The sequence below is a fragment of the Dioscorea cayenensis genome, unplaced genomic scaffold (assembly GCF_009730915.1).
Source record: "Dioscorea cayenensis subsp. rotundata cultivar TDr96_F1 unplaced genomic scaffold, TDr96_F1_v2_PseudoChromosome.rev07_lg8_w22 25.fasta BLBR01000397.1, whole genome shotgun sequence".
Lineage (NCBI taxonomy): Eukaryota > Viridiplantae > Streptophyta > Magnoliopsida > Dioscoreales > Dioscoreaceae > Dioscorea > Dioscorea cayenensis.
Genome location: NW_024086788.1, coordinates 1 through 122,101, shown reverse-complemented (window position 1 = coordinate 122,101; position 122,101 = coordinate 1). Strand labels below are relative to the sequence as shown.

Genomic DNA, 122,101 nt, shown 5'->3' with positions numbered 1-122,101 from the left:
ACATGGACACTATTTGGGGTAGGCAAACCCCATCAAGTAAATATCTTCTATTATAGCTACAGTAATCATCCCGGGCTAAATACCGGGCAGCGTTGAGGCCGTATGCCATGATCCAAATCCTGACTTGAAACTCTCCAGGTGCTACAGTGACATCTACAATGTCCTCCTATTAAGGATTAAGCACCCTGGTTTTGATGGCATACGGTGCTACGGTGCCATGATCCAAATCCCTACAGTATCGCGACCTGGTTTTCTTCCCTTTTTCACCCGAATCATATCCTCGTGTCATCCATGGTGTTCCCGTGCCCTGCAAAGCAAATAACACACGATTAAGCACAAAACAGGCATCAATTCTAATGGAAATACATTCTAGAGGTAACAAATACATACACTCAAATACGTACATTTAGACACTTATCAAATATCCCCACAACTAAGCATTTGCTTGTCCCCAAACAAACACATCATGAAAAACAAAGATAATGATAAGTGGCTAATTGTATCACCTCCAGCTTAAATAAATACAAGACTCCACAAGCATGGAAAATGATAACTAGATGATGAGTTACACGCAGAGAAGCACAACAAAAAGATCCCTGCCTCACCTCGTGATATGTCCGTGCTGCGTGTGTGAACCTTGTATTTCATCTACTCCCCGACTTGGTCTAGCCGACCGACTCCAATGAGTACAACTCTAGATGCTAATCACTCCACTCTGCAAAGAGTACTAAGTCCCAAAATGCTAAGCGCTACTTCAATGAACAAGTAAGATCCTTCCAAGTCTTGAACCTCGAACTAATTCCCTATTCTTCTCAAAACCTCCAAGAGGGTAGCCAAAAAAAGATCACTAGGGTTTTTATTTTCATTCCATTTTATTTTTCTTTCTTTTTTCGAGTCCCGACTAACATAGACAAAGAATAAAAAAATCTTTCTCGAGGGTGCACATGCCGGTTAGGCACAAGAGCCACTCAACTACTCGACTATAGCTCACATAGACGCATTCATGCTTCATTAGCAGAGGAATACTGACATAGACTCATTTTTCTTTTTACTCTTTTCACTTTTTCATTTCTCTTTCATTTTCATTTTTTTTTTACAATCACCGTAGATCATGTCTTCATACTACACTACATGCCACAAAACTAGGGTTAGCTCAACAAGACTTAGAAGTTCTTAAGAGTACATTGAAAGATAGAACTTAGTATTCTAAGGCCAAGTACTCAAAGTTGTGTGTTAAGCAATCAAGAGAGATAGAGTAGTCAAGTTGGCTATTCCCAGGGCATCAACACAAGATCCAGTGCACAAGATAATACTAGAGGTGAAACATGATTTAATAGAGTACAACAACAAATATGTAACTCAAATCAATCATTAATCCATGCTATAAAAGTCTTACAATAATGAACAAGCCATCATGGGTAAACTAGCATGCAAATAATAACCTAGATCATAAAATACACCCATCCCCCACCTAGTTTTGTACATTATCCCCAATGTACACTAATCATGAAAAGCATGGTAATATATGCAATGAAAACAATGGAGGAGGGTGGAACAAACTTCCCCGGTTAATCTTGTGCACACGGTGAGGAGTGACGCAAACCAAAGGTGTTGCAAGCGTTTCATGTCGGGTCCGGCCTCCATGGAATGTGGGGAGGCTCACCAAACTCCCTTAATGCCCTGCAAGGCATAAGGGGCATCATCAATCCAAACAAAAATTAAGATTGTAAGAATACATAATAGGGAGTAGTCAACAAACAAAAAATACTAGATAAAGAGTAGTAGAGTTCTACACAAGGTTGGTAGGGCATCCCCTCACCAACTTATTGAAATCAAGCAAACAAACACACTTGCATAAAAAGTAAAGCAAGACAACAAACTATAGAAATAAAACAAATGTCCATGCTCAAATGTCCAAGTAGTCATCACATGATGTTGAAGATATGGTTGTCACGGTGTGCTTCAAAATTGTTCAAAACCTCCAAAGTAAATTGGTAAAAGGTATGATCATCAATTGAGAATAGATTCACCAAAACCCATGTGAAAGTAATTTCTTGAATTGGTCATCCATCCCAAATGTCTCCAAAATACCCCAATCTATGTGATGAAGTGTGTCACATAGTTTAGTCTTCGAAACTCCACACTTAGCCTTATGATGAGCATGTTTAAAATGGGGTTCTTCGGGGTTGGCATAGTATTTCTTGGACGTTTGGAGGCAAGTTCCTTGACTTGTGGCATTCCTACATCAATAAAAATTCAAATAAGAATGAAAGGAATCCAAAAGAGTGTATCATGTGGCATGAAAAGTGATGAAACATGAAGAAAATGGGGTGGATAGGATCCATACGGGCATAAGGAGCCCGTATGGATACTATTCAATTTGCAAGAGTTTCCCCAACATCATGAATTTGAAAAATTTTGTACATAAATTCGAGATCAATCAAATACATGATGTTCATACCACAAAATACAAGCTAAAAGCTTGAAACAATCCACACAAAAACTTAAGAAAGCAAGAAGAAAAGAAAAGAAAGTTTTTCATTCACAATAACCTTCATACCAACAAAGAAGGAGAGCACTAGAGTGGAGCTTGAAGAACACTAGATCTACTTCCCAAGGAGATGTGGAGATGATTTAGAGTGTTATTTAGTGAGATCCGGCCATGGAGAGGTAGATCATGGAGGCTAGGTCACGGTTGGAGAAGAAGAAGAATGAGGAGAGAGACAAGTTGACAAGGTTCTCATGAAGAAAAAGGGTCTTCACGGTCTCTATGAGGTGCTCATAGAGCCCGCGAGGAGTAGTGAAAAGTTTCTAAATTTTCTTGATGGTCTCTATGCACTCCTCATAGAGCCTGCGACGAGTAGTGTAAAATTTCTGAATTTTCTTGATGGTCTCTATGCACTCCTCATAGAGCCCGCGAGGAGTAGTGAAAAGTTTCTGGAATTTTCTCGCGGCCTCTATGAGCTGCCCATAGAGGCCGTGAGGCCCTAAAAACTTGATTTAAAGACTTCTTTGCTTCTCCAAACACATGGCCATGGTTACAAAAGGTTCTAAAATCATCTCCACCATGAAATAATGGCTCAAAGTTATGATCTAACACATAAGATGATAGCCCAAACAAGTGCAACTCCACAATAAAATCAAGTGCACAACCACATGGACAATGATCATGATAAACAAAATAATGAGAGCATGGACTTATTCAAATTAACAACTCTAAGAAAATACGAAAAATAACAAGAACATGAACACAAAGAACACACAAACATGAAAATAAACCACTGAATGCTTGGGTTGCCTCCCAAGAAGCGCTTGTTTAACGTCACGAGCTTGACGTACCTTGTTACTTACCTAATGGGGGCTCGAATAGTTTGAAATTTCCCCCGGTTATCATTGAATTGTTGTTGTTTCTTCCCGTTAAATTCAAAGTCATCAATGAATGAATTTCACACTTTTCATGAACAAAGGGAGGTGAAGATTGTACCTTCTTTTCTTGAGGTGTTTGATGAGAATGATTACTACCTTTCTTCTTCTTTCCCCGAACCTCCCTCCAAATCTTTTTCAACATTGAATCTTTCTTTTCTTTTTCTTTGGCATTTGTGCACATAACCTTCTCCATTGGCCACTTCAAATTGGAACTTGAAAGAGGAGAGTGAGGTTCTTCTTGATCTTCATTTTCTAGCTCTCCCAAGTACTCATCCAATGGGTTTAATGATAATACTTCCCGCACACAATCGAAATTAAAAAGTTCAGTTTCATCAACAAAAATAAAAGCATGTCATCATGGTCTAAAGAGTGTTTCATGGCCGCCGTAGAGTGTACAATCGCTTCTTCCTCACCAACTCTTAGTGTTAATTTTCCTCCTTTAAGGTCAATTAGGGCAGCGGAGGTAGTGAGGAATGGCCGACCAAGAATCAACGGTGTCTCCACATCTTCATCAATATCCATGATGACAAAATCCACCGGAAACACAAATTTGTCCACCTGGACAATCACATCTTCTACAATTCCACGAGGCTTCCTTGTTGATCAATCCACCAATTGTAAAATCATTCTTGTGGCTATAAGTTCATCAAGACCAAGCTTCACGTACATGGTGTAGGGCATAACATTAATGCTTGCCCCCGAGTCTGCAAGGGCATTTTCTTAGACTCCACCCTCAAGTACACATGGGATTATGAAGCTTCCCGGATCCTTCAATTTTTGTGGGAGCTTTTTCTCCAAAATGGGCGAGCAATTTCCCGTGAGTGCCACTTTGCCCTCTTCTTCCAACTTTCTCTTGTTTGTTAGCAATTCTTTCAAGAACTTGGCATACTTGGGCATTTGAGTTAAAGCTTCCACTATCGGGATGTTTATGTGGAGTTGCTTAAAGATGTTGATGAATTTTCTGACTTGAGCATCCTCCTTATCTTGCTTCGATCTAGCTGGGTAGGGAATTGGAGGTTTGTATTCCGACAGCTTTGATGAACCCTTTGATGGAATTCCCTTATCTTCACTTTGCCTGCTTCTATCAATAACTTTCTCCATTATGTTAGGGTCTTCCACTTCGGCTACCCTAGTCTCCTTGACACTTGGGGCAACTCTGACCCTTGTCTCAACCTGTTTCCCGCTCCTAAGGGCGATGGCCTTCAAGTGCTCTCTTGCGTTTTCCTCAGTGTTGCTAGGGAGACTACCTGAAGGTCGCTCAGAATTAGCTTTAGCAAGCTACCCCACTTGGTGCTCAAGGGATTGTACAGAGGCTTGAAGGTTTCGCAAAATGGAGCCAATCTCATTGAACTATTCGGCATGTTGAGCAAGCTGAGCATTCACCTTACTGAACTGAGTATCCATACAGCTAGTTATGCTGTTGAATCTTGATTCAGTGTTAATCATGAACTTGGCAAGTACATCTTCAGTAGTGAACCCATTCTCCAATATTGGTTGTTGCATTTGGGAACCTTGTGGAGGTAGTGCAGCTTTCTGTTGTTGCCCCTGATTCCATGAAAAGTTTGGGTGGTATTTCCACCCCGGATTATAAGTTGCGCTGTAGGGATTCCCTTGTGGCCTTTGTCCCCCAATATAATCAACATTCTCAATAGGGGCGATGGAGGAACTAGCAATAGGACATTGGGCGACTCCATGCCCTCCACCACAAGTGCTACAACTCATCACCGATTCTGACTTCGAGCTACTACCCATGAGCATGTCTAGCTTTCAAGACAACACATCAACCTTTACGGCAAGAGCATCATTAGCATTGACATCATAGATTCTGGCCCCTTTTTGTGGTGCACCTCTTGACGCCCAATGAGACTCATTGCTTGCCATTGATTCAAGGAGTTGCTCGGCGTCATCGGGGTACTTGTTACTAAGAGATCCACCCGCTGCGGCATCAATTAATTGACGAGTTGCATAATTCAACCCGTTGTAGATGATCTGAACCCGCATCCAAGAAGCAAAGCCATGATGGGGGCATCTTCGAAGAAGGTCCTTGAATCTCTCATAAGCTTTAAATAGTATCTCCGACTCTCCTTGTTTGAATGCCGAAATTTCTTGCCTTAGCTTCGCCGCTTTGCTACGAGGAAAATACCTTCCCAAAAATTTCTCCACCATATCTTTCCATGTTTTGATCGACCCCGGCGATAAGGATGTGAGCCACCGATATGCTCCATCTCTCAAACTGAAAGGAAATAATCTTAGCCGGATCGCATCGTCAGTCACCCAGTTTATCTTAAAGGTAGAACAAATTTGAAGGAAACGGGAAAGATGATCATGGGCATCTTCATTTGCAAGGCCATTAAATTGGACTGAATTTTGGACCATGCCGATGGTGCTTTGCCTTGATCTCAAAAATTATTTGTGGTGATGGATGGCGCTTGCACACTAAATTCTTCACCGTGAATTGTGGCCTTTCATATTCGGATAAAAGTACGCCTTTCTTCGGCCATGATTATAGATTCTGTGTCCTCAATTTCAATATTTCTTTTCACTAATGCTTTTCGCCCACTTCTTTAAGTCTTCGATGCAAGGTTCTCTCAATTTCAACTGTCTTGTGCAACTAAATTTGATCGATTTGCTCGTGTCATGCATGCAGTACCTTTGCAAAAGTCAAGAAAGATAAAGAAAGTTAAGCTCAAGAAAAAAATAAGACAAAATGAAAGGAAGAAATAAAAAGAAAAGAAAAAAATGGTTAGAGCAATAAGCTAGAAGTTTCCTAGAATTCCTTAATGTCCCCGCAACGGCGCCAAAAAACTTGATTGATTACCCGCAAGTGTATGGGGTCGCTAAGTAATACCTTGAGCAAAAAGCCCAAGGATCGTATTCCACGGGGTTAAGGGGCTCCTATTACTCCTCCATCACTCACTTTCTAACCTTACAATTCAAGCATGGTATACTAATCTAATACAAGCAAGATTGTAAATAAAACACAAGTGTAACAACTCCAAGTCAAGCAAGAAAATCACAAGAGCAATGATGATAAGAATAGGCCTAGGGATGAGGATTCCCAAGAGGGGTCATCAAGATATAAGGATGCATGAAAATACATGGCACGGGTGATTTAGAAAGACGGACATCAACAATAGTTCAACCCCAATTTCTCGACGGCTAAACCCTAATCCCATACAAATGATGACAAGGATCTCTCCTTATTCATATTCCTACGATTGCATTAAGTGAATGGAGATCAAGCAACAAGAACACACTTAACCTAAGTTTATCCTCATGGTTCGGAGGGGCTACCTACACCCAATTTCTCGGCATGTTGGTCAACAAATGCCCCTATTAGCTCATTAACGATCTAGTACACGCAAGTAGGTCACGTGTACATGTACAACTCAAACAAGAACTAAGGATTTCTCCACATAATAGTTCTAGGCATGAAACATAATGAGCCAAATCATAAATCACACCAATGCATATCAAATATAAATGTAGCATCCAAAATACAAGATGAACCCCCCAAGGTTCACCTACATCCGGCGGCCTTGGGGGCTAGTGTGCCATCATACAAATAAGTATCTCAAACACAACAAAAGCAAGAAGTAAATGCATAAATGACAGTCCCTAGTCCGAATGATGAAGAGGAGAGAGAATGCCCGCCGAATGATGCTTCTTCTAGCCCTATAGATGCCGAATGCTTCTCCTCCTTTGATGATGAGGCTTCCCCTTTAAGTTCAAGCTCTTTATCTTCCCAAGCTTCAAGCCAAACTTTCCCAAAGAATGGTGTCTTCGTTTCTCTCCTTCCTCCAAGTGACGGCTGCCAAAAACCCTTCAAAAGTCTGCCCTAGAGTCTCCAAGAAGTCTAGCCCAAAAAGTCCCCAATCTTTCTCCAAAAATCCCTCTATATACCACTCATCATACCCCCTTGATGGGCTCCATCCCGAGTGCTATGCCACTCCCTATGGCCCTCTTGATGGCCTCCATCCCGAGTGCTATACCACTCCCTATGGCGCCCATCATGAGTGCTATACCAAGTGCTATACCACTCCCTATGGCCTCCATCCTGAGTGCTATACCGCTCGCTATGGAGCTCAACATGGACACTATTTGCGGCAGGCAAACTCCATCAAGTAAATATCTTCTATTTTAGCTACAGTGATCATCTCGAGCTCTATACCGGGCAGCATTGAGGCTGTAGGCAAACTCCATCAAGTAATCCTGACTTGAAACTCTCCAAGTGCTACAGTGACAGCTACAGTATTATTACTATAGTGTTGATGCTACAGTGCCGCGACCTGGTTTTCTTCCCTTTTTCACCCGAATCATATCCTCGTGTCATCTATGGTGTTCCCGTGCCCTGCAAAGCAAATAACACACAATTAAGCACAAAACGGGCATCAATTCTAATGGAAAATACATGCTAGAGGTAACAAATACATACACTCAAATACGTACATTTAGACAATTATCATCAATCAAACTCATTAGTGGTGTCAAGAAAATACAAAGTATCATCAAAATGAAGAGAATGTCGCATGGCTTCGGCGAGGCTATATGTCAACTTGTCATCTTTAACTCTTAATGTTAACCCCCCATTGTCCATGTAAATGAGAGCTTTGTAAGTGTCGATCAACTCATTAGTGGTGTCAAGAAAATTCTCTATGTGGTTATTCGAATCCTCATATGCCAAACCATTAAACTGTGCCGACTATTGTAACATCTGGATGAAGCCTAGCTTGAGCTCAAAACTTTGAGCTGTAATCAGTGGCCACATAATACTAGACTGTTGCAAAGAACTGCGGGTCCTTCTTTAGATGTTTTTTCATTGGCTTAGAAATTATTGAGAAATCTTTAATAAATCTTCTATAAAAACCAACATGGCCAAGGAAATTTTGAACATCTTTTGTGGAGGTTGTTGGAGGTAGTTTCTCGATTGTTTCAAGTTTGGTCTTGTCCAACTCAATCTTGTCACCAAAAATCTTGTACCCCAATACTATTCTTTCTCTCACCTTAAAATGACACTTTTTCCAAATTATGCAAACATCTCTCAAATGAATCTCTGAAAATTGAGAAATCATCTATGAAGATTTCTATAATGTCTTCAATAAAATCATCAAAATTGACATCATGAATCATTAGAACATGGCTGGAGCATTACACAATCCAAAGGGCATCCTCCTGTAAACAAATGTGTAATATGGACAAGTGAAGGTTGTCTTTTCTTGGTCTTTAGGTGATACAGGAATCTGGAAGTATCTTGACATTCCATTAAGGAAACAGTAATACATATGGCCCGATGGCCGCTCTAGTATTTAATCAATGAAAGGCAAGGGAAATGTTCCTTTTCGTTGCATCATTTAGCTTCCGATAATCAATACAAACACACCATCCTATCACAATACGAGTCAGAATTAATTAATTGTGTTTATTGGACACCACAATTAGTCCTCCTTTCTTTGGTACCACTTGAACAGGGATGGCCCAAGGACTATCAAAAATTGGATAGATTATCCGAGCATCCAAGAGCTTTTTCACTTCCTTTTTAACCACCTGCATCATATTAGGAGTCAACCTTCTTTGAGGTTGTACTCTTGGTTTTATGTTGTCTTCCATTAGAATTTTGTGTGTATAGAAGGACGGGTTAATTCCCTTGATGTCTGAAATGCTCCAAGGAATTGCTTTTTGTGTTCATGTAACATAATTACTAGTCTTTCTTTTTGACCTGCTTTCTATTGTTGAGGAGAAGATAACTAGAAATTTACAGTCTTCTTCCAAGAATGCATATTCCAAGTGTTAGGGTAATTCCTTTAGTTTGACATCATTTTATTTCGGAGGTGAAGAATCTAAGCACTTACTAACTTTGTTGACCTGACTGTTAATGTTGTTTTATCGTACAAGAGATTGTGTTCCCGTTATTGATAATGGTTGTTTCTCTATACTACCAAGGGTGTCATCTTTTCCATCAATTGTTTGATTGTCCCTGCTCATGATCATCCTAATGAATTCCAAATTCAATGCTTATGAATTGGTCCCATTGTATCATTTATTAGTGGAAATCACCTATCACACTTTCTAATTCTGACTTCTCTCAATGATAGTTGAATTCCTATCCCCTTAATCAATATGGGAAGAACAGCCCCTCCAAACGGTAGGTAGCTACTCCATAAAACAACTCTGAAAAGTAGATCACTGATAAGTGCTTGAGTAGACATATTTTTATATATGTTTTACATGCACTGAGCATCATTTTTTACTATGGTTTATGTCTCATATTGTGTATTTGGTGTTCTTTTATGCATATAGGTTGTGAATGACTTGAAGAGTAAAAAGGAAGCAAAGATGGGCTATAAAGACATAATGTTGGGAGTTCTTGTTCAATTCAAGGACCAAGACACGAGAGGAGTTGATAAACATGGAGATGTGTGCAAACTTCCAAGAAGATTCAAGTCAATTCACTAGTTGGAAGGGCACAAAGGCAGCCACATCATCATTTTCCTTCTCTTTGTGAAGATTGCAAGACCTCTCAAAGATACGTCGATGAAGAAAAGTTTTATAGCCTACCACATGGACGCAGTGCCCGGGACATGTGGCCTCAAGAGAAGATTGTTTATCATCGCGTTTGTGGAAATCACTGTAGCGAAAGCGCCGTAAAGCGTAACCATCAGTAAACGACCATCGTAGCGAGTCATCGCTCACGCCGCCCGCTGAAATTCCGCGCGACCGCGTGGAAATTCTCGCAGCCCACGCAGGGCGCTGGAAAAATCCACGCGGCGCGTGGGGGCACGTGACGACGCTGCCATGAGGCCTATAAATAGCCGCTTTTGCCCTATTCTTTCTCATCTTTTGTGCGGCTCTTGAGGGGTGAGACGGCTAGGGGTTTGGAGAGGAGGTCTTTGTGCTTTGGAGGCGCTTCGTCACCAACTTTGATCGATTCCTCCTCCGTCATAGCATCAAGGAAGCCACCGTGAACCTAGCTTCGGAGTGGGTCCTTCAAGACGTCAAGCTCTCCATCAAGGCCATCGGTTCATATATAAGGGGGTTTATTTCTATGGTTTTTAATGTACTTTCATTCATTGATGGTGTGTTTTGTATGTTGCTCCATGGAGAGCTAAAACCCTAGAGGGTATTTGGGCTTGTGAACCCTAGGATTCTCATCTTTTGTGGATTTGCTTAGTGTTTCTATTTAATCCGAGTTTGATTAAGTTTTTAATCTTGTATTCTCATTGCTTGTTTGTTTAATTAATCCTTGTGGTTGATTGGATTTGCATGATTTGTTGCCTTGGTGGGAGAGAGATCTCCATTAGGGTTAGAACCTCAAGATTGAAGAGGGTTGAGAGGGTGAATCATGAGATAGTGAAGTATCCCCTTTCCCTCCGATTGGTGTGTTCTATCTCCATTCCCTAAGCTCTATGCAACCATATTTGGTGGGAGGCGTGAGATTGCTCGATTTCTCCGCCGGGACCTTGTAGGGGGTTAGGATCCTTCGCCGGAATTAGGGTTGGATCAATCTTTTAGGAATTGGATACACAATTTGGAATCCCTAGAGTGCTTTGCGGTCATATGTGGTGTGAGGTGTTGAGATTGAGCGATTTCTCCACCGGGACCTCGTAGGGGACTAGTATCGGTGATCTAGAGATAGACCCGATTATGTTTGGATTTCCACGACTTAAATTACTCATCATAGAAACACTTTGCTTATCCGGTACCTAATACCTGAATCCTAGGGGGAGCAATGCCCGAATACCCCACTTTTACTGATTGAGATTCTTCTTCCATTTTACCCTTGCATATTTGTCTCCGGTGTTCATCTCTTCAGCACATTAGATCACCACACTATCCCATTATCATTAGGCTAGATAGCGTAGAAGAAGTTAGTACTAGTAGCCCCTGCTCCTCGTGGATTCGACTCACCCGACTCACCGGGTATTTATTACTCGACACCCTGCACTTGCGGTACACACACGCATATTCGGACGTGTCAAGTTTTTGGCGCCGCTGTCGGGGAATAGGATACTAGGAACGCTAGGACTTTTGTTGCTCTAGCCATTTATCCATTTTTTTCATTTTATTTTTTTCTATTCCACACTTTCTTTTTCTTCCATCATTCTCATCGGTTTTTTTATTTTTGTTTTTCATCCATTTCACTTTATCTTCTTCCACCGCTCTATTTTTGTTTTTATTTTTGTCTTACTTTTTTTCTTGCATGGAACTTGAATGATGATTAATCCAATTTTTAAACTTATATTTTCAGGTTGAAGCTCTCACTAGAAAAACTTGATCAATTTGTTAATGTTCATCAACATCACAATCCATATCGCATCAACTATCATCCAAATCAAAGGAGCTACCCAAATCTCTTGTGGGATATTGATGAACAACAATGGGAAGCACCTCAAGAAGAATTTCAGATGGATGAGAAGCTTGAAGATGATGTACTTCGGTTGGAAAAGAGTGTTACCGAGATTTATTGAAGCTACCGATGCCCGCTTTCCAAAAATATTGAGGCCACATTAAGTTGTCACGAGGTCTCCATCAAAAAAACATTGAACATCAATTAGAGAGATCTTGGACATGCTTGCTAAGGAAAAAAAGAAGAATTTGAACAAGCAAGGCAAGTATCTCCGGGACATGATGAGGCCATGAGCAACATTGAAGAAGTTGGGCAAATTGAGTACAGTGATGTAGAAAATAAAAAGAAAGGAATTGAATATCATTTTGAGATTTTGGATTGTATGAATGAAGATTGTGCTTGTGAGCGAGGAAATTTTCAAGGGGATTTGCTAGTCTCATGTTCCTCTCAAGTTGAAAAATACACAAGAGGAAGCAAACCCCAAGTTAATGGAACAAGCGTCTTTCTTTAGGATTGATCAACTCTTACAATGCAAGAGAGAGGTTTTGGGAAGGGAAGGAGATGTGGGTAGGAGATTGAAGCCATCCAATGACCCACCTGCATAAGCTTGGACAATTCCCAACCCAAATTGTTTCCTTGGAGGCCAAAAGTAAGATGGTTGGACTCTCCAACAAATACTTGGTTTAAAGAAAGTAGCTATGCAATGTCTAGTCGGGAGGAACACACTCTTTTCAAGCCTCCATAAGGTAAGGGAAGAGGTACGTCAAGCTTAGTGACGTAAAACAAGCGCTTCTTGGGAGGCAAACCCAAGTTTTTTTAAATGTTTTCTAGTTTAGATTTTCATTTCACAGTAATAAATTCATGAGTGGGTGCTTTGATGAATTTTTTTGTTGGTGTTGAAGTTTTCATGGAAAATTTTTGGTGATTTAAATTGATTTTCGTGTATGTGGCATGGTTTAGGGAGTAATTCATATTTATAGTTGAAGAATTAGTGTTAATTTGAAGTTTGGAGCCTTGCGTGGGACCTGCTCGCAGAAATTTTTAGCACTCACACGGTCGCGTGGAATTTCCACGCCGTGCAGTACAAGATTTCACGCTGGGGGTGTGGAATTTCCACACCCCCATGTGGCTTATAAGAACATGAGGGGTCACTTTTCATTATCTTCATCACTTATACCCTTCATGTTCCACTTCTCCATCTTCAAGAATCCAAACTTTTGAGCACAAAACTAAGTTCTTCAACTCCTTTGAGATTTAAAAGTGTTTTGCCGGCAATTGCATCAAGTTTCCTTCACCAATTTGCACCGGTAAGCTTCATCTTCTCCCATTTTCTCCATGCTCTTATTTTGCCAATCCATGAAGTTTTCTTGGTTTATAAGTGTTGTTTTTCATGAAAAATTATGTAGAAACACTTTAGAATGTATGGATCGAAAACTTTTGGAAGCGTTGGAGCCCAATCATGGCTTCTTGGCCATGGTTAGGCGCCCACGCGGGCGTGTGGCCGGCCCACACGCCCGCGTGGGCAAGGCCAGCCGTTTGGCCGCGCTCCCACGCGGGCGCGCGGCCAGCCCACGCGCCCGCTGCGGGCTGGCCACCGATCGGTTGTAGCGTCCCACGCGGCGCGCTGCCAGCCCACGCGCCGCTGCGGCTGGCCAGCCAGCGCGGTTGGCCCACGCGGCCGCGTGGCGCCCTGGCCGAGACCAGAACGCGCCCACGCGGGCGCGTGGCTTCCCCACACGCCCGCGTGGGCTGGAAAAGCACCCAATAAGGCCAGAAAAGTGCTTGGCTTGCCCTCCACGCCCGCGTGGAGCCCTGTACTCATCAAATTCATGTTTAACTGACTTCCTTTGAAGCTTTATTTGCAGGCATGACAACAAGGACCGAAAAACTTGTTCCGAAATGCTTTGGTTTCATACGGTTAACCTTGGATGAGAACATTCTTTTGGCACACCGGCAACACTGTAAGACTGCACGACGATGCTTGAGGCGTCCCCACTCATGACTCTTTAGATTTCTTTTACTTTTTGTTCTCATTTTTTTAGTTTTCTTTATTTTATCGCTTAGATCGTAGTTATCTTTTGTGCGAGTTTGTACTTCATTTGTTTTTACTAATAAGAACTCGTATGTCTTTTTCTTTTTTTGTTGAGCTTCACTGAACCCCTTATATACGTGCAGATGGCCTTGAGAGTGATGTTGATGGTGATTTAGTCATAGACACGATCATGTGCGTTGTCCCATGGTTGTGTGAGCTTCACAACCTATACAACACGCCCTTGAGTTGGACTTCACCAAACGTTTAATGAGGAGTTCAGGGGAGTATTGTTTTAATTGCATTCCCACACACATTATGCTTCCATTGTTATTATTTTTATTGTGCTTGCATGCGTACATTGAGGACAATGTACATCTTAAGTGTGGGGGAGGGTTCACCTTATACATGACTTTTAGTTGTGTTTTCATGAGTATGCTCTTGTTGCCAATGAAGGTTCACCTTAGGGTTTAGAGTTTAATTCTTAGTTTTTGGAGGTTGTAAACATTAGAATTTATCATGCTCTTGTTTTCATCCAATTTCATTGAATATTTTTGTCCGATTGCTCTTTGTGCACTTCTCTCACTCATTAGACCTATGAAGACTCTAGTTCATTATGTTTGGGACTTTAGTATGCTAGTTTTATTTATTAAAAATCAGAAAAATCAGAAAAATTGAAAAAATTTTGGAAATTGTTTGTTGTTTGTACATAGGGGGTGGAAAGAGCTACCACTCATGATGTATGTAGCTACTCTCATAAGTCGGATACTTGTTATGCCCTAATGAGAGAAAGAGCTATCTCATGGGTTGTGTGAAAGCTACCATCCTTGGTAGAAAGAGCTACCACCTCGGAAGTGTGAAAGCCACTCGGGAGGCATCTTGGGAAAGGGCTACCTTAGGGGTTGTGTGAAGCTACTACCTGTTCTTTCTGTTTATTAATAAGTCCCATGTTAATAAGAACTTGGTAGTGGACATAGTGTTGAAATGAGTTGAGTTTTTCACACACACACACGCATTCGGATTTTATCACATTCAATTTTTATTGGATTGTTTGCTAGAGCATTGATTGTTTTGTCTAGTGTTTGATTCTCTCCATGACTGTAGAATTTTATTCTTGTACTCATTTGGTGAACCTAAGGCCAAGCACTTCTCTTTTCTTTCCATGAGTTTAATGTTTAATTTTGCTTGAGGACAAGCAAAGACTTAAGTGTGGGGGAGTTTGATAAGTGCTTGAGTAGACATATTTTTATATATGTTTTACATGCACTGAGCATCATTTTTACTATGGTTTATGTCTCATATTGTGTATTTGGTGTTCTTTTATGCATATAGGTTGTGAATGACTTGAAGAGTAAAAAGGAAGCAAAGATGGGCTATAAAGACATAATGTTGGGAGTTCTTGTTCAATTCAAGGACCAAGACACGAGAGGAGTTGATAAACATGGAGATGTGTGCCAACTTCCAAGAAGATTCAAGTCAATTCACTAGTTGGAAGGGCACAAAGGCAGCCACATCATCATTTTCCTTCTCTTTGTGAAGATTGCAAGACCTCTCAAAGATACGTCGATGAAGAAAAGTTTTATAGCCTACCACATGGACGTGTGCCCGGACATGTGGCCTCAAGAGAAGATTGTTTATCATCGCGTTTGTGGAAATCACTGTAGCGAAAAGCGTGCAGCGTAGATGCACCATGAGCAGTAGCATCGCTCACGCGCCCGCGCAGAAATTCCGCGCGACCGCGTGAGAAATTCTCGCAGCCCACGCGGCGCGTGGAAAAATCCACGCGGCGCGTGGGGGGCACGTGATCGACGCTGCCAGAGGCCTATAAATAGCCGCTTTTGCCCTATTCTTTCTCATCTTTTGTGCGGCTCTTGAGGGGTGAGACGGCTAGGGGTTTGGAGAGGAGGTCTTTGCGGCTTTGGAGGCGCTTCGTCACCAACTTTGATCGATTCCTCCTCCGTCATAGCATCAAGGAAGCCACCGGTGAACCTAGCTCGGAGTGGGTCCTTCAAGACGTCGAAGCTCTCCATCAAGGCCATCAGCTCATATATAAGGGGGTTTATTTCTATGGTTTTTAATGTACTTTCATTCATTGATGGTGTGTTTTTGTATGTTGCTCCATGGAGAGCTAAAACCCTAGAGGGTATTTGGGCTTTAGGAACCCTAGGATTCTCATCTTTTGTGGATTTGCTTAGTGTTTCTATTTAATCCGAGTTTGATTAAGTTTTAATCTTGTATTCTCATTGCTTGTTTGTTTAATTAATCCTTGTGGTTGATTGGATTTGCATGATTTGTTGCCTTGGTGGGAGAGAGATCTCCATTAGGGTTAGAACCTCAAGATTGAAGAGGGTTGAGAGGGTGAATCATGAGATAGTGAAGTATCCCCTTTCCCCTCCGATTGGTGTGTTCTATCTCCATTCCCTAAGCTCTATGCAACCATATTTGGTGGGAGGCGTGAGATTGCTCGATTTCTCCGCCGGGACCTTGTAGGGGGTTAGGATCCTTCACCGGGAATTAGGGTTGGATCAATCTTTAGGAATTGGATACACAATTTGGAATCCCTAGAGTGCTTTGCGGTCATATGTGGTGTGAGGTGTTGAGATTGAGCGATTTCTCCACCGGGACCTCGTAGGGGACTAGTATCGGTGATCTAGAGATAGACCCGATTATGTTTGGATTTCCACGACTTAAATTACTCATCATAGAAACACTTTGCTTATCCGGTACCTAATACCTGAATCCTAGGGGGAGCAATGCCCGAATACCCCACTTTTACTGATTGAGATTCTTCTTCCATTTTACCCTTGCATATTTGTCTCCGGTGTTCATCTCTTCGCACATTAGATCACCACACTATCCCATTATCATTAGGCTAGATAGCGAGAAGAAGTTAGTACTAGTAGCCCCTGTTCCTGTGGATTCGACTCACCCGACTCACCGGGTATTTATTACTTCGACACCCGTGCACTTGCGGTACACACACGCATATTCGGACGTGTCAATCACTGCTCAGGAATGGCCCACTAGACAGTTCTTGGGAAGTGTATATGCGATCCTATACAAGAGAAAAGAGGGAAATAGATTAATTCAAGACTAAGAATTGCATAGAAAGTTAAATGAATGATAAAAAAAATAAAGAAATATTCACAAAAATGAACAGTAAAAACAAACTAGATCACCAGAATCCTAATTTGAATGATAAAAAAAATAAAGAAATATTCACAAAAATGAACAGTAAAAACAAACTAGATCACCAGAATCCTAATTTTCCTAAAAGTTACCACTCCCGAGTAACGGCGCTAAAAACTTGATATACTCTCCGCAAGTGCACAGATCATTATAAGTAATACACTGGTACCCCGTGAGGGGTAGGATTGTTAAATAATGTGGATTAGACTTCTAGTACTAACTGATCCTTTAATGCCTAGGATATCCAAATGGGTGATAAAGAGATTAATTACTAAACAAAGAAGATGAACTAAAGGATGGAGGAACCTGGTAGACTAGGGATGAGTTTTGATAACAAGAGAGCAATACCTGGGGATGATTATTATGTGCTCGAGATACTAACCTGAGTCTAATGCCTACCAAGGTACATTCTAAGATCCTTGTGGGTACTCAAAAGGTCAGTTGCATCTACGGCTCTCAAATATACTAGGCTTTACTAGTGTAACTATGAGCTTCATACATGCCAAGTTTTTCAACTACACTAGGTAATCAAAACTATAATAATACACACACGCTGAGTTTTACACAATCAACTACAGCACTCAATCATGCCAAGTTATGCAACACATTAAATAACACAAGAACACTTTAGAACTCTATAGGTATTAGAAACAAGTAGTCAAAGTATAAGAAACAATATAGTTCAGAATCTCTAGACATCGTGGAACGGTTAGCCCCTAATGAATTCATACATAATTGAGAGTAGAAGATAAATGCAACCAAGAAAGAAAACATGACTTCCCCTTTTTACAAAGATTTCTTAAATTGTACATCAAGAACTCCATGGAATGGGCAAACTTCACTTCTTTAGTTTCTCTGATTAAACCTTGATCCCCTTAGCTCATGTGGTAATACCTAATCATCATCCTCTTGAGGGATTCACCGCTGAGAAGAAGTCCCTGAATAAAAGTGATAAGTGCTTGTGTGTTAAGAATGCGAAGTGTTCTTTCCTTATGATGAGCATTACTTTTATCCCAACTTGTGCATTTTTAGAAAGATCTTCACCAATGATGACTTTGATTGCAGAAGAGTTGCGATCTACGGCAAAAACGTGTGCCCGTTTATGTTGCCTTGATGAAAAGTATGGAATTGGGAGTGTTTTAGGCGGATCACAGTAGTAGTTACTTGTTCACAGCCGGCTGAAAATCAGGTTTCCAGAGAATCCACATGGGCGTGTGGAAATTCCCCACGCCCATGTGAAAATTCCACAGACCCGTGTGGAGAAACCACAGGGGCGTGTGGATGCCCGATTCCAGCCCTATTTAAGAAGTGATTCAACCGATTTTTGGACGATCCTTCCATCTTTTTTCCCATCTTTTATCCAACTTTTGAGAGGCCGGGGCTAGGTTTAAGAGAGGCTTTGGTAAGGCTTTTCGAGTGATTTACGGCTTCGGTACCATGTTTCTCTTAGAAGATAGTTATTGGGGGAGCTTTCATTGGCATCGATCTGGCGAGGTGTGCACTAAGCTTGACAAAGGGACCTTTGGAGAGAACGAGGCAACTCCACAAGACCATCAACACGAATACCGAGGGGGCTTTACTATAGATTGCATGTTTTTACTTTTGATTTCGTTATTGATTGTATCTTGCTCCATGGAGAGCTAAAACCCTTAGTGAGTACTGACAACGCCCCTTGGGTATGTCTCTCAAGTGTACCATGTTTGTCAAGTAAAAAAATCTAACTGAGTGGGTACCATATCCACTGTGAGTTGGTAATAAAAATACTTTAATTGTTTCTTAACCAAGTGAAAGATGAATAATAGTTTTGTTAACAAAATGTAATGTAAACAAGAATAAAAGAGACAAGAAAGAGAAGCACAAGTAAGGGAGAGGTAAGGCAATCAATATAAATGGGGTACTCAGATATTGTTCCGTCTAGGATGATCAGTTCAAGTGCAAAACCCTCTATTATGCTTCCTAACTAATGCATTAATGAGTAGTTGAGATCTTTCAATACATGGTCCCAAATCTAAGGTCAACCATGCCTGACTCTATACATGTCGCGGAGAAGAAATTGAACAATTACAACACCTCATACTTGTATAGAACACAATGAGTTCTAGAGATTCCACGTGATAAATCCTTTTCCTAGATGTAGACCTAACCCATTGTTCTAGGTGGAAGGTCCATAGTCATAATTAAGCCCTAGGTGCTAAAATCACTACAACGTTTCACTCTGTTGCCCTTGCAACTAAACTCCACCGGAAGGTCATCCCTTAGCCCATTCACTCTACTATGACAGCAAATAACTAGAGGAAATGGTGGTAGAATAAATCACGCCGGAGGGGAAAGGGGACGCTCCGCTACTTTTCGACTCACCCTCTCAACCCTCTCTAATCTATCTTTGTCTAACTCTCGTGGTATATCACTCACTCACAAGGGTTACCAACAAGAATTCTCAACCCTAGTGTCACTCTAAGGGAGTATTCATTTAATCAAACATTCTAGATTGGAACTCAATTAAAGCATCAATTAATGAAAGCATTATAAAAGGTTTAATGAAATAAATACATCCTAGGATTCACAAATCCAAGTAACCACTAGGGGGTTTGGCTCTCTTTGGAGCTAGTTACAATCAACAATGAAATCCAATGTAAAAGCAAGCAATCCATAGAAAACCCCCTCGATAGTCATGACGATGGTCTTGTGGAGAAGCCTCGACCCTTCCAAAGGTCCTTTTGTCTGGCCTAGGATACACCGCACCAGATCGATGCCGGCGAAAGCTCTCCCACTAACATTCTTCCAAATGGAGCACGATGTCAAAGCCGTAGAACATCTCCAAATCCATTGCCAATACTTCTCAAAACCTAGCTGTAGCCCTCTTTCAAGATGGGGAAAAGATGGATAAAAGAATCCTAAAATCGGGACTGAAATCGGCCTTAAATAGGGCTTGAAATGGGCATCCACATGCCCCTGTGGAATCTCCACACGGGCCTGTGGAAATTCCACACGGGAGTGGATAATGTCCACATGCTCGTATGGATTCTCTGAACTTCATTTTTTCGGCCAGCTGTGAACAGAATCTGCTACAATAACAGCCCGTAACACTCTTGAATCCATGTTTTCATCGTGGTAATATAAACGGGCACATGTTTACATTGTAGATTGCCTTGCTTCTTCAATAAACGGCTTCATTGTTGAAGATTTTGCTATCAATGCACGACCCAGGATTCTCGAATGTGACTACCTTTGTGTCCCTCCAAATCATTGTGCTAACTTGAATACAAGAAGGTTGGCACACATTCTTACATCTTGAACCCGACTTATGACTTCACCTTTGAACCTTCTCAAGATTTCCTCCAAATAGTGCATTCACGACCTACATTGGCTTCTTTCTTTAACATTATGCTTCACAACACTATATGCATGAAAGTAATATAAATGCACACATATTAGCGCTAAAACCTAATAAACGTAATGCTCATCATAAGGAAAGAATATTTCGCATTCTTAACAGAAAGCACTTATTAGGTACTTGGATTTTGTGAACCCTAGGATGTATTTATTTCATTAACCTTTTATTATGCTTACCTTAATTGATGTCTTTAATTGAGTTCCCATCTTGAATGCTTGTTAAATGATTTCTCCCATAGAGTGACACTAGGGTTGAGAGTCTACATTGGTAATCCTTGTGAGTGAGTGACACATAATAAGGGTTAGACAAAGCAAGATTGGAAAGGGTCGAGAGGTTGAGTCGATAGATAGCTGAGCATCCCCTTTACCCTCCAGTGTGATTTATCCTACCTCCACATTCCAAGGTTTTTTTGTGGTCACAATAGAGTGAAGGGTTAAGGGATGAACTCCATAGGGGCTTAGTTGTGTGAGCAACAGAGTGAAGCATTGAAGTGAGTTTAACATCTTATGCTTAATTGTAACTAGGGGTCTTTTGCCTGGACCAGAGGGTCAGATCTACATATAGGAATTGGGTTTATCACTTGGAATCCCTAGAGCTTCTTGCAACTTTACACAGTGTGAGGTGTTGAGACTAAGAGATTTCTCCGGCTGGACATAGTATAGAGTTAGTCACAGTTGACCTTAGGTTTGGGACCGTGTATTTAAGGATCTCCATGACTCATTAAACATCAGTTAGGAAGAATAATAATTGGTTTCACACTTGAAGAAATAATCCTAGGAGGAACAATATCCGAGTACTCCACTTTTGTTGATTGTCTTTCCTCTCATTTATTTGTTCCTCTCTTTCTTATTTTCTTTAGTTTGTTTGCATTAATCTTTATCCACACCATCATTGTTTCATTTCCACTTAGTTAAGTAGCAATTTTGTTGTTTCTATTCTTTATTCACTGTGGATACGATACCCCACTCACCTGGGATTTATTACTTCAATAAACCTGTGCACTTGCAGGTCACACGCAAGGAGCGTTGTCATGTTTTTAGCGTTGTTGCTGGGGAGTAGGCGTTTAGAGATACTTTACACCTTGCTATTTTATCTATTCATCATTCATTCTATTTCACATTTTTTTATTCTATCATTGTTCTTATTTTTCTTTTCTTTTTGGTTACAGCTCCAGGTTGAGAATAATATACTTATAAGAAGATCCTGAGCTTTAGCATACACTTATAAGAAGGGGAAAAGAACTTGTACAGGAACCTTCAATTCGAGCTGAAGTAGAAGGTCAAGGGTCGGATAATATGGCAGAATAGAATGAGCTATAGAGAACACTTTCTAACTATGCCAGACCTTCAGTTTTGGGCACACAATCAAGTATTGTGCGACCTCCAATCACAGCTCCAAACTTTGAGCTGAAACCAGCATTTATCTAAATGTCTCAACAGTCAGCGCAGTTCAATGGTTTGGCCGATTAGGATCCGAACAATCATATTTAGAGCTTCTTGGAAGTTTGTGATATGTTAAAGATTAATGGAATGTCGGATTATGCTATCAGATTGAGGGCTTTCCCATTCTCTCTCAAAGGAAAAGCCAAGCAGTGGCTTCATTTATTGCAAAAGTCTTCCATCACGATTTGGAATGAAATGGCCAAAGCCTTTCTTGCGAGATACTTTCCCCCGGGAAAGTCAGCAAGGCTTTGCAATGAGATATCCTCATTCATACAGATGGAGCTCGAATCATTGTTTGAGACATGGGAGTGAATCAATGAACTCTTGCGGAAGTGTCCACCACACGGTTTTCCCAATTGGATGATCATTCAAACTTTTTACAATGGCTTGAATCCAAGTACAAGACAGCTTATAGATGCTGCCGTAGGAGATACAATGGGGAACAAGACCTCTGATGAAGCCCTGTAATTGGTAGAGGAAATGGCCATGAATAGCTACCAGTAGAACGCATGGGAAAAGAAGAAAGTAGCCGGACTCCACGAAATCGATGCAGTCACTTCCTTCGCGGCCCAAGTGGTATCATTGAGCAAGAAACAAGACCTTCTAACTTCTAACAGATTGGTGGCCATCACTACTTACATAGGTTGTGGGGGAGGACATGCTCTAACTGATTACCTTATTTCTATTGGTGATGCATCTTCAGTTGAGCAAGTCAATTTTGTGGGTCATTGACACGTCCGAATATGCATGTAAACCGCAAGTGCATGGGTGTCGAACTAATAATTACCCCGGTGAGTGGGTAGTTGAATCCACAGGGAATGGAAGTATTAGTATTGACCACTTCTTAGTTATTTAGTTGAAATCAATGGATGTGATGAAATGAACTAATTGCAAGAGAATTAATAAGCAAGCAAACAAGCAAGAAAATAAGTAAAGGAGATCTCAATCAATAAAGATGAGGTACTCGGACAATGCTCCCTCTAGGGTCTAACATGAAGCTCATGATTCAGTAAATGCTTCTAAACCGAGTCTAATGAGTCAAGGTAATCCAAGAACAACCAGCCCTTACCTCCAAGCCACCGGTACTAGTCCCCTACAAGGTCCCGGCCGAGAAATCGCTTAATCTCAACACCTCACACCGTATATGACCGCAATACGCTCTAGGGACACCTAAGAGTCAAACCGATTCCTAAAGATAAATCCAACCCTAATTCCCGGCGAAGGATCTCAAACCCCCTACAAGATCCCGGTGGAGAAATCTCTCAATCTCACGCCTCACACACAATATGGTTGCATAGAGTTTCGGGAATACGGAGATAGGAAACACTCAATCGAAAGGGAAAGGGGACACTCTACTATCTCATGACTCATCCTCTCAACCCTATTTAACCTTGAAGTTCTAACTATAATGGAGACCTCTCTCACATCAAAGTAATAAATCATGCGAATCCAATCAACCATAAGGATTAATTAAACAAGCAAGCAATGGGAATACAAGATTAAAACTCAAATCAACTAGGATTTAATAGAAACATAAAGCAAATCATTACAAAAACATAGATCCTAGAGTTCACATGCCCAAATACCTACTAAGGTTTAGACCTCCATGGAGCAAGTTACAAAAAAATGATTATTACAATGAAAAGCAATGAAAACCATGAAGTAAAACCCCCTTAAATTCGTGATGATGGCCTTGATGGGTCACCCAATGTCTTGAAGAATCCTTCTCCGAAGCTAGGTCACCAAAGTTGGTGATGGATGCCCCCCAATATCGCCAAAGACCTCCTCCAAAGCCCTAGCCGCCTTGCCTTCAAAGTGCTCACGAAAACCCTTGCCAAAGGTCTCTCAAAAATAGGGTAAACAGCCTATTTAAAGCCCAAAACCACGCCTGTCACGTGTCCTCATTCGCCCGTGTGAATTTTCCACGCGGGCGCGTGGGCTGCAGGAATTTCCACGCGGGCGCGTGAACAGTTGATAAGTGCTTGTGTGATATGAATGCGAAGCATTCTTTCCTTATGCTGAGCATTACTTTTCTAGGGTTTTTACACTACCATGTGTGTTTTCATGTTACTTTCGTGCAGGTAGGGTTGTGAGGCCGATTATGTAGGAAAGAAGCCAGTGTGGATCATAATGCACCGATTTTGGGGGAAATCTTGCTGAAGTTCAAACGCAAAGACATAGATCAGGTGTGAGATGCTAAAGTGTGTGCCAACCTCCTCGTATTCGAGTTGGTACATCCATTTGGAGGGGCACAAGGGCAGCCAAGCTCGAGCATTCCGACTTATGGACATAGAACAAGAGCTCCACCAACTTGTCTATCATTGAAGAAGCAAGTGATCCACGATGTGAACGTGTGCCCGTTTCCATCACCTCAATGAAAGTATGGACTCGGGAAGTATTTTAGGCCAGGTACTGTAGTGAAAGTACTATAGCAGTGTTATTCACAGCCAGCCGAGAAAACAGGAATTCCGAGAATCCACATGGGCATGTGGAAATTATACACGGCCGTGTGAAAATTCCACACGGGCGTGTGAAAAATCCACAGGCCCGTGTGGTCGCCCGATTCCAGCCCTATTTAAAGCCGATTCAGCCCCGATTTCAGCATTCTCTTCTCCATCTTTTCCCCAACTTGAGAGAGGGTTTCGACTAGGGTTTTGAGAGGTATTGGCTAAGGTTTTGGAGAGGTTCTACGGCTCTGACATCATCATTCCCTAGGAAGAAGGTTGGTAGGGGAGCTTCCGTTGAGGCGTATCCTATACCGGATGAGGGAATCCTTGGATGATGAGTAGAGGACTTTCCACAAGACCATCGACATGACTATCGAGGGGGTTTCTCTATGGATTCATTGCTTTTACATTCAATTTCTTTGATTATACTTAGCTCCATGGAGAGCTAAACCCCTAGTGGGTACTTGGGTATTTGTGAACCCTAGGATGTATTTGTTTCATTGAATCTCTTTATTATGCTTTCAATAAATTGATGTTTGTTGTGAGTTCCAACCTTGAATGCTTGATTGTATGAACATTTCCCCAGAGTGACACTAGGGTTGAGAGTTTTTGTTGGTAACCTTGTGCGTGAGTAACACACCACTAGCGTTAGACAAAGCTAGGTTGGAGATGGTTGAGAGGATGAGTCTAGAGGTACAGGAGCATCCCCTTTCCCCTTTGACGTGATAGATTCTACCTCCGTTCCTCTAGTTCTTTGCGGCCATAATAGAATGAATGGTCTAAGGGATGACCCCCCGCTGGGGCTTAGTTGCGCGTGCAACGGAGTGAAGCGTTGAGGTGATCTTACTATCTAGGGCTTAATTGTGGTTAGGGACCTTCCACCCGGACCAAAGGGTTAGGTCTATAATTAGGAAGAGATTTATCACTTGGAATCCCTAGAGCTCATTGCAACTCTATTCGAGTGTGAGGTTGAGAGGTTATCTAATCTCTCCTGCAGGACATGTATAGAGTTAGGCATAGTTGACCTTAGATTTGGGCTATGTATTTAAGGATTTCCACGACTCACCATTGCACTGATTAGGAAGCATAATAGAGGGTTCTTGCACTTGAAACAATTATCCTAGGCGGAGCATTATCCAAGTACACCATCTTTATCGATTGCCTTTCCTCCTCCTTTGCTCGTGCTCTCTTACTTGTTGTTTTTACTTTTGAGAATTGAATGATTGTCACACTTATCACTATTGATCTTTCACATAGCTAAGAAGAGGATTAAGTGTTTTTATTCCCTACTACCTCGGGATTCGATACCCGTTCATCCTGGATTATTACTTCGACAAACCCGTGCACTTGCGGAATATACGCAAGGGGACCTTGTCAAGTTTTTGGCGCCGTTGCTGAGGAGTAGGCGTTTAGAGATACTTTGCACTTGGTTTTCATACATTCTATTTTATATCTTCTTATTCTATCATCGTTCTGATTTCTTTTTCTTTCTTTTTGGGTGCAACTACAGGTTATGACCCATGGGAATCCCTCAATATTGATTGAAGGAGATCCTGAGCTTCAACGTACACATAGAAGAAAAGGGAAAGAGCCTGTGCAGGAACAGTCTAATTTAGCTAATTTGGAAGTGGAAGCCGGCATTCATCCACAAGTTGCAGCAATCCGCACAGTTCAATGGTTTGGCCGATGAGGATCCAAACAGTCATATAGAGAGTTTTCTCGAGGTATGTGATATGCTGAAGATAAACGGAGTGACGGATGATGCCATCAAGTTGAGAGCCTTCCCATTTTCCCTAAAGGGGAGAGCGAAGCAGTGGCTACACTCATTACCTAGAGCATCGATTACCACATGGGAGGAGATGGTAGAAGCTTTTCTTGCCCGTTATTTCCCTCCTGAAAAATCAGCAAAGCTTAGGAATGAGATCTCATCCTTTGTTCAGTTGGAATTGGAGTCTCTATTCGAGACATGGGAAAGGTTCAAGGAACTCCTGAGAAAGTGCCCGCAACATGGATTTCCGGAGTGGATGATTGTTCAAACCTTTTACAACAGTTTGAATCCAAGTACAAGGAAACTCTTGGATGAGACAGCAGGAGGTAACTTAGGTAGCAAGACCCCAGATGAGGTCCATCAGTTAATTGAAGAAATGGGGCTAAACAGCTACCAATGGAATGCTAGGGAGAAGAAAAAGGTGGCGGTCTCCATGAAATAGATGCGGTAACTTCATTGGCGGCTCAAGTGGAAAATTTGAGTAAGAAGTTAGATCTTCTAATTTCAAATAGAGTGGCGGCCGTGACTAATTACACTGGGTGTGGTGGAGGACATGCTCCCTCTGATTGGCCGATCTCTATCGGTGATGTTTCTTTGATGGAGAATGTTGATTTTGTAGGTAATGGCATGAGACCTCAAGGAAACCCATATAGCAATACCTACAATTTGGGTTGGAAGAATCATCCTAATTTCTCATGGAGTAATCAGGGTCCACAAAAGGCCATGGGGCCACCGGGTTTCCAACAACAACAACAAGCACCTTAGGTGGAAAACAGAGTCTCATGTTTTGAAACCCGAATGAATGACTTAGAAAAGCACTTGACTAGATTTGTGCAATCTGCAAATACAAGGTTTGAATCAGCCGAGGCTACACTTCACAACCACACCGCCTCTTTGCATAACCTTGAAAATCAGGTGGGGCAAATTGCGAAGTCTCTTTCTGAAAGGTCACATGGAAGCTTGCCGAGCAATACAGAAAACAACCCTAGAGAGCATGTGAAGGCGATCACTTTGAGAAGTGGTCGTGAGGTAGAAGGTAGGCTTCTGAGTGAGAAGCCAAAAGAACACGCACCCGAGGTTATAGAGGTAGAAAAGGGGACAAGCAAAGAGAAAGAGGTGGCACCCCCACCTTTCAAGCCAAGAATACTTTATCCCTCTAGATTGAAAAATGACCAAGGGGATGAACAGTATAAGAAGTTCCTGAGTTTGTTCAAACAACTCCACATCAATATTCCTTTTGTTGAGGCATTGGCCCAAATGCCTAAGTATGCAAAGTTCTTGAAAGACTTATTGACTAACAAGAGGAAGTTGGAGGAAAGCGCTTCAGTGATTTTGTATGCTTCATGCTCGGCGGTATTGCAAAAGAATATGCCGAACATGAAGAAAGACCCGAGAAGCTTCATCATTCCGTGTAATATTGGCAATCTAGGTGAGGAAATGGCATTGGCGGACTCAAGGGCTAGTATCAATGTCATGCCATACACTTTCTTTCAAAAGCTAGGCTTGGGTGAGCCTAGGCCTACTCGGATGACTTTGCAACTAGCGGACCGAACAGTACGACATCCGAGTGGCATCATTGAAGACGTGCTTATCAAGGTGGACAAGTACATTTTTTCGGTTGACTTTGTAGTACTAGACGTCAATGAGGATGCGGATGTACCTTTGATGCTTGGGATACCGTTTTTGAGGACTTCCAAAGCATTGATTGCTATGGACGGCAGAGAGCTCACATTGAGAGTTGGAGATGACAAGCTCACATACTGCCTTGCTGAAGCCATGCGGCATTCTCTTGATTTTGATGATACGTTATACTTTCTAGACACTACTGATGAGATTGTTGATGAATACATGCAGGAAATGTTCAATCCGGATCCGTATGAAGGTTTGTTCGACCAAGAGGAGGGACATGAAGATGTAATGATGCTTGGATCAACAGAAAAAGTACCATCTACCTCGGGGATCCTGAAGAAGGTGCTTCGGAAAATGAAGAGGGCTAGGAGACGCCACTGGAAACACTCCAAGGCTGTTGGAGACGTCCGTGAACGGAAGGAGTTGGATGAATCATTGCTAGGTGGTCCGAAGCCTGATAATACACACTTTATTTTCAATAGATTGTGCTCATCATGCTTTCAAGTCATGGGTAAGAGGGCAACCTTAATCTATGAACCCCCGTGAGGTAAGACAAGGTACGTCAAGCTTAGCGACGTTAAACAGGCGCTTCTTGAGAGGCAACCCAAGTGTTTACTATTTTTCTTAGCTGAATAATGTAGTGTTTTGCATGAATAAATTATGTAGTGTTAGTGTCTTGATTTATAGATGCTTGTGCTGGGATTTTATTGTGGGTTTTTAAAGTCATCGTGTGTTTTCATGTGGAATTGGCGAAGTTTGGTCATTTGAGCTCTATTTCATGTTTTTCACTGGTAAAATTTGCATAATAGGGCAGGCTCTGAGTGTGTAAACATGTTGAGAGTTTTTCTGCAGAGCCTGTAGGTTTTTCTAAGGCATCCAGTGAAAATGCTCGGGCGTGTGGAATTTCCACACGCCCGTGTATATGTATTGCGAGCTCATCCAGAGAAGGCATAGGGGCGTGTGGCTGCCCCTGTGAACGACCATGCAACTATCACATGCCCGTGGGTAATTTCTGCACGGGCGTGTGAATTCTTACAGAGTTGGGCGGATTATCCCGAGAGCACAGAGGGTGCGTGGACTCGCCCCTGTGGGTGACCTTGTGAACCACAAACGGGCGTGGGTAATTTCCACACGCCCGTGCGAAATTCTGCAGAGGAGTTCTCTCCATCCCGAGAAGACACATGGGCGTGTGGCTGCCCCTGTGATGTGGGCATGTTAATGTCCACATCCATGCTGAATTTCTGCACGGGCATGTAGAACACTTGAAAATTTTCTCGGATGTTGAGGGAAGCCACAGGGGCGTGCCGCTGCCCTTGTGGGTCAGGGGCGCGGGCGTGGGTATTTTTCGCACGCCCGTGCGAGAGCAGTCAGAGTCGAAGGAGTGTTTTCCGAGAGCGCACAGGGGCGTGTGTACGGTCCTGTGGCTCTCTTGTAATGAGGTGCACGGGCGTGGGCAATTTCCACAAGCCCATGTGGATGCATAGAACGCCAAGGGGCGTGAGTTCTTTTCAAAGAAAACTAGTTTCTCTCCTTCTTCACGTCCTCTATTCATCTGAAAACATTCTCACATCATTCTCCAACTTCATAGCGCCGATTTGGTAGGATTTTTGCGAGGTTTTCCGGCCGGTTCTTCATTTTCTCATCCCATCTCGTCGGTAAGACCTATTTATCATTTTCTTTGCCAATTCATGGTTTCTATCGATTAATTTAGTGAAAAATGCTTTGTCTCTTCAATTCGAAAGATTATTTGTGTTTTAGAACGAAGTAGAAGTGATTTCACAGTGCGTTATTGGATTTTTAATGCACGGCTGTGCGGGTTTCATGCCCCGTGGATCCACACGGGCGTGTGGAAATTCCACACGACCGTGTGGATTTCTGCAGCATTGGCTAATCAACCTGTTTGATCGATTGTATTTTAAATTTTGCAGACTATGGCACCTTGGTCAAAGAAACAGATTGATAAAAGGCCGCGTGATTCATCTTCCGAGCCTGAGGACATGAGTTTCACTATTCCTGAGCAACAGATTCGTTTTGAGAGGTTGTCGAGAATTCGGTTTGGACAAACTCTATTCCTAGATATGAGCATACTGAGAGATCTATAGCAGGGAGATGAGTTTGTAGATGAGGTCAAGGATCTCGTATCAGTAGGTTGTTGGAGGTGGTTATTGAGAATTAAAGAGCCAGCCATCCGAGAGCTCGCACTGGAGGTATTATCATCATTTGAGTTTGATAGATCCTACGCGAGCTTCCACTATGTTGACACTATTCAGTTCAGAGTATTTGGACACCACCATAGTTTGAGCATCACTCAGTTTTCTGTTCTGCTCAGCTTGTATGAGGAGGCATTCACAGATACGGAGGAGTACGCTCAGTTACCGACTGATTACCCTGAAGCCTTGACCCCGCAGAGAGCTTACAGAGTGCTATGTGGTCAGGGCCAGTGCGAGCTGGGTGTGTCGAAGGCCACGTGCCTTTCCCGACCTCCATACAGATATTTACATGCCATCATGAGTAGGTCAGTGAATGGCCGTGGTGATAGCACTGGCGTTCTGAGCCGACAGGAACTTCTGTACTTGCACTCGATGGTGCAGCGCGTACCAATTCACTTAGGACACATCATGGCAGAGTACATAGACATCAGGGGCATTATGCTAGACTGGGAGTGATCTTTTCAGGTCCTTACATCACGACATTAGTATTGGGCATGGGTCTCTTGGACGTGATTCACGGGTCCGAGAAGACAAGTATACCTGTTCCCCTGAGCCTAGAGACGATGAGGTTGATGGGCATGGTCCGCAAGGTTCGGACATGGGTTTTTGCTTTAGTTCTACCAGCTCAAGAGATAGCCGAGGATGAGAGTGATGAAACTGGGGCACCTCAGCCCGCTCCTGAGCCTCAGGCAGCACCGATGGAGACCGAGGCACCTCCAGTGTCAGAGGAAGCACCCCCCGTGCGCATGTTTTCACCATCTCGAGCTCATGATTGCTTTAAGAGGCTCGAGAGTGCTTTGGGGGTGATATGGACAGAGGTCGTTGAGGTCCGAGCAGAGATTTCAGAGATCAGGGTAGCACAAGCTGTTCAGTACACAGAGTTCATGGCACGTTTCGACGTATTACAGCAGATCTTATAGCGAGACATCGCCTCCTCATTTGTCTTGCGACCGAGAACTTCTCAGCCCCCCTCGGAATCTCTTGCACCTCCATCGCATACCACAGCACTGGTGGACCCACCATGTGAGCCCGACACTTGACTTTACTTTATTTTACCTTTATGCACTTTATTTTTAGATTTGTTCACTCAGGAAGGATTCTCCTTCTGGGTTTATTTTCATTTTGCATCTCGAGTTGTATTCATTGCTTTATCTTTTATATACTTGAGTTATTTTTGTTTTATTGAGCTTCACTGAACCCCCTCGTGTATGCGTGCAGATGGTCTTGTCATCTTGGGAATTGAGACTTTGTCATGGGCACGGCCAAAGTGCTTTGGCACTTGGCCGTGTGAGCTTCACAACCCGTCAGAACATTACTCCCAAGGACTTAGCTCCATCAAACGCGACACTAGGAGTCAAGGGAGTATTGTTTTGATTACTTCTTCCACGTATATTCTTCATTAATATATATTTTGAGTGAGCTTGAATGTGTACGTTGAGGACAATGTACAACTTAAGTGTGGGGGGGAGTTTCATAGTGCACACATCCTTTTTATTGTTCTTGATTGATATACATGCTCACATAGCCAATGGTGGTTCACCTTAGTTATAATGATTGTATTCTTGAGTTTAGGAGCAATTTTAATATTGAATGTTTTCATGCTCTAGTTCTTGCTTGAATTTCTAGGAATTTTTACCCGATTTACACTCAATGCACTACTCACTCTTTAAACTCTATTGGAAACTCATGTTAGATGTTAAAGGGACTAGTTATAGTTGTTTCTTGTGTTAAATTTTAAAAAAAAAATTAGTTTTATTGTTTATTTGTGTTTGTTGGGTGAAAAGAGCTTCCACCTATGAAGTATGAAGCTACTCTCACAAGTCGGATACTAATTATGCCCTAATGAGAGAAAGAGCTATCTCATAGGATGAGTGAAAGCTACCACTCGGGTAGAAAGAGCTACCACCTCGAAAGTGTGAAAGCCACCTTAGCGGCCGCTTTGGAGAGGGCTACCTTAGAGGATGTGGGAAGCTACTACCATCTTTGAAATTGTTGTCACTTTTGTAGATAAATAAGTCCCTTGTACTTAGAACTTTGAGGAGTATACCTTGGGTTGTTTTGAGTGAGTTCACACACGTACACGATTTTGGGTTTGTTGTCCTTTTTTATTCAAGTTTTTAGCTAGACCTTTGATTTTTTGTGTTTAATGTTGAAATTTTCCTTACTTGTAGAATGTTGTTTCTGTACACTTTGGTGAACCTAAGGCCAAGTACTTCCAATATTTCCTTCATCTATGCACAGAATGTTTAATTTTTGCTTAAGGACAAGCAAAAGCTTAAGTGTGGGGGAGTTTGATAAGTGCTTGTATGATATGAATGTGAAGCATTCTTTCCTTATGTTGAGCATTAATTTTCTCTGGTTTTTACACTAACATCTGTGTTTTCATGTTACTTTCGTGCAGGTAGGGTTGTGAGGTCGATTATGAAGGAAAGAAGCCAATGTGGATCATAATGCACCGATTTTGGAGGAAATCTTGCCAAAGTTCAAACGCGAAGACATAGGTCGGGTGTGAGATGCTAGAGTGTGTACAAACCTCCTCGTATTCGAGTTGGCACATCCATTTGGAGGGGCACAAGGGCAGTCACACTCGAGCATTCAGACCTATGTACATAGAACAAGAGCTCCACCAACTTGTCTATCATTGAAGAAGCAAGTGATTCACGACGTGAACGTGTGCCCATTTGCGTCACCTCGATGAAAGTATGGACTCGGGAAGTATTTTAGGCCAGGTACTGTAGCGGAACACTTTAGCGAAAGTGTTGTAGTAGCACTATTCACAATAGGCTGAGAAAACAGGAATTCAAAGAATCCACACGGGCATGTGGAAATTATACACGGCCGTGTGGAAATTCCAGATGGGCGTGTGGAAATTCCCGATTCCAGCCCTATTTAAAGCTGATTCAGCCCCGATTTCAGCATTCTTTTCTCCATCTTTTCACCAACTTGAGAGAGGATTTTGGCTAAGGTTTTGACAGGTATTGGCTAAGGTTTTGGGGAGGTTCTACGGCTCCGACATCATCATTCCTTAGGAAGAAGGTTGGTAGGGAAGCTTCCGTCAGGGCGTATCTTATACCGGACAAGGGAATCCTTGGATGACGAGTAGAGGACTTTCCACAAGACCATCGACATGACTATCAAGGGGGTTTCTCTATGGATTCATTGCTTTTACATTCTATTTCTTTGATTATACTTACCTCCATGGAGAGCTAAACCCCTAGTGGGTACTTGGGTATTTGTGAACCCTAGGATGTATTTGTTTCATTGAATCTTTTTATTATGCTTTCAATTAATTGATGTTTGTTGTGAGTTCAAACCTTGAATGCTTGATTGTATGAACATTTCCCCTAGAGTGACAGTAGGGTTGAGAGTTCTTGTTGGTAACCTTGTGAGCGAGTGACACACCAGGAGTGTCAGACAAAGCTAGGTTGGAGAAGGTTGAGAGGGTGAGTCGAGAGGTAGAGGAGCGTCCCCTTTCCCTTACGGTGTGATAGATTCTACCTCCGTTCCTCGAGTTCTTTGCGGCCATAATAGAGTGAATGGTCGAGAGGTAGAGGAGCGTCCCCTTTCCCTTACGGTGTGATAGATTCTACCCAGATGATGATTCTACTAGTGTATATCTGGCCGAGCCTGTACGTCTCACAATGCCCATCAAACGGAGAGTAGCCAAACCCATTGGTGCCGGACTACTGACTCTCTCCTCGCCTCTGACCGAGCGGATAAGACCCATCTTGAACATAAGACGAGTGATATAGGGTCCTGCAAACAATGCTCCCATCGCAAATATTTACTCTGATGATGAAAGTAGTCAGCTACCACATATCCTAAGTGGAGAGGGACCCCATGGACCATGGAGTGGAGGTACAAAAGATCTGTCCTGCGAAGTGAACCAGTACCATCCCCCTGACCTATCACGGACCTGCTAAGAACAGCATGGATGTACATGTGCGCCGGTCAAGTAAGCAATGAGGCCTTAGACTGGCTTGCAGAATACTGATGACCACCGTATAGATCATGGAAGACCTGACAAAGAGTGAGATTATAAGGATAATCGGTGAGGAGCTCAGTGTACCGTAGCAGGTACTGTTCACAGCCGGCCGAGAAATCAGAGAAACAGAGAATCCGCACGGGCGTGTGAAATCCTCCACGCCCGTGTGGAAATTCCGCACGGGCTCATGTAGCGTCCACGCCCGTGGAGTTGCCCGATTCCATCCCTATTTAAAGTCGATTCAGCCCCGATTTTGGTATTCTTTTCTCCATCTTTTCCCCAACTTGTGAGAGGGCTTCGGCTAGGGTTTTGAGGGGTATTGGCCAAGGTTTTGGAGAGGTTCTATGGCTCTGACATCGCCATTCCTGAGGAAGAAGGTTGGTAGGAGAGCTTTCGTCGAGCCGTATATAATACCGGACTAGGAATCTTTAGACGACGAGTAGAGGACTCTCCGCAAGACCATCGACATGACCATCGAGGGGGTTTCTTTATGGATTCATTACTTTTACATTCGATTTATTTTATTGTAGTTAGCTCCATGGAGAGCTAAACCCCTAGTGGGTACTTGGGTGATTGTGAACCCTAGGATATATTCGTTTCATTGAACTTCTTTATTATGCTTTTAATAAATTGATGTTTATTGTGAGTTCCAACCTTGAATGCTTGATTGTATGAACATTTCCCCTAGAGTGACACTATGGTTGAGAGTTCTTGTTGGTAACCTTGTGAGTGAGTGACACACCATGAGCGTTAGACAGAGCTAGGTTGGAGAGGGTTGAGAGGGTGACTCGAGAGGTAGAGGAGCATTCCCTTTCCCCTCCGACGTGATAGATTCTACCTCCATTCCTTGAGTTCTTTGCGGCCATAATAGAGTGAATGGTCTAAGGGATGAACCTCCGCTGGGACCTAGTTGCGCGTGCAATGGAGTGAAGCGTTGAGGGGATCTCAGTATCTAGGGCTTAATTGTGGCTAGGGACCTTCCGCCTGGACCAAAGGGTTAGGTCTATAATTAGGAAGCGATTTATCACTTGGAATCCCTAGTGCTCATTGCAACTTTATTCGAGTGTGAGGTTGAGAGGTTATTTAAGCTCTCATCCGGGACATGAATAGAGTTAGGCATAGTTGACAATAGATTTGGGACTATGTATGTAAGGATTTCCACGGCTCACCATTGCATTGATTAGGAAGCATAAGAGAGAGTTCTTGCACTTGAAGCGATTATCCTAGGTGAAGCATCATCCGAGTACCCCATCTTTATCGATTGCCTTACCTCCTCCTTACTTTTGCTTTCTTATTTGTTGCTTTTAATTGTTGAGAATTGAATTATTGTCACACTTATCATTGTTGATATTCCACATAGTTAAGAATCAAATTAAGTGTTTTTACTCCCTACTCCCTGTGGATTCGACCCCGCTCTCCGGGGATTATTACTTCGTCAAACCCGTGCACTTGCGAGGTATATGCAAGGGGACCTTGTCACTCTCCCAACCATAATTTCTGAAACAATGTGTACGGCATGAAATTAATACTATCTCCCGAATCGGCCAAAGCTTTTTCTTCCCCCAAACCTCCGATTGCACAAGGTATGATAAAGCATCCCGGATCTTTCATTTTGTTTGCCAGATTCTTCTAAAGCATTGCCGAATGATAAGTGCTTGTGCAATATGAATGCGAAGCATTCTTTCCTTATGTTGAGCATTACCTTTCTCGGGTTTTACACTAATATGTGTGTTTTTATGTTATTTTTATGCAGGTTGGGTTGTGAAACCAATTATGAAGGAAAGAAGCTAATGTGGATCACAATGCACCGATTTTGGAGGAAATCTTGCTAAGGTTCAAATGTGAAGATATAAGTCAGGTGCGAGATGCTAAAGTGTGTGCCAACCTCCCCGTATTTGAGTTAGCACAACCATTTGGAGGGGCACAAGGGTGGTCACACTCAAGCATTCCGACTTATGCACACAGAACAAGATCTCCATCAACTTATCCATCATTGAAGAAGCAAAGCGATCAACAGCATAAACGTGCGCCCGTTTATGTTACCTCGATGAAAAGTGGATTCAGGAGTATTTTTGGCAGAGTACTACAGGAGGTTACTATAGAAATCACCTTAGAAGTTACTATTCATAGCCGGCCGAGAAAACAGGAATTCAGAGAATCCACACGGCCGTGTGGAAATTATACACGCCCGTGTGGAAATTCCACATGGGCGTGTGAAAAATCCACAGGCCCATGTGGTCGCCCGATTCCAACCCTATTTAAAGCTGATTCAGACCCGATTTTAGCATTCTTTTCTCCATCTTTTCACCAACTTGAGAGAGGGTTTCGGCTAGGGTTTTGACAGGTATTGGCTAAGGTTTTGGGGAGGTTCTACGGCTCTGACATCATCATTCCTTAGGAAGAAGGTTGGTAGGGAAGCTTCCGTCAGGGCATATCTTATACCGGACAAGGGAATCCTAGGATGACGAGTAGAGGACTTTCCACAAGACCATCGACACGACTATCAAGGGGGTTTCTCTATGGATTCATTGCTTTTACATTCTATTTCTTTGATTATACTTACCTCCATGGAGAGCTAAACCCCTAGTGGGTACTTGGGTATTTGTGAACCCTAGGATGTATTGGTTTCATTGAATCTTTTTATTATGCTTTCAATTAATTGATGTTTGTTGTGAGTTCAAACCTTGAATGCTTGATTGTATGAACATTTCCCCTAGAGTGACAGTAGGGTTGAGAGTTCTTGTTGGTAACCTTGTGAGCGAGTGACACACCAGGAGTGTCAGACAAAGCTAGGTTGGAGAGGGTTGAGAGGGTGAGTCGAGAGGTAGAGGAGCGTCCCCTTTCCCTTACGGCGTGATAGATTCTACCTCCATTCCTCGAGTTCTTTGCGGCCATAATAGAGTGAATGGTCTAAGGATGACCCTATGCTGGGGATTAGTTGCGCGTGCAACGGAGTGAAGCGTTGAGGTGATCTTAGTATCTAGGGCTTAATTGTGGTTATTGACCTTCCACGTGGACCAAAGGGTTAGGTCTATAATTAGGAAGAGATTTATCACTTGGAATCCCTAGAGCTCATTGCAACTCTATTCGAGTGCGAGGTTGAGAGGTTATCTAATCTCTCCTCAGGGACATGTTTAGAGTTAGGCATAGTTGACCTTAGATTTGGGACTATGTATTTAAGGATTTCCATGACTCATCATTGCATTGATTAGGAAGCATAATTGAGGGTTCTTGCACTTGAAACAATTGTCCTGGGCGGAGCATTATCTGAGTACCCCATCTTTATCGATTGCCTTACATCCTCCTTTACTCGTGCTCTCTTACCTGTTGTTTTTACTTTTGAGAATTAAATCATTATCACACTTATCACTACTGATTTTTCACATAGCTAAGAAGCTGATTAATTATTTTTATTCCCTACTCCCTATGGATTCGATACCCGCTCATCTGGGATTATTACTTCGACAAACCCATGCACTTGCGGGATATACGCAAGGGGACCTTGTCACCGAACAATTCCCTTCTAACACCACAGCCACAGTTTCCTATATCTTCCTCTTGTTGGTCAAGAGGTCCTTCAAGAACTTTGCATAATGAGGCATTTGAGATAACACCTCTACAAAGGGAATGTTAATGTGTAACTGTTTGAATAGATCCAGAAATTTCCTGTTTTGCACATCAACTTGGTCTTTCTTTAAATGCGCCGGATAAGGGATCCTTGGAGTATATGAAGGAAGTGATGCAGCTCGCCGCTTCTCGTTATCTTGCACCTTATCATTTGGCGGTTCTTGAGGAAATTCAGCATTCTTCCCAGTGGGAGTTTTAGCTTGAAGAAGTTCAGAATTTTTCTCAGCAATGAGCTCTTCTTGGAGCTCTCGACCACTTCTCAAAGTGATCGCCTTCACTTGCTCCCTTGGGTTAGTCTCGGTGTTACTTTGTAGGCTCCCTAAAGGTTTCTCCGCCAATGAATTCGCTATTTGTCCAACTTGATTCTCCAAATTATGTAAAGAAGCGGTATGATTGCGGAGTGTTGCCTCTATGTTCAAGATGCTAGAATGTGTGCCAATCTCCTTGTATTCAAGCTAGCACAATGATTTGGAGGGGCACAGAGGAAGTCACATTCTAAGTATTCCGGCTTGTGCATGTATAACAATATCTCCACCAACGCGGCTGTTCATTGAAGAAGCAAAGTGATCTACGATGTAAACATTTGCCCATTTACGTATTGTAGCATGGTTCTGTAGTAACACTGTATTTAAGGCAACCCTGTATTGGCGACACTGTTCGGACCGATACTGTAGTAGAATACTATAGCAGGGTACTATAGCAACACTGTATTTAAGGCTGATTTCAACCCCGATTTCATAATTCTTTTCTTCATCTTTTCTCCAACTTGAGAGAGGATTACGGCTAGGGTTTTGAGAGGTATTGGGTAGGGATTAGGAGAGGTTCTACGGCTTTGATATCGCGCTCCATTTGGAAGAAGGTTAGTGGGAAAGCTTTCGTCGGCACTGATCATGCGAGGTGTATCCTAGGCCTAACAAAGAGACATTTGGACGAGTAGAGGACTCTCCGCAAGACCATCGTTATGAATATCGAGGGGGTTTTCTATGGATTAATTGTTTTTACATTCGATTTCATTGATTGTACTTAGCTCCATGGAGAGCTGGACCCCTAGTGGGTAATTGGATTATGAACCCTAGGATGTATTCGTTTCATTGAACCTTGTTATTATGCTTTCATTAATTGATGTTTTTATTGAGTTCCAATCTTGAATGCATTGATTGTATGAATACTCACTTAGAGTGACACTAGGGTTGAGAGTTCTTATTGGTAACACTTGCGAGTGAGTGACACACCATGAGAGTTAGACAAAGCTAGATTGGAGAGGGTTTAGAGGATGAGTCGAGAGGTAGCGGAGCGTCCCCTTTTCTCTCCAGTGTGATTTATTCTATCTCCAATTCCTCGTGTTCTTTGCGGTCATAATCGAGTGAATGGGCTAAGGGAATTACCTTCCGCTGGGGCTTAGTTGCGAGTGAAATGGAGTGAAGCGTTGAAGTGATTTTAGCATGTAGTGCTTATTTGTGGCTAGGGACCTTCCGCCTTGACCAAAGGGTTAGGTCTACATATAGAAAGAGGATTTATCACTTGGAATCCCTAGAACTCATTGCAATTCTATACGAGTGCGAAGTTAAGAGATTGTTTAATGTCTCCTCCGGGACTTATATAGGGTTAGGCATGGTTGACCTTAGATTTGGGACCATGTATTAAAGGATCTCCATGACTCATTAATGCATTAGCTAGGAAGCATAATAAAAGGTTTTTGCACTTAAAATGATTGTCCTAGGCGGATCAATATATGAGTACTCCATTTATATCAATTGCCTTACCTCCCCTTTACTTGTGCTCTCTCTCTTGTCTCTTTTACTTTTGTTTGCATTACATCTTACCACACAAATCACTTTTTATATTTCACTTAGTTAAGAAATAACTTAAGTATTTTTACTCCCTATTCTCTGTGGATATGATACCCACTCACCTAGGCTTTTATTACTTGACAAACCCGTGCACTTGCGGGACGTACGCAAGGGGCATTGTCAGGCTTCGACACCGTGTTTCTCTTGGAAGATAGTTATTGGGGGAGCTTTCATTGGCACCGATTCGGTGACGTGTGCCCTAGGATTGACAAGGGGACCTTTATAGAGGATGAGACCACTCCATAAGACCATCGACATAAATACCGGGGAGGGGGTTTTACTATGGATTGCATGTTTTTACTTTCGATTTCATTATTGATTGTATCTTGCTCAATGGAGAGCTAAAACCCCTAGTTGGTACTTAGATTTTGTGAACCCTAGGATGTATTTGTTTTATTAACCTTTATTATGCTCTCCCTAATTTATGTCTTTAATTGAGTTCCAATCTTGAATGCTTGTTGAATGATTTCTCCCTTAGAGTGACAGTAGGTTGGGAGTCTACATTGGTAATCCTTGTGAGTGAGTGACACACCATGAGGGTTAGACAAAGCAAGATTGGGAAGGGTCAAGATGGTGAGTCGAGATGTAGTGGAGCGTCCCCTTTCCCATCCGGTGTGATTTATCTTACCTTCACATTCCAGAAGTTCTTTGCGGTTACAATAGAGTGAAGGATTAAGAGATGAACTCCGCTGAGGCTTAGTTGCGTGAGCAACATAGTAAACCTTTTAAGTGACTTTAACACCTGGGGCTTAATTGTGACTTGGGGTCTTTCGGCTGGACCACAGGGTTAGATCTACATATAGGAATAGGGTTTATCACTTGGAATCCCTAGAGCTTCTTGCAACTTTACACAGTGTGAGGTGTTGAGATTGAGCGATTTCTCCGATAGGACATAGTATAGAGTTAGTCATGGTTGACCTTAGGTTTGGGACCGTGTATTTAAGGATGTCCATGACTCATTAAGCATTAGTTAGGAAGCATAATAGTTGGTTTTGTACTTCAAGCAATAATCCTAGGAGGAACAATATCTGAGTACCCCACCTTTATCGATTACCTTTCCTTTCATTTATTTGTGCCTCTCTTTCTTATTTTCTTTAGTTCATTTTCATTGATCTTTACCCACACCATCATTGTTTCATTTCCACTTAATTAAGTAGCAATCTTGGTGTTTCTATTCTTTATTCCCTGTAGATACGATACCCCACTCACCTGGGATTTATTACTTTGACAAACCCGTGCACTTGCGGGTTACACGCAAAGGGTGTTATCATAAAGATATCTCAAAACCCTAATTCTGGGGATTAAGAAGGACATTTGGACTTAACACAGTGTGAGCACGATCGTACTGAGACTGTGCTAATCTTGGAACATCCGAGTAAAAAAGGCTAAGTGTCATCCAGAAATAACTACGGAGAGAGCACGATCATGCTCTCCCTGTGCTTAGCTTGATCTCACACATGAAAGGAGGACGTAGACCATGCTTCCCCTGATAGCACTATCAACTCCCATCTAGACATAATCACGGGGAGAAGGCACCCTCGCGCTTTGCTTATGCTTCCACTAAAGAGCATAGGCATTCACATTCAAAGATAATTATGGGGAGACGGCACGCTGTGCTTTGCCCGTGCTTACTTTGGACAATTTAAGAACTTGTCTTCTTTGGTTGATTTTGTCCCTGATTTCATTCCTTATGTGTTATGAGCCCTAAAAGCCTGAGCCATGGATGGCATACCTAGAATAGCATCATTCATAAACAAAAAGTGATAAAAATAAGCAAAAGAATGAATTTGAGGTATGTAAAATATGATATGAAATGCACTCATCAGTTTCAAAACCAATGATCAAGAGTATCTCAAGTCCTTCCAACTATTAAAGGAGAAGTTGATTAATGCACCCACTATAAAGTTACTAGATTGGAGCCTTCCATTTAAGCTCATGTGCGATGCAATTGATTGGGCAGTAAGGGTTGTGATAACACAGCAGCAAAATAAGAAATTTCATCCCGTCTATCATGCAAGTAAGATGTTAACACCGGGTCAACAGAATTACACCACTATATAGAAGGAACTACATGGTATTGTTGATGCATTGGATAAATTCTGCCCCTATCTGGTTTTATCAAAAGTTGTGGTATATACTGATCATGTTGTATTGAGGTATCTCTTATTTAAATATGATGTAAAATCAAGACTAATAAGGTAAGTTCTTCTCCTACAAGAATTTGATTTAGAGATCAAAGACAAACGGTGATCAGAAAATGTGGTAGCCGGTCATCTATCCCACTTGGAAAATCCAAATTTGGAAAAACTTTGGAAAAAAGAGATTAATGATGCATTCCGCGAGAAGCATTTGTACCAGTAAGAAAAGGAAAATCATGACTCAGAACTTCCCTAGTTTGTGGACTATGTGGAACACATCATTCACACACATTTTTCTTATCAACAACGCAAGAAGTTTCTATCTGATGTGAAGCACTATGTGTGGGATGACCCATTTCTAGACAAGGCCTGTGCAGACCTGATGGTAAGGTGTTCCGTTTCACACTCAGTGAGTTGAGGAATATTACATCATTGTTATTGTGGAGTGATCAGAGGCCATTTCAGTGCAAATTGGAATATTTCTGTGTGACTTGGAAGCAAGATTCTTTTGGCCTTCAATGTTTCACAATGCCCTAAAATTTATAGATTCTTGTGATCAATGTCTAAGGAGCGGGAACTTATCCAAGCATGATGAGATGAAGCAAAATCCTATTCAACAATGTGAAGTATTTGATGTGTGGGAAATCGATTTCATGGGACCATTTCCAAATTCTAACAGCAACAAGTATGTGTTAGTGGCAGTGAACTATGTGTTGAAATGAGTAGAGGCTCAAGCCTTGCCAAACAATGATGGTCGGGTGATGGTGAAATTCTTGAAGAAGTTATTCTCCCAATTTGGCTTCCCGAGAGTAATTATATGTGATCAGAGAACACATTTTTACAACACTCAATTTGGGAAGGTGATGAAGAAGTAGAAATCTTTGAAGCAAACAGAGGCAGGCTCCGTTTTCTTCGCATCTTTGAAGTATTTCGAATGATCCTCTACTCGGAGTCAACCATCTCGTACCATGGCCTACCACCCACAGACAAGTGATCAAGTTGAAGTCACCAACTGAGAACTAAAGTAAATTCTAGAGAAGATTGTACAACACAATAGAAAGTATTAGTAGTAACGGTTAGATGATGTATTGTAGGCCACAAAATAGCATATAAGACTTCCACAAGCTATACCCCTTATAGTCTACTTTACAAAAAGGCATGCCACGTGCTAGTCAAATTGGAGCATCAAGCTTACTGGGGCACAAAATTCCTAAACTTTTACATAATGGAAGTAGGACAAAAATGGAAATTTAAGTTCAATAAGCTGGAGGATTATCATCAGAATACATATGAAAACCCCATTTTTTATAAGGAGCAAGTCAAGCGGTTCCATGATAGTCACCTTAGGATAGATAAACAATTCCAAGTAGGGAAACAAGTCCTGCTATTCAATTTAAGGTTAAGACTGTTTCCTAAGAAACTCAAATCTAGATGGTCTAGGCCATACACTGTCACTCAAATTTTTCCACACAGTGCGGTAGAAATTTTGCATCTAACAAATGGTATTTTAAGGGCAAACAATAATAGGTTAAAACCTTATGTACTTATGGATAGTTCATTTTAGAAAGATATCCAAGAACATATTCAATCCTACAACCCACCGGATAAGTGCTTGTGTATGCATATTAATTAGTATGATTTACTTACATTAAGCATTGTTTTTATCAGGTTTTATGGCTCACACTTGTGTTTCAATGTTCTTTTGTGCATTGAGAGCTGTGAAGGCGTATTGAGGAGAAAAAATGCAAAAATACGTCATGAAGGTTCCTTATAGAATTCTTTTGTGCAACATAACGATTAAGACACAAGTCGTGATTATACACATGAGAGTATGTGCCAACCTCTAAAGAGTTCCAAGTCAATCAGTGAGTTAGAAAGGCACAAAGGCAGTCACATGCTGATGTTTCGATTTTTCAATTATTTCAAGAGCTTTCCAAATGGTTTTAGACATCATGAAATACCACATGACCTACCACATAGGTATGTATCAATCTGGTGGCCTCAGAAGAAAAGAAGAGTAAAATCTTAAATCTCTATGTGCAGTTTTAAGTGATGTAGGAAATCCACATGAGCATGTGGGAGCCTATGTGGATGCCTAAATTGAGAGTTTAAATACCGGTTTCAAAGAGTTATTGGTGATATTTTCCTATCTATTGGGGAGAGTTTGACTATGGTATGGAAGAGGTTTTTAAGAGGTTTGAGAGCACTTCTATGTCATTCAACATCGATTTTCTCCAAAAGAGAGTTATTGGGGAGCCACCGATGACATTGATTCCCAAGGTGTGCCCTAGGCTTCACAAAGGAGTCTTTGGAGAAGGAGGATCGGCTCTTGGAGACTTTCATCATGTAACAAAAGGGGGTTATCTTTATGGATTGTTTGCACTTTTAATTGTCTTTATCCTTGATATTGTATTGCTCCATCGAGAGATAAACAACCAATGGGTACTTGGATATGTAAATCCTAGAATGTATTCACTTCACTAACTTTTATTGCATTTCTTTTAATTGAGAATTTATTTTAGTTTCAATCTTGTGTACTTGATGTTTAGTTTTCCCATAGAGTGATAGTAGGGTTTAGAACTTCATTTAATCATACTTTTGATGATTAACATTCAGCATTAGGATTAGATTTACCAAGGTTGATTTACCAAGGTTGATTTACCAAGGTTGAAGAGGTTTGAGGGGGTGAGTGATAAGTGCTTGTGTATAAGTAATACAAAGTATACTTTTCTTATATTGAGCATTACTTTTATCATATTTTATAGCTCATTCGTATGTATTTGTGTTCTTTTGTGCATTTAGAGTTGTGGAGACAAGTTTAGAGAATGGAAGCAAAAATAGATTGCGGACGTGGTTTTCTAATGAAGTTCTTGGATCGAACAAAGGTGAAGACACAATGCTCAAAGACATGTGGGTGTATGCTCAAAGATACAAGTAGGTATTTGGGCGTAAACCCTAGGATCTTATCTTTTGTATTGATTTGGTTTATGTTTCTATTAAATCTGAGTTGGTTTGAGTTTTAATCTTGTGTTTCCATTGCTTACATGTTTTATTGATCGTTGTGGTTGATTCTCTATGCATGATTTGTTACTTTGATGAGAGAGGTCTCCATTAGAGTTTGAACTCCAAGGGTAAAGAGGGTTGAGAGGATGAGTTATGAGATAGTGGAGTGTCCCCTTTCCCCTCCGATGAGTGCTTTCTATCTCCACATTCCCTAGAATCTATGCAACCATATTTGGTGTAAGGCGTGCTTTAAGAATCAATTTCCCTCTTAGGTATCCCTAGAGCTTATTACGGTCATATGGGGTGTGAGGTGTTGAGATTGAGCGATTTCTCTACTAGGACCTTGTAGGTGACTAGTGCTGGTGGCTTGGAGGCAAGGGCCGGTTGTTCTTGGATTACTTCGACTCATTAAACTTAGTTTAGAAGCATTTAGCGAATCTTGAGCTTCATGTTAGATCCTATGGGGAGTATCGCCCAGGTACCTCAACTTTATTGATTGAGATCTCCTTTTACTTTCTATTTTGCCCGTTTGCTTGGTTATTAATATTCTTGCAATTAGCTCATTGCATGACATTCATGGATTTTTACTAGATAACTAAGAATTGGTTACTACTAATACTTCTGTTCCCTATGGATTCGACTACCCACTCACTGGGGTAATTATTACTTCGACACCCCGCACTTGCAGTTTACATGCAATTTGGATACGTGTTAGAGTCTCTCTATGACTCAGAAAGACAAGCCTGTGAGCATGTTAAAAAACATAAATCTACTATTTCTTATAAGATTTTGGATATAAGGGGCATCAATCTCTCATTTTGTACTCATAAAATCCTAATGGTGGACAATTACAAGTCTGTGATCCCACCCTAAAGAATATTGAACCCGAACATGAAGAAAGTCGTCAAGGCAGAGGTTGTAAAATTGTTGGATGCAGGAATTATTTATCCCATCTCCGATAGTGCTTGGGTGAGCCGAACTCAAATAGTCCCGAAGAAAAAGGGGAAGATGGTGATGAAAATTGAGAGTAATGAATTAATCCAACAAGAACAATTACAGGTTGGAGTGTCTGCATTGATTATAGAAGGTTAAATGATGAAACTCGAAGGGATCATTTTCCATTGCCGTTTATAGATAGAATGTTAGAGCGATTAGCTGGGCATCAGTTTTATTGCTTCCTTGATGATATGTCAGGATATTTTCAGATTCCTATCACCCAGAAGACCAAGAGAAGATAACATTTACTTGTCCCTAAGGTAGTTTTGCTTACAGAAGAATGCCTTTTAGATTGTGTAATACTCCGATGACATTTCAACGTTGCATAACCACTATTTTTGATGATCTTCTAGAAGACATCATGGAGGTGTTCATGGATGATTTCTCAGTCTTTGGTAGTTCTTTCGATATTTGCTTAAGAAATTTGGAGAAAGTACTGGTGAGATGTGAAAAGACAAATCTTGGTATTGATTGGGAAAAGTGTTATTTCATGGTCCATGATGAGTTGTCGAGTGACAAGTTAAAAAGCTAGCACATGATTCCCCAGCCACAAGTGCATGGGTCGTCAAGTAATAACCTCTCATGCAAGCATAAGAGGGTCATATTCCCAATGGCCCAAGATCTGCTATTACTTCCTCCTAGGTATCACTATCTAGTCTACCAAATGGATAGTTGTTGTATAAGACAAAAATATGAAAATAAATAAAAGAAAGGACTATAAACAAAATAGACTAAAGCACACCATACAAGCAATCTAAAGCGTAAGTAGCAATAAGAACTAGAGGCCTCGGGCGAGGATCCCTCGGGAGAATAAAAAGTTAGGATGAATATGGGAATTTAAGCACAAGGTTGGGTAGAGTTGATCCGCTAGACTCGAATGTTGACTACCCGGGAACCTGTGTAGTGTAGCCCTAATCCAATACGGATTTCTCCCTTGGAAGATACCCCTGTGATGTCTTTGAGAATAGGGAGTCTTGCATAGGGTAATTCTATTGGCCATTCTCGGCTAGAACTACCCTAATGCAAGCGGGGAGCTACTGGCACCCGGAACCTCCAGTGTACCAGTACATTTAATCCCCTTTTAATCATTGTGTGACCTAATACATGCAAGCATCCCACCATACATATGAAATTCATGAATCAAGACCTACAGAATCCATCCATTGTAGATTGAACATCAAAACAATAGATTTAAACCAACAAACATGCCTACAATCAATTAAAACCAATAAATATCATTCATCCATAAAAACAAGTTCCTCTACCAAGGTTCACCGGAGCCCGGGGGCCTTGGGAGGCTAGTTCCACATCATAAAGAGAAAATAAAATATAGTTGATGACAAAGCCCATAAAAATCTCCCTTATATGTAGGCTAGAAGGTGATGATGAAGGCTCACCGGATCCGCGCTAGTGAGCTCCTTGATCACCTCTTTGAGTGCAACCTTCTTCTTTCCTTGGGTTCTTGTTATTCAAATCATCTTCAACTCTAGTGATGGTGGTGGAGAATGATGGAGATGATGATGGAGAATGGTGGACAAGATGGTGGAGAATAGTGTAAGAGATCGTGGCCAAAGACAGCTCCCAAAAAGCCCAAGGTTGCCTTATATAACCTCAATATAATGGTTCTTCCCATGTGTGTGCGGGAGGTGTGCAGGCCACACATAAGGCGGCATAGCTCACTGCTTGGGCTGTGCGGGTACTATGCGGCCCGCACAGTGGCCTCACAAAAGTGTGTGGTCACTGTAGTGCTCATACAGGGTTCTGTGAAATGCTTTTCGGGCATCAATTTGCATTTCGACCTCGTGTAAACTTCATTTCTTCATCAATATTCTCCGAAATGACTCAAATGTGGTTCATCCTTGTAATTATGGTTCCTCGATGTCTTGAAACAATTATAAGAAATAAAACACATAAAGGGCATCGGAGTCATAGAAGTATGCATGAAAGTGCTTAACATATATGCTATAAAAGTGGTGTATTTAGAGACTTATCAGTCCAAGAAGGCATTGTCCTTGGTCACAAAATTTCCTAATTAGGGATGGAAGTAGACAAGGTGAAGATGGAAGTCATTGACAAACTTCCTCCACCAACAAATTTGAAAGGGGTTCGTAGTTTCTTGGGGCATGCAGGTTTCTTCAGGAGGTTCATCAAGGATTTCTCGAAGATTACTCACCCATTGACAAAGTTTTTCGAAAAGGATGCTCCCTTTAATTTCAGAAATGATTGCTTTGTTACTTTTAATTTGTTAAAAGAGAAATTAGTGCAAGCAATGATTTTGATCACACCAGAGGGGAAAGGGGACATTCTGCTATCTCTCGACTCACCCTCTCGATCCTCTATAATCTTGCTTTGTTTGGTCCTCATGGTGTGTCACTCATTCACATTGAATACCAATGTAGGATCTCAACCCTAGTGTCACTCTATGGGAAAACCCATTCAACAAGCATTCAAGATTAGAACTCAATTAAAGACTTTAATTAAAGAAACATAATAAAAAGGTCAAACAAACAATATCATCCTAGGGTTTACAAGTTCAAGTACCCACTAGGGGTTTAGCTCTCCATTGAGCAAGATACAATCAATAATGAAATCGAAAGTAAAAGCATGCAATCCATAAGTAAAACCTCCTTGGTATTCATGTCAGTGATCTTGTGGAGTGGCTGCGTCTTCTCCAAAGGTTCCCTCGTCAAGCCTAGGGCACACCGTGCTGAATCGATGACTATGAAAGCTCTGGCAATAACTCTCTTCTGAAGGAACGTGATGTTCAAAGCCGTAGAACCACTACAAAAGCTTTGCCAAAGCTCCTTGATAAGTGCTTGTGCGATATGAATGCGAAGCATTATTTCCTTATGTTGAGCATTACTTTCCTCGGGTTTTTACACTAATATGTGTGTTTTTATGTTACTTTCGTGCATGTAGGGTTGTGAAACCAATTATGAAGGAAAGAAGCCAATGTGGATCACAATGCACCGATTTTGGACGAAATCTTGCTAAAGTTCAAACGCGAAGATATAAGTCGGGTGCGAGATGCTAGAGTGTGTGCCAACCTCCCCGTATTTGAGTTTACATAACCATTTGGAGGGACACAAGGGCAGTCACACTCAAGCATTCCGACTTATGCACATAGAACAAGATTTCCATCAACTTATCCGTCATTGAAGAAGCAAAGCGACCCACGGCATAAACGTGTGCCCGTTTATGTTACCTCGATGAAAAGTGGATTCGGGAGTATTTTTTGGCATAGTACTGTAGTAGGTTACTGTAACAAATCACTGTTGAAAATCACTGTACTGTTCACAGCCGGCCGAAAATCACAGAAACAGAGAATCCACACGGGCGTGTGGAAATTATCCATAGCCATGTGGAAATTCCGCATGGGCACGTGTTCCGTACATGCCCGTGGAGTCGACCGATTCCAGCCCTATTTAAAGCAGATTTCAGCCCCGATTTCAGCATTTTTTCTCCATCTTTTCCCCAACTTGTGAGAGGGTTTCGGCTAGGGTTTCGAGGGGTATTGGCCAAGGTTTTGGAGAGGTTCTATGGGTCAAACATCGTGATTCCATTAGGAAGAAGGTTGGTAGGGGAGCTTCGATCGAGGCGTATCCTATACCGGATGAAGGAATCCTTGGACGACGAGAAGAGGACTTTCCACAAGACCGTCGACACGACCATCGAGGGGGTTTCTTTATGGATTCATTGCTTTTACATTCAATTTCTTTGATTGTACTTAGCTCCATGGAGAGCTAAACTGCTAGTGGGTACTTGGGTGATTGTGAACCCTAGATGTATTCGTTTCATTGAACTTCTTTATTATGCTTTCAATAGATTGATGTTTATTGTGAGTTCCAACCTTTAATGCTTGATTGTATGAACATTTCCCCTAGAGTGACACTAGGGTTGAGAGTTCTTGTTGGTAACCTTGTGAGTGAGTGACACAACACGAGCATTAGACAAAGCTAGGTTGGAGAGGGTTGAGAGGGTGAGTCGAGAGGTACAGGAGCTTCCCCTTTCCACTCTGGCGTGATAGATTCTACCTCCGTTCCTTGAGTTCTTTGCGGCCATAATAAAGTGAGTGGTCTAAGGGATGAACCTCCTCTGGGGCCTAGTTGCGCGTGCAATGGAGTGAAGCGTTGAGAGGATCTTAGTATCTAGGGCTTAATTGTGGCTAGGGACCTTCCTCCTGGACCAAAGGGTTAGGTCTATATTTAGGAAGAGATTTATCACTTGGAATCCCTAGAGTTCATTGCAACTCTATGCGAGTGCGAGGTGTTGAGATTGTTCGATTTCTCCTCCGGGACATGTATAGAGTTAGGCATAGTTGACCTTAGATTTGGGACTATGTATGTAAGGATTTCCACGACTCACCATTGCATTGATTACGAAGCGTAATAGAGAGTTCTTGCACTTGAAGCGATTATCCTAGGTGAAGCATTATCCGAGTACCCCATCTTTATCGATTGCCTTACCCTCTTCTTACTTTTGCCCTTTCACTTGTTGATTTTATTGTTGAGAATTAAATCAATTTCACACCTATCACAATTGATCTTCCACATAGTTAAGAATCAAATTAAGTATTTTCACTCCCTACTCCCTGTGGATTCGACCCCGCTCACCTGGGATTATTACTTCGACAAGCCCGTGCACTTGCGCGATATAAGCAAGGGGAACTTGTCACTCCTCTAAACCCTAGCAGCGAGCACCTCCAAAGATGATGAAGAGATGGGCAAAAGATGTGAAAACGATTCTCCAAACAGACTAAAATCGTGACTTACATAGGGTTGGAATCGGGCATCTAGATGGGAGTGTGGAATTTCCACATGCCCATGTGAATCTGGAGGAATTGATTTTTCAGCGGCCTATAAACAATAACTACTACAGTAATTTGCTTCATCAACCTCCTACAGTACTCCGCCAAAATACTCCCGAATTCACATTTTTCATCAAGGCCACATGGATGGGCACACATTCATGTGCCAGATCGTGTTGCTACTTAAACAAAATCACACTTAATGACAATGTTGATAGCATTGCACAAGTCGGAACACATGAGTGTAACTGCCTTCGTGGCCTTCTAATTTGCATGTTCACTCAAGCACAAACGAGGTTGGCACACACTCATATGTTTTTGAGCACAACTTATGTATTCATATTTGTTCACTCCAAGATTTCATCAACGATGTGCATTCATGATCTACTTTGGCTTCTTTCTTCCAAACTTGTCTCCACAATCCTACATGCACAAAATTAACACAAATATACATGTATGAGCGATAAAATCTGTGAAAAATAATGCTCATTGAAAGAAAAGAATACTTCGTATTACTAATACACAAGCACTTATCACTAGTAAGACTCTCACAAGTGCTCAAGAGAATTACACTACTATAGATAAAGAGTTATTAGCAATTGTGTTTGCTTTCAATAAGTTTGGACCGTACCTTATCTTATCTAGTGTCAATGTATTCACAGATCACTCAGAACTTCATTATCTCATGAATAAGGCTGATGCTAAACCAAAGCTAATTCAATGGATTCTACTTTTGTAAGAGTTTGACATGGAGATAAAAGATAAGAGAGGTACCAAAAATGTGGTTACAGACCATTTGTATCAGCTAGAGGGTTATGAAGGACAAGTGCCATCAAATAGAGCAATTAATGATATTTTCCCCGAGGAGCATTGATAAGTTTTTGTATATTAGTAATATGAAGTATTCTTTTTTTATGATGAGCATTACTTTTCTCATATTTTATCGGTAATACATGTGTATTTGTGTTCTTTTGTGTATATAGGGTTGTGGAGACAAGTATTGAAGAAAGAAGCCAAAGTAGATTCCGTTTGCACTTTGTTGATGGAATCTTGAAGTGAGCAATTGTGAAGACATAAGTTGTGCTCAAAGACATGTGAGTGTGTGCCAACCTCCATTTTGCTCAAGTGAATATGCAAATTGGAGTGCCATAGAGGCAGTCACACTCATGTGTTCTGACTTATGCAATGCTACCAAGATTGTGGTCAAATGTGTTTTTATTTAAAGATACAACATGAATCTGTAGCATGGACGTGTGCCCGTTTATGTTGCCTCGATGAAAAGTTTGGATTTAGGACTATTTTGGCAGAGTATTGTAGCAGGTAATGTAGCAAATCTCTATAGCAACGTATTGTAGCATTTACTGTTCAAAGGCCGTAGAAAATCGATTTCCTGGAGATTCACATGGCCGTATGGATGCCCGATTCTAGCCCTATTAATGTTGCAATTTGAACCTTATTTGGGGATCCATCTTTCCATCCTTTGGGCTATCTGTTCTCACCTTTAGAGAAGCTTGCGGATAGGGTTTTGAGAGGCTTTGGCTAGGCTTTTAGAGAGGTTTATGGCCTTCGACACAGCATTTCTTTTGGAAGAGAGTTATTGGGTGAGCTTTCGTTGGTACCAATCCATTGAGGTGTGCCCTAGGCTTGACGAGGAGACCTTTGGAGAAGACACGGTCACTCCACAAGACCATCGATACAAACACCAAGGGGCTTTTATTCATGGATTACATGTTTTTACTTTTGATTTCATTATTTATTGTATTTTTCTCCATTGAGAGCTAAACCCCTAGTGGGTACTTGGGCTTGTAAACCCTAGAATGATATTGTTTCTTTTACTTCTTATTATGCTTTCATTAATTGATATTTTAATTGAGTTCCAATCTTGAATGCTTGTTGAGTTGATTTTTCCTTAGAGTGACACTAAGGCTAAGAATCCATTTTGGCAATCCTTGTGGATGAGTGACACACCATGAGGAGTGGACAATGCTAGATTAGAGGAGGTTGAAAGGGTGAGTCGAGAGATAGAGGAACGTCCCCTTTCCCCTCAGGTGTGATTTATTCTACCTCTACATTCTAAGAGTTCTTTGCGATCACAATAAAGTGAAGTGCTAAGAGATGAACTCTGCTGGGGCTTAGTTGCACAAGCAATAGAGTGAAGTGTTGAAGTAATCCTTATTATCTAGAGCTTAATTGTGACTAGGGGTCTTTCACCTGGACCAAAGGGTTAGATCTATTTTAGTAAATAGTGTTTATCACTTGGAATCCCTAGAGCCTAAAGCAACCTAACACAGTGTGAGGTGTCGAGACTGAGAGATTTCTCTACGGGGCATAGTGTAGGGTTAGTCACGGTTGACCTTAAGTTTTGGGACCATGTATTTAAGGATCTCCACGACTCGTTATACATTAGTTAGGAAACATAATGATTGGTCTTGCACTGGAAAAAAGACTCCTTGGGTGAGTAATGTCCAGGTGCCCCATTTATATTTGATTGCCTCTCCTACTTTTATTTTCCCCTCCTCCTTCTTTTCTTATTTCTATTTACATTGATTCTTATTCACAACACTATTAATTCATTTTCGTTCTAGTTAAATAGAAATCTTTATATTTCTAATGACTATTCTCTGTGGATTCGACTATCTACTCATGAGAGTATTATTACTTCGACAAACCCGTGCACTTGCGGTACACATGAATAAGGGTGTTGTCATGTTTTTGGTGCCATTGCCAGGGAGTCAGCGTTTTAGATACACTTTACACTTTGCTACTTTAGGTATTCATCACTTATTCTATTTCATACTTTCTTATTCTCCATCATTTTGATTTGTTTAATTTCTTTGACTTTAGGAACAGTGATCAGCATAACCGACTTATTTGATACAATCACCGGAATGGTTGAAGATATAGAACAAAAAGTTCATTTGTACGCAACACAATCCAATTCATGTTATCTCATACAAGAGCAATTCACTATCAACTACCCTGTGGAAGGATCAGCTGTTGATTATATTAATGAAATTTTGGATTGGAGTTATGAGTTAGATGATGTGTTGGATCAGCTTGAAAAGTCTGCATTGGAATTTGTGAGTGATCATTTGGAAGAAAGCTTGGAGAAGGTCCTTGCTCAGTTCGACTCTTCCTATCATGAACAAAGACAAGAACTTTACTCATTTGGCATTTCAACTTTAGTATAGGAAATTTTTGAGATAGAGTATGTGGTTGTTGTTGAAGACCATTCATATGCACATGCACAAGCGGAAGAGGTAGAGAATAATCTTGAACATGGGTCAAAAAATTTTGAGAAAATTGATCGATTGAAGGAAAGCAGATTATGACCATCGATTGAGGAACCACCCGAGTTAGAGCTCAAAACTTTTTTGGCACATTTGGAATATGCTTTTTTGATGGAAGGATCAAAGTTCCCTATTATTATGGCTTCAAGCTTCTCTATAGAGCACAAGGACAGGCTCGTGAGCATGTTGAAGAGATATAAATCTGCCATTGCGTGGAAGATCTCTGATATTAAAGGCATAAATCCTTCATTTTTTAATCATAAAATCTTAATCGAGGATAATTACAAATCTGTGATTCAACCCCAAAGAAGAATAAACCCGTACACGAAGGAAGTTGTCAAGGTAGAGGTGGTAAAATGTTTGGATGCGGGTATCATTTATCCTATCTCTAATAGTGCATAGGTGACCCTAACTCAAGTAGTCCTGAAGAAGAGAGAAATGAAAGTGCTGAGAAATGAAAAGAATGAATTAATTCCAACCAGAACAGTTATAGGGTGGCGCATTTCCATTGACTATACAAGATTAAATGATGCGACTTGAAAGGATCATTTTCCATTGCCTTTCATTGATCAAATATTAGAGCGATTGGCAGGGTATCAATTTTATTATTTCCTTGATGGGATGTCAGGATACTTCCAAATTCCCATAGCTCCAGAAGATCAAGAGAAGACTACGTTTACTTGTCCTTACGGTACTTTTACTTACCGAAGAACATTTTAGCGACATTTTAGCGATGCATGACTGCCATTTTTTATGATCTCCTGGAGGACATTATATAAGTGTTCATGGATGACTTTTCAGTGTTTGGAGATTCCTTTGATATTTACCTGAAGAATTTAGAGAGAGTTCTTGTCAGATGCGAAGAGACAAATTTGGTTCTCAATTGGGAAAAGTGTCACTTTATGGTCCAAGAAGGCATTGTCCTTTGACATAAGATTTCCCAAATAGTGATGGAGGTAGACAAGGCAAAGACTGAAGTCATAGAAAAGCTCCCTCCGCCCATAAACATAAAAGCAATTCATAGTTTCTTGGGGCACACCGGCTTCTACAGGAGTTTTACCAAGGATTTTTCGAAGATCACTCAAGCGCTAACAAAACTCCTTGACCAAGATGCCCAATTTTATTTTGGGAATAATTATTTGATTTCTTTTAACACGTTGAAGGACCAATTAGTGCAAGTACCGATTTTGATCACATCGGATTGGAATGAACACTTTGAGCTTATGTGCGACGCAAGTGATTATGCGGTATAAGCGGTTTTGGGTCAGAGAACAGGTAAGCAGTTCCAAGCAATCAATTATGCTAGCAAGATTCTCACGAGAGCTCAAGAAAACTATAGAACCACCGAAAAAGAGTTGTTAGTAGCGGTGTTTCCTTTTGACATGTTCAGGCCATACCTCATCTTATCTAGGGTTACCGTATTTACTGATCACTAGGCACTCTGTTATCTTGCGAACATGGCTGATAGAAAACAGAGGTTGATTCGTTGGATCTTATTGTTGCAAGAGTTTGACGTAGAGATAAAAGATAAGAAATAAAACAAAAATGTGGTTGCAGACATGATAAGTGCTTTGAGTAGGCATATTTTTATATATGTTTTACATGCATTGATGATAAGTGCTTGTGCGATGGATGCGAAGCGTTCATTCCTTATGTTGAGCATTACCTTTCTCAGGTTTTTACACTAATATATGTGTTTTTATGTTACTTTTATGCAGGTAGGGTTGTGAGGCCAAGTATGAAGGAAAGAAGCTAATGTGGATCATAATGCACCGATTTTTTGGGAAATCTTGCTAAAGTTCAAACGCGAAGACATAGGTTGGGTGTGAGATGCTAGAGTGTGTGCCAACCTCCTCGTATTCGAGTTGGCACATCCATTTGTAGGGCCACAAAGGCAGTCACACTCGCGCATTCTGACTTATACACATAGAATAAGAGCTTTACCAACGTGCCTATTATTGAAGATGCAAGTGATCCACGACGTGAACGTGTGCCCGTTTACGTTACTCCGATGAAAGTATGGATTCGGGAAGCAACATGGTAGAAAGTACTGTAGCAGTACTATTCACAGCCGACCGAGAAAACAAGAGTTCAGAGGATCCACACGAGCATGTGGAAATAATCCACGCCCGTGTGGAAATTCCCCATGGGCGCGTGAAGCATCCACGCCCGTGTAGTCGCCCGATTCCAGCCCTATTTAAAAGCCGAATCAACCCCGATTTTAGTATTCTTTTCTCCATCTTTTCCTCAACTTGAGAGAGGGCTTCGGCTAGGGTTTCGAGGGGTATTGGCCAAGGTTTTGGAGAGGTTCTACGGCTCTGACATCGTCATTCCTTAGGAAGAAGGTTGGTAGGGGAGCTTCTGTCGAGGCGTATCCTATACCGGACGAGGGAATCCTTGGACGTCGAGTAGAGGACTTTCCACAAGACGATCGACATGACTATCGAGGGGGTTTCTTTATGGATTCATTGCTTTTACATTTTATTTCTTTGATTGTACTTAGCTCCATGGAGAGCTAAACCCCTAGTGGGTACTCGGTTATTGTGAACCCTAGGATGTATTTGTTTCTTTGAACCTCTTTATTATGCTTTCAATAAATTGATGTTTGTTGTGAGTTCCAACCTTGAATGCTTGATTGTATGAACATTTCCTCTAGAGTGACACTAGGGTTGAGAGTTCTTGTTGGTAACCTTGTGAGTGAGTGACACACCACGAGCGTTAGATAAAGCTAGGTTGGAGAGGGTTGAGAGGGTGAGTCGAGAGGTACAGGAGCGTCCCCCTTCCCCTCCGGCGTGATAGATTCTACCTCCGTTCCTTGAGTTCTTTGCGGCCATAATTGAGTGAATGGTCTAAGGGATGAACTTTCGCTGGGGCTTAGTTGCGCGTGCAACGGAGTGAAGCGTTGAGGTGATCTTAGTATCTAGCGGTCAATTATTGTTAGGGACCTTCCACCTGGACCAAAGGGTTAGGTCTATAATTAGGAAGAGATTTATCACTTGGAATCCATAGAGCTCATTACAACTCTATGCGAGTGCGAGGTGTTGAGATTGTTCGATTTCTCCTCCGGGACATGTATAGAGTTAGGCATAGTTGACCTTAGATTTGGGACTATGTAATTAAGGATTTCCATGACTCACCATTGCATTGATCAGGAAGCATAATAGAGGGTTCTTGCACTTGAAACAATTATCCTAGGTGGAGCATTATCCGGGTACCCCATCTTTATCGATTGCTTTATCCCCTTCTTTACTTTTGCTCTCTTACTTGTTGCTTTTACTGTTGAGAATTGAATCATTATCACACTCATCATCATTGATCTTTTACATAGATAAGAATCGAATTAAGTATTTTTATTCCCTACTCCCTGTGGATTAGATACCCGCTCACCCGAGATTATTACTTCGACAAACCCGTGCACTTGCAGGGATATACGCAAGGGGACCTTGTCAATTGAGCATCATTTTTACCATGGTTTATGTCTCATATTGTGTTTTTGTTGTTCTTTTGTGCAATTAGGTTGTGAATGTCTTGAAGATTAAAAGGGAGCAAAGATAGGATATAAAGGCACAATGTTGAGAGTTCTTGTGTAATTCAAAGACCAAAACATGAAAGGAGTTCATGAATGCGAAGATGTGTTCCAACTTCCAAGGAGATTCAAGTAAATTCACTGTTTGGAAGGGCACAAAGACAGTCACATCTTTATGTTTTTTCTCTTTGCAAAGATTGTAACATCTCTTGAAAACGTCATAAGTGCTTGTGTGATAAGAATGCAAAGTGTCCTTTCCTTATGATTAGCATTACTTTTAGCAGGTTTAAGTGCTAATACATGTGTATTTGTGTTTTTTCGCGCATGTAGAGTTATGAAGCTAAGAATTGAGAAAAGAAGCCAAAAGTAGATCGTAAATGCATTATTTGGTAGAATCTTGGAAGAAAAAAACACGAACACACAAGTTAGACTCCAGAATATGTGAATGTGCGCCAAACTCCATGAATTCAAGTCATTACAATAAGTTGGAGGGGCACAAAGGAAGTCACATTTGCGTATCCCGACTTATGCATTGATAGCAAGATCTTCACCAACGAAGCCTTTGATTAGAAGAGTTGCAATCTACGACATAAACGTGCGCTCATTTATGTTGCCTCGATGAAAAGTGTGGAATTGGGAGTGTTTTGGCTGAGTACTGTAGTAGGTTTCTGTAGCAAGTTGATGTAGTGAAACGATGTAGCAAAACTGCAGCAGTTACTGTTCACAAGCAGCCAAAAAACAGGATTTCCAGAGAATCCACATGGGCGTGTAGAAATTCCCCACGGCCATATGGAAATTCCATAGGCTCATGTGGCAGATCCACAGGGGCGTGTGGATGCCCGATTCCAGCCGTATCTAAGCCGCGATTCAGCCCCGATTTTGGGAATCTTTTTCAACTCTTCTCTTCCACTTTTCTCCATTGTTTGGGAAGCCATCGGCTAGGGTTTGGAGAGGCTTTTGGCAAGTCTTTGGAGTGGTTTGAGGGATTTGACATCGTGATTCGCTTGGAAGAAGGTTATTGGGGGAACTTTCATCGGCATAGATACGGCGAGTGTGCCCTAGGCCGGACAAGGAGAACTTTGGAGAAGACTTGGCTACTCCACAAGACCATCAACATGACATTGAGGGGGTTTTCTTATGGAACACTTGTTTTTAATTTCGATTTCATTGTTGATTGTATTGAGCTCCATGCAGAGCTAAACCCCCTAGTGGATACTTGAATTTTGTAAACCCTTGGATGTTATTGTTTTATTGATCTTTTATTATGCTTTCCTTAATTGATGTTTCAATTAAGTTCCAATCATGAGTTCTTGTTGAATGATTTCTCCCCTAGAGTGACACTAGGATTGAGATTCCATTTTGGTAACCATTGTAGCAGAGTGACACACTACGAGGGTTAGGCATTGCTCGATTGGAGGGGGTTGAGAGGTAGCGGATCGTCCCCTTTCCCCTCCGATGTGATTTATCCTACCTCCATTTCCTTGATTTCTTGGAGGTCACTATAGAGTGAAGTTCTGGAGGATGAACTCCATTAGGGCTTAGTTGCGCGAGTAGTAGAGTGAAGCGTTGGAGGGACTCTAGTGTCTGGGGCTTAGTTATGACTAGGGGCCTTTCGCTTGGACCAAAGGGTTAGGTCTATATATAGGAAGAGGGTTTAGGGAACTCCATGCAACTTTACACAGTGTGAGGTGTTGAGACTGAGTGATTTCTCCGCCAAGATATAGTGTAGAGTTAGTCATGATTGAACATAGATTTGGGACCGTGTACTTAAGAATTTCCATGACTCATTGGGCATTTATTAGGAAGTATAATAGTTGGTCTTGCACCTAAAACATTAATCCTAGGGGAAGCACTGCTCGAGTACCCCACTTCTATCGATTACCTTACCTCTCACTTACTTTTGCCTTTCATTCTTTTTTCTTTTTGTCTTTGTTTTCATTTCATTTTATCAACACTGTCATTGTTCACTTTCACGTGGTTAAGTAGTAATTTAAGTATTTTTACTCCCTACTCCCTGTGGATACGATACCCCACTCACCTGGGATTTATTACTTGACAAACCCGTGTACTTGCGGGTACACGCAAGGGCCATTGTCAAGTTTTTGACGACGTTGCCGGGGAGTAGGCATTTAGAGATACTTTGCACTTTGCTATCTTTGCTACTTATTCATTATCTTTCATATCTTGTTATCCTATCATTGTTTTAATTTTGTTTTCTTTCTTTTGGTGCAGCTCCAGGTTATGACCCTTGTGAACCCTTTGATACTAATTGAAGATGATCCTGAACTTGAACATACACTCAGAAAAATGGGTAAAGAACCTATGCAAGAACCGCCGAATCTAGCTGAAGTGGAAGTTGAAGGATCTAACAATATGGCAGAACAGAATAAACAACAGAGAACACTCTCTGAATATGCTAGACCGTCAGTACTGGGGACACAATCTAGCATTGTGCAACCCCTGATTACAGCTCCAAACTTCGAGCTGGAGCTAGCATTCATCCAGATAATACAGCAGTCTGCGCAGTTCAATGGTTTGGCCGATGAGGATCCAAACAATCACATTGAGAACTTCTTGGAAGTTTGTGACATGCTGAAGATCAACAGTGTCACAAATGATACATTAGATTGAGGGTTTTCCCATTCTCTCTAAAAGGAAGAGCTAAGTAGTGGTTACATTCTTTACCACGAGCATCCATCACGACATGGAATGAAATGGTAAAAGCTTTTCTTGTAAGGTACTTTTCTATAGGGGAAATCGACAAAGCTTTGGAATGAGATATCATCGTTTGTTCAGATGGAGATCGAGTCCTTGTTTGAGACATGGGAGTGATTTAATGATCTGTTGCGGAAGTGCCCATAGCATGGATTCTAACAACGTCCCTTATGTGTGAACCGGAAGTGCACAGGTTTGTCGAGTAATAAATCACATGTGAGTGGGATATCATATCCACAAGGAAAAGGGAGTAAAAATACTTAAATTGCTACTTAACCACGTGAAAGTGAACAATGCTAGTGTTGATAAAATGAAATGAAAACAAAGATAAAAAGAAACAAGAATGAAAGGCAAAAGTAAGTGAGAGATAAGGAAATCGATATAAGTGGGGTACTGGGTAATGCTCCCCCTAGGATTAATGTTTCAAGTGCAAAGACCAAGTATTATACTTTCTAATCAATGCTCAATGAGTCATGGAAATCGTTAACCACATGGTCCCAAATCTAAGGTCAACCGTGACTAACTCTACACTATATCCCGGCGAAGAAATCGCTCAGTCTCAAGACCTCACACTATGTAAAGTTGCATGGAGTTCCAGGGAATCCAAGTCATAAACCCTCTTCCTATATATAGACCTAACCCTTTGGTCCTGGCGAAAGGCCCCTAGTCACATCTAAGCCCCAGGCATTAGAGTCCCTTCAATGCTTCACTCTGTTGCTCGCATAACTAAGCCCCAGCGGAGTTCATCCTCTAGAACTTCACTCTATTACGACCGCCAAGAACTCAAGGAAATAGAGGTAGGATAAATCACACTGGAGGGGAAAGTGGACGCTCCGCTACCTCTCGACTAACCCTCTCAACCCTTTCCAATCAAGCAATATCTAACCCTCGTAGTGTGTCACTCATCTACAATGGTTACTAAGATGGACACTCAACCCTAGTATTACTCTAGTAGAGAAATCATTACATAAGCACTCAAGATTGGAACTCAATTAAAACATCAAATAGTGAAAATGTAATAAAAGATCAATGAAACAATAACATCATAGGGTTTACAAAATCCAAGTACCCACTAGTAGGTTTAGCTCTCCATGGAGCACAATACAATCAACAATGAAATGAAAGTAAAAACAAGTGTTCCAAAAGAAAACCCCTCGGTAGTCGTGTTGATAGTCTTGTGGAATGGCCAAGTCTTCTCCAAAGGTCTCGTTATCCGTCCTAGGGCACAACTCCCCCAATAACTTTCTTCCAAGTGAATCACAGTGTCAAATCCCTCAAAATCCTCCATAGACTTTCCAAAAGCCTCTCCAAACCCTAGCCGACGGCTTCCCAAATGATGGAGAAAAATGGAAAACCAGAGGGGAAAAGTTCCCTAAACTCGGTGCTAAATCGCGGCTTAAATAGGGCTGGAATCGGGCACCCACACGCTTTGGATCTGCCACAAGGCTGTGGAATTTCCACACGGGCGTGTGGATTCTATGGAAATCCTGTTTTCGGCCCGCTGTGAAAAGTAACTGCTACAGTATTTGCTACGATGTTTTACTATGTTAACTTGCTATAGTACTCAGCCAAAACACTCCCAATTCCATACTTTTTCATCAAGGCAACATAAACGGGCACACTTTTATGCCATAGATCACAACTCTTCTTCAATCAAAGGCTTCATTGGTGAAGATCTTGTTATCAATGTACAAGCCGGGATACGTAAATGTGACTGCGTTTGTGCCCCTCAAACTCATTATAATGACTTGAATTCATCGAGGTTGGTAGATATTCACGTATCCTGGAGTCCCACTTGTGTCTACGCGTTTGTTCTTTCCAAGATTCCACCAAATAATGCGTTGACGATCTACTTTTGGCTTCTTTTCTCAATACTTAGCTTCACAACACTGCATGTGTAAAAGAGCACAAATACACATGTATTAGTGCTTAAACCTTCTAAATGTAATGCTCATCATAAGGAAAAAACCCTTTGCATTCTTATCACACAAACACTTATCAAACTCCCCCACACTTAAGCTTTTGCTTGTCCTCAAGCAAAGAAATACACATTGAAACATAGAAGAAGGAAATATTGAAAGTGCTCGGCCTTAGGTTCACCAAAACATGCAAAGAGAGTAATCTTCAAGTAAGGGAAATTTCAACGCCAAATACGAAAAATCAATGCTCTAGCCAAAAACTCGAATCAAAAAGGACAACAAACCTGAAATCATGTAAGTGTGTGTAAACTTACTCAATTCAACACAAAGTATACTCCTCAAAGTCCTAAGTATAAGGGACTTATTTATCTACAAACAAAACAAAATATGAAAAAAAATGGTAGTAGCTTCACACATCCTCTAAGGTAGCCCTTTCCCAAGAGGGCGCTAAGGTGCCTTTCACACTTTCAAGGTGGTAGCTCTTTCTACTGAGGTGGTAGCTTTCACTCATCCCATGACATAGCTCTTTCTCTCATTAGGGCATAACTAGTATCCGACTTATGAGAGTAGCTACATACAACATAGTTGGTAGCTCTTTCCACCCCTAATGCACAAACAACTAATATATATATATATATATATATATATATATCAGCAGAATTAACACAAGAAGTAACACTAACAAGTCCCTTTAACATTAAACTTGAGTTTCCAAAAGAGTTGAAAGAGTGAGTAGTGCAACAAATGTCATTCGAGCAAAAATTCCTAGAAAATCAAGTAAAAACTAGAGCATGAGAGTATTCAATGTTAAAAATTCTCCTAAACTCAAGAATAAAATCATTGCAACTAGGGTGAACCGCCATTGGCGATGTGAGCATGTATGTAAATCAAAACTTTTATCAAAGACATGTGCAACATAAACTCCACTCCCCCACAGTTAAGTTGTACATTGTCCCCAATGTACACATGCAAGCTCACTCATAGTGTATATCAATAAAGAATATATATTAGAGAAGCAATCAGAACAATACTCCCCTAACTCATAGTATTGCATGTGATGAAGCAAAATCCTTGGGAGTGATGTTCTAACGGGTTGTGAAGCACACATGGCCAAGTGCCAAAACATCTTGGCCGTATCCATGACTAGTTCTCGATTTCCATACTAATAAGACCATCTGTACGCATACACAAAGGGGTTCAGTGAAGCTCAAGAAAACAAAAACAACTCGAGAATATAAAAGATAGAGAAATTAATACACCCATGATTAAATAAATGATAAGCTCAAAATGAAGACCTTTTTTGAGTATACAAGTCCAAAATAAAATACAAAAATAAAATACGAAAAATAAGAACAAAGAAGGTAAAGGCACCTCAAGTGTCGGTGTTAGTTATTGGTGCATTTGTTGCCGCTGCTGGTGAAGATGATGCTGGAGCTACAAAATAAATGAAGATTGGGCGAAGAAAAGAGAAAGAGAAGCATACCGATAAAATGAGAATGAAAGAATAGAAATTAGGCAAAAAAACTCAAGTAACAACTCTTTAAAAAGACAGTAAGAGGTCGGGAGAGTGCAACGATGCGTTCTCAAAATGTTTTGGAGAGAAAAGATGAAAAGACAAAATAAATTTATAAGGAGAAAATGCAGCCTTTTTTAGTTCTATACATCCACCCGAGAGTTTGGAAATTACCCACGCCCGTGTGACTCCACAGGAGAGACTCACAAGGCAGAAGCACGCCCCTATTGTTTCTCGGGATGACATCCTATGCTTTTGAACGCATCCACATGGGCATGTAAAAAATTCCCACGCCCGTGCGCCTGACCCACAGGGGCAGACGCACGCCCCTCTGGCTTCTCTATCCAACCAAAAAAATTCTCTAAATGTTTCACACGCCCATACAGAAATTCCACATGGGCGTGATCCTAACTGGGCAATTCACAGGGGCAGACGCATGCCACTTTGTCTTCTCGTGATGGAGGAGAAATTCTCGCTGAGAAACACATGGGCGCATGAAAATTAACCATGCCGGTGTGTTTGTTGACAAAATCATCCACAGGGGCGAGTCCATGCCCCTCTGTCTTTATGGGAAAAATCTCTAAGTCTCTGCAGGGAAACAAACACCCGTGCGAAAATTCCACACGGGCGTGGACCATCATAAGGTTGCTCATAGAGGCGAGTCCACGCCCCTGTGCCATCTCTGGGTAAGCTCTGAATGAAAACGTACGGCCTTGAGGAAATTCCACACGGGCGTGTGTTTTCTCTGGACACTTATAAAACTTTGCTGGCTCTGGAAAAAAATCATGAATACAGATATACACTCAGAGCCTGCCTAACAATGTAATTTGAACCAGAGAAAACACGAAAAACATTCTTAAACGACCAAGATTCTTCGCCGCACACGATTAGGCACATGATAACACCACAATATCCATGAGAAAATCATCGCAAGAACATCTAAGAATCAAGACACCAACACTTAAAGACTTATTCATGCAAATACTAACTAAAAACTAGAAAAAACATTAAAAACTTGGGTTACCTCCTAAGGAACGCTTGTTTTACGTCACTTAGCTTCACGTACCTCTTCCTTACCTTATGGTCGCTTAAAAAGGGTGTGTTCCTCCCGACTATAGGTTACATAGCTACTTCCTTTAAACCAAAAAATCTACTTACAAGTGTAGAATATTTGTTGGAGAGTCCAACCATCTTACCTTTGGCCTCCAAGGAAACAATTTGGGTTAGGAATTATCCAAGCTTAGCACAGGTGGGTCATTGGATGGCTTCAATCTCCTACCCACATCTCCTTCCAAACCCAAAATCTCTTTCTTACAATTTATGAAGTGATCAATCCCAAAGAGAGGTGCTTATTCCATTACCTTAGGATTCACTTCATCTTGTGTATTTTCAGCTTGAAGAGAATATGACACTAGTAAATCCCCTTGAAAATTTTCCCACTCACAAGCACAATCTTCATTCACACAATCCAAAATCTCAAAATGGTATTCAACTTATTTCTTTTCATTATCTGCACCAATGTAATCAATTTGCCCAACTTCTTCATTGTCATTCACTACCACATCATTTCTATAAGGAAATTGAATTGCTTGCTCAAATACTTGTTCCTTGGAGAGTGTGTCAAATATCCCTCCTAATTGATTCTCAAGGTTTTTAAAGGAGGCTTCATGACATCTTAGTGTGGTCTCAATATTTCAGACACGGACATCGGTTGCTTCAATAAAATTAGCTAATCCTCTTTGCAACTGAAGTTCATCACCCTTTTGATATTCCTCTTGAGGTGCTTCCCAATATTGTCCATCACTATTGCGGAAGAAGTTTGGGTAGCCCTTTTCAATTGGATGATATGTGTTGCAACAAGGAATGCTATCTTGTTGTGAAGCAATAATTCTATCAACTTTTTTCACTCAGAGCTTCAACTCGAGAATACAAAGCAATGAGTGGATCAATCATCATTTAAACACTTTGCAAGAAAACGTAAGACATGACAAAAGAAAACAAATGAGAATGATGGAAGATAAAGAAAGTGTGAAATAGAATGAATAATAAATAGCTAAGATAGCAAAGTGCAAAGTATCTCTAAACGCCTATTCCATGGCAACAGTGCCAAAAACTTGACAACGCCCCTTGTGTATGACCAGCAAGTGCATGGGTTTGTCGAGTAAGAAATCCCAGGTGAGTGTGGTATCATATCTGCAGAGAGTGGGGAGTAAAAATACTTAAATTGCTACTTAACCACGTGAAAGTGAACAATGATAGTGTTGATAAAATGAAATGAAAACAAAGATATAAGGAAACAAGAATAAAAGGCAAAAGTAAGTGAGAGGTAAGGAAATCAATATAAGTGGGGTAGTCGGGCAATACTCGCCCTAGGATTAATGTTTTAAGTGGAAGACCAACTATTATACTTCCTAATCAATGCTCAATGAGTCATGGAAGTCCTTTAGCACAAGGTCCCAAATCTAAGGTCAAACATGACTAACTCTTCACTAAGTCCCGATGGAGAAATTACTTAGTCTCAACACCTCACACTGTGTAAAGTTGCATGGAGTTCTAGGGAATCCAAGTGATAAACCCTCTTCCTATGTATAGACCTAACCCTTTGGACCAGGCGAATGACCCCTAGTCACAATTAAGACCAAAACACTAGAGTCCCGTCAACGCTTCACTCTATTGCTCATGCAACTAAGCCCCAGCGGAGTTCATCCTCTAGAACTTCACTCTATTATGACCACCAAGAACTCAATGAAATGGAGGTAGGATAAATCACACCGGAGGGGAAAGGGGATTCTCCGCTACCTCTCGAATCACCCTCTCAACCCTCTCTAAATGAGCAATGTCTAACCGTCGTAGTGTGTTACTCATCTACAATGGTTACCAAGATGGACTCTCAACCCTTGTGTCACTCTAGGGAAGAAATCATTCCATAAGCACTCAAAATTGGAACTCAATTGAAACAATAATTAAGGAAAGCATTATAAAAGATCAATGAAACAATAATATCCTAGGGTTTACAAAACCCAAGTACCAACTAGGGGTTTAGCTCTCCATGAAGCACAATATAATCAATGATGAAATGAAAGTGAAAACAAGTGTTCCATAAGAAAACCCCCTCGGTAGTTGTGTCGATGGTCTTGTAGAGTAGCAAAATCTTCTACAAAGGTTACTTTGTTTGGCCTAGTGCATACCTCGCCGGATCTATGCCCACGAAAGCTCCCCCAATATCCTTCTTCCAAGTGAATCGCGGTGTCGAATCCATCAAATCACTCCAAAGACTTGGTAAAAGCCTCTCCAAACCCTAGCCGACGGCTTCCCAAATGATGGAGAAAAGAGAAAAAGAAGAGGGGAAAAAGATCCCTAAAATCAAGGCTAAATCACGGCTTAAATAGGGCTTCAATCGGCCATCTACAAGCCCCTGTGGTTCTGCAACATGGACCTGTGGAATTTCCACACGGGCGTGGAAAATTTCCACATGCCCGTGTGGATTCTCTGGAAATCCTGTTTTCGGTCGCCTTTAAACAGTCACTACTATAGTACTTACTTCAGCATTTCGCTACAGCAACCTACTACAATACTCGGCCAAAACACTCCCAATTCCATACTTTTTCTTTGAGACAACATCAACGGGCACACAGTTATACCGTAGATTACAACTCTTCTTTAATCAAAGGCTTCGTTGGTGAAGATCTTGCTATCAATGCAAAAAGCCGGGATACGAAATGTGACTGCCTTTTGTGCCCTTCCAACTCATTGTAATGACTTCAATTCATGGAGTTTGGCACACATTCGAGTATCCTAGAGTCTCGACTTGTGTCTTCGTGATTTGTTCCTTCCAAGATTCCACCAAATAATGCGTTTACGATCTACTTTTGGCTTCTTTTCTCAAATACTTAGCTTCACAACCCTACATGCAAAAAAGAATACAAATACACATGTATTAGCGCTTAAACTTATTAAAAGTAATGCTCATCATAAGGAAAGAATACTTCATATTCTTATCACACAAGCACTTCTCAGATTCCCTAAATGGATGATCATTCAGGCCTTTTACAATGGGTTGAATCCAAGTATAAGATAATTCTAGATGCTATCGCATAAGGTACAATGGGGAATAAGACCCCTGATGAAGCCTAATAACTAGTAGAAGAAATGGCCATGAATAGCTACCAATGGAATGCAAGGGAAAGGAAGAAAAGTGGGCTGGACTCCATGAGATCGACTGCGTTACATCATTAGCGCCCAAGTGGAGGTTTTGAGTAAGAAGTTAGACACTCTAACTTCTCCTAGATTAGCTACTGTAACAAATTGTGATGGATGCGGGGAGGACATGCCCCATCCGATTCCACGATAGCCACTTGGTGCTACTACATCCGTTGAGCAAGTTGATTTTGGGTGTAATGAAATGAGAAACCAAGGCAATCCTTATAGGAACTACAACCTGTGGGGTGGAGGAATCACCCAAATTTCTCATGGATTAACCAAGGGCAGCAAAAGACCATAGCACAACCGGGTTTCCAACAACAACAACAAGCCCAGAACATGGAAAATAGAGTTTCGTGTTTAGAGACCGGATGACCGACTTAGAGAAAGCATTGACCCGATTTGTGCAATCATCGGATACATGGTTCCAATCGGTTGAGGCTACACTTCACAACCACACCGCTTCATTGCACAACCTAGAAAATCAAGTGGGCCAAATCACGAAGTCTCTATCTGAGAGACCATAAGGAAGTTTACCGAGTAACACCGAAACCAACTCATGAGAGCATGTGAAGGTAATCACTTTGAGAAGTGGTCGTGAGGGTGAAGGTAGGTTTCCAAGTAAGAAGACCAATGTTGAAGCACCGGAGGTCATAGAGGTTGAGAAGGGAGCAAGTAAGAAGAAGGAGGTGGCATCCCCATCTTACAAGCTAAGAATCCCTTATCCCTCTAGATTGAAGAACGACCAAAATGATGAGAAATACAAAACATTATTGGGTCTATTCAAGCAATTACACATCAATATTCCTTTTGTGGAGGCATCATCTCAAATGCCTCGGTATGCTAAGTTCTTGGAAGAGAGTGCATCGGTGATCTTAGATGCCTCTTGTTTGGCGGTCTTACAAAAGAATATGCCGAACAACAAGAAAGACCTAGGAAGCTTCATTATCACATGCAACATTGGCAACTTGGGTCAAGAGATGGCATCGGCAGACTCAGGGCCAGTATCAATGTCATGCCATACTTTTTCTTTCAAAAGTTTGGCTTGGTAGAGCCTAGGCCCACTCGGATGACTTTGCAATTGGTGGACCGGACGGTGAGACATCCGAGGGGCATCATTGAAGACGTTCTTGTCAAGGTGAACAAGTACATATTTCCTGTAGATTTTATAGTGTTGGATGTTGATGAGGATGCAGATGTTCCTTTCATACTTGGGAGGCCATTCTTGCGCACTTCAAAGCCATTGATCGATATGGATGTCAGGGAGTTGACACTGAGGGTTGGCGATGACAAGCTCATATACCGACTCATCAAAGCCATGCGACATTCTCTTGCCTTTTGTGATAATTTATATTTTCTTGACTCTACTGATGAACTAATGGATGAATATGTGCAGAAAATGTTAAATCCGGTCCATACGAGGGGTTGCTAGACCAAGACGAGGAGAACGAGGAATTAATGATGCTTGGTTTAGAGGAGAAAGTACTACCTACTCAGGGATCATGAAAAAATATGCTCTGAAGGTAAAGCGAGCGAGAAGACAAAGACAAGAAATGCCCAAAGGCTCATGGGGATGTGCATGAATAGAACAAGGGTGACAAGCCTTTTAAGTGGTAACAAGCTCGACAACTCTCCCTTTACCTTGAAGAGGGTTTGCTCATCATGATTTCAAGTCATGGGTAAGAGGGAACCTTCATCTATGAGCCCCCGTGGTGGTAAGAAAAAGGTACGCTAAGCTAAGTGATGTTAATCAAGTGCTTCTTGGGAGGCAAGCCAAGCACTTTCCATCGCTTTTGTTAGTTATTAGTTTAGTGTTTACATGAATAAGACATTGAATATCATTGTCTATATGTTTTGATGCATCACTGTTATTTTCTTATGGATGAGTTGGTGTTATCGTGTGCTTAAAATGTCTATGGCATGAAATTATTGGTCATTTCGAGCAAGTTTCATGTTTTCTCCGTATATTTTGCATGTGAGAAGCAGGCTCTGATTGGTTTTATATGTGCAGGAATTTTCTGCAGAGCCTACAATTCACCTAAGGCATCCAGAGAAAACGCACGGCCATGTAGAATTTCCACACGCCCATGAGTCTCTACTGAGAGCTCATCCGAGAAGGCACTGAGGGTGGATTCGTCACCGTCGATGACCCCCGTGATAAACATACGAGAGTGGGAGATTTTCACACGCCTGCGGGCTCCCCGTGGGTCAGCCCGTCACGGCAGGTAATTTCTGCGACACCCTGCATGTATGCATTCGTGATAGACTTGAGTGTTTTTCCCGAAAGAACACGTGGGACATGCGCCCCGCCTCGTGAGTCTCTCTAGTAGAGGCACACGGGCGAGTAATTTTCGCATCGCCCTGCGAATGAGCAGGAACACAAGAGCCGCAGGTTTTCTTTAAAAATCTTTCCATTCTTCTTCATCATCACACCTCTGGTTACTCACAGAACACTCCTAACACCTTTCCCAACCTCACACCGTTGATTTTGAGGAGTTTTACTCGATTTTTCTACCGATTTTGAAAGTTTCTACATAAATTCTTGATTTTAAGCTATGAAACTAGTGAATGTTGCTTCGTCTCTACAGTTAGAAGGGATATACATGATTAGAAAGAAATTATAAGTGATTAAATGATGTATTTACAAGTTTTCAACGTGCGGCCGTGCGTTTTTCATGCCCCGTGGATCCACACGGGCGTGTGGAATTTCCACACAATTGTTTGGATTCCTGCAGCATTATTCCTTCAAGCAATTTTGAATGATTTCTTTTTGATTTTTACAGACGTGGCACCTGGGACTAACATCGCGGCTGGAAAATGTCCGAGAGAACAATGCCCGAGGTAGAGCGCAATGAATTCATTATTCCCGAGCATCAAGCTCATTTTGAGCATTTGTCGAGGCTTTAGTTCAGACAGAATCGCTTCCTAAACACGAGCGTTTTGTGAGATATACAGCAGGGAGGTGAGTTGGCGAATGAGGTAGAGGATCTTGTCTCTGGTTGGAGGTTGGAGATAGTTATTGATGATCAGAGAGCCTACTATCCATACACTTACACTCGAGGTGCTATCATCATTCGAGTTTGACCGTACTTATGACAAATTTAACAGTGGCGACGCTATATAATTCAGAGCACCGGGGATCACTACACCATGAGCATGACACGCTTCTCGACTGGCGGTATTGTACGAGGAGGCATTCACGACATCGAGGAGTACGCCAGCTGCCAATGGATTATCCGGCACCATGACCCCTGGAGAGCGATGGAGTGCTATGTGGTCGTACAGATAAAACCAGAGTGCTCTAAGGCCACGTGTCGCTGCTCGACTTGGATATCGATATTTACACGCTAGCTTATGAGTAGGTCGTGAATGGGTCAGGTGACAATACCAAGGCCCTAAGCCGACAGGAGCTTCTATATCTTTATTCAATGGTTCAGAGCACACCGATCCATCTGGGACATATCATCGCAGAGTTTATAAGGCATCAGAGGCAGTATGCCAGATTAGGAGTGATTTTCTCGGGACCCTACATCAAGAGACTTGCAATGGGTATGGGCCTTCAAGACACGATTCGAGGGGCCAAGAAGGCGAATATACCTCCTCCCCTGGTCATAGAGACGTTGAGGCTGATAAGGATGGTTTGTAGAGTCCAGTCCAGAGTGCATGCTCTGATTACACCTACCCTTGAGTAGCAGAGAGAGATGATGATATTATCGAGAGTTCTTAGCCTGCTCCTGAGCCTCAATCGACACTAGTGGAGATAGACGCACCTCCCGCGGGCGCAGGAGCCACCCTCTAGTATGTATAGCCACCATCTCGAGCCTCATGATCATTTACGAGACCTCGAGAGTACGGTGAGGGTGCTTTTCATGACAGAGATTGCCGAGGTCCGGCTACACAGTCGCGCAAAGACAAAGAGTTTACGGTATGTTTTGATACATTACAACAGATTCTTGAGTGAGACATTGCCTCACCATTTGTTCTAAGACCACAGACCCCTACGGCTAAACCGGTCTCACCAACACCTGATCCACCGGCACCTTTTGACTATGCAGTTGCAGCAGCAGAGCCAGAGGGCGACAATCGACACTTTTGATGCATTTTTTTCATTTCTTTATTTCGTGATTCTATTTTTCGACTTTGTACACTTAGAAAGGATCTTCCTTCCGAAGTTTATCTTCTATTTTATCTCGAGTGTATTCATTGCTCTATCTTTTATATACTCGAGTTGTTTTTATTTTCTTGAGCTTCACTGAACACCCTTGTGTATACTTATAGATGGTCTTGGTAGTATGGGAATCGAGAACTAGTCATGGACACGGACAAGATGTTTTGGCAATTGGTCGTGTGTGCTTCACAACCCGTTGGAACATCACTCCCAATGATTTAGCTCCATCACATGCAATACAAGGATTCAGGGGAGTATTGTTCCAATTGCTTCTCCCACATATATTCTTGATTGATAAACACTATTAGTGAGCTTGCATGTGTACATTGGGATAATGTACAACTTAAGTGTGGGGGGAAGTTCACTTTTCACATGTCTTTTACATAAGTTTTGATTTACATACATGCTCACATAGCAAATGGCGGTTCACCCTAGTTACAATGATTGTATTCTTGAGTTTATGAGAATTTTTAACATTGAATATTCTCATGCCCTAGTTTTTACTTGAATTTCTAGGAATTTTTGCTCGAATGATACTTGTTTCACTAGTCGCTCTTCAAACTCTATTGGAAACTCAAGTTTAATATTAAAGAGACTAGTTAGTGTTACTTCTTGTGTTAATTCTGGTGAAAAAAAATTGTTGTTTGTGCATTAGGGATGGAAAGAGGTACCACCTATGTTGTATATAGCTGACACTTCCGAATATTCATGTAAACTGCAAGTGCACGGGTGTCGAAGTAATAATTACCCCGGTGAGTGGGTAGTCTAATCCACAGGGAACAGAGCTACTAGTACTAACTTCTTCTCTGCTTTCTAACCTAATGATAAATGGAAAGGTGTGGTGATCTAATGTGCGAAGAAGTGAATACCGGAGATGAATATGCAAGGGTTAAATGGATGGAGATCTCAATCAGTAAAAGTGGGGTATTCGGGTAATGCTCCCCCTAAGATTCAGGTATTAGGTATTGAATAAGCAAAGTGTTTCTATGATGAGTAAGTTAAGTCGTGGAAATCCAAATATAATCTAATCTGGCCTCCCGATCACCGATACTAGTCCCCTACGAGGTCCCGGTGGAGAAATCGCTCAATCTCAACACCTCACACCAAATATAACTACAAAGCACTCTAGGGATTCCAAGAGGTGTATCCGATTCCTAAAGATTGATCCAACCCTAATTCCCGGTGAAGGATCCTAACCCCCTACAAGGTCCCGGTGGAGAAATCTCTCAATCTCACACCGCACACCAAATATGGTTGCATAGAGCTTAGGGAACGGAGATAGAATACACTCAATCGGAAGGGAGAGGGGACACTCCACTATTTCATGACTCACCCTCTCAACCCTCTTTAACCTTGAAGTTCTAACTCTAATGGAGACCTCTCTCACATCAAAGTAACAAATCATGCAAATCCAATCAACGACAAGGATTAATTAAACAAGCAAGCAATGAGAATACAAGATTAAAACTTAATCAAACTCGGATTAAATAGAAACACTAAGCAAATCCACAAAAGATGAGAATCCTAGGGTTCACAAGCCCAAATACCCTCTAGGGTTTTAGCTCTCCATGGAGAAACATACAAAACACACCATCAATGAATGAAAGTACATTAAAACCATAGAAATAAACCCCCTTATATATGAACTGATGGCCTTGATGAAGAGCTTCGACGTCTTGAAGGACCCACGCCGATGAGATTGAGGATCTAGTTTCAGAAAGCGGTTGGTGGCAGTTGCTGACTATTAGAGAGCCAACCATTCGAGAGTTTGCACTGGAGGTGCTCTCCTCGTTTGAGTTTGATAGAGCATATGCGAGCTTCGACAGTTTGTGTACCATTCAGTTCAGAGTATTTGGACGCCACCATAGCTTGATCATTACGCAGTTTTCTATACTAGTTGCCCTATATGAGGAGGCATTCACAGCTACAGAGGAGTATGCACAGTTGCCTACTGATTATCCTCGAACATTGACCCCATAGAGAACTTACAGAGTGCTATGTGGTCAAGGTCAGTACGAGCCAGCGGTGTCCAAGGCCATGTGCCTTTCCCGACCTGCATACAGATAGTTGCACACCATCATGAGTAGGTCGGTGAATGGCCGCAGTGACAGTACTAGTGTCTTGAGTCATCAGGAGCTGCTGTACTTGTACTCGATGGTAGAGCGCGTACCGATCCACTTAGGGCACATCCTAGCTGATTACATCAGACATCAGGGCAGTATGCTAGACTGGGAACGATCTTCTCGGGCCCTTACATTACGAGATTAGTGCTGAGCATGGGTCTCTTGGATTCGATTCGCGGGGCCGAGAAGACGAGTGTACATGCTCCCCTGGGTCTAGAGATGATGCGGTTGATGGGCATGGTCCGCAGGGTTCGGACAGGGGTTTTTGCTTTAGTCCTACCAGCCCCAGAGATAGCTGAGGATGAAGGTGATGAAGCCGGAGCATCTCAGCCCGCCCCCGAGCCTCAGCCACCATCGATGGAGACCGAGGCATCTCCAGCGGCTAAGGAACCACCCCTAGTGCAGGTTTTTTCACTATCTTGAGCCAATGATGACTTTGAGAGGCTCGAGAATGCTATAGGAGTGGTCCGAGCCGAGGTTGTCAAGATTAGGGCTACGCAGGCCACTCAGTATACAGAGTTCATGGCACGTTTCAACATATTACAGCAGATCCTAGAGTGAGACATTGCCTCATCATTTGTCCTGCAGCCGAGGACTCTTCAGGCCCCGTCAGTTCCTCCAGCACCAACATCCTCGACCCCAGCACCGGAGGACCCACTATATTCCACTTCAACACCAGCAGCAACAGAGGAGCCAGAGAGCGACTCTGACACTTTACTTTTCTTTTACTTTCGTGCATTTTACTTTATTCTATTTTCTTGTTTTTAGACTTGTTCACTCAGAAAGGATTTTTCCTTCTGAGTTTATGTTATGTTGCCTTTACCGAGTTGTATTCATTGCTTCATCTTTTATACACTCGAGTTATTTTTGTTTTTCTTGAGCTTCACTGAATCCCCTCGTGTATGCGTGCAGATGGTCTTGTCATCTTGGGAATTGAGACTTAGTCATGGGCATAGCCAAGGTGCTTCGGTACTTGGCCGTGTGAGCTTCATAACCCGTTGGAACACTACTCCCAATGAATTAGCTTCATCAAACGCAACACTAGGAGTCAGGGGAGTATTGTTTTGATTGCTTCTCCCACATCTATTTTTGAATGATATATTTTGAGTGAGCTTGCATGTGTAATTGAGGACAATGTACAACTTAAGTGTGGGGGGGAGTTTCATAATGCGCACATCTTTTCTATTGTTCTTGATTGATATATGCTCACATAGCTAATGGCGGTTGACCTTAGTTACAATGATGGCATTCTTAAGTCTAGGAGAATTGTTAACATTGAATGTTTTCATGCTCTAGTTCTTGCTTGAATTTTTAGGAATTTTTTCCCGATTTACACTTAGTGCACTACTCACTCTTTGAACTCTATTGGAAACTCATGTTTGATGTTAAAGGGACTAGTTAGGTTTACTTCTTTTGCTAAATTTTGAAAAAAAAAATTGAAAATGAAAAAAGGAACAAAATAGTTTTATTGTTTATTTGTGTTTGTTGGGTGGAAAGAGCTACCACCTATGAAGTATGAAGCTACTCTCACAAGTCGGATACTAGTTATGCCCTAATGAGAGAAAGAGCTATCTCATAGGATGAGTGAAAGCTACCACTCGGGTAGAAAGAGCTACCACCTCGAAAGTGTGAAAGCCACCTTAGCGGCCGCTTTGGAAAGGGCTACCTTAGAGGATGTGTGAAGCTACTACCATCTTTTAAAATTTTTATCACTTTTGTAGATAAATATGTCCCTTGTACTTAGAACTTTGAGGAGTATAACTTGGGTTGTTTTGAGTGAGTTCACACAATTACATGAAATTCGGGTTTGTTGTCCTTTTTGATTCAAGTTTTTAGCTAGAGCATTGATTTTTCGTATTTAGTGTTGAAATTTTTCTTATTTGTAGAATACTTTCTGTGTATACCTCGGTGAACCTAAGGCCAAGCACTTTCAATATTTTCTTCATTGATGCACAGAATGTTTTAATTTTGCTTGAGGACAAACAAAAGCTTAAGTGTGGGGGAGTTTGATAAGAGCTTGTGCGATATGAATGCGAAGTGTTCATTCCTTATGTTGAGCATTACTTTTCTCAGGTTTTTACATTAATATGTGTGTTTTTATGTCACTTTTATGCAGGTATGGTTGTGAGGCTGAGTATGAAGGAAAGAGGCCAATGTGGATCATAATGCACCTATTTTGGAGGAGATCTTGCTAAGGTTTAAACGGGAAGACATAGGACAGGTGTGAGATGCTAGAGTGTGTGCCAACCTCCTCGCATTCGAGTGAGAACATCCATTTGGAGGGCACAAAAGGCAGTCACACTCGAGCATTCCGTCTTATGCATATAAGAACAAGAGCTCCACCAACATGTATATCATTGAAAAGAACCTGTACATTGGTTTAAGGAGATTCTAAACTCGAACGAATACTTCATAGAAGGAGAAAAAGAACCCCATGACAGGGAATAGTCAAATCAGTCGAGGTAGAAGGTGAAGGATCAGATAATATGGCAGAGCAGAATGAGCAGTAGTGGACACTATCAGATTATGCCAAACCCCGCAGATCTGGGCACACTGTTTAGTATTATGTGGCCACCGATTACATGCTCGTAACTTTGAGCAAAAACCAGCATTCATCCAGATTATACAACAATTGACACAGTTTAATGGTTTGGTCGATGAGGATTCGACCAACCACATAGAGAATTTCTTGGAAGTATGCGACATGCTTAAGATTAATGGTGTTATGAATGATGCTATTAGATTAAGTGCCTTCTCATTTTTCTTGAAGGAAAGAGCAAAGCAGTGGCTACATTCATTACCTAGAGCATTGATTACTACGTGGAGAAGATGGTGGAAGCTTTTCTTGCCCGATATTTCCCACCGGAAAATCGTGAAGCTCAAGAATGAAATATCCTTCTTTGTGCAAACGGAATTGGAGTCTCTTTTGAGATATGTGATAGGTTGAAGGAGCTCTTGCAGAAATGTCCTCAACATTGTTTCCCGAGTGGGTGGTCATTCAGACTTTTTACAATGGGTTGAACACAAGGACATGGCAGTTACTTGATGCAGCAGAGGAAGATACCTTAAGAAGCAAGACCCATGAAGAAGTACGATGTCTCATTGAGGAAATGGCTATGAACAGTTATTAGTAAAACACAAGAGACAAAAAAAGGTTTGCCGGACTTCATGAGATTGATGCAGTTACTTCATTGGCTGCCCAGGTTGAGTCATTGAGCAAGAAGTTAGATACTCAAACTTCTCCTAGAGTGACAGCCTTGATTAGTTTCATTGGGTGTAGGGGAGGACATGCTTCAATTGATTGCCCGATTTCTATTGGTGGTACATCCTCGGTAGAACAAGTGGATTTTGTGGGTAATGCAATGAGAAGCCAAGGCAATCCATTTAGTAACACCTACAATTTGGGTTGGAGGAGCCACCCGAATCTTTCTTGGAACAATCAAGGGAAACAAAAGACAATCGCAACACTTGGTTTCCAACAACAAAAACAACAAGCCCCGAACATGGAGAATCGAGTTTCGGGTTTGGAAACCTGGATGACCGATCTAGAGAAAGCTTTAACCAAGTTCATTCAATCATCAGATACAAGGTTTCAGTCGGTCGAAGGTACACTTTGCAACCACACCGCGTTATTGAATAATTTAGAGAATCAAGTGGGCATTTTGCGAAGTCGTCATAAGTGTTTTAGTAGATATATTTTTATGTATGTTTTACATGCATTGAGCATCATTTTCACCATGGTTTATCCCTCATATAGCGTATTCGGTGTCCTTTTGTGCAATTACGTTGTAAATGTTTCAAAAAGAGGAAAAGAAGCAAAGATAGGCTATAAAGATGTAATGCTGGGAGTTCTTGTGCAATTTGAAGACCAAAACACAAAAGGAGTTCACGAACATGGAGATGTGTGCCAACTTCCAAGCAAATTCGAGTTAATTCACTAGTTGGAAGGGCACAAAGATAGTCACATCTTCACGTTCCTTCTCTTTGTGAAGATTGGAAGACCTTTCAAAGACGCGTCGATGAAGAAAAGTCTTATAGCCTACCGCATGATTGTGTGCTCGACTATGTGGCATCAATAGTAGAGCGTTTAGACCATGTTTGTGAAAAGCAGTGTAGGAAAGTACTGTAGCAAAACAATGCTACAAATTTAATGTAACGGCACTGCAGCAAAGTTACTATTCATGCTCCGCACGTGGAAATTCCTGCAGGCCACGCAGGCGCGTGGAAAATCCATATGGGCGCGTGAGGGCACGTGAGGGCACGTGACAAACACGGTCATAAGCTATAAATTGGCAGTTTGCCCTATTTTTTTGTGACTTTTTGCGGAGCTTTGAGCGATTACATGGAGGGCAAGTCGGCTAGTTTTTAAGGAGGACGTCTTAACTGATTTGGAGGGAGTTCTTCACAACCTTTGATAGGTTCCTTCACCATCGTAGCACTTGGTAAGCTATTGGTAACCTAGCTTGGGAGAGGAATCCTTCAAGACGTTGAACTACCTATCAAGGACAATCCACGCGAATTTGAGGGGGTTTTCTCTATGAGTCTCATTGCTTTTCATTATATTCATTATTATTTTGTAATTAAACCCTAGTAGGTATTTGGGCATGTGAGCCCTAGGATCTATGCTTATGTATTGATTTGCTCTATATTTCTAGTTTACTCGAGTTGATTTGAGTTTTAACCTTGTGATTTAATTGCTTGCATGTGTTGTTGATCTTCGTGATTAATTTACATTACTTGATCTATTACTTTAATGTGAGAGGTCTCAATTAGAGTTAGAACATCAAGGTTAAAGAGGATTGAGAAGGTGAATCATGAGATAGTGGAGTGTCCCCTTTCCATTCCGATTGAGTGTTTCCTATCTCCGTATTCCCTATACTCTATGTAACCATATTTGGTGTGAGGCGTGAGATTGATAGATTTCTTTGCTAAGACATTGTAGGAGGTTAGGGATCCTTCGTAGGGAAATAGGGTTGGATCTATATTTAAGAATCAGTTTTACTCTTAGGCAATCCCTAGAGCATATTAGGGTCATATGGGGTGTGAGGCGTTGAGATTGAGCGATTTCTCCACTGGGAGCTTGTAGGGGACTAGCACTGGTAGCTTCGAGACAAGAACCGATTGTTCTTGGATTGCCTCCACTCATTAGACTCGGTTTGAAAACATTTAGCGAATCTTGAGCTTCATGGAAGATCCTAGGGGGAACATCGCTCGAGTACCTCATCTTTATTGATTGAGAACTCCTTTACTCTCTTTCTTGGCTTTTTACTTACTTGTTAACTTTTCTTTCAATTAGTTCACTCCATCATATTCATTGATTATTACTAGATAACTGAGAAATGGTTAATACTAATACTTCTGTTCCCTGCGGATTCGACTACCCACTGAATGGGGTAATTATTACTTCAACACCCGTGCACTTGCGGTTTACATGCAATTCGGCGATGTCAAGTCGTTATCAGAGAGATCTCAAGAAAGCTTGGTTAGTAACACTAAAACTAATCGAAGGGAACATGTGAAGGTGATCACTTTTAGAAGTGGTCGTGAGATTGAAGGTAGGCTTCCGAGTGAGAAGACCAATATTTAAGTACCTGAAGTCATGGAGGTTGAGGAGAGAGCCAAAGAGGAGGAGGTGGTACACTCACCTTACAAGCCAAGAATCCCTTATCCCTTAAGATTGAAGAATGACCAAAATGATGAGCAATACAAGAAGTTCTTGGGTCTATTCAAGCAGTTGCACATCAACATCCCATTTGTAGAGGCATTATCTCAAATACCTCGCTATGCAAAGTTTCTTAAGGTACTCTTAGCAACAAGAGGAAGTTAGAGGAGAGTGCATCTGTGATCTTAGATGCTTCATGTTTGGAGTGTTGTAAAAGAATATGCCGAACAAGAAGAAAGACCCCTGAAGATTCATCATTCCATGTAACATTGGTAATTTGGGAGAAGAGAAGACATTGGCGAATTCAGGGGCTAGCATCAATGTCATGCCTTACTCATTCTTTCAAAGGCTAAGCTTGGGACAGCCTAGGCCCACTCGCATGATATTTCAATTGGCAGATCAAACAGTGAGACATCTGAGGAGCATCATTGAAGATGTACTTGTGAAGGTTGACAAGTACATGTTTCCAGTGGATTTTGTAGTGTTTGATGTTGATAAGGATGTCGATGTCCAATTAAAACATGGGAGGACATTCTTGCGTACTTCCAAGGCTCATATCGACATGGATGGCGGGGAGTTGACTTTAAGAGTTGGAGATGACAAGCTTACATATCACCTCGCTGAAGCCATGAGACATTCTCTCAACTTTGTTGATACTCTTTACTTTATTGACACTACCGATGAACTAATAGATGAATATGTGTAGAAAAAGATGTGTCCAGACCCGTATCAAGGGTTGCTAGACCAAGAGGTGGAGAATAAAGACATCATTACACTTGTTCTAGAGGACAACATGCAACCTATACTAGGGATTATGACAAAGATGATCCGAAAGATGAAGCGTACAAGAAGACATCACAAGAAACATCCCAAGGCTAATGGGGATGTGCAAGAATGGGGTAAGGGTGACGAACCCTTGTGCGGTAACAAACTCGATAACTCACTCTCTACCTTCAAAAGATTATGTTCATCATGCTTTCAGCTTATGGATAAGAGGGAAGGTCAGGTGCGCCAAGCTTAGTGAAGGTAAACAAGTGCTTCTTGGGAGGCAACCCAAGTCTTTACTGTTTTCTAGGTTTTAGTTTAGTACTTGCATGAATAAGTGCTTGAGTGTTGGTATCTTGATTTTTACATGCTATTGTTGTACTTTTCTCATAGATCATTTGTGTTTTCAAGTGCTTAATTGTGTTTGGTGAAGTTTTTTGGTCGTTTGATCGTGTTTTTCATGATTCTCTGGTCAATTTTGCATACCAAATGCAGACACTATATGTGTATAAGTGTGATGAAATTTTTTGCAGAGTTTGTAATTTTTTCGAGCCATCAAGAGAAGGCACACGGTCGTATGAATTTCCACACGGGTGTGTGTTTCTCTTCAGAGCTCAACTTCTCCATCCGGAGAAGACACAGGGGCGTGTGAATGCCCCTATAAAATGACCATGTGACGGTCACACATGCCCGTGTGTAATTTCCACACGTGCGTGTATTTCTTGGCAGAGTTGAAAGCTCTATCCCGAAAAGACATAAGGGTATGTGTCTGCCCCTGTGGATGACCCTGCGAATTACACACACGCGTGGGTAATTTCCACACGCCCATGTGAAACTCTGCAGAGAGTTCTCATCTATCCCGAGAGGACACAGGGAGCGTGTGAGTGCCCCCTCTGAGTGACCCTTATGAAGATCCATGCCCGTGTGGAATTTCCATACAGGCTTGTATAACACTTAGAGAAATTTCTCAAAGGGACAGAGAAGCCACAGGGGCGTGTGGGTGCCCTAGTGGGTTAGCACATGAGCATGGGGAATTTTACACGCTCGTGTGGATGCCTTTAGAGGTAAAATGTGTTATCCCGAGACTACACAGGTGCGCGTGAGTGCCTTGTTGAGCTCCCCATTGGAGTTACACTGGCGTAGGTAATTTCCACACGCTTGTGTGGATGTGCAAAACGCCAAGAGGTGTGGCTTTTCTTTATAGTCTATTCACATTTCTTTGTCTTTACACTCCAAACACTCAAAGAACACATCCTTGCACTCTCCCAACTCCTGACAGTCGTTTTAGAGGGATTTCACTCGAGTTTTCATGCTGTTTTCAAGCTTTTCATCCTCATCTTATCGGTAAACCATCATTCTTTCTTATCTTCGCCAATCTTGATTTATTTGGTTTAAACTGGTGGTTATTCCTTTGCTTTAATGATTAAATGGTTGGTGCATGTATTACAGTGTTTTTAAAGTGAAATGTTTATGGACTTTTACGATTTTGGCCTAGTGGCCGTGCGGCTTTCACTCCCTGTGGATTCATACGGGGGTGAGGAATTCCACACGACCATGTGGATTTCTGCTGTATTGAGTCGTGAATTTAGTTGATCGATATTCTATTCAATTCTTGCAGATATGGATCCCAGTACAAAGAAGGCAGCCAACAAACATCCCCGAGAGCCCTCGCTTGAGCCTAAGCATATAGAGTTCTTGATTCCTGAGCACTAGGCTCGATTTGAGAGTTTCTCGAGACTCAAGTTCGAGCAGACATGTTTCCCTGACTTGAGTGCACTAAGAGAGGTTTAGCAAGGTAATGAAATAGCCAATGAGATTGACGAGCTGCTTGTCATGGGTAGCTTGATTATACGATGAGGCTTTTACCGACAATGAGGAGTACTAGCGACTACCTATCGACTATGCTGGTAGCTTGAATCCTCGGAGAGCTTACAAGGCCTTATGTGGCTATGGTCAGTATGAGCTGGGAGTATCGAAGGCCACTTGCCTTTCCCGACCGAGTTATAGATACATCCACCCAATCATGAGCAGATCGGTGAATGGTCGCGGTGACAGTACCCGAATTCTGAGGTGGCAGGAGTTACCTTAGTTGTATTCCATGGTACAGAGCAAGCCGCTACATTTGGGACACATTGTTGAAGATTACTTGAGGCACCGAGGGCCGTGATGTGAGAGTGGGGGATCTATTCTCAAGTCTATACATCACTAGACTCATCATGGGGATGGGTATGATAAATGCTATCGTGGGAGCCGAGAAGACTATTATATCATCTCCTCTCGGCATAGAGACAGACCAGGAGTCTATGTGATGATCATGTCCCCAGCTGAGATAGTCGAGGCCGAGGGAGATGCAGAGAGGGGGTGGCAAACGAGGTTCCCCGAGCCCTCAGCTCGAGCAAATAGAGACAAAGGCACCTTCCACAGCATAGGAGCCACCGCCTGCAGTACATTTACTCCCACTCGAGCACATGATCAATTTGAGAGGCCCGAGAGTGATGTAGGAGTATTACAGGCAGATTTAGCTAAGGGTTGCTACACATAGGCCATGAACCACACGAAGGTTATGGCGTGTCTCAATGTTTTATAGCAGATTCTAGAGTGAGACACGACATCCGCATTCATGATGAGAGCCCCGGATCCCTCCGGCACCACCATCACCACCAGCACCAGTCGATCCTCAGTTACAGCATCGACTCCCAGCAGCAGAGCAGATAGAGGATGACACCGACGTTTGATGCGTCTTTACTTTAGTTGCTTTTATTTTTCATATTTCATTTTCGCATTTTATTTTGGACTTGTATTATTCGAGTTGTATTTCTTTGCTTTATCTTAATATACTCGAGTTGTTTTTTATTTTTGTTGTGCTTTACTGAACCCCTATTGTGTATACATGGAAATGGTCTTTTGAGTATAGAAATTAAGGAATAGTCATGGACACGGTCAATGTGATTTTCACATAGCCATGTGTGCTACATCAAACCTGCCATTAGTAGGTCAAGGGAGTATTGTTTCAATTGCCCATCTTTACATATATTTTTTAGTGTTATAATTTTTATTTTGCTTACATGCGTACATTGAGGGCAATGTACATCTTAAGTGTGGGGGGAGTTCACATTACACATGTTCTTTACATAAGTTTTGACTGAAAATGGTCACGTAGCCAATTGTGTTTCATCTTAGTTGCAATGGTTGTATTCTTGTGTTAGGAGAATTTTTAACATTGAATGTTCTCATGCTCTAGTTTTTACATGATTTTTTAGGAATTTTTGCCAAATTGGCACTTGTTGCACTACTCGCTTATTAAACCTTTTTGGAAAACTCAAGTTTGATGTTTAAGGGACTAGTAATTATTGGTTCTTTTGTTAATTTTTAATGAAAAAAGGAAAATATATACTTGTTTTTGTTGTACATTTGGAGTGGAAAGAGCTACCGCCTATGAAATATGAAGCTACTCTCATAAATTGGATACTAGTTATGCCCTAATGAGAGAAAGAGCTATCTAATGAGATAAGTTAAAGCTACTACCCCGATAGAAAGAGCTACCACCTCGAAAGTGTGAAAGCCACCTTAGCGGCCGCTTCGGAAAGGGCTATCTTAGAGGATGTGTGAAGCTACTACTATCTCTTTGTTTTGTTTCGTAAATATATAAGTCCCTTATACTTAGAACTTTGAGGAGTATATGTTAAGTTGACTTGAGTGAGTTTATACACACAAGTTTTTCAGGTTTGTTGTCCTTTTTTATTCGAGTTTTAGCTAGAGCAATGATTTTTTGTATTTAGTGTTGAAATTTTCCTTACTTGTAGAATGTTTCTTTTATATATTTTTGGTGAACCTACGGCCAAGAACTTTTAATATTTCCTTCTTCTATGCTTTAACATTTTATTTTTGCTTGAGGACAAGCAAAATATTAAGTGTGGGGGAGTTTGATAAGTGCTTGTGTATTAGTAATATGAAGTATTCTTTTCTTGCAATGACCATCGCTTTCTCAAATTTTATCGCTCATAAATGTGTATTTGTATTACTTTTGTGCATGTAGGGTTATGGAGACAAGTGTGAAAGAAAGAAGTTAAAGTAGATTGTCAATATAGGATTGTGAATGCACTTTGTTGAATGCACTTTGTTGAAGAAATCTTGGAGTGAACAAATGTGAAGACACAAGTTATGCTCAAAGACATATGAGTGTGTTCGAACTTCCATTGTGCTCGAGTGAACATGCAAATTGGAGGACACAAAGGCAGTCACACTCATGTGTTCCGACTTGTGTAATGCTAGCAAGATTGTTGTTAAATGTGATTTTATTGAAGATACAATGTGATCTACCGCATGGATGTGTGCCAATTCATGTGGCCTCGATGAAAAGTGTGAATTCAAGAGTATTTTGGTGGAGAAAGATGATTTCCAGAGAATCCACATTGGCGTGTGGAAATTCCACACGCTTGTACGTTTTTCCACAAGCCCGTGTGGTGAATCCACATGGGCATGTGGATTCCCGATTCCAACCCTATTTAAGGCCGATTTTAACCTTGATTTGGACATTCTTTTCTCCATCCTTTCCCTAACTTGAGAGGAGGCATCGGCTAGGGTATGGAGAAGTATTGGCTAGCGAATAGGAGAGGTTCTATGGCTCCGACATCGTGCTCCATTTGGAAGAAGGTTAGTGGGAGAGCTTTCATCGGCACCGATCCAGCGAGGTGTATCCTAGACCGGACAAAGGGACCCTTGGACGAGTAGAGGCTTCTCCACAAGACCATCATTACGACTATCGAGGGGGTTTTCTATAGATTACTTGTTTTTACATTCGAATTCATTGATTGTAACTAGCTCCATGGAGAGCTTAACCCCTAGTCATTACTTGGATTTGTGAATCCTAGGTTGTATTTGTTTCATTAAACCTTTCATTATGCTTTCATTAATTGATGTTTTAATTGAGTTCCAATCTTGAATGCTTGATTGTGTTAATACTCCTTTAGAGTGACACTAGGGTTGAGGATTCTTATTAGTAACCCTTGTGAATGATGGCACACAACAAGAGTTAGACAAAGCTAGATTGGAGAGGGTTAAGAGGGATCAGTCAAGAGGTAGTGGAGCGTCCCCTTTTCCCCTCTGATGTGATTTATCCTACCTCCATTTCCTCAAGTTCTTTGCAGACATAGTAGAGTGAATGGGCTAAGGGATGACCTTCCGCTGGGCTTAATTGTAAAGGCAATAGAGTGAAGCGTTGAAGTGATTTTAGCACCTAGGGCTTAATTATGACGAAGGACCTTCCACCTGGACCAAAGGGTTAGGTCTACATTTACGAAGTGGATTTATCACTTGGAATCCCTAGAACTCATTGCGATTCTATGCGAGTGCAAGGTTGAGAGATTGTTCAATTTCTCCTCCAGGACATGTATAGAGTTAGGCATGGTTGACCTTAGATTTGGGACCATGTATTGAAGGATCTCCATGACTCTTTAATGCATTAGTTAGAAAGCATAATAGAGGGTTTTGCACTAGAAACTCATCACCTCGCTGGACCTCACTCAGCACACTCAGGTCCACAAATCAGGATTGTCCAAACCCAAGTATAGATAACCACTCGAATCGAGCCTCGATGCTCGAGGTTCAAAAATTCAATATGCGCCAATTCAGGTAAAGTCTCTCAAGGGTGCTTACCCTCTTGCTTCTTAGAACGTGGTGCCATACCTGCAATACATGATGAAGAAAATGATCAGAGAAGCTAAAAAAATCATACCGCAAGGTTGCACATCAATTCTCCAAAAATACAACTTAAAAACATGGTTAAACGCTCTCTAAACATGCATAAACCATTATAAAGTGAAAATTGGTACAACTCAAGACTTTTGATCTAATAAAAACAAGAATTGGCAAAGAAGAGAGGGTAAAAAGGTTTACCATTGACATAGGTATGAAAACTTCAAATTCAGCATGGAAACTGACTGGAAAACCCTCTAAACAGCAATATGTGGAGCAGGAGACTGATCAAACTTGATCTTCGAGTGATTGGAAGTGAAGAAGAAGAGAATTCAAGAAGATTTTAAAGAAAAACTAGCATCACTTGGAATTCTATGCAACCACACGGGCGTGTGGAAATTACCCACGCCCGTACGCCTCCACAGGAAAGCTTCACAGTGCAGATGCACGCCCATGTGCACTCTCGGGAAAAACACTTGTTGTCTCTGAATACAACTACACGAGCGTGCAGAAAATACCCACACCGTTGTGCCCGACCCACAGGGGCAGCCGCACGCCCTTGTGGCTTCTGTGTCCAACTGAGAGAATCATCAAAGAGTTTCGCACGCCCGTGCAACAATTACGCATGGGCGTGGACATTCACAAGCCCAACTCACAGGGACGAACGCACGCCCCTGTGTCTGTTTAGGATAGAGAGAACTCTTCTGCAGAGATCCACACAGCGTGCGGAAAATACCCACGCCCGTGCGTTTCTCACATGTTCACCCACAGGGGCGAGTACATGCCCCTGTGTGCTCTCCGGATAAGTTGCAAGTCTCTATGCATGCTCGTGCGGAAATTATCCATGGGACGTGCAAAAGTCATGAGGTCACTCACAGGGGCGACTCCACTTCTTTGTGCCTTCTCTGGATGAGCTCGCAGTACAAATCCACCGGCGTGCGGAAATTTCACACGCCCATGCATTTTCTTTGGAAAAACTCTGCAGGCTCTGCAGAAAATTACTGGACATGATTACACGCTCAGAGCCTGCCTTATTATGTAAACTATACCAGTGAAAAACATGATAAACTAGCTCAAACGACCAAAACTTCGCCAAATCCACACTATGGCATGACGTTGATACTGGCCCCTGAGTCCGCCAATGCCATTTCTTCACCCAAATTGCCAATATTACACGGAATGATGAAGCTTCCCGGGTCTTTCTTCTTGCTCAGCATGTTCTTTTGCAACATCACCGAGCAAGACGCATTTAAGATCGATAAAGCACTCTCCTCCAACTTCCTCTTGTTAGTCAACAAGTCCATTAATAATTTTGCATACTTAGGCATTTGGGCCCATGCCTCAACAAAAGGAATATTTATGTGGAGTTGCTTGAACAAACTCAGGAACTTCTTGTACAGTTCATCCCCTTGGTCATTCTTCAATCTAGAGGGATAAGGGATTCTTGGCTTGAAAGATAGGGGTGCCACCTCCTTCTCTTTGCTTGCTCTCTCCTCAACCTTTATAACCTCTGCGTGTTCATTGGGCCTCTCACTCGGAAGCCTACCTTCAACCTCACGACTACTTCTCAAAGTGATCGCCTTCACATACTCTCCAGGATTGGTCTCGGTATTACTCGGCAAGCTCCCTTGTGGCCTTTCTAATAGAGACTTCACAATCTGCCCCACTTGATTTTCAAGATTGTGCAAAGAGGCGGTTTGGTTGTGAAGTATAGCCTCAATTAATTGAAACCTTGTATCTGACGATTGCACAAACCTAGTCAAGGCCTTCTCCAAATCGGTCATTCGGGTCTCCAAACCTGAAACTCGTTTTTCCATGTTTGGGGCTTGTTGTTGTTGGAAACCACTGGCCCCATGGCCTTTTGTGGACCTTGGTTGGTCCACGAATAATTGGGATAATTCTTCCAACCAGATTATAAGTGTCCCTATATGGATTCCCTTTGGTTCCTCATTGCATTACCCACAAAATCGATATTCTCAACGGAAGATGCATCACCAATAGAGATCGGGCAATCAGAGGGAGCATGACCTCCACCACACCCGGTGCAAGTAGTCATGGCTGCCATTCTATTCAAAGTTAGAAGATCTAACTTCTTACTCAATGATTCCACTTGAGCGCCAATGAAATTACTGCATCTATCTCATGTAGCCCGGCCACCTTTTTCTTCTCCCTAGCATTCCATTGGTAGCTATTTAACCCCATTTCTTCAATTAGTTGATGGGCCTCACCGGCCGTCTTGCTACCTAAGGTACCTCTTGTTGTCGCGTCCAAAGAGTTGCATTGTACTCGGATTCAACCCGTTGTAAAAAGTCTAAACAATCATCCACTCTGGGAATCAGTGTTATGGGCACTTTCTCAGGAGCTCCTTGAACCTTTCCCACGTCTCAAATAGAGACTCCAATTCCGACTTTATAAAGATGAGATCTCATTCTGAAGCTTTGCGGATTTTCTTGGAGGGAAATAATGGTCCAAAAAAGCTTCTACCATCTCCTTCCATGTGGTAATCGATGCTCTAGGTAATGAGTGTAGCCAATGCTTCACTCTTTCATTTAAGGAAAATGGGAAGGCTCTCAACTTGATGGCATCATCCGTCACTCCATTTATCTTAAAGTTCTCTATATGATTGTTTGGATCCTCATCGGCCAAACCATTAAACTATGCGGATTGCTGCAACATGTGGATGAATGCCAGCTTTAGCTCGAAGTTCTGAGATATAATTAGGGGACGCACAATACTCGATTGTCTCCCCAATACTGAAGGTCTGGCGTAATCGGATAATGTCCGTTGTTGCTCCTTCTGTTTTGCCACATTTTCAGATTCTTCTACTTCCAAATCAGCTAGATTAGATGGTTTTTGCACATGTTCTTTCCCTTTTCTTCTAAGTGTACGTTCAAGCTCGGGATCTCCTTCAATCAATATTGAGGGGTTCCCTCGGGTCATAACTTGGAGTTGCACCAAAAAGAAAGAAAAAAAAATCAGAATGATGATAGATTTAGAAGAAATAAATTAGAATGAATGAATGAATAGCTAAGAAAACAAAGTACAAAGTATCTCTAAACGCCTACTCCCAAGCAACGGCACCAAAAACTTGACAACGCCCATTGCGTATGTCCCGCAAGTGCACGGGTTTATCGAAGTGATAAAATCCTAGATGAGTGGGGTTTCGTATCGAGAGGGAGTAGGGAATAAAAATACTTAAATTGTTTCTTAACTAAGTGAAAGATAAATAGTGATATGTGTGACAAGATGTGAAATAACAAAAGTAAAAGAACAAGAAAGATAGCACAAGTAAAGGAGAAGGTAAGGCAATCGATATAAATGGGATACCGAGATATTTTTCCGCCTAAGACAATCGTTTCAAGTGCATGAACCCTCTATTATCCTTTCTAACAGATACAATAATGAGTTGTGGAGATCCTTAAATACATGGTCCCAAATCTAAGGTTAACCATGCCTAACTCTATACATGTCCCGGAGGAGAAATTGAATAACCTCTCAACCTCGCACTCGTATAGAATTGCAATGAGTTCTAGGGATTCCAACTGATAAATCCTCTTCCTAGATGTAGACCTAACCCTTTGGTCCAAGTGGAAGGTCCCTAGCCACAATTAAGCCATAGGTGCTGAAATCACTTCAACGCTTCACTCCGTTGCACCCGCAACTAAGCCCCAGTGGAAGGTCATCCTTTAGCCCATTCAATCTACTATGACTGCAAAGAACTTGAGGAAATGGAGGTAGAATAAATCACACCAGAGGGGTGAAAAGTGATGCTCTGCTAACTCTCAACTCACCCTCTCAATCCTCTCCAATCTATCTTTGTCTAACTCTCATGGTGTGTCACTCACTTACAAGGGTTTGTTACCAACAATAACTCTCAACCCTAGTATCACTCTAAGGGAGTGTTCATACAATCAAGCATTCAAGATTGGAACTCAAATAAAACATCAATTAATTGAAAGCATAATAAAGAGGTTCAATGAAATGAATACATCCTAGGGTTCACAAATACCCCAGTACCCACTAGGGGGGTTAGCTCTCTATGTAGCTAATTACAATCAATGAAATCAAATGTTAAAGCAAAGAATCCACAAAAAATCCCCTCGATAGTAGTGGAGATGGTCTTGTGGAAAGTCCTCTACTCGTCCAAGGGTCTCTTTGTCCGGCCTAGGATACACCTCGCGAGATTGGTGCCGACGAAAGCTTTCCCACTAACCTTCTTCCAAACAGAGCGTGATGTCGGAGCCATAGAACCTCTCCAAATCCTTAGCTTATACTTCTCAAAACCCTAGCCGCCACCCTCTCTCAAGTTGGGGAAAAGATAGAGAAAAGAATTTCCGAAATCGGTTCTGAAATCGGCCTTAAATAGGGCTGGAATCGGGAATCCACACGCCCATGTGGGTGCCCCTATGCACTTTTCACACAGTTGTGTGGAATTTCCACATAACCGTGTAGATTCTCTGTTTTACTCCTTCTTCGGCCGTCTGTGAACAATACCTGCTACATTGTTTTGCTATAATGCTTTGCTAGAGTACCAGCCCGAAACACTGTCGAATCCATGTTTTCATCGAGGTAAGTAAATGGGCACACGTTTATACCGTAGATCGCTTTGGTTCTTCAATAAATGGACAAGTTGGTGGAGATCTTGCTATACATGCACAAGCCAGAATGCTTGAATGTGTGATAACTGCTTGTGCGATATGAATGCGAAGTGTTCATTCCTTATATTGAGCATTACGTTTTTCAGGTTTTTACACTAATATATGTGTTTTTATGTTACTTTTATGCAGGTAGGGTTGTGAGGCCGAGTATGAAGGAAATAGGCCAATGTGGATCATAATGCACCTATTTTGGACGAAATCTTGCTAAGGTTCAAACGCGAAGACATAGGTCAGGTGTGAGATGCTAGAGTGTGTGCTAACCTCCTCACATTCTAGTGAGCACATCCATTTGGAGGGGCACAAAGGCAGTCACACTCAAGCATTCCGATTTATGCACATAAGAACGAGAGCTCCACCAACATGTATATCATTGAAGAAGCAAGTGATTCATGACGTAAACGTGTGCCTATTTGCGTTACCCCGATGAAAATATGGAATTGGGAAGTTATTCAGGTCGAAGACTGTAGCAGAGTACTACAGCAACATCGTAGCATGTACTGTAGCAGCAATGTTCACAGCCGGCCGAGAAATCAGAGAAACAGAGAATCCACACGGGCATGTGGAAATTATCCACGGCCATGTTATTAGGAGAGCTTTCATCGGCATCGATCCGGAGAGGTGTATCCTAGGCCGGACAAATGATCCCTTGCGACGAGTAGAGGACTCTCCACAAGACTATCGACACGACCATCGAGGGGGTTTCTTTATGGATTCATTGCTTTTACATTCGATTTCTTTGATTGTACTTAGCTCCATGGAGAGCTAAACCCCTAGTGGGTACTTTGGTGATTGTGAACCCTAGGATGTATTCGTTTCATTGAACTTCTTTATTATGCTTTTAATAAATTGATGTTTATTGTGAGTTCCAACCTTGAATGCTTGATTGTATGAACATTTCCCCTAGAGTGACACTAGGGTTGAGAGTTCTTGTTTGTAACCTTGTGAGTGAGTGACACCACGAGCGTTAGACAAAACTAGGTTGGAGAGGGTTGAGAGGGTGAGTCGAGAGGTACAGGAGTGTCCCCTTTCCCCTCCGATGTGATAGATTCTACCTCCATTCCTCGAGTTCTTTGCGGCCATAATAGAGTGAATGGTCTAAAGGATGAATCTCCGCTGGGGCTTAGTTGCGCTTGCGACGGAGTGAAGCGTTAAGGGGATCTTAGTATCTAGGGCTTAATTGTGGTTAAGGACCTTCCGCCTGGACCAAAGGGTTAGGTCTATCATTAGGAAGAGATTTATCACATGGAATCCCTAGAGCTCATTGCAACTTTATTCGAGTGCGAGGTTGAGAGGTTATTTAATTTCTCCTCTGGGACATGAATAGAGTTAGGCATAGTTGACCTTAGATTTGGGACTATGTATGTAAGGATTTCCACGACTCACCATTGCATTGATTAGGAAGCATAATAGAGAGTTCTTGCACTTGAAGCAATTATCCTAGGTGAAGCATCATCCGAGTACCGCATCTTTATTTATTGCCTTACCTCCTCCTTACTTTTGCTTTCTTACTTGTTGCTTTTAATTGTTGAGAGTTGAATCATTGTCACACTTATCATTGTTGATATTCCACATAGCTAAGAATCGAATTAAGTGTCTTTACTCCCTACTCCCTTTGGATTCGATACCTCTCACCCGGGATTATTACTTCGGCAAAGCCGTATACTTGCGGGATATACGCAAGGGGATCTTGTCAATGTGACTACCCTTGTGGCCCTCCAAATTGTTTTGCTAACTTGAATATGAGGAGGTTGGCACACATTCTCACATCTTAAACCCGACTTATGTCTTCTCGTTTGAACCTTCTCAAGACTTCCTCCAAATGGTGCATTCACGATCTACATTGGCTTCTTTCTCTAACCTTCAGCTTAACAACCCTATATACATGAAAATAACATAAATACACACATATTAGCATTAAAACCCGAGAAAAGTAATGTTCATCATAAGGAAAAAGCACTTCATATTCTTATCACACAAGCACTTATCAATACTCAAGAGGCGTTTATCAAGTTTTTGGCGCCGTTGTCAGGGAGTAGACGTTTATAGATACTTTGCACTTTGTTTTCTTAGCTATTCATTCATTCATTCTATTTCACATATTCTTTTTCTATCATCGTTCTTATTTGTTTTCTTTCTTTGGGTGCAGCTCCAGGTTATGACACGAGGGAACCCTTCAATATTGATTGAAGGAGATCCTGAACTTGAACTTACAATCAGAAGAAGGGGAAAAGAACTTATGCAAGAACCATCTAATCAAGCTGAAATAGAAGTTAAAGGGTCAGATAATATGGCAGAACAAAATGAGCAACAGAGGACACTTTCTGATTATGCTAGACCCTCAGTTTTGGCCACACAATCGAGTATTGTGCGACCTCCGATTACAGCTCTGAACTTCTAGATAAAGCCAGTATTCATCTAAATGATTCAGCAATCAGTGCAGTTTAATAGTTTGGCCGATGAGGATCCAAACAACCATATAAAGAATTTCTTGGAAGTTTGTGATATCCTGAAGATTAACGGTGTATCAGATGATACTATTAGATTGAGGGCTTTCCCATTCTCTCTCAAGGGAAGAGCCAAGTAGTGGCTACATTCTTTGCCCAAGGCCTCCATCAAGACTTGGAACGAGATAGTCGAAGCTTTTATTGCTAGAAAATTTCCTCCGGGGAAGTCGGACAAGCTTCACAATGAGATATCCTCATTTGTGCAGATGGAGCTAGAGTAATTGTTTGAGACATGGGAGTTCTTCAAGGATCTTTTGCGGAGATGCCCACAGCATGGATTTCCCGAATGGATGATTATTCATACTTTTTATAATGGGTTGAATCTGAGCACAAGCCAATTGCTAGATGCTACCACAAGAGGTATAATGGGGAGTAGAACCCCAGAAGAAGCCTGACAGTTGGTAGAAGACATGGCCATGAACAATTATCAGTGGAATGTGCGGGAAAGGAAAAAGTAGTTGGGCTTCATGAAATAGATGTAGTAACTTCATTGGCAGCTCAAGTGGAATCGTAGAGTAAGAAGTTAGACCTTCTGATTTCTAATAGAGTAGTGGCCATGACTACTTGCAACCTGATGCAGTAAAGAAAATGCTCCCTCCGATTGCCCGATCTCTATTGGTGATGCATCTTTAGTGGAGAAAGTCGATTTTGTGGGTAATGCAATGAGGAACCAAGGGAATCCATATAGCAACACCTACAATCCGGGTTAGAAGAGTCATCCCAATTTTTCGTGGAGCAACCAAGGAGCAAAAAAGGCCATGGCACCAACGGGTTTCCAACAACAACAAGCCCCAAACATGGAGAACCGAGTTTCAGGCTTGGAAACCCGAATGGCTAATTTAGAGAAGGCCTTAACTAGATTTGTGCAATCATTGGATACAAGGTTTCAATCAGTCAAGGCTACACTTTGTAACCACACCGCATCTTTGCATAATCTTGAGAATCAAGTGGGGCTAATTGTGAAGTATCTATCGGACAGACCACAAGGAAGCTTGCCGAGTAATAATGATACCAATCCTAGAGAGCATGTGAAGGTGATCACTTTGAGAAGTGGTAATGAGGTTGAGGGTAGGCTTCCGAGTGAGAAGCCTAATGTAGATGCACCCGAGTTCATAGAGGTTGAGGAGGACGCAAGAAAAGAGAAGGAGTTGCCACCTCCACCTTTCAAGCCAAGAATCCCTTATCCCTCTAGATTGAAGAATGACCAAGGGGATGAATAGTACAAGAAGTTCCTAAGTTTGTTCAAGCAACTCCACATCAACATTCCCTTTATTGAGGCATTATCCCAAATGCCTAAGTATGCAAAGTTCTTCAAAGACTTGTTGACCAACAAAAGGAAATTGGAGGAGAGTGCCTCTGATTCTAGATGTTTCTTGCTCGGCGGTCTTGCAAAAGAATATGCCGACCAAGAAGAAAGACCCCAGAAGCTTCATCATTCCGTGCAATATTGGCAATTTGGGTGAAGAAAATGGCATTGGTGGACTTAGGGGCTAGTATTAATGTCATGCCATATACTTTCTTTCAAAAGCTAGGCTTGGGAAAGCCTAGGCCTACTCGGATGACATTGCAATTGGCGGACCGAACGGTGAGACATCCGAGGAGCATCATTGAAGATGTGCTTGTCAAAGTGGACAAGTACATTTTTCCTGTAGACTTTGTAGTGTTGGACATCGATGAGGATGCAGATGTACCTTTGATACTTGGGAGGCCATTATTGCGCATTTCCAAGGCATTGATCGATATGGACGGCGGGGAGTTGACTCTGAGGGATTGAGATGATAAACTCACATACCGCCTCGCCGAAGCCGTGTGACATTCTTTTGAATTTGATGATACTCTTTACTTTTTCGACACTACTGATGAGATTGTTGATGAATATATGTAGGAAATGTTCAATCCGGACCCATACGAGGGTTTATTTGACCAAGAGTTGGACAACGAGGAAGTACTGATGCTTGGTTCAATGGAAGAAGTGCCATCTATTCTGGGGATCATGAAGAAGGTACTCCGGAAGATGAAGAGGGTGAGGAGATGCCACCGGAAATGCCTCAAGGCTGTTGGGGATGTGCGCGAACCGAACAAGTTGGATGAACCTCTACTAGGTGGAACCAAGCCCGACAATTCCCCTTCTACCTTCAAGAGACTTCACTCATCATGCTTTCAAGCAATGGGTAAGAGGGAAACCTTCATTTATGAACCCCTGTGAGGTAAGATAGAGTACATCAAGCTTAGTGACATTAAACAAGCTTTTCTTCGAAGACAACCCAAGTGTTTACTGTTTTCTTAGTTGTTAGCTTAGTGTTTGCATAAATAAAGTGTTGAGTGTTGGTATCTTGATTTTTAGTTGCTTTTGCTGTGATTTTATTATTGACTCTTAATGTCACCGTGTGTTTTCATGTGGTTTTCATGAAGTTTTGGTCTTTTGAGCTAGTTTCTCATGTTTTGCGCTGGTATATTTTGCATAATAGGTTAGGCTCTGAGTATGTATACATGTTTAGAAATTTTAAACAGAGCCTGTAGAGTTTTCTAAGGCATTGAGAGAAAATGCACGGGCATGGGAAAATTCTATACGCCATTGGTTTTGCATTGTGAGCTCGACCAGAGAAGACACAGGGGCGTGGACACGCCCCTGTAAGCGACCCTGTGACTTCCTCATGCCCGTGGGTAATTTCTGCACGGGCATGCATTTTCCTGTAGGGACTTAGCAATTTATCCCGAGAGCACAGAGGGCCATGGACTCACCCTTGTAGGCGAACCTGTGACAACCACACAGGCGTGGGTATTTCCCACACGCCTGTGTGGTTCTCTATAGTAGAGCTCTCCTCCATCCCGAGAAGACACAGGGCGTGTGCTTGCCCCTGTGAGTTGGACCTGGTTAATGTCCAAACATGCATTCACAACCTAATTTGGCTTCTTTCTTCCATACTTGTCTCCACAATCCTACACGTAGAAAAGTAAAACAAATACACATGTATGAACGATAAAATCTAAGAAAAAATGATGCTCATTCTAGGAAAAGAATACTTCATATTACTAATACACAAGCACTTGTCAAACTCCCCCACACATAAGCTTTGGCTTGTCCTCAAGCAAAAATAACCCATTGAAGTATAGAAAAAGAAAATATAGAAAGTTCTTGGCCTTAGGTTCACCAAAAGTATGCAAAAGAAGCATCCTATAAGGAAAATTTCAACACCAAATACGAAAAATCAATGCTCTAGGTAAAAATTCGAATAAAAAAGGACAACAAACCCGAAATCATGTAAGTGTGTGTAAACTCACTCAAGTCAACCCAAAGTATACTCCTCAAAGTTCTAAGTATAATGGATTTATTTATTTACAAAACAAAGAAAAAAGACAGTAGTAGCTTCACACATCCTCTAAGGTTGCCTTTTCCAAAGCGGCCGCTAAGGTGGCTTTCACACTTTCAAGGTGGTAGCTCTTTCTACCGGGGTAGTAGCTTTCACTCATCCAATGAGATAGCTCTTTCTCTCATTACGGCATAACTAGTATCGGACTTAAGAGAGTAGCTTCATACTTCATAGCAGTATCTCTTTCCACAACAAATGCACAACCTAAAACAAGTATATATTTTCCTTTTAATTTTTGTTCAACCATTTTTTTATAGAAAGAAACTAACAACAAAGAGCAGCTAAACTAGTTCCTTAAATATCAAACTTGAGTTTCTACAAGGTTTAGTGAGCGAGTAGTGCAATAAGTATCAATCAGGCAAAAATTCCTAAATATACAAGTAAAAACTAGAGAATGAGAAAATTCAATGTTTAAAATTCTCCTAAACATAAGAATACAACCATTACAACTAAGGTAAACCTCTATTGGCTACATGAGCATTTTCATTTAAAACTTATTGAAAGAACATGTGTAATGTAAACTCCCCCGGTCCCACACTTAAGATGTACATTGCCCTCAATGTACGCATGCAAGTACAATAAAAAGTATAACAATCAATGACATATATGAAGGTAGGCAATTAAAACAATACTCCCCTGAACTCCTAATGGTACATTTGATAGAGCTATATTCCTCGAGAGTTGAGTTTCATGAGAAGTCCTCAAATCCCATACTCACAAGACCATTTGCACGTATACACAAGGGGGTTCAGTGAAGCTCAACAAGAACAAAATAATCTCAAGTATATAAAGATAAAGCAAAGAAATACAACTCGAGACAACAAAAATAATAGATAAATTCAGAAGAAGAATAATTTCTGAGTGATACAAGTCCAAACTGAATGCAAAAATAAACTACAAAACATAAATGCAAAGAAAATAAAAGACGCATCAAGCGTCAGTGTCTGGTATTATCTCGGGCTCTGCTGCTACTACTGCTGAAGTGGATGGTGCCTTTTGTGGTGATGGTGCTGCCGATGATGCCTGAGGAGTGCGGCGTCTCATAACAAAGGGTTATGTCGCGTCTCGCTCGAGAATCTGCTGTAAGATGTCAAGATGCGCCATAACATCTGTGTGGTTCGTGGCCTGTAGAGCACGAACCTGGGCCAGGTCACTCTATAGAACCCCCCACAGCACTCTCGAGCCTCTCAAAATGATCATAGGCTTAAGGTGGAGAGAAAATGCGCACAGGAGATGGCTCCTGTGTTGTGGAAGGTGCCTCTATCTCTATGTACACCTACTTGGGCTCCTGTGCCGGCTGAGACCCCCCTGCTACATCACCCTTGGCCTATGCTATCTCTAGTGAGGACATATTCAGCACATAAACCCCATCTCTATACCTCCTGATCATCCCCATGAGTCTCATCATCTCTAGGCCAAGGAAAGAGGGTACTATAATCTTCTCGGCCCCCGAATGGTGTCCAAATAACTCATACCAATGATGAGCCTGGTGATGTAGGGGCCTGAGAAAATAACTCTGATCCTGGCATACTACGCGTGATGCTTCAGGTACTCTGCTAGTATGTGGCCAAGATGGATCGGCTAGCTCTATACCATAGAATACAAGTACAATAGCACCTGTTAGCTGGGGACTGTTGTGCTGACGCCCCATCCATTCACCAACCTGCTCAGAAAGGCGTGCAAGTAATGGTATGTAGGTCGAGAAAGGCACGTGGCCTTGGACACCCCTGGCTTGTGATGCCGCTAACCACATAATGCCCTATATGCCCTATGAGGTATCAGACTGCCGGGATAATCAGTAGGTAGTCGATCACACTCCTTAATATCGGTAAACACGTCGTCGTAAAGTTCCATTCGGATAGAAAACTATGTAACACTCATGCTATGACACTCTCCAAATACTTTGAACTGAATGGCATCTACACTTTCAAAGTTGCTGTAGGAACGGCTGAACTCGAAAGATGCTGACACCTCTAATGTCAGCATACGAATGGCAAGCAATGATCATTATTGATGAGATGCTTGATGCTTCATAAGATATTTGATTTTTTTTTTTTAATGTCTAAGATTGATAAAACCCTTTATTATTATTATTTTTTGACTTTTTTTGTGGGGAGAATAATATAAGGTTTTAATCCTCTTTATAAGTTTCATGTTTCTCATATTTTTTTTTATGAATGTTGATGTTGTTATATATAAAAAAAAATCCATGTAGTAGTAGATGAAACTTAAATTTTGATCCGGATATCCGATATCCGATCCGGTTTAAACCGGGTACCCGGTTTTTAGTATCTAGTTTAAACCGGGTCGGATACATGTCGAGTTTTTGCCGATCTGAAAAACTGGATACTCGATCCAGTTTTAAAAACCAATTCAGGTACCCGGTTTTGCTCACCCCTACACTCGCTTAATATCGGTAAACGCGTCGTCGTAAAGTTCCATTCGGATAGAAAACTATGTGACACTCATGCTATGACATTGTCTGAATACTTTGAACTGAATGGCATCTACACTATCAAAGCTGCTGTAGGAACGGCTGAACTCGAAAGATGCGGACACCTCCAATGTCAGCATACGAATGGCAAGCACACGAATCAATAATAAACGGCGGCAACTACCCACGACAAGCAACTGCTCAACCTCATCTGCCATGTCATCAGCTAACTAAATCTCCCTGATCGCAATCACATCTGGGAAATGAGTCTGTCCAAACTTGAGATTCGATAGTCGCTCAAAGTGAGCCTGATGCTTGGGAATAGTAAACTCTAAGTGCTCAGGCTCTAGGGAATCCTCCCTAGGATACTTCTCATCTTGCTTCTTTGATCTAGGAGCCATATCTGTAAGAATTGAAAATAAAATCGATAAAATAAACTCACAAAACAATTTTGCATAAATCCACATGGTTGTGGGAGAAATTCCACACGCTTGTGTGGATCCATTGGTTGTGAAAACCGCATGCCTCTATGCAGAATCCTCAAAAATACATCTAAAATTTGTTGTAAACCACATTAAAAGCATGCACCAACCATTTAACATGTAAACAAAACAACATTCACTAGATTTAAACAAAATAAATCAAGATTTGGCAAAAAAATGAGGAAAATGGTTTTCTGAAGAGATGAGGATGAAAAACTTGAAATTGGCCGAAAAACTCGAGTGAAATCTCTCTAAAATGACGATGAGGAGTTGGGAGAGTACGAGGATGTGTTCTCTAAGTGTTTGGGAGTGTAAAGACAAATAAACGTGAATAGATTTTAAAGAAAAGCCGTGTCTCTTGGTGTTTTGCACATCCACATGGGCGTGTGGAAATTACCCACGCCCGTGTGACTCCGCAGGGGAGCACCACAGGGCACACATACTCCTCATTGTGTTCTCGGGATAGCTTCTGACTCTCTCTGAACACATCCACACGTGTGTGTAGAAATTCCACACGCCCGTGTGCCCGACCCACAGGGCTACCCACACGCTCTTGTGGTTTCTCTGTCCAGCCGAGAAATTTCTATAAGTGTTTCACATGCCCTTATGGAAATTCCACATGGCTGTGGATCTTCACAAGGCTACTCACAGGGGCACTCACATGCCCCTACATCTTCTTTGGATGGAGGAGAACTTCTCCGCAAAGTTTCACACGGGCGTGTGGAAATTACCCACACCTGTGTGTAATTCACAAGGTCATCTACAGGGGCAGGAAGAGGCCCTGTGTTTTTTCGTGATAGAGCTCTAAACTTTATAGAGAAACACACACTCGTATGAAAATTCCCCACGGGTGTGTGACCGTCACAAGATCATTCACAGTGGCATTCACACACCCCTGTGTCTTCTCAGGATAGAGAAGTTGAGCTCTGAACAGAAACACACGCCTGTGTGGAAATTCCACATGGCTGTGTGTTTTCTTTGGATAGCTCAAAAAAAATTACAGACTCTGCAGAAAATTTCTGCACATTTATATACATACAGAGCCTACATTGGTATGCAAAATTGACCAGAGAATTATCAAAAACACGCTCAAAATACCAAGAAACTTTGCCAATCACAATTAAGCACATGAAAACACCAATAATCCACAAGAAAAGTACAACAATAGCATGTAAAAATCAAGACACCAATACTCATGCACTTATTCATGCAAGTACTAAACTAAAACCAAGAAAAATAGTAAAGACTTGGGTTGCCTCCCAAGAAGCGCTTGTTTAAAGTTACTAAGTTTGACGCATCTGACCTTACCTCACGGGGGCTCATAGTTAAAGGTTTTTCTCTTACCCATAACCTGAATAGCATGATGAACATAATCTTTTGAAGGTAGAGGGAGAGTTATCGAGTTTGTTACTGCACAAGGGTTCGCCACCCTTACTCCATTCTTGCACATGCCCATTAACCTTGGGGCGTTTCTTGTGACATCTCCTTGCATGATTTATCTTTTAGATCATCTTCTTCATGATCCCCGGGATAGTTTGCACCTTGTCTCCTAGACCAAGTGTCATAATTTCATCATTCTCCACCTCTTGGTCTAGTAACCCCTCTTATGGGTCCGGACACATCATTTCCTGAACATATTAATTTATTAGTTCATCGGTAGTGTCAAGAAAGTAAAGAGTATCATCAAAGTCGATAGAATGTCTCATGGCTTCATCTAGGCAATATGTAACCTTGTCATCCCCAACGTGTAAAGTCAACTCCCGCCGTCCATGTCTATAAGAGCCTTGGAAGTGTGCAAGAATGGCCTCCCAAGAATCAATGGAGCATCTACATCCTCATCAACATCCAACAGTACAAAGCCCACAGGAAATATTTACTCGTCAACCTTCATAAGTACATATTTGATGATACCACTCAGATGTCTTACCGTTCGGTCCCCCCAATTGAAGTATTATCCGAGTTGGCCTAGGCTCTCCCAAGTGTAGCTTTTGAAAAAATGTATAAGGCATGACATTGATGCTAGCTCTTAAATCAGCTAATACCTTTTCTTCACCCAAATTACCAATGTTACATGGAATGATACAGCTTCCGTGGTCCTTCTTCTTGTTCGGCATATTCTTTTCCAACACCACCAAACATGAAGTATCTAAAATCACAGATGCACTCCCCTGTATCTTCATCTTATTGGTCTAGATGTCTGACAAGTTCCCCTTGCGTATATCCCGCAAGTGCGCGGGTTTGTCAAAGTAATAATCTCGGATGAGCGGGGATCGAATTCACAGGGAGTAGGGAATAAAAACACTTAATCTGCTTCTTAACTATGTGAAAAATCAGTAATGATAAGTGTGACAATGACTCAATTCTCAAAAGTAAAAACAACAAGTAAGAGAGCACGAGTAAAGGAGGAGGTAAGGCAATCGATAAAGATGGGGTACTCGGATAATGCTCCGCCTAGGACAATTGTTTCAAGTGCAAGAACCCTCTATTATGCTTCCTAATCAATGCAATGGTGAGTCGTAGAAATCCTTAAATACATAGTCCCAAATCTAAGGTCAACTATGCCTAACTCTATACATGTCCCGGAGGAGAGATTAGATAACCTCTCAACCTCGCACTTGAATAGAGTTGCAATGAGCTCTAGGGATTCCAAGTGATAAATCTCTTCCTAATTATATACCTAACCCTTTGGTCCAGGTGGAAGCTCCCTAACCACAATTAAGCCTTAGATACTAAGATCACATTAACGCTTCACTCCATTGCACGCGTAACTAAGCCCCAGCGGAGGGTCATCCCCTAGACCATTTACTCTATTATAGCCTCAAAGAACTCGAGGAACGAAGGTAGAATCTATCACGCCGAAGGGGAAAGGGGGCACTCCTGTACCTCTCGACTCACCCTCTCAACCCTCTCCAACCTAGCTTTGTCTAACGCTCGTGGTGTGTCACTCACTCACAAGGTTACCAACAAGAACTCTCAACCCTAGTGTTACTCTAGGGGTAATGTTCATACAATCAAGCATTCAAGGTTCGAACTCACAACAAACATCAATTAATTGAAAGCATAATAAAGAGATTCAATGAAACAAATACATCCTAGGGTTCACAAATACGCAAGTACCCACTACGGTTTTAGCTGTCCATAGAGCTAAGTACAATCAAAGAAATAGAATGTAAAAGCAATGAATCCATAGAGAAACTCCCTCGATAGTCTTATCGATGGTCTTGTGGAAAGTCCTCTACTCGTCGTCCAAGGATTCACTTGTCCGGTATAGGATACGCCTCGACGGAAGCTCCCCTACCAACCTTCTTCCAAAGGAAGATGTCAGAGCTGTAGAACCTCTCCAAAACCCTAGCCAATACCTCTCAAAACCCTAGCCAAAAAACTCTCTCAAGTTGGGGAAAAGATGGAGAAAAGAATACTGAAATCAGGGCTGAAATCGGCTTTAAATAGGACTGGAATCGGGCAGCCACACATTCCTGTGGATTTTTCACACGCCCATGTGGAATTTCCACATGGGCGTGGGTAATTTCCACACACCCGTGTGGATTCTCTGGAATTGAGATTTTTGGCTGGAGCTTCTATACTTGTATTTGATGGTGCAGCACGTACCGATTCACTTAGGACACATCAATGCAGAGTACATCAGACATCAGGGGCATTATGCTAGACTAGGAGTGATCTTCTCGGGCCCCTACATTATGAGATTAGTGCTGGGCATGGGTCTCTTGGATTCGATTCGTGGGGCTGAGAAGATGAGTACACCTACCCCCCTGAGTTTAGAGACACTGAGATTGATGGGCATGGTCCGTAGAGTTCGGACAGGGGTTTATACGTTGGTGCTACTAGCTCCAGAGATAGCTGAGGGTGAGGGTGATCATGTCGAGGCTACTCACCCTGCTCCCCAGCCACAGTTAGCACTGATGGAGACCGAGGCACCTTCGGCGGCAGAGGATGCTTCCCCCGTACGTATGTTTTCACCATCTCGAGCCCATGATCACTTCGAGAGGCTCGAGAGTGCGGTGGGAGTGATACAGACAGAGGTGGCTGAGGCTCGCGTATAGATTACCGAGATCAGGGCCACACAAGTCACTCAGTACACAGAGTTCATGGCACGTTTCAATGTATTACAACAGATCTTAGAGCGAGACGTCGCCTCCTCATTTGTCTTGCGACCGAGGACTCCTCAGCCCCCCTCTCCATCTCCTGCACCCCCATCTCCTATACCAGCACCGGTGGATTCACCTTATGTTTCCCCACCACCAGCAGTAGCAGAGGAGCTGACAAAGCATGACACTGACATTTGACTTTATTTTTTTGCATTTTCTTTATTTTGCATTTTATTTTACACTTGTTCACTCAGAAAGGATTTTCCTTCTGAGTTTATTTTCATTTTGCATCTCAAGTTGTATTCATTGTCTATCTTTTATATATGCTTGAGTTGTTTTTTGTTTTAATGAGCTTCAATGAACCCCCTCGTGTATGCGCGCAGATGGTCTTGTCATCATGGGAATTGAGATTTTGTCATGGGCATGGCCAAAGTGCTTTGGCACTTGACCATGTGAGCTTCACAACCCGTAGGAGCATTACTCCCAAGGACTTAGCTCCATCAAACGTGACACTAGGAGTCAGGGGAGTATTGTTTTGATTGCTTCTCCCACATATATTCTTCATTGATATACATTATGAGTGAGCTTGCATGTGTACATTGGGGACAATGTACAACTTAAGTGTGTGGGGGGGAGTTTCATAGTGCGCACATCCTTTTTATTGTTCTTGATTGATATACATGCTCACATAGCTAATGGTGGTTCACCTTAGTTGCAATGATTGTATTCTTGAGTTTAGGAGAATTTTTAACATTGAATATCTTCATGCTCTAGTTTTATTTGAATTTTACGTAATTTTTTGCCCGAATTACACTCAGTGCACCACTCACTCTTTAAACTCTATTGGAAACTCATGTTCGATGTTAAAGGGACTAGTTATAGTTGTTTCTTGTGTTAAATTCTGAAAAAAAAAATGAATGATGAAAAGAAGTAACAAAATAGTTTTCTTGTTTGTTTTGCATTTTGGGTGGAAAGAGCTACCACCTATGTAGTATGAAGCTACTCTCATAAGTCGGATACTAGTTATGCCCTAATGAGAGAAAGAGCTATCTCATAGGATGAGTGAAAGCTACCATTCCGGTAGAAAGAGCTACCACCTCTAAAGTGTGAAAGCCACCTTAGCGGCCGCTTTGGAAAGGGCTATCTTAGAGGATGTGTGAAGCTACTACCATCTTTGAAATTGTTGTCACTTTTGTAGATAAAGAAGTCCCTTGTACTTAGAACTTTGAGGAGTATAACTTGGGTTGTTTTGAGTGAGTTCACACACGTACACGATTTTGGGTTTGTTGTCCTTTTTTATTCAAGTTTTTAGCTAGAGCTTTGAATTTTTGTATTTAATGTTAAAATTTCCCTCACTTGTAGAATACTCTCTCTGTACACTTTGGTGAACCTAAGGCCAAGAACTTCCAATATTTTCTTCATCTATGCATAGAATGTTTAATTTTTTCTTGAGGACAATCAAAAGCTTAAGTGCGGGGGAGTTTGATAAGTGCTTGTGTGATATGAATGCGAAGCATTTTTTCCTTATGTTAAGCATTACTTTTCTCGGGTTTTACACTAATATGTGTGTTTTCATGATACTTTCTTGCAGGTAGGGTTGTGAGTCCGAGTATGAAGGAAAGAAACCAATGTGGATCATAATGCACCGATTTTGGATGAAATCTTGCTAACGTTCAAACGCGAAGTCATAGGTCAGGTGTGAGATGCTAGAGTGTGTGCCAACCTCCTTGTATTTGAGTTAGCACAACCATTTGGAGGGGCACAAGGGCAGTCACACTCAAGCATTCCGACTTATGCACATAGAACAAGATCTCCACTAACTTGTCTGTCATTAAAGAAGCAAAGCGATCCACGACGTGAACATGTGCCTGTTTGCGTCACCTCGATGAAAGTATGGACTCGGGAAGTATTTTTAGGCAGGCACTATAGCAGAGCACTGTAGCAAAAGTACTGAAGCAACACTGTTCACAGCCGGCCGAATATCACAATTTCAGAGAATCCACACAGGCGTGTGGAAATTACCCACGCCCGTGTGGAAATTCTGCATGGGCGTGTGAAAAATCCACAGGACCGTGTGGATGCCCGATTCCAGCACTATTTAAAGCCAATTTCAGCCTCGATTTTAGTATTCTTTTCTCCATCTTTTCCCCAACTTGAGAGAGGGTTTCGGCTAGGGTTTGAGAGGTATTGGCTAAGGTTTTGGAGAGGTTCTACGGCTGCGACATCATCATTCCTTAGGAAGAAGGTTGGTAGGGGAGCTTCCGTCGAGGTGTATCCTATACCGGACAAGGGAATCCTTGGACGACGATTAGAGGACTTTCCACAAGACCATTGATACGACTATTGAGGGGGTTTCTCTATGGATTCATTGCTTTTACATTCTATTTCTTTGATTGTACTTAGCTCCATGGAGAGCTAAATCCCTAGTGGGTACTTGAGTATTTGTGAACCCTAGGATGTATTTGTTTCATTGAATCTCTTTATTATGCTTTTAATTAATTGATGTTTGTTGTGAGTTCCAACCTTGAATGCTTGATTGTATGAACATTCCCCCTAGAGTAACACTAGGGTTGAGAGTTCTTGTTGGTAACCTTGTGAGTGAGTGACACACTACGAGCGTTAGACAAAGCTAGGTTGGAGAAGGTTGAGAGGGTGAGTCAAGAGGTACAAGAGCGTCCCCTTTCCTCTCCGGCATGATAGATTCTACCTCCGTTCCTCGAGTTCTTTGCGGCCATAATAGAGTGAATGGTCTAAGGGATAACCCTCCGCTGGGGCTTAGTTGCACGTGCATTGGAGTAAAGTGTTGAGGTGATCTTAGTATCTAAGGCTTAATTGTTGTTAGGGACCTTCCACCTGGACCAAAGGGTTAGGTCTATAATTAGGAAGAGATTTATCACAGGGAATCCCTAGAGCTCATTGTAACTCTATTCGAGTGCGAGGTTGAGAGGTTATCTAATCTCTCCTCCGGGACATGTATAGAGTTAGACATAGTTGACCTTAGATTTGGGACTATGTATTTAAGGATTTCCACGACTCACCATTGTATTGATTAGGAAGCATAATAGAGGGTTCTTGCACTTGAAACAAGTGTCCTAGGAGGAGCATTATCCGAGTACCCCATCTTTATCGATTGCCTTACCTCCTCCTTTACTCGTGCTCTCTTACTTGTTGTTTTTACTTTTGAGAATTGAATCATTGTCACACTTATCACTACTGATTTTTCACATAGCTAAGAAGTAGATTAAGTGTTTTTATTCCCTACTCCCTGTGGATTCGATACCCGCTCATCCGGGATTATTACTTCGACAAACCCGTGCACTTGCGGGATATACGTAAGAGGACCTTGTCAACAGTATTTTTGCTACAGTTCAGTTGCTACAATACTATTGCTACAGTACTTTTCACAAAACACGATCCGAACACTCTTCTCTTGAGGCTACATGTCCGGCACACATCCATGTGGTAGGCTATAAAATCTTTCTTCATTGACGTATCTTTGAGAGGTCTTGCAATCTTCACAAAGAGAAGGAACATGAAGATGTGGCCGCCTTTGTGCCCTTCCAACAAGTGAATTGACTTGAATCTTCTTGGAAGTTGGCACACATCTCCATGTTTATGAACTCCTCTCGTGTGTTGGTCCTTGAATTGAACAAGAACTCCCAACATTGTGTCTTTATAGCCTAGCAAAAGTCTCTTAAGGATAGAGGGTGAATTATCGGGCTTCGGACCACCAATCGATGGTTCATCAACTCCTTCGGTTTACGGATGTCTCCAATAGCCTTGGAGTGTTTCCGGTGGCGTCTCCTAGCCCTCTTCATTTTTCGGAGCACCTTCTTCAAGATCCCCGGGGTAGATGGTAATTCTTCTGTCGAACCAAGCATCATTACTTCTTCATAATCCTCCTCTTGGTCGAACAAACCCTCGTATGGGTCCGGATTGAATATTTCATGCATGTATTCATCAACAATCTCATCAATAGTGTCTAGAAAGTATAAAGTATCATCAAAATCAAGAGAATGCCGCATGGCTTCAACAAGGCGGTATGTGAGCTTGTCATCTCCAACCCTCAAAGTTAGCTATCCACTGTTCATGTCAATCAATGCCTTGGAAGTCCGCAAGAACTGTCTCCCAAGTATCAAAGGTACATCCGCATCCTCATCGACATCTAGCACTACAAAGTTAACCGTAAAAATATACTTGTCCACCTTGACAAGCACGTCTTCAATGATGCATCTCGGATGTCGCACTGTTCGGTCCTCTAGTTGCAAAGTCATCCGAGTAGGCCTAAGCTCGCCCAAGCCTAGCTTTTGAAAGAAGGTGTATGGCATAACGTTGATACTGGCCCCTAAGTCTGCCAATGCCATTTCCTCACCTAGATTGCCAATATTACATGGAATGATGAAGATTCCTGGGTCTTTCTTCTTGTTCGGCATGTTCTTTTTGCAATACCGCCGAGCATGAAGCATCTTAAAATCACTGAAGTACTTTCCTCCAACTTTCTCTATAATTAGTCAACAAGTCTTTCAAGAACTTCGCATACTTAGGCATTTGGGCCAATGCCATAACCAGAGGAATATTAATCTGGAGTTGCTTGAACAAACTTAGGAACTTCTTGTACTGTTCATCCCCTTGGTCATTTTTCAATCTAGAGGGATAAGTGATTCTTGGCTTGAAAGGTGGGGGTGCCACCTCTTTCTCTTTGCTTGTTCTTTTGGCTTCTCACTCAGAAGCCTAGCTTCAACCTCACGACCACTTCTCAAAGTGATCGCCTTCACGTGCTCTCTAGGGTTCGTCTATGTATTGCTCCGCAAGCTTCCATGTGGCCTTTCAGAGAGAGACTTCACAATTTTCCCCACCTGATTTTCAAGGTTATGCAAAGAGGCGGTGTGGTTGCGAAGTGTAGCCTCGACTGATTCAAACCTTGTATTTGTAGATTGCATAAATCTAGTCAAGTGCTTCTCTAAGTCATTCATTCGGGTTTCCAAACCTGAGACTCTGTTTTCCACCTGAGGGGCTTGTTGTTGTTGTTGGAAACCCGGTGGCCCCATATCCTTTTGTGGACCCAGATTACTCCATGAGAAATTGGGATGATTCTTCCAACCCGGATTGTAGGTATTGCTATATGGGTTTCCTTGAGGTCTCATGCCATTACCTACAAAATTAATATTCTCCATCAATGAAACATCATCGATAGAGATTGGGCAATCGGAGGAAGCATGTCCTCCATCACACACGGTGCAATTAGTCACGGCCACCACTCTATTTGAAGTTAGAAGATCTAACTTCTTACTCAAATTTTCAACTTGAGCCGCCAATGAAGTTACCGCATCTATTTCATGGAGACCGGCCACTTTTTTCTTCTCCCTACCATTCCATTGGTAGCTATTTAACCCCATTTCTTCAATTAACTAATGGGCCTCATCGGGGTTTATGCTACCTAAGGTACCTCCTGCTACCGCATCCAAGAGTTGCCTTATACTTGGGTTCAAACCATTATAAAAGGTCTGAACAATCATCCACTCCGGGAATCCGTGTTGCTGGCACTTTCTCAGGAGCTCCTTGAACCTTTCCCTATGTCTCGAATAGAGACTCCAATTCCAACTGAACAAAGGGTGAGATCTCATTCCTAAGCTTTGCTGATTTTCCGGGAGGGAAATAACGGGACAGAAAAGCTTCTACCATCCCCTTCCACGTGGTAATTGACGCTCTAGGTAATGAGTGTAGCCACTGCTTCGCTCTCCCCTTTAGGGAAAATGGGAAGGCTCACAACTTGATTGCATTATCCGTCACCCCGTTTTTCTTCAGCATATCACACACCTCAAGAAAGCTCTCTATATGACTATTTGGATCTTTATTGGCCAAACCATTGAATTGTGCGGATTGCTGCAACATGTGGATGAATGCCGGCTTTAGTTCGAAGTTCTGAGCTGTAATTGGGGGACGCACAATACTCGACTGTGTCCCCAACACTGAAGGTCTGGCATAATCGGATAATGTTCGCCGTTGTTCATTCTGTTCTGCCATGTTTTCAGATTCTTCCACTTCCAAATCAGCTAAATTAGACTGTTCTTACACAGGCTCTTTCCCTTTTCTTCTAAGTGTACATTCAAGCTCAGGATCTCCTTCAATCAATATTGAGGGATTCCCTCGGGTCATAACCTGGAGCTGCACCCAAAAAGAAAGAAAAAGAAATTAGAACAATGATAGAATAAGAAGATATGAAATAGAATGTATGGTGAAATAGCTAAGAAAACAAAGTGCAAAGTATCTCTAAACGCCAACTCCCCAGCAATGGCGCCAAAAATTTGACAAGATCCCCTTGCGTATATTCTGCAAGTGCACGGGTTTTTCGAAGTAATAATCCCGGATGAGCGGGTATCGAATCCACAGGGAGTAGGGAATAAAAACACTTAATCCGCTTCTTAGCTATGTGAAAAATCAATAATGATAAGTGTGACAATGATTCAATTCTCAAAAGTAAAAATTACAAGTAAGAGAGCACGAGTAAAGGAGGAGGTAAGAAAATCGATAAAGATGGGGTACTCGGATAATGCTCCGCCTAGGACAATTGTTTCAAGTGCAAGAACCCTCTATTATACTTCCTAATCAATGCAATGGTGAGTCATGGAAATCCTTAAATACATAGTCCCAAATCTAAAGTCAACTATGCCTAACTCTATACATGTCCCGGAGGAGAGATTAGATAACCTCTCAACCACACACTCGAATAGAGTTGCAATGAGCTCTAGGGATTCCAAGTGATAAATCTCTTCCTAACTATAGACCTAACCCTTTGGTCCAGGTGGAAGGTCCCTAACGACAATTAAGCCCAAGATACTAAGATCACCTCAATGCTTTACTCCATTGCACGCGCAACTAAGCCCCAGCGGAGGCTCATCCCTTAGACCATTCACTCTATTATGGCCGCAAAGAACTCGAGGAACAGAGGTAGAATCTATCACGCCAGAGAGGAAAAGGGACGCTCCTGTACCTCTCAACTCACCCTCTCAACCCTCTCCAACCTAGCTTTGTCTAACTCTCGTGGTGTGTCACTCACTCACAAGGTTACCAATAAGAACTCTCAACCCTAGTGTTACTCTAGGGGGAATGTTCATACAATCAAGCATTCAAGGTTGGAACTCACAACAAACATCAATTATATGAAGGCATAATAAATAGATTAAATGAAACAAATACATCCTAGGGTTTACAAATACCCAAGTACCCACTAGGGGTTTAGCTCTCCATGGAGCTAAGTACAATCAAAGAAATAGAATGTAAAAGCAATGAATCCATAGAGAAAACCGTCGATAGTCTTGTCTATGGTCTTGTCGATGGTCTTGTGGAAAGTCTTGTACTCGTCGTCCAAGGATTTACTTGTCTGGTATAGGATACGCCTCGACGGAAGTTCCCCTACCAACCTTCTTTTAAAGGAACGATGATGTTGGAGCCGTAGAACCTCTCCAAAACCATAGCCAATACCTCTCAAAACCCTAGCCGAAAACCACTCTCAAGTTGGGGAAAAGATGGAGAAAAGAATACTGAAATCGGTGCTGAAATCGGCTTTAAATAGGGCTGGAATCGGGCATCCACACGGTCCTGTGGATTTTTCACATGCCCATGTGGAATTTCCACACGGGAGTGGGTAATTTCCACACGCCTGTGTGGATTCTCTGGAATTGTGATTTTCGGCCGGCAGTGGATAGTGCTGCTACAGTAATTTTGCTACAGTGCCTGGCCTAAAATACTTCCTGAGTCCATACTTTCATCGAGGTGACGCAAACGGGCACACGTTCACGTCGTGGATCGCTTTGCTTCTTTAATGACGGACAAGTTGGTGGAGATCTTGTTCTATGTGCATAAGTCGGAATGTTTGAGTATGACTGCCCTTGTGCCCCTCCAAATGGTTGTGCAAACTCCAATACGGGGAGGTTGGCACACACTCGAGCATCTCTCACCAGACTTATATCTTTGCGTTTGAACGTTAGTGAGATTTCATCCAAAATCGGTGCATTGTGATCCACATTGGCTTCTTCCTTCATAATTGGTTTCACCATCCTACCTACATAAAAGTAACATAAAAACACACATATTAGTGAAGAAACCCGAGAAACGTAATGCTCAACATAAGGAAAGAACACTTTGGATTCATATCGCACAAGCACTTATCAAGGTCCTTGAGAAACTTTGAATACCGAGGCATTTGAGACAACGTCTTTACAAATGGAATGTTGATGTGCAACTACTTGAATGAACACATGAACTTCTTGTGTTGCACATCATTTTTGTCATCCTTCAATCTTGAAGGATAAGGGATCCTTGGCTTGTAGGGCGGGGGTACAACCCCCTTCTCTTTGGCTCTTTCCTCAACCTCCACGAACTCGGGTACTTCAACATTGGTCTTCTCACTCGGAAGCCTACCCTCAACCTCATGACCACTTCTTAAAGTGATCACCTTCACATGTTCTGTCAGATTAGTTTCGGTGTTACTAGGCAAGTGACAAGATCCCCTTGCGTATATACCGCAAGTGCACGGGTTTGTCAAAGTAATAATCCTGGGTGAGCGGGGTCGAATCCACAGGGAGTAGGGAGTAAAGACACTTAATTCGATTCTTAGCTATGTGAAAGATCAATGATAAGGAGTGTGATAATGATTCAATTCTTAACAATTAAAAGCATCAAGTAAGAGAGAAAAAGTAAGGAGGAGGTAAGGCAATCGATAAAGATGGGGTACTTGGATGATGCTTCACCTAGGATAATCGCTTCATGTGCAAGAACTCTCTATTATGCTTCCTAATCAATGCAATGGTGAGTCGTGGAAATCCTTACATACATAGTCCCAAATCTAAGGTCAACTATGCCTAACTCTATTCATGTCCCGGAGGAGAGATTAAATAACCTCTCAACCTCGCACTCGAATAAAGTTGCAATGAGCTCTAGGGATTCCAGGTGATAAATCTCTTCCTAATTATAGACCTAACCCTTTGGTCCAGGCGGAAGGTCCCTAACCACAATTAAGCCCTTGATACTAAGATCCCCTCAATGCTTCACTCCATTGCATGCGCAACTAAGCCCTAGCAGAGATTCATCCCTTAGACCATTCACTCTATTATGGCCGCAAAGAACTCAAGGAACGGAGGTAGAATCTATCACGTCGGAGGGAAAGGGGGACGCTCCTGTACCTCTCGACTCACCCTCTCAACCCTCTCCAACCTAGCTTTGTCTAACGCTCGTGGTGTGTCACTCACTCACAAGGTTACCAACAAGAGCTCTCAACCCTAGTGTCACTCTAGGGGAAATGTTCATACAATCAAGCATTCAAAGTTGGAACTCATAATAAACATCAATTTATTGAAAGCATAATAAAGAAGTTCAATGAAACGAATACATCCTAGGGTTCACAATCACCCAAGTACACACTAGGGGTTTAGCTCTCCATGGAGCTAAGTACAATCAAAGAAATCGAATGTAAAAGCAATGAAGCCATGGATTCTCTGTTTCTCTGATTTCCACACAGCTTAACTTCCCAATTCCATACTTTCATCGGGGTAACGCAAACCGGCACACGTTCACGTCGTGAATCACTTGCTTCTTCAATGATATACATGTTGATGGAGCTCTTGTTCTTATATGCACAAGTCGGAATGCTCGAGTATGACTGCCTTTGTTCCCCTCCAAATGGATGTGCTCACTCGAATGCGAAGAGGTTGGCACACACTCTAGCATCTCACACCTGTTCTATGTCTTCCCGTTTGAACCTTAGCAAGATCTCCTCCAAAATAGGTGCATTATGATCCACATTGGCCTATTTCCTTCATACTCGGCCTCACAACCCTACCTGCATAAAAGTAATATAAAAACACACATATTAATGTAAAAACCTGAGAAAAGTAATGCTCAACATAAGGAATGAACGCTTCGCATACATATCGCACAGGCACTTATCAGCAAGCTTTCTTCAGGTCTCTCCGATAACGACTTCGCAATTTGCCCCACTTGATTCTCTAAATTGTGCAATGACGCGGTGTGGTTGCGAAGTGTAGCTTTGACTGACAGAAAACTTGTATCTGATGATTGGATGAACTTGGCCAAAGCTTTCTCTAGATCGGTCATTTGGGTCTCCAAGCCTGAAACTCGATTCTCCATGATCAGAGCTTGTTGTTGATGTTGGAAACCAGGTTGTACCATGGCCTTTTGTTGCCCTTGATTATTCCATGAAAGATTTGGGTGGCTCCTCCTATCCGGATTGTAGGTATTGCGATATGGATTGTCTTGGCTTTTCATTGCATTACCCACAAAATCTACTTGTTCTACCGAGGATGTACTACCAATAGAAATCTAGCAATCGGATGAAGCATGACTTCCCCCACACCCAGTGCAACTAGTCAAGGCTGCCACTCTAGGAGAAGTTAGAGTGTCTAATGTCTTGCTCAATGATTCAACCTAGGCCACCAATGATGTAACGAGCATCGATCTCATGAAGACCGGCTATCTTTTTTCTGTCTCTTGTGTTCCACGAATAACTGTTCATGGATATTTCTTCAATATTTCCGCAGGAGCTCCTTGAACCTATCCTATGTCTCAAAAAGAGACTTCAATTCCGTTTGCATAAAGGAGCATATTTCATTCCTGAGCTTCGCAGATTTTCCAGGAATGTAGCCACTGCCTTGCTCTCCCCAACAAGGAAAATGGGAAGGTCCCTAATCTGATAGCATCATCCGTAACACCATTAATCTTAAGCATGTCGCACACTTCCAAGAAATTCTCAATGTTGTTATTGAGATCCTCATCGGCCAAACCATTAAATTGTGCTGACTGCTATATCATCTGGATAAATGTTGACTTTATCTCAAAATTCTGAGCCGTAATCAATGGCCACATAATACTAGATTGTGTGCCCAGAACTGCGAGTCTGGCATAATCTGATAGTGTCCTATGCTTCTCATTCTGTTCTGCCATATTATCAGACCCTTCAACTTCTACATCAGTGTGATTTGACTATTCTTATTCTTTTACCCTTCTACGAAGTGTTTATTCAAGTTCAAGATCTCCTTCAACCAATATCAAAGGGTTCCCTCGGGTTATAACCCGGAGCTGTAACCAAAGAAAGAAAATCAAATCAGAACGATGAATTGTGAAATAGAATAAATGGTGAATAGCTAAAATAGCAAACTCCAAAGTGTTTCTAAAATGCCTATTCCCTGCCAAAGGTGCCAAAAACTTGATAACGTCCTTTTGCGTGTGAACTGCAAGTGCATAGGTTTGTGAAAGTAATAATACCCTGGTGAGTGGATAGTTCCACAGGAAATAGTGATCAGAAAACACAAAGATTACTATTTAACTAGAGTGAAGATGAATTGATAGTGGTGTGAACAAAATCAATGAGAATGGAAATAAAGAAAAAAAGAAAAAAGAGAGACACTATAAAGATGAGAGGAAGGGCAATCGATAGAAAGTGGGGTACCCGGACATTGCTCCCCCTAGGACAATTGCTTCAAGTGCAAAACCAACTATTATGTCTCCTAACTGATGCTTAATGAGTTGTGGGAATCCTAAAATACACGATCCAAAACCTATGGTCAACCGTAAATAACTCTACAATATGCCCCGGCAGAGAAATTGCCCAGTCTCAACACCACACACTATGTAAAGTTGCTTAAAACTCTAGGGACTCCAAGTGATAAACCCTATTCCCTAACATAGATCTAACCTTTTGGTCGAGGCGAAAGATCCCTAGTCACAATTAAGCCCCAACACTAAGGATTATTTCCACGCTTCACTCTGTTGCTTACGCAACTAAGCCCCAGCGGAGCTCCTCTCTTAGCACTTCACTATATTATGACCGCAAAGTACTCTTGGAACACGGAGGTAGGATAAATCACACATAAGGGGAAAGGGGACGCTCCGCTACTTCTCTACTCACCCTCTCAACCCTCTCCTATCTTGCTTTGTCTAACCCTAATAGTGTGCCACTCACTCACAAGATTTACCAATGTAGGCTCCCAACCCTAGTGTCACTCTAAGGGAAAACCTATTCAACAAGCATTCAACATTTGAACTCAATTAAAGACATCAATTAAAGAAATATAATAGAAAGGTCAAAGAAATAATATTATCCTAGGGTTTACAAGTCCAAGTACCCATTAGGGGTTTAGCTCTCCATGGAACAAGATACAATGAATAATGAAATTGAAACTAAAAGCATGTAATCCATAAGTAAAACCCCATTGGTATTCATGTCGATGGTCTTGTTGAGTGACCGCGTCTTTCCAAAGTTTCCCTCATCAAGCCTTGGGCACATCTCACCGAATTAATGCCGACAAAAGCTCCCCCAATAGCTCTCTTTTGAAGGAACACGGTGTTGAAAGCCATAGAACCACTCCAAAAGCCTTGTCAAAGCCCCTCTAAACTCTAGCCACGAGCGCATCTAAAGATAGTGAAGAGATGGGCAAAAGATAGGGAAAAGATTCTCCAAACGGGCTGAAGTCGTGGCTTTAAATAGGCTGGAATCGGGTATCCACATGGCGTGTGGAATTTCCACACGCTCGTGTGAATCTGCATGAATTAATTTTTTGCCGGCTAATAAACAGTGACTACAGTACTTTGCTAAAGTGATTTTACACATTAACCTGCTACAGCACTCCACCAAAATACTACAGAATCCACACTTTTTATCGAGACCACATGAATGGGCACATATTCATACAGTAGATTGCAGTGTTTCTTCAACAAAATCATATTTGATGACAATCTTGCTAGCTTTGCACAAGTCAGAACACATGAGTGTGACTGCCTTTGTGCCCCTCCACTTTGCATATTCACTTTAGAACATGAGGTTGGCACACAGTCACGTGTCTTTCAGCCCGACTTGTGTCTTCACGTTTCGTTCACTTTAGATTTCATCAACAACATGCATTCATGACCTACTTTGGCTTTTTTCTTCCATGTCTCCACAACCCTACATGCACAAAAGTAACACAAATACACATGTAGGAGCGATAAAATCTGAGAAAAATAATGCTCATTGTAAAAAAAAATAGTTCATATTACTAATACACAAGAACTTATCATGGACATTCGGTGAGGTCTATTTGATTAACATGTTTCTACCATATGCATGAAACAGGTGTAAGTCAAGCTAGTGACGTTAAACAAGCGCTCCTTGGGAGGCAACCCAAGTTGTTTGTTTTGATAGTTGTTTGTTCATTTTTGTTTATTATTTTGGTCTTGGGTCATTGTTTTCCCAGCTATATCTCATTCGCATTCTTATGATTTTATTTTTTTGATATTTTTCCAATTTGATATTCTTAACAATATTGCTTTATGTCTGGCCTTGGACCTCGGTGTCCAGTTGTGGAGGGAGAGCCTTAGTTCTGGAAAATTTCAGGCACGACAAGGGTGGACAAGCTCGTGCGTGCAGCCACTGATTTTCACTGGCTGCACATTTTGGAATTTTCCAGGATGGACACATGTTTGACATGATCGTGTGCGAGACAATGCTGATTTGAATTTTCGTTAATCTTCTTAGATTTTCAGTAGGGTTAACACAATCAATGACACGATCGTGTCACCCCTGTTTCTCTTTGCCCTAACCCCGTGATCCAACAAGCACGTGTCACGTGCATGTGCGGGCGTAACCGTTCATTTTTGATGTTTCATTTCAAAAACCCTAACACCAGTGGCTGCGACCTTTCACCGCACCCCTTCTCTCCTAAAACACCTGACTATTCCTCCTTCCATTCGGCCTATTTAGGATGGTGCCTTCATTTGTAGCTTCGATTGAAGTTTTTACTCGATTGATTACTTCTCCTTTCTTCATCGTTCTTCCGAATTTGATGAGTGCCCATCGCTTCCTTTTGTGTGTTTTATGATGCCAGTATTTGGGTGTGTGATTTGTGGCCTATGGAGTTCGTGTATGCGTTGTTAACACAACCCTTGCATGTGTGTACTATAATTGCACGGTTTGTCGAAGTAATAAAGTACCCTGGTGAGTGGGTAGGCGTATCCATAAGGAATAGTGCTTAGAAACACAAGTTGTTGTTTAACTATAGTGAAAACGACTGTGAAGTTGTGTGACAATATCAATGCAAATGAAAATAAAGAAAAGAAGAAAGAGACGCAATAGATATAAGGAGAGGCAATCGATAGAAAATGGGCCACCCGGACATTGCTCACCCTAGGGCTATTGTTTCAAGTGCAAGACTCATCATTATAGCTCCTAACTTATGTCGAATAAGTCATGGATATCCAAAGACACATGGTCCTAAACTTATGGTCAACCGTGATTAACCCTACACTATGCCCCGGCAGAAAAGAATACTCCCGACGCCTCACACTGTGTCGGGTTGCATGAAGCTCTAGGGATTCCAACTGGTAAACCGTATTTCCTAATATATATCTAACCCTTTGGTCTAGGAGAAGGACCCCTAGTCACGATTAAGCCCTAGAACTAAGGATTATTTCAATACTTCACTCTATTGCTCACGCAATTAAGCCCTAGTACAGTTTGTCTCTTAGCACCTCACTCTTTCATGACCGCAAAGAACTCTTGGAACATGGAGATAGGATAAACCACATCGAAATGGAATGGGGACATTTCGCTACTTCTCGACTCACCCTCTCAACCCTCTCTAACCTTGCTTTGTCAAACCGTAATGAAGTGTCACTCATTCACAAGGATTACCAAGATAGATTCTCAACCCTAGTGTCACTCTAAGAGAAAATCTTTTCAATAAGAATTCAAGGATGGAACTCAATTAAAACACCAATTAAAGAAGCATAATGAAAGTTAATGAAACAAAATCATCCTAGGGTTTACAAGTCCAAGCAACCACTAGGGGTTTAGCTCTCCATGGGGCAATATACAATCAACAATGAAATTAAAAGTAAATGCATATAATCCATAGATAAAACCCCCTCGTAGTCCATATCGATGGTCTTATGGGGCCGCCTCGTCTCCTCCAAAGGTTCCCTTGTCAAGCCTAGGGCATACATCGCGGAATCGATACCGACGAAATCTCTCCCAATAACTCTCTTCCAAGGTAACTCAATGTCAAAGGCTGTAAAACCGCTCCAAAAACCTAGGCAAATCCTCTCCAAACCCTAGCCGTGAGTATCTCCAATGATGAGCAAAAGATAATGAAAAGATCCTTCAAAACATCTCAAGTTGAGGTATTTATAGGGGCTGGAATCGGCCATCCACACAGGCGTGTGGAATTTCCACACAGTCGTGCAAATTTCTAGATTTTGGTTCCTACGAGGTGTAAACAGTAACTGCTATAGTGATTTTGCTACAGTGATTTGCTAGGGTAAACTACTACAGTACTTCGCCAAAATGCTCCTAAATCCACTCTTATCATCAAGGCCACATGAATAGGCACACATCCATACGGTAGATCGCATTGTGTCTTTAATGAAATCACATTAAAGAAGATCTAGCTAGTATTTCACAAGTTGGAACACATGACTGTGCCTGCCTTTGTGTCCCTCCACTTTATGTATTCACATAAGCGCAATGGAGGTTGGCACACACCACATGTATTTGAGCACAACTTGTGTCTTCACATTTGTTCAATCCAAGACTTCATCAACAAATGCATCCATGATCTACTTTTTTTCTTTCATCAAACTTTATCTCCACAACCCCACATGCACAAAATAACACAAATACACAAGCATAAGCGATAAAATCTGATAAAAGTGATACTCAATATAAGAAAAAAATACTTCATATTATTTATACACAAACACTTATCAGTTGTGTTGCACTCTCCATTGCATGGATGTTTGAATCCTCGGTGGGCAAGCGTTGTAGTCCTTTTTGGGATGATGATCGACGCTAACACAATTGTGTTACTTAATTTGACATGATCGTGTCGCATTAAGTCTCTCTCTTCTGCCCAATACTGGTTCTCACATTGACACGGTCACTGGGACCCTGACACAATTGTGTCCGACCTGAATTATCGTATTTTGCACTGAATTGTTTCACTTTTTCTTTACCAATAATGCCAAGGAAGAACACCGCTGGCGGGCCTTCTAAGAGGCCTAGGACCGATGCCACATCATCCGGAGTGAACACCGGCCTATATTTCATGCCCACACTCATATTGAACGATAAGATTGTCTCTCTCATTAACGTTTTTGTGAATCAAGAGAAATAGATTGGGATATCTTGCCTAAGATAGGGCTTGAGGCTGAGGTACAGTAGTTTATAAGTGCTGGGGCCTAGCGACAGTTGTTTCAGATAACTGACAACACCTATTAGTAGTTGGTGCTCGAGGTGTTGTCCACTTTTGAGTTGTTGTGTGGTACTATTGCTTTTCACCGCGCAGATTACATTCAGTTTCATGTCTTCGGCGCTTTGCATCGTATGAACCTCACCAAGTTTTATATACACTTGGGCTTATACGACACTGAGTTTACGCGCACCCCTGCTTAAGATGACTTACTCAAATCTAGACTGGCAGGGGAACCACATAGCGATACCTGGTGAGAGTTGAGCCCCTCTCCGACTTATGATCCTTGTCGCATGAAGGCCACTGCACTTCGCTCCTTAGCACTGTGTTACATCAATTTCATGTTAAATCACACTTTGATAGGCCGCGGTGAGAGCACTAGCATTGTCGACCTGTGAGATTTTAACTTTTTGATGAGCATGATTGACGGGTTTCATCTCAATTTGGGGTATGAGGTCACCGTGTCCATCTCCTACCAGGGGACATCTCCGCACATTAGTGCATTCTTTGTTGGTCCATATATCATCCAACTAGTCTGTCATATGGGTGTTCTTCAGGGGACCAACAGGATGCGAGTGGCAGGGGTTGTGGCGCCCATGACCCTCGAGACATTGCGTTATCAACATTAACTGAGTACCATATCACACTGACCAATGATCCACCCGCTATCAACATTGCTGCTCCCGCTTCCAATTCTACTCCTGAGCCACCTCCGGCTATATCTTCTTAGCCGCATTCACATCCACCACCTGCCGCTTTGGAACCGATCTTCTGTTTATCTGCCAAGTTTCAGTGGCTACAGCGGCACGTAGTGCGCATCTCCGAGCATTTGGCGGTACAAGTATCATCGTAGCCTCCCTCCCCTGTGCGACCCTCTCAATATATCTGTATAGACACAGCTGATTTGGGGGATTCAAACACTTCTGCCACCCCCTCTAATGACGATCCCGGTTCTGAGACTGTTGCATTCTGATCCACCGATCCTTGTTTTTCTTTGTTTTATTTTTGTTTTATGCTATTTGTTTTTCCTTTCTTTGTTTACTTTGTAGTTCAGTCAGCAAGTGTGGTTCCCTGCTGTACTGACATTTTGGTTTATTTACTTTAATATTTATTCCATTTTCATTTTGCTACTGATGTATGCTTCCTTTCTGTCCCACTTTGTATCTCAGGAATGGTGTGGTTGCTTGGAGTTAGCAACACATAATAGTGGCACCATCATTCTCCATGTTTGACTTTGGGGGGATAACACATGTTAGTGACAAGATAAGTGCTTTAGTAGACATATTTTTATATATGTTTTACATGCATTGAGCATCATTTTTACTATGGTTTATGTCTCATATTGTGTATTTGGTGTTCTTTTATGCATATAGGTTGTGAATGCATTGAAGAGTAAAAAGGAAGCAAAGATAGGCTATAAAGACACAATGTTGGGGGTTCTTGTTCAATTCAAGGACCAAGACACGAGAGGAGTTCATAAACGTGGAGATGTGTGCCAACTTCCAAGAAGATTCAAGTCAATTTACTAGTTGGAAGGGCACAAAGGCAGCCACATCTTCATGTTCCTTCTCTTTGTGAAGATTGCAAGACCTCTCAAAGATACGTCGATGAAGAAAAGTATTATAGCCTACCACATGGATGTGTGCCCGGACATGTTGCCTCAAGAGAAGAGTATTTGGATCGCGTTTTTGTGAAAAAAGTCTTTCGTAGCATTTTTTTGATATAGTAATTTCTATCGTAGCAGATCTGCACCAAAAATTGTTGTTCACGCCGCCCACGTGCGAAATTTCCACTGCCCGTGAAATTTCGCGCACGCGCGCGTGGAAAAATCCAGCAGGCGCGTGAGGGCACGTGCGATGCACGCGATCTAAGGCCCTATAAATAGCCGTTTTGCCCTATTCTTTCTCATCTTTTGTGCGGCTCTTGAGGGGTGAGACGGCTAGGGGTTTGGAGAGGAGGTCTTTGCGGCTTTGGAGGCGCTTCATCACCAACTTTGATCGATTCCTCCTCCGTCATAGCATCAAAGGAAGCCACCGGTGAACCTAGCTTCGGAGTGGGTCCCTTCAAGACGTCGAAGCTCTCCATCAAGGCCATCGGTTCATATATAAGGGGGTTTATTTCTATGGTTTTAATGTACTTTCATTCATTGATGGTGTGTTTTTGTATGTTGCTCCATGGAGAGCTAAAAACCCTAGAGGGTATTTGGGCTTGTGAACCCTAGGATTCTCATCTTTTGTGGATTTGCTTAGTGTTTCTATTTAATCCGAGTTTGATTAAGTTTTTAATCTTGTATTCTCATTGCTTGCTTGTTTAATTAATCCTTGTGGTTGATTGGATTTGCATGATTTGTTACTTTGATGTGAGAGAGGTCTCCATTAGAGTTAGAACTTCAAGGTTAAAGAGGGTTGAGAGGGTGAGTCATGAGATAGTGGAGTGTCCCTCTCCCTTC

At 41.8% G+C, this 122,101-nt stretch overlaps 6 non-coding genes across 6 annotated transcripts; 2 read left to right on the top strand and 4 right to left on the bottom strand.

The window, feature by feature from the left end:
• Window positions 1-5,437: 5,437 nt before the first annotated feature.
• On the top strand, window positions 5,438-5,544 carry LOC120254254. The gene has a single exon (XR_005534561.1). It is a non-coding gene; the product is annotated as a small nucleolar RNA R71 (small nucleolar RNA).
• A 20,634-nt stretch (window positions 5,545-26,178) lies between these two features.
• LOC120254252 lies at window positions 26,179-26,285 on the bottom strand. The gene has a single exon (XR_005534559.1). It is a non-coding gene; the product is annotated as a small nucleolar RNA R71 (small nucleolar RNA).
• A 33,578-nt stretch (window positions 26,286-59,863) lies between these two features.
• LOC120254256 lies at window positions 59,864-59,970 on the bottom strand. Its single transcript, XR_005534563.1, has one exon. It is a non-coding gene; the product is annotated as a small nucleolar RNA R71 (small nucleolar RNA).
• A 16,643-nt stretch (window positions 59,971-76,613) lies between these two features.
• On the bottom strand, window positions 76,614-76,719 carry LOC120254255. Its single transcript, XR_005534562.1, has one exon. It is a non-coding gene; the product is annotated as a small nucleolar RNA R71 (small nucleolar RNA).
• Window positions 76,720-93,195: 16,476 nt separating this feature from the next.
• Window positions 93,196-93,301, bottom strand: LOC120254257. Its single transcript, XR_005534564.1, has one exon. It is a non-coding gene; the product is annotated as a small nucleolar RNA R71 (small nucleolar RNA).
• A 15,639-nt stretch (window positions 93,302-108,940) lies between these two features.
• LOC120254253 lies at window positions 108,941-109,048 on the top strand. The gene has a single exon (XR_005534560.1). It is a non-coding gene; the product is annotated as a small nucleolar RNA R71 (small nucleolar RNA).
• The last annotated feature ends 13,053 nt before the right edge of the window (window positions 109,049-122,101 follow it).